The sequence below is a fragment of the Drosophila simulans genome, chromosome 4, assembly GCF_016746395.2.
Source record: "Drosophila simulans strain w501 chromosome 4, Prin_Dsim_3.1, whole genome shotgun sequence".
NCBI lineage: Eukaryota > Metazoa > Arthropoda > Insecta > Diptera > Drosophilidae > Drosophila > Drosophila simulans.
Genome location: NC_052524.2, coordinates 508341 through 632735, shown reverse-complemented (window position 1 = coordinate 632735; position 124395 = coordinate 508341). Strand labels below are relative to the sequence as shown.

The following is a 124395-nucleotide window of genomic DNA, read 5'->3' as shown; positions in this document are numbered from 1 at the left end:
ATTCAATAAGGACCGTCGCAAGTTAGTCCATAATCTGTCACAAGATTCAGTTTCTTGAGAAGAGTTTTAATTTGAACAAGGAAGGAAATTATGGTTGGCGTACCGGTCAAAACCCCCTTTCTATGTAAAGTCATGTCTTCCTTTTTGCTTTTAGCAAAAAAAGTTGAAGAATCTACGTAATATGTTATTTAATGTGTGTGTATTCAAAATGTAAATGAAGAATTTTTATTTGGTTTTCGGCTTGAAAAAAAATGCATTCATTTGACTCGGGATGAGAGCAGGGACATTCGGCTCGTGCTCGTAATCCTAAATATGTATAAACTACAGGGTCGAACAGGTAATTTGTTCAGTTACTAAATTATTTACAGCTACAGCTTTTATTGAAGCATTCAAATAAATAAGAAATGAGCTTAAAGAACAATCTGATCTTCAATGTGACATTGACCATGAAATAAATATATATTTTTCACGAAATTTGCTTAATCCGTAATAAAACGCTACAATTATCACTTGAAATTACAAGCTAGCACCAACGTATAAGGAGTCCCCCGCTGGGAATCCAAATAACGAGCCATTAAACAATTAAAGCAGCCCCAGACTCGGCTCACTGAAAACCAACCATACCCGGACGGCGATGACCAGCCAAGCATTTGGCCAACCAACCAAATACAAACAAGGAAAAGGCTTTTGGAAAGGGCCCAAGGGGAATCCCTAGAAGGCAAGCTTTTGGTGTGGGTGCTTCACGCTCACGGGGGGTTCACATACGCCCTTTCTGAAAGAGGCAGCCACTGTGAATATGCTTCAATTAATATGATCATTCTGTGTCCGCTGCTTTCGCGCCCGACCACCGACCACGCACGCCCATTGCCTGAAGTTTCCGACTATCACTTAACCAAAAGTACTTCGAGTGACAATGCCCTACAGGTGGTACTGTGTACAAAGCTCATTCGTAATTAAGGGAAACCATGCTGAGCTTTCAGATTATTTGCCTTCAAGATAGAGGCACAGTGTTGGAGTTGGAGTAACTAATACTAAATTCAATGCGATTTTCATTAAAAAAAAGGTTTACAAATTTCTGTAACGTGTGGGCGTGACAGTTTTGCTATGTTTTTGGTATACCAATAGAAGTCAAGTAATAAAACGAATAAAATCAAAAACTTGAGTGCTTTGTGGGCGAAGCAACATCAAGAATCAATTTTATTGTTCCTGAGATCTCGACATTCGTACGGAAGGACAGACGGACATGACCAGAATATAGTAGTACGCTATAACGCTATATAGTGCAAGTGCCCTTCCTTCTCCATGCAGTTCAACCAATCAAATGCGTGTAACCAGAATATCTATACAAATTTCGTGAAATCCTTAAGACTTCAATGCAATGTTGATTGTATCCCCTTGTTTTATACCTGTTACTCGCAGAGTTTGATTTTTGATATTTCTTACAGTATTTCTTTAAGTATTTCATAAAATGCCAAACATTTAAATTTGTAACGATATCGCCCTTTCTGGGACGAAAATTCATGTACACTCTTTGTATACGTTATGATTAAATCGCATTAAACTCAACCGAGCGAAAGAGAAAGTCTTAAAATATTATCAGCGGATTAAAATCAAATTTAACAAAGTAAAAGTGGTTGGAAGTTATTGCTAGTGCCCATTGGCCTTGCTCAGCCATATCAAGTGCTTTTCACCCATCCGGAGCGTAAATATAGCACAATTTTAAAACTTGAGATAACAGCGCCCTTAACAGCGATGAATGTACCGTAAAAGTGCTAACGTCTCTTTTAATATATTAAATTTGTATATTACCTTTGTTTAAACCCCTTACCCGTAATGTGCCCAGCTAGACTATATTCTTTGAGTTCGCAACAGGTAAAAAGAAGCGACTTTTACTTTTTATTCACATATTTCAGGATCACAAACGGAGTCCACTAGGCCTCTTCCGCCTATCCGTTCTTACATATGTCAGTCCCTCCGTATGAGCTTCAAGATTTCAGTAACTAATTATCAAGAAAGTTGAGACTAATCATGCATAATGTCCAGCTGCTTTCTATCGATTTGACAAAAAGAAATTATAAATTTCTGCCTTGAACTCCCACTAGCTAAGAAACTGGTATGTAACTGTCGAGGAGCTCAACTGAAGTACAAGTTGAGGCAATTGTGTCTGATAGGGTTTCATCAAAGACATTCCGAAATATACATTTTAATTACATCAAAATAATCGTGGTTTCTTCCAACACTCACATGCCTTCGCATGTTTTATATTTTTTATACAAAACAATTCGGGTTGCCACGCTGTTGGGCTTTCACGAACAATAGCTTCTCATGATCATGAAAATTTCAAACTTAAGGTTCTATTTTGAAAACAAACAAAAACTTGTAAATGCAAACTACGAATAATACAAATAAAACCATAATTGCATGTGTTCACACGAGAATCGATAGCAGGCCGGCTAACCCGCTTCCCGACTTGGCTCCTAGGGGTTGCACTGCAAAGATCGTGATCGAACAGTTCTAAAGTTCCCTAAACCCATGCAAAGCAACTTTCTTACCCGCTGTGAGGCACAACAAGGAAGATCAAAGTGTTCGATCTGCCCAAACAGGAAATAACAAAGAGGAGACGATGTAAGCGTCTTACGGTAATGCCTTTAGTACCAAGCTTGTGGGGTTCACTGGGATAAGTTCCTGCATCCTGGGGTTGAGACCTTTAAATATATTGAATTCTTGACTAGTCACAAGGCCTGCGATTTCTTAATTAACAATGTTATTTTATTGACTGCAGTTTAGACTTGCCAACTGAATCCCAATAATTAAATTGGGTTGCCAAAATAAAAATCTATTTTTATGGAGTTGACTTGCAGATTACAGAGACATAGATGTAGAGCAAGTTTGTAGACCCGTGTCCACATAACCCCATAACCCATAACCCCACGTCCGAACCCTTGAAATTTGTTTTGATTTTTTTTATTTTAATGTTTTTTCCGGCCAATTTTTTTCGCTATGCCAAAAAGAATGTTGATTATTGTTAGCTGAGTAGTTGTTTTCTGATAGTCGATGTCTTATTGCTGTTACTATTTTCAAGTTAGAACTCAAGACATCTATATTTCGATGATATTAGCTCCTACTCACCTATTAATGAGTTCAAAACAAGTTAAGATCGAACCTTTAATACGCAACGTTGTGATAAACACACTATGTAAACGGTACTCATTCCGCAATTCCTTTTTTACTTTTCCACCTTTCTTTCCACTTTGATTTGAAGCGTGCCGAATGAGTAACGCCCACAAATTACAATAGCAAATAATCTAACCGCCAGCAGGTTGCGCTTTTGAGCCATATCGAAGAGTGTTTTTTCTTTTTATTTGGTTTATTTTATCTCATCTTCAAAAAAAGTATGAGTTAACACTTCTACCAGCTATGTAACGGGTATCTGTTAGTTACGATCTGCATAGCTATATTATAATATAAATCATCATAGCCTTATCAGAAGTGTTATAACTCGATATATATAACTATTTCCTTTTAAGAGCGGTGTGCTTGTAAGACTTCATTCTTCAACTTTCTCTCCCAAAAACGGTGGCGATCGGACTATATCACCGAGTGAGTGGCAAGCCAAACTTCCCAAGCATTACATACAATTTTAAAAAGAAACGGTATATTCCGAACGGGAGCAATGTAATTTTGTGTATTACACAAAATAAAAAAAATATGATTTCTCTTCTAATATTTTCAATTAAATTTCCGACCATTCATAGTCGTCGATTTGACAGTCGTCCGATTTCGGTTAAAACAAGTCCAAAATTAATTACGGTCAAAGCCTTATTAAAATACTTTCGAATCATAATCATTATTTCGACTTATATACTCCCTAAGAGGACTTTGTTCTATGTAGATGGGTTTAGTTAGTAGTTAATAATATTTATAAAATATATATACATATCTATATTTCACATGGTCGCACATGTATCCTTCACTGCGTTGCATCTTACTGAAATCAACACACCCTAGGGACAAAATGTAATATACCGCATTTTTTGATCTGATGGATAAATTGTCCTTAGTAATATATTTTGTAGTTTGTTTCTCATAAGAGATATTATTATTAGAAAGATATTCTTAGATAAGTTTATAGCTATGATTGTCACACATTGTTTTGTACGAGTCGAACAATATTTTAATGTTTATTTTCTGTGTATTTTGGTATTTTGTATTATCGATTGGTCACCAGCAAACATCTGCTCGTATCAGGACGGCAACTCTCAGCGTGAATAAAAATACAAATGGCAACTCTTAACATATATAGAAATTGGTATGGCAGCCCAATACCAGTGATTGCGTAGAGAGTGCGTTATTTTCAAAAATGCGATGTTGTAAATAAATAATTTCAGAGATATAAGTAATTGACAATTGAGCAGACTTAAAGAATCAGTCCATTAATAAGTTATTAATTATTAAAAATAATCTACTCATTGAAAATGTGAACATTTTTTGAAAGCCAACTTAATTGTTTCCTATTGCTAAACCATTGCAGTGCATATAGCGTTTTCCGTCAGAAGTTTACAACGTAGTGGAAATAATAGAAACAAATAATGAATTTTTGTTATTGATCATGAATTCTTTTAATTTTGTATTTATCAGTTGATCAAATGCAAGATCATTTTTATACATAGATAAATATGGCTCCAGGTGGGCTTGATCGCTATTTTCGTAATATTAACTCTATCGCACGATTACCGTCTATATGTGCGTAGCTATAAGCAAATTGACGCACTTGTTGAAATTATTTTATTTCATTTTTATTATAACCGAAAGAAATCGTAAGTTGTTAAGCACAATGGAAAAAATAAGTAGCTTACAATCCCAACCAATAAATAGTTTCTAATCAGTTACTTTGTTGTTAACATATAAAAATAGTCTTCTCCTTTCCAATTACCATTATTAAGTAAAACAACAGTATTGGTGATGAAAAGCACTAAAAAAAAAGTTTGTACAGTGTGAACACCTATAGGAAACTGATAAATGCATGTGTGGAAAGGCTTTAACATCCGTACGGACGTCGATATATCGACAGCTAATCTAGAAAAAATATCGTGGTAATTATCCCTCCCCTATTTATGGAGTTCCCAGATTGCCTTCTTACAAAACTTTTTTAATAGGCATAAATTATAAAAGAATTCTCCAGAACATAGGGGAGCCGCACGAATATGTATATATGCATATTTAAATTTATTCAATAATATACTTGATTAAGTATTTCTTATACACATAAATTTATTTTTGCATATTTATGTAAGTGCTTTGGGTACTTTTTATTGATTATTTTCTATTGAAGAGTAACGAAATTTTTGCCTTTAATTTGAAACACAAAATGCTGCAGAATTTCGGATAAATTTTAAAAATTCCTTTGTATCAACATGTAGTCATTCGAGTAGTAATTAATACGTATGTAATTCTTGTTGAATAGAAGCGCTCAATTTTGTGAAATAAAAACAAACAACTATTAAACCAAAATTATAAAGACAAATCAAATCCTGCTAATAAAACTATACCTTATATAGTTGCTTTCTGTCACACCACTCAGTTCTAAATCTTTGAAGCTAAAATACCGGGCGGCACGTTTCAATTATTTGCCAGGAATTACAATTTTGTAGAGGGTGATAGATAAAGACTGTATGTATATATCTCCAAACTCATAATTTATAAAAGTTAACACGGTCTAAGGATTAAATTTACAACAGGTAGTGATTAACGACATTGGCAATGTTAAAAAAAATGTTTCTTAAATTGTAATATGGTAATTTAAATAATTTACTCTTAGAATGCGTTTCAGCAGATACATTTTTAAAAGAGGCCTGTTATGCCAACTAAAACGAAATTGCCGGTGCGCCGTATGTATCCGATCGCATCTGATCAGCTGCTTTCAGTTCCACTTCGTCGTTCAATCGCACAGTCAGCAGTACAGAATCTCTGCGGGTTTCCAAATATTGGTTCTCTATGAGAAATATATGATTATTATTTAGTGCGCAATTGAATACACAAGTATTTCAAACTATGTGTTTTTGGACAATGAATACTAAATTTAACAAAAGCGGGTTGCAAGTGAATAATGTTCGAAACCGTAGGCCCACTGTTACTTCAATATAAAACATTTAATAAGTACATACTATACATATGTTAAAACACACAATTGCCTAAATTCAAAATAGATTTTGGTTGTACAAGTGTATAAAAATAAAACAAATACCGATAGATAAGTATATATCTACTTATGTACAATTGGTAGGTGTTTAAAAAGTTTGTTATCGCTAAAATAAATGTACATTTACGTATGTATAACTTTGTATATACACGGATTTACAAATGTACATATGTGCTTATATGCATACTATTTATATTGGTAAATTAAGATGTATAATTTACGTATGTACATACATATGATATATCTCATTTACGTTGCTCTGTTTGTAAAAGGGGAATAATGCACTTCCAGCGATGAACTGAAGTTCAAGAGCACAATAATTTATTATGTTTATAAATGGTTTTAATTGAATACAATAGTGGTCATCAAGAGGACTCATGTGAAACTTTTATGAACGGGCTTTGCATATGTGCATGTACATATGTAGCTTAAACTAACTTTTACGACTGTGTGCACATTAGGGTGGTCGTTTTCTGCTGGCGCATCGCGCTTCCAAGGCGGATCAAACAATGCAGATACGATGGGTTGTAGCTTCAGTTTTTAACAAATCAATATATCCGGTGCTGCAGGATTTTCGACTTTTACTATATTCAAAGTAAGTTTTTTCGTTGCCTGAAACAAGTTTTTGATGGGGTGCAGAAATTATTCCGAGTTTTAAAATTTTCATGAGCTTACAAATCAATTAAAAATGAAGTGACGATCGCACCCTCACCGTGCCGATTTGTGACGATAAATGGTTTTGCAATTGACAGTGTTTTTCCTGAACCATATAGTTTTCCCTATAGCAGGTATATATGTATGGTCGACTGATTTTGATCAATTAAAAACCTAAATTATATATTTTCAAAAAAATGTGCATACCGAAGAAGAACTCTTTTTATTTGAAAACAACGAGTCTATAATTTTTTCATAAGTTAGCTATATGATATGTCCAAAGTCTAACAATTTAAAACCGAAATATTATATTGTCCGAATTTTGCTAACAATTTGAAAATTTTTGAAGTTAGAGGCGGTCAGTCATTTTGGTGTCGTAAGCTATTCAAATTTTGTTTTTTTTTTTTGTATTTCCTTACGAACGTTCATCATTGACTTCCGTGCTAATGCTTTGTTTAAAGGGGTCCGCTTTTCTTTTTTCTCCGCACACCTTTGCCTTTCTCTATTTAAGGCATTGCCGTGGGAACCCTAATGAATCGAATAAGGCAGATTATTTAACAAAATTAATAGGAGTAAAAATTAGCCGTCATTTGAACGTAACGTGCAAAAAGTAATCATCACAGCTTGGACTTCGCGATTTGATTTAAAAGAACTGTAAAATAAGGCCAACAAGAGCCAAAATATTGATTTTTGATTGGATGACAAGATCACCAGCTGCCGTCTCCATAAATAAATAAAAATTATTTATTTTTATTTTATCTTATTTTAAAATATATCAAGTATATTTATAAATACAATACCTTTTCAGCATTCATCAACGGTTTGATCAAAAATCATGCTGGCCAACTCATTCTGCGGTTGGAAAAAATATAAAACCCATGATCAACATCATAGAACCCTAAAGAGAAAAAATCGACAGAACACATCAGAGACAACAGTTCACATAGAAGTAAACTCCAACGAAATCCAGTTTCCAGGTTCTTACAGATTTAATTTTGACTCAAAAAACATAAATATCGGGCGAATGAATATTCTTGGACATAAGAGAGGTAATTTCCGTGTAACTCGATATGTCACGGTCACCGTACTCTTAATTTTATCGACTGCAGTCAATGCTTATGCTCAGCCAGAAATTAAAAACTTCAGTAATTCTTCCAACGGCGTTAGTCCGGAAATGGTTATGTTGAGTAACGAAACAAGCAATAGTGCAAACGTACTATCAGAAAAAAATGATTCTTCTTCAATATCGGCGGATGATAAAATAAATGAAAATATGGGAATATTTCAAATGAAAGTACAAAGTAAACAGGGGAAAAAAAGTACCCCTTTAGCAAAGGTATCAGAGCATGGAGATCTATCAAGAGTTCAAAGTGTATCTTTGTATCGCAATACCTTAATAAATATAGAAAGTATGCTACAACGTCAGTTGCGTGAGAAAGCTAAAGTGGATAGTATAGAATCGATTAAAATGCACATACTTATGCGCTTGAATTTAAAAAAACTTCCCAATATAACAAAACCAATTTCAGTACCACAAAATATAATAGATAACTTTTATAGAGATTATAATGCATCTTCAAAAAATACTGTTTGGAATCGCATGGAAAACATTGACGAATCTCATTTATCTATAAATGACACTTATGGCGGCCACATAATGACTGATTTTTCTGATGAAAGTTCATCCTCCCAAATGCAGGGAGATGATGCTAACACTGTTAATGAATTTTTGGTAGATTTGAATAAAAATCAAGCTAAAAAATCGGACATTCCCATTAATACCAACGATGAGGAGTACGAAAGTATTTTGTCTCACATCAGCAGTATTTACATCTTTCCCGAAGGTAAGTAAACAGCATTTTTAAAATAGATATAGATATAAGAAGATATTGGGTAGGAGAAGATATTATATATAAGAGTATTGAAAAAGGGAGGTATAGACAAGGAGAGCTAACGAGAAGTAAAAAAGCAAATATACTTCACTAGAATCTGTATAAATATATTTCTAGACTTTTTGGAAATAAGAAACATACGTCATTAGAATCTGCATAATTTATCTTATATTTCTAGCTTTTTTGGTCCCGATTTGGTTATGGGGTTAGATTTCGGACTTTTTTCCTTTAATAAGATTTGGGTATGGGGTTAGACTTCGCGCTTTTTTCTTTAATAAGCAAGGTAGAAAATACATATGACTTATCCTCTGTGTTTAGCAATTGTTTTCCTAAAATTCATTACCGGAGTGTATTTTCAAATAAGAATTGTCACAATTCTTAAAGTCTTGACGAAGTAAAAAACAAGTAGCATACACCTTTAACATACAGAAGATTTTCTGTTTACAAGAAACATTAATCAATACCCAATTTTGCTTTTAAGAAATCAAATTTCAAATTTTCAATAGAAAAATTAATATTTTTCATTTATATTTTCGTTCTTCTAGAAATTCAACCTCATGTTCGACATAATCGCAAGGTCGATGTTTTTCGATTTCAAATTGACAGTAGCTACTCTGATTTGTCTTACGCTACCCTTCATCTATATTTACGTGGTTGGGATTGGATAAGTGCTCATCAACCTGGACTTCTTGAAGAAATTAAAAAACAGCCACGTAAAGATATTGTTGTGACTATTCACCGTGCTATTAGGGTTGCAAATACAACAAGCTTTACTCCGAAAGTCAAAATGTTTGAGTTTCGACATAGTATTCCGTCAGGACTTGGACAATGGGTTGCTGTGGACTTAAAGTCTCTGCTTGGTAATCTAGGGTCTAATATGACGCAGGAAATTCTAATAAAGGGCGCAGAAACCTGGATGAAGACATTAGTGGTGACCACAGACAACACATCGAAAAATCCATTGGTTAGACGCCATGCCATTTATAATGAAGTTGAATACTTACTCTACTACATATATTTTAAATATTTCAGACTGTTCACATAGAAATTGGGTCGCAAAAAAAGCATCGGAGAAAGCGCAGCGTATATATGGACTGCACAGAAAATGATCATGACATGCGCTGTTGTCGATATCCCCTTAAAGTTAATTTCACCAGCTTTGGATGGCATTTCGTTGTAGCACCAACGTCCTTTGACGCATACTTCTGCAGTGGTGATTGCAAAGTTGGTTACCTAGAGCAATATCCCCATACACATTTAGCAGCCTTAACGACATCGGCCACACCGTGTTGCTCGCCGACAAAAATGAGTTCCTTAAGTTTGTTATATTTTGATGATAACCATAATCTGGTTTTAAGTGTTATACCAAATATGTCTGTCGAGGGTTGCAGCTGTTCTTAGCGAACAAAATTCGAAAGTGTCCTTTAAAAATAGATCTAATACATATGATATGTAAATAAATTAACGCAAAGGAATATTGATCTGTTTAAGAACGCTAGTTTAAAGTACAATTCTCAGATTTTATATAAAATTTACACCTTTTAAATGTAAAATAGGCCAGATTGCATTCTGATGATTCCCAAATGAATAAATAGATCGCAATTAAAAACAGTAAAAATTGAAAAAAATATATATATTTAAAAATGAATTCCTACATTACCTTATAAGATAAATATAGAGCCAAGCAATATCTTTTAAACTGTGCATTACAAATTACAAATGAAAAGCAAACAAAAAATAATCGTTTTATATAAAATGATTGTATGACGCATAAAGAAATACAAGGTTAAAATAAACTAAGTACCTTAAGTTTTGATAAAAATCGAATTTGCCTTGCACCGTAAGGCAAATATAGTCTGAACGGCTACATGTGGATTATTTACGGCTGTGTGATTACCTAATTTGGATACACAGCTAAATGTATAAAGATGGTCATATCCTATCATATTCATAGCATAGAGAATATTTTACAGTGAACGGATTTGTGCGTGTGCAAACGAGACTTCTAAATGCTGTTCTTTTCAAGACAAGTAAGGAATTGTCTGAATTATATTGATTAGAACAGAGGCTAGCCTTAAGTTTCGCCAAGCACACAGAACCTATTTGAAAATCATTAGAAGTTAAATAACGTGTCAGAGAAATAGAGATATACAAGTAGCAATGCAGCGCAGTGGCGCTACAGCGCTCACTATATCTCCATCTTTATATTGTGCTTTAAAAAAATATGCTAGAATAGGTTAGTTTTGAAACATATTCCGATTAGTTCCTACGATATAAGCTCGAATGCATGCTTAAGTGCCAAAGAATTTCTTTTTCTAATGCGTTCTTTTCGAATCTTCTATAAACACCTATACTTGTCGCGGAATTGGCTTCTAAAAGTTTTCAAGAGTACTTAGGAGTCATAAACTAGTTTGAACTATTCCTTCTTAGCTAAAACACACAAGAGATTCTCCAATTCCGGCCTACCCAACTAATTTGGTGGTCGTGTGACATTCCGAATATAGAGTGGGTGAAGATGTAAACCATTGAAAAAAGTTACTGCGTTTTGACAAAAACACAGGCGCGCTAAGGAGTACCATAGTATATATCGCCAAGGAATCATACGATCTTTTCCGGATTACACGTCTAAGGAGTTCTCTTGATTTTTTATTTTAATTGAATATCGGTTCAATTAAGCTTTCGGTATAAACTCAAAATGTCAACCCCCTCCTACTAATAAGCCAACAAATTTATTTCCGAAAAATTTATTATATAACCATTTAGTGATACATTACTATATAAATTGATATACTTATATTTCCATAAATATTTCTCATATAAACTTAGGGGTCTCGGTTCTGAAGTTGGCCTTTTAATATGAATACTAATCAGTAAAATGGGAATGCCGATCTGAGTCGATATATGAAATGTACTTTAAGATATATTACTTTCTGTCGAACACAATACGGATATTTTCATATTTTTAATATTGTTTATGTTATTGGGCGCTTACTTTTATTTTAGTTACTTTTGTATTATACTTATAATCATAAATTTTAAATTAGGTGAATGTATTTATACTTTACATATATATTTATACTTATTGTTGTTGTTTTGCATTGATTATTTGTTTTTGTTTCGCAATTAAAGTAATACCTCGTTTGAATTAGTAAAACATTCGTTGTAAATGTATTAGCCGCCAATTATAAGTTAAATGCAAGTCCTTACAAACTGTGTACAAAAATATTTACTTCTCTTTTTGTTTGTACGTATGTACCAATTCCTACAAATTATATTTTTTGAAGACTATTTAATCTTTTATTTGAGCACAATAGTATTTAATGCAGAACCAAACGGTTAGCCGAAATAAATACGACACCAAAATGTTAAACTTGCTGAAAATAAATATAATGTACATTCTTTACGTCTTTATTGGAATTATCATTTTATTGTTGCACAATTTTTTGCGCTATTCTAAAATAATAAAATAACATAAACATTAATTTGTAACAAAATATGTACGGAACACTTTCAGGTAAAAACATTTTAAAATATTTACTATAAATTGCAATTTGGATGATATTGATTTTCGATTTTTTCAGAAATAAAAATTGCCTAAGTCCGTAATTTAATCTGAAATCGACTGTTGGGTATCCATATTTCCCATCTTTAATTTTCCGTGAATTTATTTTCATTGTTATATGCGTGTTTTTTTTATTAAACAATAATTATGGTTCAAGTTTGTTATAAGCACCATAGATATCGTTTTACCTTTGTAAAAACCATTAAGTAAAGGATTTTTACAGATTAATATGCTCTATGTATATTATTTGGAAATACTTATTCTTTTTCATATGAATGGGAACAACATTATGCTATCTTATGAAGAATATTATTTAGGGCTAAGTATTACGTATATATAATTATATAGTATGTATATATAAATGCACAATATATTTTTAAAAAATTTGTTTATGAAATAAAATTGTTCTAGTTATATCTCATAAATAATGTAAGAGGTTTATTTTGTGCGATTAATAAATTATTTAGTCTCACTCGTTTGAAATTTTGACCTTAAAGATTTTATGTTAAAAGTTTATACATTTAAATTTATATAAGCCAGCCGCTATTACAAATTTTCGATTGATTCATTTAACCTTGAAGCACAGTACAAAATTTTAAAACAAAGGTATAACAAAAATTCTAATATTAAACATCCAATTTTAAACCGAACCGAAATACGTTTGGTTTTATAACATTCTACGCAACTCGCATTGTATTATAAATATTAAATATGATTGACTATAATATATAAGTCTTTTTATTCACATTAATCGTAAGTTTTTAAAGGTAGTTGTCACATGTGGGTCATATATCGTAGATTTAAGTATATATAACTTTTGGATTTTTTTACTTGATCTATTGTATTATATATATATATATATAATAATCCGATCTTAATATTATTGCTAATTTATCAGTCGATTTAAATATTTCAGAGAGTTAGTATCATAAAGTATACTTTATAGATACAATATATTTTTCATCATGTTTGTTGTTTATAAATAGTTGTTTTGATGGCTTATGTTATAGGCTGATTAAAAATTGCACATGGGGAACAGTAAAATCGAGACTTAATTATTTGTGCAACCTAAAATTACAACAAAATGTTCATTAAAAGTATTTAAAAAATGTTATTTTAATGTTTAATTGACAGAAGTCTAAAGAAAAAGTTTGCTCAAAAACGTAAATAAAAAGTAGGCAACTTCATATAAACAAAAAGGTTTAGTCCCTAAGAGACTTCCAAAACATTCTAAATAGAACCATGGTCAATAATTTACCTAAGCGTCACAAATTTCAGAATTAGTGGTCGCATAATTTTCCATCCACAGTATTAATAAATATGGGTTTCCGATATTGGAAATGGACTATTGCTAAAATATGTACAAGATTAATTCTAATTGTTAAAATAAAAAAATATATCGGAATCTTAATTTCCACTCGCCGGTAGATGCCAACACGTTGTTGGCATGCCATTGACCTTGTTCATATGTTTTATATCAAAATTTTGGAATAATTATTCGATTTTTAAAGTTTTATGCGTGCCAATAATAAACCCAACAATATTTTCTTTAAAATATTTGTAAGCTGAATCCCAAATCTTCAGCTATAATAGACCACGAATTTCACAACGTCAACAATCAGACGGATATAAAAGGGCAATTTGTATGAAAAACTCAAATTAAATAAAATAATTACATACTTATCTCCGTTAACCACAATATTTACTTAAGGTACAAACTAACTAATTAAACTGGGTGTGAAAAATAATTTATAGTTTATATGTTATTCGGCAGTTTGTTAGTTTGCCTAAGTTCTATCGATTTCTCCGTATCTTTTAAAAGTATAAATTCTATGTAGCTCGAAATCACTTCGTCAATTATTTTTTAACCATTTAAAAGCTCAGTGACCCACATTTACTTAAAAATACAGAAAGTCAATAATAGAGAAATTATGTTAAAACATTTCAACATTGCCTGATATCCCTGTATAACATGAAAGAATTTACATTGATCCGGTCCCAAAATTTGATTACGTACGATGTACGGACCGCCAAAACCGGTCAAGAAAATTATCCCTGAAGCTGGTTTCAATAAAAAAGCTCCTAAAAGTTGGAAATAACTATGGTATAAGAAGCATTTGGAAAAATGTTCTTATTTTTTCAACGATGATATACGAAAAAGAATAGTGTTTATAACTTGCTAGCATATATGTATATACGTATTTACATATACACATGTTATTTCGCACGCAATGTTATAAATATAAATGTGAGTTTTTAACATTTTATTATTTTGCAATAACCTTTTTAAAATTTAAATAATTAAAAATTTAATTTGTTAACGCATAAGGTTTAATTTTAAGACATACCCTGGGCTTTCAGCAAATTACTTGCCGTTTGCCTTTTAATGTCGTTAGGATAAGAAAACATTTTTCAAATTACAGATTTAGTTTTACGGAACGCTATCTTCAATGAATTATTTTTTTGACCGAATTCGCAATTTGTGCGCCGTAATCAAAATTTTTGGGTTCCCATCAGCGTAAGTTTTTAAAGGTCTCACTTTGTTACAAAATGTATTTGATGTAACCAATATGAAGCCCTGTTAAGCATTTAAACCAGAACTGAGACTTTGCCAATTCTTTAAATTATTTTTGGAATATAGATTATAGAAATTGACTAAAAAATAATGTCAGATTTATACACATTTAACATTTTTATGGGAGAACGTCCACTAGTAAAAATAAAATCGATATATTTCCTATTAAAAACGATTTTGCTTTCATTTTTTATAATCAAAAACGAATATAGATTCACGTTTCTTAAAATAAAAAAAATACGAATATTTACCCTTTACAAAATAATATTAAAATATAATTACCCAGTATACCTATGTTCATTGTTTATACTATTAAAATTCATCACTAAGGTCTTCAATAGAAATTGCGTTTGGTATTATTTTCGTTAAATTAAAATATTTACTGTTTGTTAGAGCCTCTTAATATAACGTTCAAACTATGAAATGTTTTAGCTACACGCTTTTTTTAACTTTCTACTTATATAAATATTAATTTATAGTATATTTATTTATTTTATAGATGTCTCCCTAAAACACAGAACAATTTTTATATCCGTTATTTGTAAAAGTATGGGATGTATACTAGATTCGTTGAAAAATATGTGGCATATAGAAGGAAACATTTTCGACCCTATATATATAGTAACTATGTATATATTTTTTAATAGTTGATCTCACCATATTCGCCCGTATTTCTGTATTTATCGAATATAGAATGTTCAGGAAAACAATTTGAATTTTTTCATTTTAATTTTATTTGACAACTTATATCGATATGCCTCCAAAAGTTTTCTAAGTCGCAGCCGGGAAGTTAGCTCTTCCGATTTGAGCGATGCGAACAGACCACTAATAAGATTACAAAATATAAAACAAATGAAAGATGTGCAAGTTCTAGAGTCGCGAGTTGTGTAGACGTCGGAGTTGGCTTGACAAAAATTAATATACACATAAAAAAACTCTTCTATCTGCCTGTTAAATACTTTTCAACGATTCACGTATACTAATCCTTCTACTAGTAACGGGGTATAACAACAAAACTTTTTTATTCGCTCATTTCCAAAAGTTTCTTTTTGAGCTGTTCCATGGGATGAAGATTTCTGTAAGACAGCGCAAACTTCAAAATAAAATGTCACACTCTCTGTAGAAAGAAAGAATATAGTTATACTTTTCGTTGAAAACTGTATTAGATGAAAGCTGTTGAATATAACTTCGTAAACTTTTTAAAATGGTTTAAAGGGGTATTCCTATTATGGCTGAACCGAACCGAAGTGCTAGAGATTTTTTGGAAAATCAAAACGGACCACTAGCCAAAACTCACTTTTTGTTTGAATATGGATTGATTTAAGAAAAAATAACTATAATATTCAATATTTGGAGTACTGATAAGCAATACGATTTTTTAGAAATTGATATTATGTTTATAAAATCAGTATGAGAATATTCACTTAATAAAACCGCAACAACTGGCAGTATTATTAAAAATTATTTCTGCACAATATTCATTATTTGAACTTAAAGTTTTAAAAATTGTCAAAGACTTGTAAAATGCTATTTAAAATATTTGCAACAGAGAATCGCCAAACGTTATATAAAGTTGACATCACGTTTAAAAAAATTATAATATTAAATTTGTGTCTTGTCCCCAGAAAATTTAAAAATATTCCTGGAATTGGTTTATTATAGACAGCAGTTAATTTTAAATTAAGGAATCCCTTTAATCCCTGAATGTTCAACTAATGTTAATAGACTTCACGGAAGCCACGACTAGATGTGTAACCGACCAACTAAAAACTGACAAATATTAAATACAGAAAATTCAAATTATCCTAAAATCCGCATTGCATGGTAAACAATAGAATTACAAACCGGACAAACTGCATCCATAGAAAGACAGATGTGATTAGCGCACTCCATACAAAACATATTGTGACCACAAGGAACCAAAGCTGTGGTAACAGTATTTTCATTACATACATAGCATTCCCGATGAACTAAAAAATTTTCTGCGTTAGATTGCACTTGAATGGCTTTTATCTTCTGGGGGATATTAGACATAGTGGGCTCTTTAGCATGTTTCAGATTTTGTTGGTTTGCAGAATGTTCACCCATACCTAAAAGTGAGTCGGTAGGACTAATTGATATTGTGGGCGAGCAGTGAGCTGTGGGTATGATATTTGCCGGTTGGTTCCAAATACTAGGAGAGTCCCCTATACCCTCGTCAACGTCAATTGAATCACTAATACTTTTCCATATATTTAATATTTCTGGAGGTGTATTGGCGCTATTGTTGGTACTCTTTGTAGAAGTGGTAGAAGAAGCAGATGAACAAGATCTTGTTAAAATATTTGCATTACAGTTGGAATGAAACGATGCCGATGTAGATGTGGGAGGACAGAAAGACAATGTTTTACTAGACGTAGTGCGAAAAACAATATTAGCAGCATTAGCTTTGGCCAAAGGCACCGAAACTTCATTTCCAGGAAGACGTTTGTCTAATATATCTGTTGCTGTTATATTTGCTGCCATTTCCATCTCAGCAAACTCTGATTTTTGAAAACAGTTCCCAGTATGATGTCCTTGCACAAGTTTCACTGAATTGCTTACGTTTACAACCGTCTTCATTGAATTATTTGTATACTCCTGCGTAGACGCAAGGGAATTTTTGTATATGGACGATAGAATTTCCGAATTTAAATCATCATTTAAAATTTGAGTTAATGAAGGCAGTGACGCGTATTCTTTAGTCTCAACCGAATCACTAATTTGCATAGTAATAGCATCACCACTTCCAGATCCGCTCCCAGTTCTAAGGGCAATATGAGCTTCTATTTGCTTTCGTGCAGTATCAACGTTGTCTGGCAAGCCTGTCACTTCAAAAATTGGTTCCTTTTCTCGCGATGGTGTCACAATGTAAGTTTGCGTCTCTTGTTGAATATGTTTGATCGTAGCACCTTTTGGCCCAACAACGAGTCCAACTACCCGATAGGGTACACGTACCTGTATGGTAACCTGTCCAGGCATACAAGGGGGACCTGACATGCGGGGAACTGCACCACCACCGGAGCTATTCGCACTTCCTACCATTCCATTGTTCTGACTATCACTTACAGGCTTACGTGATGCGCGAATTAAGCTAAAGTGGTCGGCAGCGGAGAGTATTTCACGTTTAGCCTTGTTTACATCTTCCTTACGACCAGTCACAACGAACACAGGCTCCTCTCCTCGAACTGGTGTCTTGATGTAAGTGTTGGTTTTGGCTCTCAAAGCTTTAATTTTGCACCCTAAAATGGAAAGAGGGTATTCATAAATTATATATATTTAAACTTATTTTTACGGACTTTGATCACTGTGGACGGCAGTCGCATTTATTTAACACCATTATCTGTCTTAAACAGATAGGTATAAAATAACTATAGTTATAAACAAGGCATTCAATCGATACTATAACCGTAATTTTTAAAAAAGCACTACCAAATCTAGACCATAGCCTAACCCAAAAAAATTATAAAGGAACTAAACATACAATTGCACTTACACGAGCAAAAAATTTGCTGACACTTATTTCCATTTAATGTTATTTCATTGCACAATTTGCTTAGGAAAGGTCAATCTGCACGAGTGTTAAAAACTGAGCAGAAAAAAGGCAGCATATTTTTGATCTGAATCACTAGCCAGTCTGACCATGAACAGTGATTAAAGATTAAGCATGCAGATTCGAGGACTTGACAGCTTTTCGCAGTTTCTGGTCGTTAAAGCAGTCTTCGACAAATTGATTTGGAACGTGGAAGAATCAAATAAAAACTATCAGATACCCGTTACTCTGCTAGTGGAAGGCGAACGAGAAATTGTATTATATCTCTGGGATGGCATTATCGATAGAAATTGGAGAAAAAAAATTTGTTTTTAAAAGTGTGTGACTGTTTTGGGCGGATTGTAGGTGTTATTAGGGGCGTGGTCGAAGTGACCGATAAAAATTAGCAAGACAACCAATAAAACGAATAAAAATCAAAACATTTGTCAAAAGTAAGGGCGTGGCAGTTCTGGGCGATACTAACTTGCGCTCAGTCTATGTGCACGCTTAATCCAACTTTCCATATTTTACAATTCCTATATATATATATATATATATATACATTATATACATACGAACGTCGAGATCTCAGGAATTATAATATGTATATGTATATTATATAATATGTATATTATATATATGTATATTATATATAATGTATACATATTATATGTATATAATGTATATAATGTATATATATTATATGTATATAATGTATATATATTATATGTATATATATGAAGACGGACTCGGCCAGGTGGACTAGGTGGTATCGATCCCGATTAAAAATTTATAAGGTCGTATACGGGTGTACCAATTTCCTTTCCATTTTTTGACCACTTAATGGCAATTACATACATATATATATATTAAAACAAGAAACTTATGGTAGCAAATCTCATGTGCAACGAGTGAACATGACTAAACAATAAGTATAATCTAATTTATAAAATGCTTACCCTGCCTGCCCACTATTTCCGCTACATGTTCAGAACTGGGGACTGGAACACATTCGGTCATATTTTGCGACTTCTTAGATCGATCTTCTGAACTGACGGCGCCGGCATTCGGTAACAGAAGACAGTTCGTTGACGATGGAATTGGTAGCGTGCTGTTGATGGTCCCTATTTCAAAGTCACTTCTTGCACTTAGGGGCATTGGTAGCGGTTGAGCAGGCTGCGCATAGCAATTTTGATTGTCGTTAAATCCGACCAATGATAGTTCCAATGCCAATTGCAGTGTCCTCGGATCTTCGGATAGTGGTAGCGTTGATTCATTGACTTTAGATTGTTCAGACATATCGTGATGTGCTGGATTTTTTTTCTGGTTAGACCCTTTCGAGTTAATGCTAGTAGCGATCTTTGGTGTGACCTGAGCCGCCATGGTAGTTGCAATCTTGTCCCTTTTTGAAGCGAAATGAAACCCGGTGCAACAGCAATCTCGCGCAATGAGGAGGAGCTCGGTGCCACGAAAGCCGATGAGAAGTAGACGGATGATATGGAACTAGATAGAGAACTTGAACTCACTCTATGAATCCACTTAATTCCTTGGTTATGTGTGCGGTCATGTCAAGGTTTTATCCAGCTTTAAGCTAAAAGACTTCCTCGTTTAGCCACATTTGGTCAGACCCAAGTCGAATGTTGGTAACAATATATTCGTAGTTCAGCCCTTGCTGGATTTTCTGCAATACACAGAAAAGATCAAAATTGCATTTGGTATACATACGTATGCTTATGGGAATGATAGCTGTGCAATTTGCCTAATGGTACGAATGCTCTTTGTACTTAAGAATAAGCACCTTGTATATAATTACGTACTTGGGGTACTTTGTTTATTCTATACAGCTATTATAATGTATTAGTTTCCGACAAATAAAATAAAGTGTGGTCTCTCTTACTGATGCGATGACTTAGCACCCAGCATACAGAATACCGCGCTCGTGACCAACCCCTAACTTACAACTTTTGTGTCACTCACCCCTTGTAACTTCTTTTCTTCTCATACCCTCTCTAAAACACACATCACCTAATACCAAATGAACGATGAATACATAGTTATGTAGGCACCGATCCTTAAATTAAATAGGGCAGCTTATTGTCTAAATGCAGTCCATTAACAACGCATTGAAATTTCAATTAGCAAATTCACGATATATTTCTTACAAATAACACTGTTATCAACGCCCAGTGGCCCAAAATTACGTGTGTACACTAGAAAACTCGATTCCCCAGGTACACATTCCGGCAGTGTTTCGACACGCCTTTTGTATGGTAAGATGGTGGAGTGTAGAGTTACAAAGGATAATTAGTATACGGAAAGCGATTCTTTAGATGAACTGTACTGACAAAATTGTCATAAAAAGGACACAGTATCAGTTTTTTTTATTAAGCACACCAAATTCAATTAAATGACATTACCGGCATTCAACGCACGATAAAGAATACAATCAAAAATATAACAACTATCGATGTCTCAGAGATGAGAGCCGGTATACTGGAATATTTAATTATAGACCATTGACACTGAACCACTTAGAGCTCTGATAAATGCAATAGCTTACTTTTTGTACTTAAAATTTATTGTTCTTATATGTGCAGACTTTCATATCTAAATTTTTAGTTTTAGAGTTTGCAGAATTGATATTGCAGTTGCAGTGCAACATTAGGCTTGGTTCTCTAGGTATCAAACAATATGTATTAAGGAACCTCCTATATTTAAAACAGAAGTTTTTCAGGTAATATAAAAAGAAATAACACCCTTTTTTAAAAACAATGATTTAGATAATGGGAAATAGTAAACACATATTTTTTCACTTTAAAACAAATCATACGCCAAAAATCAACAAATAATGCCTCTGAAGTCAACAAAATAGGTCAATAGAATGCGCGTTGAATGAAAACCTGTTTTGCGAATCATGGACTCTTTAGAAGTTAGTCAGAATCCTATAGTCAAGTTCCCAGACTATCAAATACCCGTAACTCACGTAGGGGAAGTGAGAACAAGAAATTTTAACATTTTGCTGGCATATCGATACAAATTGGGAAACACAATAAAACCAAATAAATAGGTTTCAAAAGCTCGGGCGTGGCAGTTTTGGGCAATTTCTTGGTATACGAATAAAAATTGTCAAGGCCAATAATAACACAAACAAAAAATCAAAACTTTTTACAATGTTTTGGGCGGTTTGAGGACAATAGTCTGCGAAAGTTTCTAGCTGATCGATAAAAAACTTAGCGGTTTGTGGGCGTTAGAGTGGGCGTGTAAAAAACTTGCCCTACGTATTTGTTCCGAGACATTTTAGATTCGATAGTTCAAAAGAATATACATATATACTCTATGGGGTCGGAAACGCTTCCTTCTACCAGTTACATCTAGTATACTCTTTTACTCTACGGGTATTAAATTGAGTTTCAATTCCAAATACTCAAGACTATTGTGGATAAGGCACTAAAATGTTAAAAATAGGTAATTGACCTGGGAAATAAATTTAGTTCAGAAGCGGCAATTTTGATACTTTTAGGGACTACAATTTTTGGCATTTGAAATCAAAACAAGAGATCGCTATAGTGGAGTTCCACGATAGATAAGATAATTCGAAAGCAACTTTTTTGTCACGATTTCTTTATTTTAGATAAACAATATCTTAAGAATTACTTGCATTATGTTATAGCTAACTGAAGGTATTTCATTAATTACATGTGTAATATGCCGTAAATAATTGTGGCGGCATCAACGAGGACTATAAGCATTGTAGGGTTTATTTAAACAAATAACTAGTATAGGAACAATTTACAACAAAAACCCGATACAAATTAGTTTTTGAATTTTATAACGACCCCCAAAACGTTTTATTTCAATTTGGTCACATCACAAAATACCAAGCCTACATAGTTAGATTTTAAAATTTTAAAATGGAATTGTGACAAATCTTGCTTATGCACTTCGATAATCTCTTTAAATTTTGGTGACGTCCAAACAATTAAATCAAATACAATTTTTCGACAGTGAATCTAATTTGTGTTTTTAAGACTGTTGTTAAAGCTATGTAATTTTTAAATGTTCCGACAGGAAAATGTTACTGGGGCTATTGTTGCTGAGGTTGCGTCTGATGATGTCTCTTCTCTCGAGCTCGTTCGATATGCCGCTTACGTTCTTCTTTTGTCCAATAACGACCTATTTTTACTTCAGATATTGTATCCTCCTCCGTCGTGGTAACTTCGTTGCAGCGCATATTTTTCCGAAATGCAACTTGGGGTCGATTACGAACTGGCCGTTTTACTATGTACCGCGTTCCATCTGGTCGTCTTTTAACCTTCCATACCATGGGTATGTCCTCAGCACTTTCACCGTTAAGCAAAGTTTCATTTTTTTGTATACTTGTTGAAATATGACATCTGTTTGCAACCTTCACAAAAAGAATTATTACATTTCTTTATAGAATATTGACAAAAATATATATTCAATGGAATGCCTATTTTATAAGATACACTTAATAGATTTGCTAGCCTACTTAAATTGACCTTTGAATTTGATTGAAAATGTACAATGTTTTTAGAAGTGTACATTATTTTGATGCAACATTTTTCAACCTTAAAATATCTTTTCATGTTATCTTTTAATGGAATGATCTCAGAAAAAAAGTAGTATAAAACAGTAAATAAAGAGGTAAAAATAAAAAAAATAAAAATAATAATAAAAAAAATAAAAATATAAAGAAAATAATTCAGTAAATAAACTTGTAAGAAAATTGTATATTTTCAATGGATGATACTTAATTTATTAAGATAGATTGTGTAATATTCAAATGAAATATAATATTTAACCCTGAACTTTTAAAATCATTGTCATCCATGCGTTTCAATCCCCTACTAATACAATCTTACCATATGCACATACATTAAACGTGTACTTACCTCTTGACTACTAACAAAGTGGTAACTACTCAAATTTGGGGCGTTAAACTGTGGACAATGGCTATAGGAATCATCAGTTTGTTTAACTCTTAGTATTTCAATGTCGCTTTTAAGTGGATAGATTTCATTTTCGGACCCAACGTTGGTATACCGCTCTGAAGTGGAAAATATTAATGGAAATTAAATCAATTTCACGATAGATCGTTTTCAGTTTGTAAATCTTGTAATTAGACGTAATGTTCAGTAAAATATTGCACAAGTTTGAAAATCTTAATTGTTTTAGAAATTTTTTATAAGGGCAAAAAAGATAAATCGTTTTATACCCGTTACTCGTGAAGTAAAAGCACAGATTCGTAGTAACAAGTAACAAGTAGAAGGAAGCGTTTCAACCATATAAAGTATATACATATATTCTTCATCAGTGTCAACAGGCAAGTCGTTCTGGACATGTCCGTCGAGTCTAGAGACATATACGCAACGCAAGTTTGTTGCCAAAAACTGCATCGTCCACAATTTTGCAAAATGCTTTGATATTTTTCAAAGTTTTATAAGTCGTGTAAATTTCTATCGATTTGCCAAAAATATTTTTGCCACTCTAACGCCATAAAGCCGCCAAACCGGTCACGCCGACACTTTTGAACAATCTTTAATTTGTTTCTCATTGTGTTCACCAATATAATTCGGATTCACTCTAGCTGAGTAACGGGTATCTAATAGTCGGGGAACTCCACTATAGCATTCTCTCTTTTTTTGTATTCTGTGGTCAGACAGACTCTTCTAGTCCTCAAGAATAAATACTTTACGTCTTGTCGTTTGAACGTTGGTAATGGTTCACTTTCCGGATCTTCTGGAATGGTCTCATAGGTGTGCGAGCATCGTACTCATATTGCAGATGAACTTCTTTTTGGCTTAAAGATTGATTGAAGCTTTTTCTATAATCCAAGTTTGCATTCGGTCGAAGCTTTATTTTTCTACACGACTTGGTAGATTGCTCAATGATATTTTTCGCCAATAAAGATATTTTAGCATTTTAATCAGATGAGTTCTTTTTGGTGGTATATGGTGGCATTTGTCAGATTGCATAGCGGATTCATGGGATATTTCTTCGAAAGACTGGACGTGAGTTCACAAAACCTTGTCCAATTGGTCCCCTACATTTGTATAGTCATCTGGCAGAAATGTATTAGCATACTCAAAATGTATTCGTCATCATCGTCGTCCTATAAAAATTTGTTCCCAAGTATGGCAACTAGTTAAAATATTTACACCTTTGAACTTTATATTTTGATTAATAAAACTGTTTTCTATCGATTCTCAATGTAGGCACTTATTTTCGATACAACATTCACTGCGTGTCTTTTTCTCGAATCCAATCGCAAACATATTTACCATTAACATATTGACTTTTCCAATTCAAATATTAGCCTTTAGTTTCAACTTTTTAGCTTTTATAGCTCCCGATATCTCAACGTTCGTAAGGACAGAGGGACATGACCAGATAGACTCGTCTAGTAATCAAGAATATATACTTTACAGGGTTTGAAATTTTCTTCAACCGTTTACTAGCTTTTTAACGAGCCTAGTACCATTTAAGTCAAAAGTTTAAAAGTAAAAGGCGAAGAGTTTTCAAAGTGGAGCACGCCTGATATGTCAGACGCTACCTACTATTTGCAACTAAAATATAATTGTTATTTTTTCCTTAACTTGAAGTGCATACCGCTGACATATGCTGTTGGCAGATTGGAAGAGCAGAGACCAATACGGCCAGACTTGCCAAATGGTAATAGCAACATACTGCTTACACCTGGGGAATCCAAATGATCATTGGGGCTATCAATAACTGTACTATCTAGCTTGCGACCAGTGGCGATGCCTTCATCAGGATTTGTAGTATTTTGATGGGGGGAGGCGCTATTATTAGAGCCACCAGTGTTGTAGGCACTTGAGGAGTTATCGACCTCTTCGCCAGGAGCCGCGGCGTTCCCTGTAACAACATTATTTTGTCCATAAGAGCTGTATGCCACTCCACTACTGCTGGATGCGCTTGTGTTGGTTAAGGTGCTTCGCAAGGTAAAAACACGACTACACGCAGGTTGCTGTACTAATTTCAACGGCGGGGGTCGACCAACTAGAGTTTGTCTAGGTTTCTGGTATGTGGCTTTTGGCTTCAAGCCCAACCACTGGGCGACTCTTTGAGTTTGTTGTTGCATTGTTGTTTCTAATGATTCGGCAGGTTTCGATGCTATTGGAGATGCACAACAACCTATTGACGTCTTGTTTAAACGTTGGTACGGTGAACAATACACTGGTTCACTTTCAGAATCTTCTGGAATGGTCTCGTAAATGTGCTCGCTTTCATCGTACTCATATTGCAGATGAACTTCTTCTTGGCTTAAAGGTTGATTGATTTTTGTTCTATAGTTCAAGCTTGCATTCGGTCGAAGCTTTATTTTACTACACGACTTGGTAGATTGCTCAATGATATTTTTCGCCAATGATGATATTTTAACATTTGAATCAGATGAGTTCTTTTCTGGTATATGATAGCATTTGTCAGATTGCATAGCGGATTCATGGGATAGTTCTTCCAAAGACTGGACGTGAGTTAACAAAACCTTGTCCAGTTTATCCACTACATTTGTATAGTCATCTGGCAGAAATGTATTAGCATACTCAAAATGTATATCTTCGTCATCATCGTCTTCCTATAAAAATTTGTTCCAAAATATTGCAACTTTGATTAATAAAAGTGGTTTCTATCGGTTCTCAATGGGTCACACAACTGTAGACTGTTATTTTGGATAGATAAATAATATTTTTCTGTAATTCCTCACTCGTCCATTTGTCTTTTTCATGAATACAATCGAAAATATATTTACAATTAAAAATATTGGCGTTTCCAGTTCAAATATTATATATATCGTTATTAACTTTATAGTCCAACTCCCATTTCTTCTAGATGGAATGTGGGTATATAATATTAACCTGGTTAAGCACCTATTTTATTAAACTATTCTGAGGATTCATTAAAGGAAATCGTTAGTAAACGTATGCGAATAAGGTAAGGGCGTCGCCAGGCCATCAGCCAGGGGGGGCAGATAGTAGAATTCATCTTCCAACACTGGAAACTCTTAGTAAAAGCACGTATCACCTATGAATATCGATAGAATTAGAGGCCGATTGACTAAGAGAATAAGAACAGTACATAGTGTAAATAAACAACGGGAAGTTACGTGACAGGCAGCAAATTATAAAATTTCTTGAACATTCGTTTCAGGTCCAGGGGCAGCTGACACCCCCCCACCCCCCACCTCCCTGCCCTACCCTGGCGACACCCTTGTACGGGATTGAAGGCGGTTACTCTGAGGCAATAAGTCAAGATCGTATCTAAACTTAACATCAGAATGAACAATGTTTTGGTTTTCATTTAAGGATGTGCATTTTCTAGCGTAATAAACTCTACAGTGGTATAACCCCTTACTATAGTTATGAACTAAGTGTTTAAGAATTATTTTTTTTTTTTTTTTTTTTTTTTGTATTCTTAGAAATTTTGACTTACAGGGTATATAATTCGACTAACTAGTAGCGTTACTGATGTACTACTCCCTGCTATTTGAGTTTCTAACTCCTCCTGGTTTTTAACATCCAAGCCGTTAATACGAAGAATCTGATCCCCCTGTCGAAGGCGCCCATCACGATAGGCTATACTTTCCGGTTGTACACCACTGATGAACACATCCTCACTTTGTTCTAAGACGTTACGTAGTTTATCGGTGTCGGTACTTGATTGCTGAAGTCCAGAGGAGGTAACAATGAGCCCGATTTGATTGCTGCTTGAATGTTCAACACCTTTAACAAGCGTTACTTCCTGTTGAATATAAAACAATACTATTAATTTGAATCCCAACACACTTATCTAAGTATCTGACAGCTTTAGGATCTGTTATAAATAAACCGGTTACAATAATATTTATGTAGACGGCGAATACTCTCGAAATAAACTACTGGAGTACAAAAGGTGACTACCTTACATCTCACAAAAATATATATTTATTTTATTTGATATTTTTGATCATTGATCATTTAAAGTCTTCAGATGGCTTTTGTTGGTATATAGTCTTCCCTCAATAAGTATAACAAAACTGCAACATACATATGTATGTACATATTTAACATATTTAAAATTTTTGCACTTCGCAAACGCTACACAAATGCTCATAAAATCGCAAGACTTTAATTGTCTGCTGCTGATAAGCAATGAGCAGGGCATAAAGAAAACACAAAGTGGTAATTTGTTCTGCACACAGTCTCTGTCAAGAGAGGTGGTAAGCGGTTCTTTTCTTACTCATTACACTTAGTTCTTCTTTTCGTTCGTTCTTTTTTGGACAATAAAGCAATGCAATAACTCCCTTGTCGTTGATTCGTAGGTCATGCCGTTGCTAAAATAATAAAATGCTTGGGTAAAAACTACTGGTACTAGTACTGTTTTTTACTGTTCCATTCTATCCGGTTTAGAATAGGCCTTCGCACATACCCTCAGTGCACTTCGACACTACTTGTACTGCCATCTAGATTTCGTAGGACAGACTAGAACAACAATTTTGTGGTACTGCTGTAGTAATGTATGGTAAATACCTCAATGTCGATTTCCGGTTCCAGGCATTGTTCGAACAAGTGGTGTTCATGCTCTATGAAGTTGTCGGTAATTGTTTTAACCAAATCGTTATCCTTTAGAACGTCCATGCGAACGACAGATTGGGTTTGAGTTTCCTTCGATGCGGCTTGTAGACTGCCCAAACGATCCTCATGACTTCTAGCCCGCAGAGTTAAAACCACAGGAGTTTTCGTATCGATTTCTTTCAACGATGTTAAAGAAGGGCAACTTATTTCTTGAGAGGCACTGGCAGCTGTGATCGTCGCTTCTGCTGACTTGTCAGTTAGGACAGAAAGTTCTTCGGGTTTGTCCACTTTTGATATTTTGGCATTGGAGCCTTGTTTTAATTCTAAATCTAATGCATTGTGTTTCTGTCTTCGTATTTCTACAACAAGGGTTTCTTTAGCTTGAAGGAACTTTTGAACCGCTTCATACCTCGACAAATGACTAATATCGTAACCGTTTATCTGAAACAGAATAAGTGCACTTTGTAACGCTGAAAACCGATTTCACACGAATGGAACTATTTATGGTAAAAACAAGAACTCGGTTCATAGTCCTACTTTATATCAAACTTACTTTTAACACAACATATTCATACTCCACGTCGGCAATACTCATAGTGATGCCTTAAAATTCAAAACTCATATTTATTTTCATTTAATTGTATACATATTTTTTCTAAAGTGTGGCCAAATCTTTAGTTTTCAATTAGGGCATTTACGTTTTCTTTTTGATAAGAATGGCAATCGATTATCTTAAGTAATCGTTCAAAAACCCGCAACAGAATGGAAACCGTTATCGGATTGAGAAATCATTACAATTGAAATGATCCGCTTATAAACGCATATTTACAGACTGTGAAAATTTCCAATGCATATTGTTGCATATTAAGTTCGAGTTGACTGTAATAAAATTGATTATATGGAAGGCAATATTTTAATGGCTTAAAAAGGGTTGCTATAACGTAGTATGTGTATCCACTATTGTGGTTATACGCACCTCTCATTAAAGTTTTTGTAGTTTCGTATATATTTTGTGCTGAGTATATGAAATGGAAATGGCCTTAGTTACTCTTTGGGTTGCTATAACGTAGTATGTGTAACCACTATTGTGGTTATACGCACCTCTCATTAAAGTTTTTGTAGTTTCGTATATATTTTGTGCTGAGTATATGAAATGGAAATGGCCTTAGTTACTCAACTGTGTGAACACAATATAATAATTTGTTTCCGATACTTTTATCTTGATCTATCGATGTATGCGTATTTCTTCAAGATATATACATATACAATTATAAAGAGCTAAAATAGCCGGATCAATTCTTATTTAAGGTTGTATGATGGTTAAATCGGGAAATCGCATGTAATTATTATCATTTAAATAGTAAATTTAAACTTCAGTAAAAGATCGTAAATAATGTGCAGACAGTGTCAAGAGCCAGCCGTCCGTCCGTTTCTCAGTACATCTTTCTAAAAGCCCTTCTGTTGCCGATATTATACATACACATGTATAAGTCAGAAAGATAGTGACAAAGAAGAACATATCTTCGTTTTTTTTATAAAGAGTTTTTTCTCGGTTTTGAACCGTTTTCGACAATACGCCTTGGCTTAAATTTAATAAACAGTATGAAAACTATTTTCTAGTTAACGGAAAAGTCAAATTGTTGCTGTTTATGATTGCATATCAAAATCGTCTTTTTTTTTGTTTATTTCCTATTTTATTGCTTGTAAAGTAAAAGCTTATATTAGATTCGGTGCAATGTATGTAATTGGTAGAAGAAAGCGTTTCGGATCATAGAAAGTATATCTATGTACATATATATTTTTGATCCGGATTAATAGGAACGCATTGATCCTATTGCAGCGCCAGTTTGTTTCCAAATGTTGGGACGTTTGTTCTAACTCCCACAACCCGGCCAAAAACTGTCAAAAACAATTTTGGCCAAATACCTAGTCGCTTAAAACTGTCACGCCCACACCAATTTAAAAAAAAGGAGCACACTGCTGTTATAGTTCCCGAGAACACAGGGATATACAGACAGGCAAACAGATTGCCGGATCAGTCTCAGGCTCGTAGATTAAAATCGTTTTTTAAATTCGTTGAAAAAAATGTAACAGGATCAGAATCACCAGCCGAGTCGATACGTCCGTCTGCCCCAGTGAATGTTTTGATGTCGGGAAGCACTCCTCTGGCTGCCAAAAATTAGTAAGGTAAATAGTCGAGAGCTGGGCTAGTTTGATTCTAAGGTTCTATATTTAGGTTTTATATTTATTATATTTGCATTCGGTATATTGTGCTGTAGCAAGTGTAAAAAGAATGCTTGAAATAACATTACTTTCTGTTTTATCTGATATAAATCGCATAGTATTTTACTCATGTAGTTTCCAAATCCGCAGAGATCATTAACTAGTCTCGGAAACCTTTTTGTCCACCTGTTACTTTCTTATTGAATTTTTAATAAGCCCTTTTACTTTACGAGTGAAGTGTATAAAAGAAATATGAATATTTATTCAAGAATTCAGCTAAATAGATTTATTCCATTTCATGATAGTATTTAAGGTTTCGCCAAAGACACTAGAATAACAAGATGCGTAACGCCATACGATTTTTTGGCACACGATTTTTTTGCCGTGGCTCTAGAGGTGGCTCCAGGCTCTCTCGAATTTTTGTTCGAGAGCGAGAGAGCGGAGAGCGCTACAGCAAACAGTTTTTTCAACGCATACAGTGATAGCAGACAACTGTATGTTTCATACGTATGCTCATGCATTGTAAATTTGGCAAAATATGTTCTTCACCTTAGAAGTTCTTAGACTATATTATTTATATCTATATTATTTTTGATCAATTGGCACCATGCGAAAAATTCTTGTTTTACATTGCCTTAACGTTATTATTATTTAAATAAAGCTTAGAAATAGTAATAACCAAATCTATGTACATAATATACCAAAATAAAGTTCACAAATGACTTTATATTAGAATATTTGTCATTAGAGTATTCAGCTTGCGATGTGAATTAATAAGGCCATGATTGTTGAGTGCTTGTGTCCGCACTTCGAGGCTCAAGATATGACTTTTGCAACAAACTGTTTTCATGTTTTTTTTTTTTTTTTTAATTTTTATTACTTAAATTTTTCATACTTTGGAAAACTAAAGGCACATTCTGATCTTTTGTTTTTATATTTGTAAAATACTCATTAAAGTTTTTGAAATATTTTTAAAAATAAAAAACAAATGTGTTTAAAAAAATTTATTGTTAAGCATTAGGTGCACAAATAAAAGTAGTGTATATATATATACACAATAATTAATTATATTTTTAAATTTTGTACGCTCTCGGCGTAAGCGAGCGGAAAGAGAGCAATTTTGGCGGTCACCAAAAAAGTGGCTGCATAGTGTCAAACCAATGTAAACCAGCAAACCACATTTACTTTCAGAACAAAGATGACAACACACGATGGGGCTCAGTCGTACTTCTCACGTCTTAATTCAATGTCCCAAAAAATTACCTGCGATCTCAATAAAGTTAAATCAACACACAGTCAAGACGCGTGGCTTAAATTGACTTTGAACGAACAGGAAAAAATATTGAATAACCACTTAATTGATCCTGTTATATTTTCTAAGTACTGTCATAGAACTAAAGAAAACTATGCAGCACAAGATCCACACGAAAATAATGATGTTACTAAAAATGATTACCGTAAATTTTGTTTCAGAGACATTGTATATTTATATAACGGCCAAGATTTACACACATATAATTATCAAAACGTTGGTTTAAAAATATTACGCGATGATAACAGCGGAGATTTTCAAGATGAACATTCGTTTCCATTTTCTTATCGAACCAAATCACAAATAAACATAGTATTAAAAGAATTTGATGATATCTGCCTTGTCGAAACTCCCACTGGCGTAAAAAAATCCATTCCTTTAAAATTGAGGACAAAAGATTCAAGCAATAAAAAAATGCCAATTCTCCACCTTAATTCTAATGATAAGACCGACGTTAACACAACGGAAAAAAAGATTTCCATTCTTGAAAACTTCTCAAAAACCCAAAATGTTTATATTGACGAATGTATTGAATCTAATGAGAAAATGCAACTACTCTTTAAATGTGGATCGAAAAACAGCGTATCAAACAACTTGTCTGATTATGAAAACGAATTTAAAGATGTACGTCATGACGAAAATACAAAACTGTTATCTCCTGAACTAAAAATGCCTAAGGGTTTCGATTTTCTCAGTAATTGGTAAAACCTATATAAATCTCATAGATAGTCGAAGGAGAGCAGTTTCTTTAAAACATAATTTCATTTGACTTCAAGGCAAAAACACCAAAACGTACATATTAATGTTGATCGGCCGTAAGTCTTTATATAAGCATAATTTTATTAAGGTGTAATTTTTTAACATAGATTTAATAAAATAAGTAACATATTATTAAATGAATAGTTTTCATTCTTTAACTTCAGTCTTTTACAAAAACGGAAAATTGTTGGTCGGTCGTACCTAGTAGCTTGCACGAATGTTTTGCAAACTATGCGCGTTTCAGTTATTTAAAGTTAATTTTAAATCTGCCAAAATAATCACACCTCCTCGGACCTGTCTAATTTTCATTTCCGAAGTGATCACATTTATTCGGATTTTCCAAACCTGTTTCATTTCTCGCTTCAATAAGGCTTTAACGTTTATAGATGCTTGTTATCTCACTGTATTGTATCAATGTCCGAAATTTCCTTTGAATGTTAGAAATGGCCGAGAGTTGTATAAGTTAGAGCTTTTTTAAAACAGCTCTGATTTGAATTATATCAAGGAAGCTAATTTATTTGTATGAATTATTCCTTCTGTTGTGCTTGACCTTTTTCTTCGGTGTGAACGGGTCACAGCACTCATTTTAGGAAATTGTGTAAGCTGGGTATTACCTAAGATTGATTAATATCGATTGGTTTAAGGAAATATCGGTCAACTACCTAGAAGAGTGTCGTGATCCAGGCGAAGTGCGAGTGAGAGCATCGTATTGTTACTTTTTATTTAAATCGTGTGTGTTAAAATGAATTAGCACGAGTAGTGAATGTTTTTGTGTGCGTACTCATCCGAAAACAAGCGCTTTGTCATTAAAACAAAAAGATTTCCAACAGCCCACCACGGATAGAATGTACGAAGTATAATCTTATGCGTTGGTATTATAATGTTCTCAATTGAAGTAAAATAATGTACAATGTTGTAAAATAATAATGTTGAATGCGGACTCAATACGATCAAAAGCGAAACTTTCTGACATAACCTAAGTGTGCATAACCTAAATGGTCGCAAAAACCCAAGCGATTAGTTTCGGACATACGCATGTGTGTATCAGTGCAGAATAAATTCTGTTCGCTTGTGTATCGTGCATTGGAAAACGTTTATATGTACATATGTTCCAGTCAAGAGTTGCCACGCTTTAAATCTTTTACATAATGACAAAGCATTTGGGAACATAAATGTGTTGCATTTGCCTTGAGGTTTTCCACAGCAACTGTTAAAATTAAGTCATAGTTAAATTAAAAATAAAGTAAACATTATATATGCATTAGTCTTTATACTCCACAAACCTTTCCACTCCGTCGTAAAATTTTGACTAGGTGGCAATATTGCAAGCAAGAATATCTGTATGGGTTTATTTAATACACTAGTAACTGCCGTCCCCATCGTCGAACGTGCGCAGAATTTTATATTCAATTACATCGAAATATATTTATTGTGAGACTAGTCAGTTTTCGCATCCAAGATTGTTATTAATCCCAGTTTATTTTGTGAAATATGAAAAACTATAATTGATTGTCGAATGTGTGTATGTTTTACACACATACACACTTTGTGGAATCGTCAAAGTGGCTTGGCATGCATACATACACAAAAATACACATATATCTATATATATATTTACATATATAGAGAAAATCAACTTCTCGTTCGGTAAAGGCAAAAATTGTTGCAAATATTCGGTGAACTATTGGCGTATACACAAGTGTTTAATTTTACAATAAACGCAGTTGCTGGAAATAGATATTAATTTCTAATTTCTGTTTGGTAGGTTAGTTAGATCTCCAGTTTGTGATGTTCTCAGCTTTTCGCTTGTATTTTCTACACATAGGGTACAAAAAAGACACGCGAATATACTAAGTATTGTACAATGACTTCTCCACATATGCACTAGCGTACTGAAAATGTATTCATATGTATATATATTTATATATCTATCGAATTAGTCTTTTAAGTATTGGCATAAATACTGGTTGTGTAAATACACTTCAAATTCTATGTTTGTTTGAGCCTAATTGCAAGTGCGAAATTAGGAAAGGTAGACATAAAATAGGGTGCTTCCGTCAATGATGGCTGCCTGCCTAGAGTTGACAAATTCGTTTTACTTGTATACATATGCATATGTATATTTATACACCATTACAGTGCTGTGAATTTAATTTTTATTTTTTTGGCATGCATTCGTTTTTCACACGTGAATTTGTCGTCAATGTGCGTGTGGGGATACTGCCGGTTGGGCAGCAGGCCTGTTAGGGCAGCGATCGCGATGCATATTTCAGTTTTATAATTTTATATGTACATACTAAGTATATATGTGTAACTCCTGTCAAATTACTGCCACTCTTATATACTCATATGTATGTCTTCAGACTTTTTAAAACGATTATAATGGTTAATTTTTTATGATTTCTCCTTCAGAATACCATAACATCAGTTAAAAGTCTGTAAAAAAGATATTGATTTTTTATTTTATTAATTTCATTTGGCCAATGAAAAGATTATCAAAAATTTAAAATTTTATTAGTAAAAACCATCAATAGAAAAAAAAACGTGCACAACGTAGGCGTCACTAGAACCTGCATGCCTATTTTCAACTGTCCAGCTTCTATATATCCCGGCATGTCGGAAACGCTGCCTTTACCTGTAACATACTTTTGAACGGATCTGGTATACCATTTTACTCTACGAATAATGTGTATAAATCATTAACGTATCACTGTGATTAAGTTTATTTATCCTGTGTACATATTTACTTTAAATAAAACTGACAGCAATTTAATTTAGAATTCATATTTTTTAATATAATAATAATAAATGTTTTCTATATTTATACAGAACACGGAAAGAACAAGGATACAGATTAGGTCAATTATTTTCGATTAAATTAAATAATTCTTAAAAATTGCCATAAATGCTTATGATAATGAAGTTAAAGATCAAGTGGATGTTGGAATAGTAAGGAATGCTACTTTTGAAGCTGACAATCAGTTAGAACACTTGAGCACTATGCGTGAAGCCCTTTTTTCCCAAGATGGCTGGGGCTGTCAGCATGTTAACCAGGATACTAATTGGGAAGTTCCCAGTTCGCCAGAACCAGCCAATAAAGATGCACCCGGTCCTCCAATGTGGAAGCCAAGCATTAACAATGGTACTGATCTTTGGGAGTCCAATTTGAGAAACGGAGGTCAGCCGACCGCACAGCAAGTTCCAAAGCCGTCGTGGGGTCATACACCATCCTCCAACCTAGGCGGAACATGGGGTGAGGACGACGATGGCGCCGATAGTAGTAGTGTGTGGACTGGAGGATCTGTTAGCAACACGGGATCCGGAGCTGCAGTGGGAGTAAACCAAGCCGGAGTTAATGTCGGTCCAGGCGGTGTCGTTTCGTCTGGCGGACCTCAGTGGGGACAAGGGGTCGTTGGCGTCGGACTTGGATCAACTGGTAGGCCTAATATCTAAGAGAATTAATTAAGTAAAGCGCAAACGATCAGTTGAAGGCTCTAGCTTTTCCCCCAAAATTTTACTAACAATACATGAATAATTGAAGTTGGAGCCTTTTCTGGGGAATTACCTATTCTAAATATTTCTATTGTTATTTTAGGAGGTAACGGGTCAAGCAATATAACTGGAACGTCTGGAGTCGCAACAGGTAGTAGCGGAAACTCCAGCAACGCTGGTAACGGTTGGGGAGACCCTCGTGAAATACGCCCTTTGGGAGTCGGTGGCTCAATGGATATTCGAAATGTTGAACATCGCGGCGGTAACGGTTCTGGAGCAACTTCGAGCGATCCACGAGACATTCGCATGATCGATCCGCGTGACCCTATTCGAGGAGATCCCCGTGGAATATCTGGTCGTCTTAATGGGACCTCTGAAATGTGGGGCCATCATCCACAAATGTCCCATAACCAGTTGCAAGGTATCAACAAAATGGTTGGTCAAAATGTAGCAACTGCCAGTACCAATGTCGGAACATCTGGAACGGGCATCGGTCCTGGAGGCCCCGGTCCTGGTACAGTATCGGCCAATATGCCAACACAGTGGGGGCCTGCTCAACCGGTAAGCGTTGGTGTAAGTGGTCCCAAAGACATGTCGAAACAGATAAGTGGATGGGAAGAACCATCGCCACCGCCTCAGCGTCGCAGTATTCCTAATTACGATGATGGTACATCGTTGTGGGGTCAGCAAACTCGTGTTCCCGCTGCAAGCGGTCACTGGAAAGACATGACTGATTCGATTGGTCGTAGTAGTCATCTCATGCGTGGCCAAAGCCAAACGGGAGGTATAGGAATAGCCGGCGTTGGAAATAGCAATGTTCCAGTGGGAGCCAATCCAAGTAATCCTATAAGCAGTGTAGTTGGGCCTCAAGCTCGGATTCCATCTGTGGGCGGCGTACAACACAAACCAGACGGCGGCGCTATGTGGGTGCATTCGGGCAACGTAGGCGGCAGAAATAATGTTGCTGCTGTCACTACTTGGGGAGATGACACTCATAGCGTTAATGTCGGCGCCCCCAGCGGTGGCAGTGTAACCAGCAACAATTGGGTTGATGACAAGTCCAACTCAACCTTGGCACAAAACTCTTGGAGCGACCCGGCCCCTGTTGGAGTTAGTTGGGGCAATAAGCAGAGCAAACCGCCAGCTAATAGTGCTTCATCAGGTTGGAGCACTGCTGCAGGCGTGGTGGATGGGGTTGATCTAGGATCTGAGTGGAACGCGCACGGGGGGATTATTGGAAAATCTCAACAACAACAAAAACTAGCGGGACTTAACGTGGGAATGGTGAACGTTATTAACGCGGAGATCATTAAGCAAAGCAAGCAATACAGGATCCTTGTCGAGAACGGCTTTAAAAAGGAAGATGTAGAGCGGGCATTAGTGATTGCCAATATGAACATCGAAGAGGCAGCCGATATGCTCCGTGCCAACTCATCCTTATCAATGGATGGTTGGCGTCGACATGATGAGTCTCTTGGATCTTATGCCGACCACACTAGTTCAACAAGCAGCGGTGGATTTGCTGGCCGTTACCCGGTCAACAGTGGACAACCTTCCATGTCCTTTCCTCATGTAAGTATCGTGGAACTAAGCATAATGAAGTTTATTCGCCTAATGATAACAATATCTGATAATGTATATTTGTTATCAATAAATTATGTATTAAAAACGCGCCCTCGTTCTCGTGGGCACACAAATTCTTAATTAACGGCGGTCCCTTCCAACAGGTGGCACATTTGGCAGTAATTTTAATATAAAGTTGTATCTACTTGACTATAATATGGAAAGTTTGTTTAAAATATTTTGTGAATCAAATCTACTGAAAGGTTTCTTGTTTGTTCTTTTTTTTTTTTTTGTTGCGACAGCTGTGAGAATTGTTATGTTGGTTTTATCGTTGGTTCAGAAACCCACATTAAAGAAATTAATTCGTCCTTTGGCCTTTATTTACCGTAGTTCCGGTATTCGCCTCGTTTGACTCTTGGACATTTTAAAACAATATGTATTCCACTTTTATAACCGTGAAGATTTAGAAAGTGCGTGTGCTAGTAACGCTTACGAGCGTGAGTATGAATCAAGCTGTAAGCATAGTATTTGTAATTCATTTACATTTATTAATTTATATTTATATTTATACCTCTTACTCGCATAGTCAAAGGGTATAGTAGATTATTAGAAAAGTAAGTTGCGGGGCAGTGAGAGGATCCGCGACTCTGTGGAGTGTGTATTCATTATCACTGTCCGAGTCCTTCTATCCGTGTCCGTCCGTCCCACAAAAGCGTTCTCTCCCTTTTGAAATTTTTTTACCTTTCCTTTTAATTGTATGGAAAAAATATTTAAAATCTCTTTTTGGAAAATAAACGATATACAAAAATCCCTATTAAAAAAAATTACTTAGTTTCATTTTGTTTACTATAAATTTTTGGCTTACGATGTTATTAGGGATATTTAATAAAACTATTGCTTAATTAAGTAAGATTAATACATTTAAAAAAAAAAATAAATGAAAAACGTAGCGGTCAAAATGAAATTTAATTTAACAATAAATTTCTTATTTTTTATCGTCCACCACCGTCCGTACAATCTAAAAACTGAGACTACTTGGAATATGGACTTTGAGATTCGTATCCTCTCGAAAAAACGTACAATAAAACTTTTGAAAACAATCGATTTCAATTTTTTTACGTTCTTAATCTAGGTGTGGTATTTCATAGTCGAACTATTCGCCTGTTCCGCACCTTCGAGTAAAAACTTTTAAATCTAAAGACCGATGATATTTTAACCTTTCTTTGTTTTGCAGAATAACCTTATGAATAACATGGGAGGTACCGCTGGTTCTGGAGGTGGTAACAACAATGCAAACATGACAGCTTTACAGGTGCAAAAGTATTTAAATCAAGGCCAACATGGTGTTGCTGTTGGACCGCAAGCAGTTGGTAATTCCTCAGCCGTATCTGTCGGATTTGGGCAGAACACATCTAACGCAGCAGTGGCAGGAGCAGCTTCTGTAAATATAGCAGCAAATACAAACAACCAACCGTCTGGTCAGCAAATTCGAATGCTTGGTCAGCAAATTCAGTTGGCCATTCATAGTGGTTTTATATCTAGTCAGATATTGACTCAACCGCTAACTCAAACAACCCTTAATCTTTTAAACCAACTTCTTAGCAATATTAAGGTAATTATCAAAATCAAAAGGCAGTTCATGTTACGGAATTAAAACTAGTATATTCGACCGGAATAAAACTGTAACATGAAAAACTGTCCTAATGGGACCCAAAAAGTATTTGTTGGTTGCGATGCACAGATTTCGGAATACAGTGCCTGAAGCATTGTAATCAACAAAAATTGTTTGATCCCTCCAATGTAATTTATTAAAATAATTATAACACAGGGACATTCTTGTGATGTTTTTGGGTAGTAAATATAGTTAAACATAATAATATTAAAAATGACATCGTCAAAGATTCATCTGATTAGACATTATTATTTTTCAATTTGATGATAATCTAAAAAAAAGTTTTGTAAAAGACATTGCGAAGTGCAATCAAATAAATCCCCAAACACATGGTTACCTTAAAAACAATTACACTAGTTTAAAAGAAAAATATCAGCCGTTATTGAATTTAAAATGTGTTCTTTCAGCATCTCCAGGCTGCGCAGCAATCCCTCGCCCGCGGGGGAAATGCAAATCCAATGGCAGTGAATGTGGCTATATCTAAATACAAGCTGCAAATCCAGAATTTACAGAACCAGATAAATGCACAACAGGCTGTGTACGTAAAACAGCAGAATATGCAACCAACTTCACAACAACAACAGCCCCAACAGCAGCAACTTTCTTCTGTTCATCTAAGTAACTCAGGCAACGACTATTTAAGAGGTCACGATGCAATAAATAATTTGCAAGGCAATTTTTCTGAGCTCAATATTAATAAGGTAAAAAAAATCTCAAGTCGTAAATCTGGAATCTTGTTTCCTATATCGACCTACTTTTTGTAGTGGTTTCCGTCTACGCATTATTTTCAGCAAGTAAAAAAATTGGCAATAAAACTAATTAATAACAATTAAATTTAGTAAAAACAAAAGAAATTTATTCTTGTCCGGATCGGAAATTTAGAAGACTAGATCATTTTTGTACCAGCTTTTATTGCCACATTTTTTAACGCTTTTAATAACTTATCTCTTAAGTCGCTTCTGCTAGCGAAGCAATTTGCTTTCAAGTGTCACACATAAATTCTTCGCTTAATTTTTATTATTTAGGTTTGTAACCTTTTTAATCATCTATAAATGTTCAAATAAGGAAAACGGTAGCTTCCAATTATTTGTTTTTATTTGTATATTGATGTTTGCTATGCTTTGAGCACCTCTGGTTTGGTTTAAATAAAAAAAAATATAAAGAGATTTTCCGCTTGTAAGTAATCAGCACATGGTTCCATCTAGACTTAATGACGTCTCTGGAGCTACTGTGTCTTTCGAATTTGAATATAAACACCAAACCGCACAAATTCAGTTTATCAAATTTATATGGTTATAGGGATGTCTTAACAAATCACTAAAACACTTTCAGCCAAGTGGATATCAAGGAGCGTCCAATCAACAATCCCGATTAAATCAGTGGAAGCTTCCAGTATTAGATAAGGAGATCAACTCCGACAGTACGGAATTTTCTCGTGCCCCAGGTGCAACTAAACAAAATTTGACGGCCAACACAAGCAACATAAGCTCATTGGGTCTTCAAAACGATAGGTAAGAATAATTAGATAACTTCACCTTTACTCTCTTAGTTAATACGCCTACCAAACAGATCTGAAAAGATATATTCTAACTTTGGGAATGATGCCAACCATAGACTCAAAGGCATACAAAGCTTTTCTTTGTGACAGGTTGCTATTGTAATTATGCGGTTTAAAAAATTTAACAAAACAATGATATAGTTCGTGGGACTTTATATTCCTATATTTACTTGTAAAAACTACTAACTTACTAAATTGTTTCTCACCATATTAACTAAATATAATTGCCACGTCCACTCTAACGCGCTAAAACCGCCCAAAACTGCCACGCCAACACTTTTGAACAATTTTGAAATACTTTCTCATCTTATTCCCCAATATCTATCGATATCCCAGAAGAGTTATGAAATTTCGCGTTCGCATTCACCCTAGCTGAGTAACGGGTATCTGAAAGTTGGATCGGTCAACCAGAGATCAAGCAGACAGACCGAGCCAAAAGATAACTGACAGTTCCGTATATAATTGTATACCCCGCGGCAAAACGGTGGTGCTGGGCAAGAAATGTGAAAAATAATTTTTTAAGGATTTTGTTCAGTGAAAAGAGGAAAAAACGCATAAAGTGAAAGGCTAGCTTGTCGAACGAGTGTGCCGACCACATATTTTGTTTCACAGTGGCAAATCTAGTTTCAGTAACTAGTTTGCCCGTTGAATATTTAATACTTATCGTGCCAAAATGTAAAACAGCTTGTAAGCTTATTATTTTAAGCCAATATCAAGCTAAATAACATAACATAAATCTAATGTGATCATCGGATTCTATAGTACATGGTCAACTGGACGCAGTATTGGTGACGGTTGGCCTGATCCATCATCTGATAACGAGAATAAAGACTGGTCAGTTGCTCAGCCAACTTCAGCAGCAACTGCTTACACTGATCTGGTCCAAGAGTTTGAGCCAGGCAAGCCATGGAAGGTAAAACTGTTAATTTACATAAAATGTAAACATATCCAAGCAGAAGTTTGATTTTAAGGGTTCACAGATCAAAAGCATAGAAGATGATCCCAGCATTACACCAGGAAGCGTTGCTAGATCTCCATTGTCTATTAATTCGACGCCAAAAGATGCTGACATATTTGCCAATACCGGTAAAAACTCACCGACTGATTTACCGCCACTAAGTTTATCGTCGTCTACATGGAGTTTTAATCCAAACCAAAATTATCCGAGGTAATGTTCGAATGTCTAAATATAAAATCTCAAATATCTGAATCGATAATATTTTAATACAGTCACAGTTGGTCTGACAATAGTCAACAATGCACCGCCACTTCGGAGCTTTGGACAAGTCCGCTAAATAAATCATCGTCTCGAGGTCCCCCGCCAGGATTGACTGCCAATTCAAATAAATCTGCAAATAGTAATACATCAACGCCAACAACTATTACCGGAGGTGCGAATGGATGGTTACAGCCTCGAAGTGGCAGTGTTCAACCCACAAACACTAATTGGACAGGTGGTAACACTACTTGGGGCTCCAGTTGGTTGCTTTTGAAAAATCTAACAGCACAGGTATGTTCAAATTGTAAACTTTGCTGAAAAGTTACTAATGTTGTATATTTGTAAGGTGTTCCCTTAGCTAGTCCAACAACTATTTTAATTAGTCACACGTTAAAATTTTCTTATATTATTGTTTCTATCGATACAGCAGAAAAATATTAGAAAAATGTTTAGTAACGGGTATCATATAGTAGGGGCACTCGACTATTGGGTGCTACAAATTCAACTCTTTATATTTTACACAGTTTTTTTAGTATTAATATGAATATATAAGGAACAAAGTAATAACTTTAAACTTAAAATTTTAATTAATACATTAAATCCATATAATTTATAATTTTTAAATAATTTATCCCATACATTATTCCTTCCCATACCGGTCAGTTTAAAATCTACTGCAGCTGCAGCAGTAGGCTCAGCCATCCTGGCGCACAAGCCAATTTCTTATTCGCAACACCTATTGAACTCTGACATAGTAGTGATATCAAACAACCGCTAAACGATATTTCCCGAACAAACTTGCTTTTAATAGCTGACAGCTATTGTGGGGCTCCCCCAGGACGAACTTAAGAGGCAACAATATAGCCAAATTTATAGATCGTTCGGACGCATTATCTTTAACGACAAATTCAAACCCTCTACTCAACCCACAACACCTTTCTTTTCTAAATAGAAGTTATCGACGACTTTAATGGATGGTAGCAAACAGTTTCCCATTTATATCCTTCATATTGAAAGTTTTGCTATCAGAACAGCATCATGAGCACCAACATGCAACATAATAAATGGATTCCAAATAAAAACTTTTTGACAAGGGAATATGAACTCCAGTCAAGTAAACTTTATAACAAACTCACACAACCCTTTACACAACCCTTAGAGGAAGCCTTTTTCTAAACATTAAAAAAAACCATTAAATATCTCAAAACAATAGACCAAATAATAAACATATGTAGGGATGTCAATATCTCAATAGTAGGCAACGAAACATTATAAATTAGAGTCCAAAAACACCACTTGTATATTATCCTAACTTCAACTCCAGCGCCAGGCACACCAACCTCTCAAATGCCCACATTATGCCTCCCTAACACATGCCCACTTTACTAAAGGTCCCTTTCCTTTATAGCTACGATAAAAAAATCTAATAAAATTGTTGTCTCTTATCCATCTACTGTAAAATCATTGTCACCTTAGTCGAGAGAAAGCCCTTGGCAGCTTATTTGTTTACTTATAACTTCAACTTTAGTTCGTTTTATAAAAATAATGTGAGTCAAAAAAATTATACATATATAGCCAAACATTTGTTTCAATGGAGTGCCTATATACTTATCAACATGGTAAGAAACTATGCAAAGAAAGCAATGTTATCCCGAAACTTGTGGATGAGTATACAAAATTCGTTGAAAAATGTTTAACAGGTCGAAGTAAATGTTTCTAATCTTAAAGTAAATATAAATGAATTAAAATTTAGAAACAATGTATTTATTAAATCCGTAGTGTTTATTTCAAAATCTATATATTGTATATTATGTAGTGAATTCTTCGATAGTTGCATTATCATTATTATTATATTTTCATGTCATTACTTTTTTTCAGATTGATGGTCCTACTTTGCGTACACTGTGTATGCAGCATGGGCCCCTTGTCAGCTTTCACCCGTATTTGAACCAAGGAATTGCCTTATGTAAATATACTACTCGTGAGGAGGCGAACAAGGCGCAAATGGCGTTAAACAACTGTGTCCTCGCCAACACCACAATATTTGCTGAATCTCCCAGCGAGACCGAGGTGCAAAGCATTATGCAGCACTTACCACAAACTCCTTCCTCTGCAAGCTCTTGTGGAACTAGTGGGGGGAACGTCGGAGGCGTAGGCACTTCAGCCAATAATGCAAACAGTGGCTCTGGAGCTTGTCAGTCCGGAAACAGTAGCGGAAACGGCAGCGCGAGCGGTGCCATCAGCGGCAACAATGGCAACAGTACCGGCAACAACAGTGCCGCCGGGGGGGGCAGCAGCAGCAACAACACGATTACCACTGTAGCAAATTCGAATCTGGTTGGTTCTAGTGGCTCTGTCTCAAATTCCTCTGGCGGTACTGCTAACTCTAGTACAGGTTCTGTAGTTAGTTGTACAGCGAGTGGTAATTCCATAAATGGGGCAGGTACTGCAAATAGTTCTGGTTCAAAGAGTAGTGCAAATAATTTAGCTAGCGGCCAGTCTAGCGCTTCTAACTTAACTAATAGCACCAATTCAACATGGCGACAAACTAGCCAAAACCAAGCTCTTCAAAGTCAAAGCAGGCCATCAGGCAGAGAAGCTGACTTTGATTATATATCTCTTGTTTATTCCATTGTTGATGATTAAAAGATCAATTACCAGTTCCATTGGTCATTGGCCATTGACTATCGCATTCTGTGACTCAAGACACACACACCCAAAAGCTTCAAATTATATGATACTAAGTATGTATGAAAAGCAAGACCATGTTGTGAGGAATACAAAAGTGGATCGACTGATAGACGAATGGACTTAGAATTTTGTATGCCTGTAGATTTATTTTTCTTCATCGTTCATAGATATAACTTCGATATGTAAGTTTAAATTTAACCAATATAAAAAAACATCCAACATATATATGTATGATGTCAAAAAAAGAAATGGCATGCTGCTTGATGGTTTGCAAACCTTCCTATTTAAGTAAAGTGTTTTGACTCTGGCTCCCATAGCTTTCCTTGGGAAACGTGAAAAATTCTCTACAGTGTATATGTGCGCATGCAAACTCATTTGGTAAATTACACATTAATAAATATGTATTACAACAACTATGCATATGTTTATGGAAAATAAAAATTTTCAGTAACGACTGAAGTCGAGTGTCGGTAGCATTAAGGGACAAAGTCGTCTAATGTTATTATCTAATTTGCAGCCTGTATTGTCCAAGATACAAGATATAATAGATGCACTATATATCTTTTGTGTACATAGATATATGTTAGACGTCCTATTTTTCTGCTTGTGCATATCGATCAAATGCCTACTATTCATGAGTGTTTTTGTGTTTCCAGTAAGGAAAAAATACCTGTGTTATATTCATTAGAGGAAGTTGTAATCGTAATACGGTTTTGCTTTCATTAAAGCATTCCCACCGAAAAAGTTCGGTTATACATTATAAAATCACAATAAAAATATCTAAGAAGTTATTTGTTGCCTTTAAATATTGAGCTATTATTATTCTGCGTGGGAATGAATACCATAAATAGATATAATGTCTGTTTAGTAAGAAGAACATGAATCTGAATTTACTAGATGAGAGAGATATACGAAATACCAATATACGAAAATAAATAGGGAACCATTCGTACATAATTTGTATTTAGATATATACCTTCATACCTAGGTCAAATTGGCCAACGGTTCAGTATCAGATCAGGTTCAGTAGAAGATCAAGCAATATCCGGCCGTCTGCCTGCCAGTGCGTCGAGACTTGAACTATATTAAATAGAGATGTAATAAACGAAACAAACTATATTTACAACGGTAAGGTATATTGATTTAATTTAATTAATTAATTTGCAAGCAAATAACACATGTATGTTAATTTGTATTTACAGACAAGTTTATATAGCTATGTCCGTCTACTTCCGTTTATACTCATACTAGACTGTCTGTCCCAAATGTCTCTTTATTACAAGGTGTATACTCAGGAGCTAGTCTGATCGGACCATTGTCACTATGGCTGCCATAGGAATATGGGATACAGAATGGAATGGAATAAAAAAAAATTGTTTAAATTCTTATGATTTATGTATTAGTTTTGTATTAGTATTTGTATTTGTATTATGTCACAAAACTTTTTCCCACTTCCACTCTATCGTCCACAAACCGCCCTTATCTGACACGTTCACGCTATTCATACATTTTCTAATTTGTTTTCATTTTCTCAAATTTCTACTGATATGCCAGAAATATGAGTAACGGATATATTTTTTGAATGTGAACACTTTTTTGGCGCTTCGTCAGTACGTGAAAAGCCGGCCAAAGTGTCAGAAAACCACATCTTACTTAATTAATTTAATGTAATGTTAACATTTACTTAAAAAAATAGTTGGTATGACATATATGAGGATCAAAAGCAACAACTGATAGTTTTTAATAAACTGCGGAATAAACTTAAAAGAATTTACAAGAAATTTTGCTGATCAGAGTGCTATATGCAAAGAGGGGATAATTGCTTAGCTGCACTGAGACACTAACAAAATATACATATGTATGTGTACATATGTATATCTTAAAAAAGGAAATGACCATTAAGTACACAGTGCTTAGAAATTTTTTCATTTGGCAAATCCCTGCAGTTATTTACTCCAAATAATAACTTTATTTTAGTTTTATTTGTTGGTTTTTGAAAAATGTATTAATTGTCTGAATTACTATTTAATTCGTTTATAACATTTTCTAAAATACTCCTTAATAAAATTCGCGATTTTGAAAGGCGCTCGCCTTTTCAAAGAGGAATCTATTATTTTCATTTTGCTTCGTCCGTTATCCCTAATTCATTAACTTGATGATTGATTAACAATGAATGCGCGCGCAACATATCACTGAAGAAATGAATATATAGCTATTATTCAGAGAAAGAGCATGTTGTTCTTATTATCAATCCCAACCCACATAAACTGGTTGTGCTCGGTTTGTAAATAAAAACGTTTAATCAATTTGATATTCATATTCAAGTGTGACAAGAAGTAGAAAATGTTATACCATTTTCGCAGAGCAAAATAAATTTTTCTCAAATGTTGTTTATTAATAGAAGCCAAAAAATAATAACAACGGTATTTTACATTCGGAACATTTTTTTCGTTCCCGTTCTATACTCTTGTGCGGCTTCAGCTGTAGTTTTCGTACTGCAAAATAGACAACATGATTTTAAGCCAGTCGTTTCTTTTATGCCGAAGCGGTTGTACTCGTAATGTTCATAGCAAGCGGCTTATTACTGCTTCAGTTCCTTTCATACGCCTTGGGAGTACCACCCTTGGTCAGAGTTGGTAAACCGTTCAGAAATTAGTAGAATCATTCTCTAATATTTTCTTTAAGGAGCTATATTTTCAAACCAACCTGGAATGTATAACTCGGAGTTAGCGTTTAGATACGCTATTCATAGACTTAATATGGACAAAAGCCTTTTGCCTGAGACTACTGTTGATTACTATGTTGAATACGTAAACCGATTTGACTCTTTCGAGACAGTTCAAAAAGGTAAGATTATGATTGGGAAATAATTACTTAAAACGTAATCTGTCTTCTAGTGTGCAAACTTATACAAGTTGGGGTTCAAGCTGTTTTTAGTCCAACTGACTCTGTTTTGGCGACCCATATAAATTCAATTTGCGATGCACTGGACATCCCAAACATAGGTCGGTCTGCCCATGACTTTTCTATTAACGTCTATCCATCGAAGCAATATGTAAATTATGCCTTTAACGATGTAATACAGTATTTAAATTGGACACGCTTTGGGATCTTGCATGAAAAAGAAAATGGTAAGTCCCAAGTTGTTAAATCCAAGTGTTCCATTCAGTTTTTGGTGCCCGTTACGATAATGCCAAGAAAAATGTACAAAAGTGGGGCCAAGAAAGTTTTGGGTATCTTGTGAGCGTTATCTTCGGTGGCACACGTGTTCAACGTAGTTGTAGCGAGAATCTTCATCATTTCTTCGTTTTTGTTCTTAAAGTACTAGAAACCACAACACCCATTACATTTAAGATAGTCAGATCGAGATCGACGCGTTCTCAGTTTTCAAATGACTACTTATCTCAATTTTGAGAACAAGTGTTTCACCTTCGATCAAAGAAACGATCTTGAACTAAAGATGGAAAAGCTTTCAATTCCCTTGTTATCCCTTCAGATAACAATATTTATACACGTCAATAGTAGAGTAAAAGGGTATACTAGATTCGGTGAAACGTATGTAACAGGCAGAAGGAAGCACTTTCGACCACATAAAATATATATATTCTTGATCGGGATCAATATCTGAGTCGAACTGGCCATGTCCGTCTATGAATGTCGAGATCTCAAGATCAATAAAAGGTAGAAGGTTGAGATTAAGCATACAGGTTCTAAAGACATAGACGCAGCGCAGGTTTGTTCACCCATGTTGCCACGCCCACTTTAACACCCAAAATCCGCCCAACATTTTTTCAATATTTTCCCAATTTCTACGGATATTTCGGAAAAATTTTGAAAATCCTCGGTCTCGCTTTGGGCTAGCTGAGTAACAGTATCTGATAGACGGGGAACTCGACTGTAGCGTTCTTTCTAGTTTTTATTTAACAACTTAACAAAATAAAGTTATTAAAAGCACAAGCCTTGTGGAAAATATCATATACAAGAAAAAATTTAATTTTTCTGTGGTTCTCTGATGTTAACGAGTGATTCAACAATAAAACAAAAACTTAGGGTATTGCATACAAATTTAATAAAATTATAAACAATAAAAAATATAAGGCTTAGTAGAAAGCGGTGAAACTGTACAAGTCAGAATCTAAAAAATTGGTGCTGTTTGGGGGTCCTTTACTCAAAAAAAGCATTTACAAAGCATACGATTGTCGAGTTGTAATGATTCCTTAAAAAAATATTCTACGAACATGAACAAGATTTTCGCGAATTTTTAAAAATGAAAACCCTTAATTTCGGCCGCCAATAACGTTCAGCTATTTAGACACCTGGGGGTACAGAATTATGCTTTCAGTCATTGAAAAGTCGTTTTCATTTGAGTTCTTTCATCTTTCTTTTCATACGTATTTTATTTAAATATAACATATTAAAAGCTATACAGGCTTAGGCTTTTACACTTTTTGGAGCATTGAAAGCACTTGAAATTCCCAAACTATTGATATATAATGTATAACCGAATACACTAAAATTATTCTAATGGCTTTGGTATAGCCGAAAGTTATTCCGCCCAAAAAAGAACATGCCTAATCTAGGGATCCCTGGTTTGTGCAAGTACGTTTCATAAAATTGCCACGCACACTTTAACCCCCACACCCACAATTTTAGAAAATGCCTTAATTTAGTACATGTTATTATATGTATTTTAATTTTATGTTATCGATATTTCAAATATATGGGCCACACCTACTCTATATATATTGTTTTTTCTTTTGGTCTTCATAATTTTTTTACAAATTTTTATAATCATGCCATACGCTTTTGAATTTTATTGATTTTATTATTTTTCTTGTAAATTTCTATCGACTTGCTAAAATACGTTCAAATTTCTCCTTCGCATTTCCACTAGCTGAATAACTGGAACACGACTATAGCTTTCTCTCTCTAAAAAACTTGTTACAGGAATTATAAACTTGCATCAGCTATCCCGGTCATTTCACGGAGAAGTTCATATGCGACAAGTTTCTCGAGATTCATATGTATCCGCATTAAACGAATTTAAAGGAAAAGAAATACATAATATTATTATTGATACAAACTCGAACGGTATTTCCATTTTGTTAAAAACTGTAAGTAACATTTTAATATTGAGGGTATTCAAAATGACTTAAGGGCAACATTTGTAACAATATTTATATAACATTTCTTTTTTCTGATGGTAATGAGCCATTTTTAAGTATTGCTTATCGTTGGTTTCACTTTAACGCCACAAGCCGCACAAAACTTCACGGCCACACTTATTAAGACTTGTTTGATTAGAGTAGAGTAAAAGGGTATTCGTTGAAAAGTATGAAACACTCAGAAGGAGGCGTTGCCGACCATATAAAGTATATATTCCGTCCGTCCGTGTGAACGTCGAGATCCCAGGAACTATAAAAGCTAGAAAGTTGAGATTCAGCATACAGATTCTAGAGACACAACTTTGTTGACCCATGTTGCCCACTCTAACGCCCACACACCGCACAAACCTCCCACGCCCACACTTTTGAAAAATGTTTTCATATTTAATTTGCAAATTTCATAAACTTGTAAATAAAGCGTAACGGATATCTGATAGTCGGGGAACTGGAACTGTCTCTTGTTTTTCATTTTATCTGTTTTCTTGTTTTGGTTGCCAATGCCTATCGATGTGCCATGTGCCACTAGCTTAGTCACGGGTATCTGATAGTCAAAGAAATTGCCTTAGCATTCGCATACCATACCATTTGTATATATTTATTTTATGCCGTCTATATTAATGTTGTAATTGTTGTTATTTTAAGTTTACATATATTAACACATTTCAATTCCATTTTCTGTTCTTTCTTTTCTCTTTTTTTAACTGTAGATATTACAGCAACAAATGAATGAATACAAGTATCATTATTTGTTTACAAGCTTCGATTTGGAAACTTATGATCTGGAAGACTTTAAATATAATTTCGTGAACATTACATCGTTTCGATTGGTCGACACTGCGGATGTTGGAGTAAAGCAAATCTTGAAGGATATCGGATTGTATAGTCACCATATATTTAAAAAACCTTATTTGAATCTACACTTTACAAAATCAACCGTTCTTGAGGTAAGCCTAATAGAAATGACGTGGTAAGTACACTATAATAAAAGCGTTTCAACAAATCTTTAGTCAGAGCCAGCCCTAATGTTCGATTCGGTGTACGTTTTCGCGATTGGATTACAGACACTGGAACAATCACACTCTTTAACCCTTTCAAATATAAGCTGCGAAGATGAAAACTCGTGGGACGGGGGTCTTAGTCTTATTAACTACTTAAATGCGGTGAGTTCGACTACAAAACAAGAAATAACATTTTATTAAAAATAGCGAAATTACATTTTTAAGTTTGGGGTGATTGTTTCAGTATGAGAATATACATATGTATATCAAAAAATTGTGCTCTACGATGAAAAAAGTTTACTTTACTCTAAAAATGTCTTGCATTACATTATGTGACGTTTAGTAATCCCAATAACAAAATCAAAATAACTTCCGAATATATAGAGGACACAACATTGAAAAATTACCGCAGAAAGTTAATGGTTTTAACCAACAATTTTTTTAATAAAAGTAAAATAAAATTTTAAAAAGCGGCGGATATTTCATATGAATTTCATTGCTCAGACTCCAAAATCTGTTTAAGCTAGGGATCAAAATAAAATTTATCAAAAATTATTGTTCCTTTAAATGTTTTTGTAAATACTGTACTAAAATAAATGTTTGGTACCCAGAGGCGTGCCCGGACGCGAGTTTAGGCGTCACCAGAGACTTAATGTCTAATCCTGAACTTACCATCTGACTTACATACGTACTATATACATATGTTTAAAGTGTAAAATGACAGAGATTGTTATAGTGGAGTTCCCCCGACTAATAGATGCCGTGGCTCAGCAAGTAAAAATGCCAAAGCGAAAGTTTATAATTTTTATCAATAGATATCGGAAAATAAAATAAAAAAAAGTATTTGTGGGGGTTAGAGAGGGCGTGGCAAATAAATGTTTGGGATAGCTGTGGAAATTGATTCATGCCAATTTTGAAAAGGTGCGGGCGTGGCAGCTTGTGCGGTTTGTTACCTGTGAATACATTTCAACGAATCTAGTACTATACGAATCTTACTGTATGATTAAGATTTTTTACAAATTTAAAAAAAAGTTCTTATCAACTTACCTGTCGCGTGCCATTTTGAAAAAATAATGGTTTGTCCAAAGGATTCAGCCAATGAAGATCAATTTTTGGTGTAAACAAATATATTTACTAAAGAATAAGTTTGCAAATTTCGAAAATCTATATGGAAACGTTTTTTCCCAATAAAGTACATATATTGTTGATCTAGGTCACTAGCCGAGTCGATCTGCATATATCCATCTGTCTGCCAGTGTAAACGTTGTATTCACTGGAATTATAAGGGCTAAAAAGATATAACGTAGACGCTTATCTTACTAGTCTTTCTGTATATTTGGCCCACGTTATACTCGTTAGAGTAAAATTGAATACTAGATCGTTAAAAATTATGTAACCGGCAGAAGGAAGCGTTTCCGACTATATAAAGTCAATAGCTGAGTCGATTTAGCCATGTCCGGCTGTCCGTCCGTCCGTCTGTCCGTATGAACGTCGAGATCCCAGGAACTATAAAAGCTATAATGTTGAGATTCCGCATACAGACTCGAGACACAAAGACGCAGCGCAAGTTTGTTGTTGACCCATGTTGCCACGCCTACTGTAACGCCCTAAAGTCGACGAACCGGTCACGCCCACTCATTGGAACATGAGTTCCCACTCTATCGATATCCCAGAAAAATGATGAAATTTCGCGTTCGCATTCACACTAGCTGAGTAATGGGTATCTGATTGTCGGGGAACTCGACTATAGCATTCTCTTTTGATTTTATTTATATTTTTGCTTAAATATTTTGTATACATAAAATGTTTTATAATTATGTTTATTCATTTTTATACTCCTTAAGGTTGAATGGAAAGGTCTGACAGGTCCGATTCAGTTTAAAGATGGCCAGCGGGTCCAGTTCAAGTTGGACTTAATTAAATTAAAGCAACATTCCATTGTAAAAGTCGGGGAATGGACCCCTCATGGGCATCTGAATATAACTGAACCATCAATGTTTTTCGATGCAGGGTCCATGAATGTGACACTTGTAGTGATAACAATTCTGGTTTGTGAGGACGACGAATACAAATTCTTAAAAGTAATTGTAAAGTTAATTTCTAGGAAACACCATATGTAATGATGCATTATGGCAAGAATTTTACGGGAAACGAACGATTTTATGGTTTTTGCGTAGATATATTGGAAACCATTTCTCGGGAAGTTGGGTTTGACTACATACTGGATCTGGTACCGGATAGAAAGTATGGGGCCAAGGACCCTGAAACTGGGGAATGGAACGGAATGGTCGCTCAGCTGATGAAATATGTAAGTTTGTTTATATTTTTTTATTTTTTTCGGATTTTTTCAAGTGACAAATACCACTTATAAATATACTTAGAAGGCGGACCTGGCAGTTGGATCCATGACTATAACGTATGCAAGAGAAAGCGTCATTGATTTTACCAAACCATTTATGAACTTGGGGATAAGTATTTTATTTAAGGTATGTACAAATTTCCTTTTAGTTTAGATGATTATGTTAATAGAAAAGACTTTTCTTGTTCTTGTTCAAGGTCCCAACATCAGAGCCAACGAGACTGTTTTCTTTTATGAATCCATTAGCGATTGAGATTTGGATATATGTGCTAATTGCATATTTTCTTGTGTCTCTCTGCATATATATTGTTGGAAAACTTTCGCCTATCGAGTGGAAGTGCATCAACGCCTGCGATCTAGAAAATATTTCTATTGGCAACCAGTTCTCCCTGACTGACAGTTTTTGGTTTACCATAGGGACTTTTATGCAACAGTCTCCTGATATTTATCCACGAGCTATGTCGACTCGAATAATTAGCAGTACTTGGGGTTTTTTTTCACTTATTATTGTCGCATCTTACACCGCAAATCTAGCAGCTTTTTTGACAACGGAGCGCATGATTAATCCTATTGAGAACGCAGAGGATTTGGCTTCTCAAACTGAGATTTCTTATGGCACTCTAGATAGCGGATCTACAATGACATTTTTTCGGGTATGCAACTAGTTAAGTGACAAATCTTCTTTGATGACTAAATACATTCATTGTGTAGGACTCAGTGATAGAAACTTACAAAAAAATTTGGAGAAGCATGGATAACAAAAAACCATCTGCATTTACGACTACTTATGAGGATGGTATTAAGCGAGTAAATCAAGGTAATTATGCGTTTTTGATGGAATCCACAATGCTTGATTACATCGTTCAGAGGGATTGCAATTTGACGCAAATCGGAGGACTTTTAGATACAAAAGGTATGACAATTTGCCTTCATTGTTTCCCCAACGTAAAAGAATGTGATTTGAACAATACGGGTGCTTAGCGATGTGGATAAAGTTACAAATTTTTAAAAATAACTAAAAAAATATTAAAATTATATATATTTTTGTAAACTTATCAAGTCTGTAAATCGTTTCCTCTTGTGTACATTTCTATTTAACACTTCTGTAGGTTATGGTATCGCTACACCAAAAGGTTCGCCTTGGCGAGATAAAATTTCATTGGCTATACTTGAGCTCCAAGAAAGGGGTGACATTCAAATGTTGTATGATAAGTGGTGGAAAAACACTGATGAAACATGTACTCGCAAAAACACAAGCAAGCAATCAAAAGCTAATTCACTTGGTCTGGAGAGCATAGGTAAGTTTTCACAATGCAATTGGCTAATATGTACTGCTGTTGTTTTAAGGCAAATATAATAAGTTATTGCTTATTATTGTCCACTTGATAATGATGTTTTTCCAAGGATTTGCTTTAATACTTATTATCCGTTACTCACCTAATCAATTTTAAGGTAATACATATAAATATAAAGCATAAATACGAATGGTAAAACTCTACAGTGACGCTATTGTTGGCATTCAAAACGTAATCCTTAAATAATAATTCCATTATAATTGGATTGGGAGATAGGTAAAACAACTGTGTTCGAATTTTCCTAAGAATTGACAATGGTCAATGGTTTGCCGATGGCAAACTTTTTAGTTTGTTTATCAACCCTTTTCCAGTTTTGACTGCCGACAAATGGAATTAAATATTCCTCCTCCTAAGGTAATCACCTTGTCAATTTCACTTCACAGAAACTCTCTACCAAGCATAGTTTAGATTAAAACCGCAAACTCGAAAATTTAATCAATTTAAATTTAAAACTTTGACTTTATTATATTTTTATATCAAATTCCTTGATATTTATCATATTTATATTAGAATCATATTTAATTTATGTATACAAATTTTTAAAAATTTTTGCAAGTCCTTGCTAGAAATGTTACTCGTATTTGGGTGAAATATGTGAATACGCAAATAAAGGAATATTCTTTTGGGACCTATTTTTACCACAGTTTTTTGGATTATAACCGTTACTCGTAGTTAATGGGTTTACTTGATTCGTTGAAAAGTATGTAACAGGTATAAGAAAACGTTTCCTACCATATATGCATATGTATGTACATATATCTTGATAAAGATCAATAGCCGAGTCGAACTGGTCATGTCGCATCGATCTCCGGAACTATAAAAGATAGAGTCTTGAGCCCTTTACCACGCCCTCTCTAACGTCCACAAGCCGCCAAATATTTATAGAAACAAAAAGTTCGATTTTTGAACAATTTTATTTCGATATTTAAGTAAACATACCTAGCTTAAACAGATGTTGGAGTCTGAGAAAAGAAATTCATATGAAATATCCGTTGTTACTTTTACCTTTGAAGGAAATGCAGACGAACGACCTTTAGATCTTCGGCCGCTTTTTAAAATTTTATTTTATTTTTACACTTATTGCATTCTTTCTCATTAACCAGTTGATTTAAAAAAAATCTTTGGTTATAAACTATTAACTTTCTGCGGTAATTTTTCAATGTTGTGTCCTCTATATATTCGGAAGTTATTTTGATTTTGTTATTGGGATTACTAAACGTCACATAATGTAATGCAAGACATTTTTAGAGTAAAGTAAACTTTTTTCATCGTAGAGCACAATTTTTTGATATACATATGTATATTCTCATACTGAAACAATCACCCCAAACTTAAAAATGTAATTTCGCTATTTTTAATAAAATGTTATTTCTTGTTTTGTAGTCGAACTCACCGCATTTAAGTAGTTAATAAGACTAAGACCCCCGTCCCACGAGTTTTCATCTTCGCAGCTTATATTTGAAAGGGTTAAAGAGTGTGATTGTTCCAGTGTCTGTAATCCAATCGCGAAAACGTACACCGAATCGAACATTAGGGCTGGCTCTGACTAAAGATTTGTTGAAACGCTTTTATTATAGTGTACTTACCACGTCATTTCTATTAGGCTTACCTCAAGAACGGTTGATTTTGTAAAGTGTAGATTCAAATAAGGTTTTTTAAATATATGGTGACTATACAATCCGATATCCTTCAAGATTTGCTTTACTCCAACATCCGCAGTGTCGACCAATCGAAACGATGTAATGTTCACGAAATTATATTTAAAGTCTTCCAGATCATAAGTTTCCAAATCGAAGCTTGTAAACAAATAATGATACTTGTATTCATTCATTTGTTGCTGTAATATCTACAGTTAAAAAAAGAGAAAAGAAAGAACAGAAAATGGAATTGAAATGTGTTAATATATGTAAACTTAAAATAACAACAATTACAACATTATTATAGACGGCATAAAATAAATATATACAAATGGTATGGTATGCGAATGCTAAGGCAATTTCTTTGACTATCAGATACCCGTGACTAAGCTAGTGGCACATGGCACATCGATAGGCATTGGCAACCAAAACAAGAAAACAGATAAAATGAAAAACAAGAGACAGTTCCAGTTCCCCGACTATCAGATATCCGTTACGCTTTATTTACAAGTTTATGAAATTTGCAAATTAAATATGAAAACATTTTTCAAAAGTGTGGGCGTGGGAGGTTTGTGCGGTGTGTGGGCGTTAGAGTGGGCAACATGGGTCAACAAAGTTGTGTCTCTAGAATCTGTATGCTGAATCTCAACTTTTTAGCTTTTATAGTTCCTTGGATCTCGACGTTCACACGGTCAGACGGACATGGCTATATCGACTCGGGTTTTGATCCTGATCTATAATATATATACTTTATGTACTCGGAAACGCTTTCTTCAGCTTGTACATACTTTTCAACGAAGCTAATATACCCTTTTACTCTACGAGTAAATGGTATAATGCGGTCAAATATGTTCCTTAGCTTCATACTCTATAATTACTGAAGTACATGTATGAATAATAATTTTTTCTTTTTTGAAACCCCCATGTGAACCTTTAAATAAATGTAAATTGAGTATCAACATAATGTTTTTAAACAATAATAAATCAATTACACAGGCGGCGTATTTGTAGTGCTAATAGCTGGAATTATTGTGGCTGCGGTTGTTGCTTTCTTCGAGTTTTGGTATAACTTTCGATACAACCATAAAGCTACAACATCTCAATCGGTCGTTAATACTAAATACAATCAAGATGGGATCCTCGAAAGCGATAGGAACTATACCCCACCTGACCGTTCATTTTGGATCGAAATTTCCGAGGAACTACGCTACGCATCATGGTGCATGAACAAGCAAAAGAGGCCTGCACTTCGTCGCACATGTAGCAAATGTACCATTCCGAAAGGCCAACGAATTAATAAACTATGAACTATTAGAAACAAAAACAATAATAAATACCCAACTAGATTCTAATATATTAAGCTATTTTTTAATAAGATTTAAGGATGTAAGAAATTAATTCTATTAAATTACACTATACATTACATACATACATTTGGAAAATATAAAATTACAAATTTATAAAGAAAGCTAAGATAATGTTGAGCTAAAAATATATAAACTCAATTACAAAACAAGAAAGATCGATTTTCTCGTTTATCAGATGCCCGTTCCTCAGAAGATAAGAAGATGTTTCAAAATTAAAATAGCAATTAAAAATCTGAACATTTTCCAAATTGGCGTGTTTTGGGTGTGAAACAAACTTGCTCTGCGTCGTCTACGGCTCTCAAATCGGCATGCCGAAAGCTCGACTTTCATAGGGATGCATCTCTGTTGAGTTTTATTTATTTATTTTTACTTGATTTTCACTGCATCCCTCTTGAGTTTTGCTTGGGAGTATGAAAAACATCTTTACTTACGTCACTGAGCAACACGCCCATATTCACTCTTGTGAAATGACACTTGTGTATTGTGTGTGTGTGTCTGTTTTCTAATAAATATGCAATTCATAGCGTTTATTGTATGTAATAGCTCGAACACCTAAAATTCAAGCTTCATATGTGAATTATTTTACAGTGCAGAAAGGCTAGAGCGTCTACAATCCCTGTGTTCAGTATAGTTTCATGTCCGTCCCCATTGCCAAAAAATTTAAAACTCAGTAAATTAATAAAATACGTAATTAAAACTGGCGATTCTTGAAAAAACAAAGACTTATAAAATCTAATGAACGTGAGAAAAGAATGTCGTCCAGTCTTTGACTTTCATATATCGGAAAGTCTACCCCGTTAATCATCGATTAAGGCTTGTGTGGATAGATATTCAATTTATTTGACACGTTAAGCAACATATTGACATTTTATAGATAAATTACATAGCAATGCCTGAAGCACTGTCAAGACATTGTCAAAAATAGTTCTGTATATATATGGTGTCAATCTTATTACATAACATTACATTACATAATTTCATTGCGGGTAATACATCTTATTTCTAAACACAACTAGATCTCAAAACCCTTTCTATTCTGTAATAGTTTTGAAAAAAGATGTTTATCTCACTGATAAAGCCAAAGTTTGATTTTGCTGTTGACATGTTAAAGCCATGCAGATCTGGAAGTCATTCTTGATAAGCCATGCAAAAAACATCCTGGGTCTATTGCTGCGGACTAAAACTTACAATGGAAGGGATGCATATATAAATAAAATTTCTCTCTGTCGCTGCTGAATATACGGACATTGTTTATATAATGTTTCTTTTGTAAATCATTTAATGCACGTATTCTTTAATGCGTGATTCACACAATGAAACATGAGGGACAAATGGCTTTTAGAACTCCATGGATTCTTCATATATATGTTTATGCTTCAGAAGCAGAATATTCAGAAATTCGTGATTCTAATTACTCTAGATATTTCTGGCATACCACCTTACGTAAGTACGACAAAAAACACTGCAATAACCATTGAAAAACCTTGACCCCTTGCGATTGATTAAAAAGACTAGTTCTGAGTTATAAAGGGAACATAAATGAAAATTAAAACTGTTACAATGATTCATTGCAAATGTCAAAATAGGGAAGTTGATTTTAAGAAAAGGAAAACTTTCAAAATAAGTTGTCTTTTTCCAAATTGTAGAAAATTAATTTAAATAAATTTAACTGATTGAATGGCCAAACAAAAAGTACCTTACAACAATATGAGATAACTTAAAAACGTCTATAAAGAATTAAATTCTATCTCCTTGACATAAGCTTCTCTCAGCATTTTCTCACGTAACCGGGTTACATCCTCGTCTATCCGTACAAGAGCTCGTATTTTCTGAAAAATATTTGAATAACTTACAAATGTCCTGCAACAGTTGTTTACTATTTAATTAAGATTACCTCACTCAATTCACCAGGAGTTCGTTTCCACAACCAAAACATGTAAAGTGGTATGTAAAGCATTGATGACAACGCCGTAAACCAACCAAAAGCATGCGCCCACCATGGATAGCTGTAGTCCAAGTACTTAATAGGAGTCCACTGAACTATGTTAAAGAAAAACACTCCCTATAAAAAAAAATAATTAGATAAGAAATGATTATTTAATCAAAATACTAACCAAGCATATAGCGGGCGTTGTGACACACCAGCAGAACTTCCACCAAACAGTGGGATAGTATCCGATCATATCCTTTATTCCGTCATAAAATCGATCCACTCCATAGCACCAAGATATTGAAACACACTCAAAGAATATGAGCCACAGTAAGCAAAAACCGCTAACTGCATATGAATCCAATATTTGAAAGATATACATGCCACCCTAAAAAATAAGGACACCCAGTGAATAAAGCACGACCAGCAGTGCCCACCTTATAACATACTTGTGTAATACAGGTTAAGCCCACTAAGTAGCTGAGAGCGCATACAATAGCAATAAATATTTCTTTCCGCTTCCGCAGCAACTGCGGCCATTCATCAATAATGGCAGTGATAAAGCCCTCCATTGTACAAAACTGTGAGTCCAATCCAATGAGCAGAAGCATGAAGAAAAAGAGGCAAGACCACATTGGAGACCCTGGTAACTGCAGAACTGCCGATGGATAAACAAGAAATGCAAGGCCAGGTCCTGATGCGGCTACATCAGCCACTGGTCGCTGTTGCTCGTGAGCCATAAATCCTATTACCGAAAATATTACGAATCCAGCAAACATACTGGTGCTAGAATTGACTGTGCAGACAATAAGCGCGTCCCTAAAAATATTTGTTTACCAACAAAATTTAATATTTATTTGAGTGCGATGACCTACTTGTAGACATTATTGGTAAACTTGTTGTAACTTCCTAACGCCACCAAAGTACCGAGTCCAAGCCCGTACGAGAAAAATATTTGGGTGACAGCGTCGATCCACACCTAAAACATATTTTAAGATTTTTTATCAATGATATAACTAAGACTATGTTTTTATTCCATAGCATTCATTCATTAGTTTACTTCAATTTTGCCGGACTCAAACTTTCCAAAACTGTTTTGGAACACGACAAAGAACTCAGTAAAAAAAAGAGAAAATGCTATAGTCCATTATTTATAAAGTATAGACACAGACATTTTTCTTATATCGATCGTCACTTCGTTGAGTAAAATGGTATATTGGTAAGGAAGAAGGTTTTTATAAATATAAATGGTAGAGAGTTAAGTTGAAGAAACGTATACGTTTCTCAGAAAGTTGCCACGCCCATTCTAAAGCCCACAAACCGTACAAATCTGTCATGCCAACACTTTAATTTAATGGTATGTACATATGACTTAACTAATACTTCGGTATACGAAGAGCATTGGCCACCTTGGTCGGGAAACTACACTATAGTTTTTTGTTTTTATGAAAATAATAAAACTCTTATCTTACCTCAGAATTGGTCAACTTTGAAAAGTTTGGAATTATATAAAATTTAATGCCCTCCAAAGCGCCAGGTAATGTAATTCCGCGAACCAGTAGAATCGTCAGGAGAACGTAGGGAAACAAGGCAGTAAAATATACTACTTTCCCTGTCCATTTTACTCCCTTCCAAATACAAAAGTAGCAGAGGATCCAAACAAGTAATAAAGTTCCAGCCAACTCCCAGCGAATATTTCCAATCTCCTCAATACCATGCGATATTTGAAGAGCTCGCCGCCTTAAACAAAACATTTTATTGAATGATTTAATGAACTCGCACGTGAATTACGTACTCCCAAAATTCTTTGACTGGATCTGTGAGTTCTAAAGATGTTATGTTAAGAGCAGATACGGAGCAAACCTTTTGCGTGGTGCCGTTGATAATCTTATCCCAGCAATGCAAATTTTTCCTTTCATATTGACTGACACAGTTGACTGTGTTCCACCAATTGTTGCACGTTCTCCAAGGGACATCTGAATGATGGTAATATGTTTGTTTGAATAAAAAAATAGGGGATTTAAGTGTATTTAAAATTACACCGATTACAAACCTGCTCTCATCGACATGAAGAAGTAAAATACCGCCCAAGCAAGAATGACAATATAGTAAACATTCATCCAACAAGACATTACAGCAGCAGCATACCCAATTCCTTTAAAAGAGATACAATATAAAAGTGTTTATGTTGTTTATTGCATAGCCGTTACTTGCAAAAAAGCGTAAATTATAATCGTTTAATAGGTATTTAAAAGTCAAAGGTAAGACTAACAAAAGTATTTTCTTACCTTTAAATATGGGTGCAATTTTGAATACACCGAGTCCACCAATTGTCAACATTTGACCAAGAGCTAGTTCCATGAAAAACATTGGAATACCTGCCAAAAACAGCGTTATAATGTATGGTAATATAAATGCACCGCCTCCGTTTTTGTAGCACAAATAGGGAAATCGCCAAACGTTTCCCAAACCTATAGCTAGGCCCACTACTGATAGTATGAAATCCATTTTGGAAGACCATGATCCGCGATCGGGGAGTTGCTCAATTTTTACCAACTGAAAAATATAAAATATATATAAATAAAAATGTACAGATTCGATTTTAAATCGAATCTCAATGTTGCTCAGTTGTTATTAAAACGAGTAAAAAATGTTTTGATATTTTTTCATATTTTTATTAGGCTTGTAAATTTCTATAGATTGACCAAACAATTTTTTGCCACGTCCAAATATACCCACAAACCGTTCCACGCCCACTATTCAAAAGTTTTGCTTAATTTTTCTCAGCTATAATACACATCCTGCAACTACGTTTAAGAATAGGGAGACGATAGACTAGACACTCAGCTAGCGGAAAAGCGAACGAGGAATTTCAAAATGTTTCTTTCATTTCTTTAGAAATTGGTAAAGAAACTATAAGCTGAAAACAGTATTGGGATGTTTGTAGGTACGTACGCACTACGTGGGGCACGGCCTAAATGTTCTTGGGGCAACGATAGGAATTGGTAAGACAAATTAATGAAATTAAATAAAAGAGAATGCTATAGTCGACTTCCCCGACTATCAGATACCTGTTAATCAGCTAATGAAAATGCGAACGCGAAATTTTTTGGGATATCGATTGACGAATAAAATGCGCAAAATATTTAAAAATATGTTCAAAAGTGTCGGCGTGGCAGTTTCGGGCGGCTTGTGGACGTGACAACATGAATCAACAAACTGGCGCTGCGTCTATATCTGTGGAAACTGTATTTAATCTCCACCTTCTAGCCTGTATAGTTTATGAGTTATAGACGTTCATACCGACGGACGCACAGACGAACAATGCAAGTTGGGCTCGGCTATTTGTGCTGATCAAGAATATATATACGTTATATGGTCGGAAACGGCTTCTTTTGCCTGTTACATACTTTTCAACGAATTTAGCATACCCTCTTACTCTACGAGTAACGGGTATAAAAACTTGCGCTGCTACTTTGCCTCTAGAGTCCGCATGCCTAATCTGAACTTTCTAGGGTTTTTATAGTTCCTGAGATAGAGACGTTCAAAATTGCCAGATCAACTCGGCTATTGATCCTGAAACGATTCATTCTACTTGTTACAAGCTTTTTAACGAATCTAGTATAGCGACCTGTTTATCAACAAAAAAAATAAAAAAGAGAATGCTGTAGTAGAGTTCTCCGACTATCAGATACCCGATTCTCAACTAGTGGAAGTGCGAACGCGAAATTTCATAATTTTTCACGCATATCGATAGATATTAAAGAATCTAAGAAAAAATGGGCGGTCCAGGCTCCATGTTTATAAGAACAGGCAAGCGGACACGGCCAGAGCAGCTTAGAAATTAATTCTGATCAGGTATACACGTCAACACTTCTTATAGTAAAAGTATATAATCTACAAGTGTCGGGTTTAAAAATAGTGAGTTTTATGCTGTTAGTTAGTTAGTTAATAAAGTCGAATTTGGCGCGAACGGCGATCTATAGGGTCGGAATCATATCTACTACGATTGTCTACTTATAATAAGATGAGACGTATGATACCCACAGAAAACAGTCGTTAAATAAATAGAATACCAGAGAAACAGAAGCCACAAGAAGACATCTTTTGTTCGAGGTCTTTAGCTTAAGACATCAAATTCGTATATAAAAGGTTTTTGAAATATAACAAATACTTCAAACATAAAGGTGTAAAAAAAATCCAACAACTAGACGACGGGCAAATTGATTGATTAGCTTTGTGAATTTTTTCCTTTGAAGCCTCCCCGCAATCTGATATAGAAAAAGTCCGAAAGTACTCAAAAATTGAGCAGCCGAATTAAAAGAAAAATTTTGATTAATGTATGGGTTCAGCTTTGGACTTAATTTTAAGAGCATTACATTATCACAATTTGATTAGCGTATATTTTTATTATTATTCCAGAAAACCAACTGTGATTAAAGATTTCACATGGTGAGATTCAATAATAATATATAAGGTATTTGGGGATGAGCACCTTTATAATTTATATACTAACCTGCTGTTTATTGGACGTGTCCGTAGTTGTAGGTGGGCTGGACTGCAAGCTGGTTGTGTGGCCCAATTCTTTACTCATTTCAAGAGATTCGTGCTTACGCGCATCTCCTCCTCCGTCACCATCACTTGCGGAGTTTGTGTACATTTTGACAATAAATTTTAATGAGTATAAAGGACGACAAACGGATAGTCTAGGACAATCAAACACTGCGGCTTTTGCTCTCGTTTTTGACTTTGTTCAGAGTCACAAAAACAGCACCCTCGCAGGGCAATTGCTGGTATTAAACTGAGTAGCTAAGCTACCTAATACTATGCTCTGTTCCGCAAACGGAGATTGCCCCATTGTAGCGATGATAATAAAAGCGACGCTTAAAAATAAGGGGGCTGGTTAGTTGACGTTTTTACATACAATTTAATTTAATAATGATTTAAGAAGGGGGTTCAGACATTGCCCAATTTAACAATGGGGACGTAGGCGCAGTGGTAAGTTTGTGTAAATACACGGTGTGTTACAAATTTAGTTCCGGATGTTAAATTAAATAAGATTTACGCTACTAAATTGTGGTTTCCCCCACAAAACAATCATTAACAATTTACTGACCCATTTAAAATATATATTTAAGTCTGCTGAGTACCAGTGTGCAAGGCACCCCACAAATGGAGATCCTAAGATAAACGCACTATATTAAGAATATTTAAATGAATGACTTCAAAAGAATCCGTCATGGTGTACAAAATATTGGATTTCCAAATTAAAGCGATGATATTTATCAAAACTCTGAGGAAGAAAGAATGCAATTTTGTATAGCATCATCGGGCTTCATATAGCGATTACGTCGGGTAACCCGACTCAACATTCTAGCTTTTATAGCTTCTGAGATCTCGACGTTTAGCTATACGTACTAATACCATTTTATATCCAGGTGAAGAATGTGTCACATACACATATGTACATACATATACATACATATTAATGTACATACGTAGACTTTTTATACCCGATACTCGTAGAGTATATGCTAGATTCTAACCAGTAGAAGGAAGCAACTTCGAACACATCAAGTACGTATATTCTTGATCAGGATCGATCAAGCCTAGTCGATAAGGTCGTCGCCATGGTATTGCAGGGGGGGCTACTGCCCCCGTCTGGACCTAAAAGGAATGTTCAAGAAATTTCATAATTTGCATATCATATCACGTTCATATCACGTATATTCCCGTTGTTTATTTACACTATGTACTGTTCTTATTCTCTTAGTCAATATGCCTCCAATTCTATCGATCTGCTTCAAATACATAAGCTGTTTGATATGTGCTTTCACTAAGAGATTCCAGTGTTGGAAGATGAATTCTACAATCTGCACCCAAATAAATAAATATCCGCTAAATATTTTGTATTTCATTATGTTTACCGATATTCCATAAATTATCAAAATCTTTTACACTTACAGCTGAGTACGGGTTTCTGATTAACGGGGAACTCGACTTTAGCATTCTTTCTTGTTAGCATAAATGCTAATGATAATACAGGGTTAAGAATCTATGCTTTGGACCAATACACGAGCAAATTTTTTTCCCATTTACAGTTAAAAACCTTAGAAGCTGGCATACTCAAATAAAAGGGGTTCAGCCAATTTACCCAACCCCTTTTTCATATCTGTATACACGCCAACCTTCCAGATAACGCCCAGCTTGGAAGTCATAAAAAGCATTCACAAAGGGGAAAGTTAAATATTTGTCTACCAGAACGACTTGGAAAATGAATAAGCTCAATGCCATTTATTTTCAAAAGCGTTTAAAAGGTGAATGCTCTCATTTAAGAATGTAAAGTTAAAATCCTAAAATCTGTTTAAAATCTGCATTCTTCTTTGAATAGTAAGTTATTTTGTACAAAGTATGAAATTTACATTAAACAAAAACATTGCTCGGTATAGTCGAGTTAACCAAATATCAGATACCCGTTAATCAACTGGAAGTGTAAACGATTCCAATATTTTCTGAAATATCAGTAGAAATGGGAAAAAAAATATTAAACTGAAACGTGACAGATTTGTTAAATTTGCTATTTGTGGGCGTTAGAGAGAGCGTAGCAAAAAGTGTTTTGGCAAATTGACAGAAACTTACAAGAGTAATAAAAATATGACATAAGAAACAGGCTATTGATCCTTCACATGAATATATATGTATACCTTAAATTTATGGTCGGAAACGCTTCCTTCATAATTTTTAACGATTATAGTATACCCCTTTGCTCTACGAGAAATTGATATAGAAATGTGGAAAATTCGAAGTACGAAGTACGCACTTACGTTAATCACATCTAGACAAGTTTTTTAATATGTATGTACAGCTGCGGTTAAAATAATAGCACTACTGCAGGTGGAAAGTTGATTTCCTAAAAAAAGGTATTGAATGTTTATTTTTTTTAAAGTCTGATTGCATGAATAATAAGTACCATATGTTGTCTCTCTAAGCAATAAATTTTGACTCTCTCAATGTAACGGTTCTTTTTGTTTTTGGGCACTTTCTGCAAAAGGTCGCTAAATGAGGCGGTAACAAAAATAGCAAATGACCACGTTTTTGCTGAATAAAATTAATAGGAGTGATTGCTTTTGGTTTTTTTTCGACAAATTTTGAAAAAAGGAGTTGCATTAAAGGTTTTAATTGAATTTTTTCGAAAGAACACCAAAAATTTTCTAGTTATGGGTCGGGGAAAGCATTTTACCGTCGAAATAAGGAATTTCATTTAAAACATGATCTCTGAAGGTAAAACCTACGCTAAAATGGGACGGTTTGTTGGTTTTTCAAGCAATATGATCCGCAATGCATTGCTGTTTGTCGAAAAGAACGAAACACGTGGAAGAAACCCCTTAATATTCAACGTGGAGATCAAGCGCTTGGATCGGCAAAGCAAGAAGAAGCCTTTTAAGCCGGCGACGGAACTGAAGAAGGAGCTCCAGATAGCTGCAAGCGTGGAAACAGTTCGCAAACACTTAAGACAAAACAACCTTAATGTGTGCAGTCCCAGAAAAGTCCCGCTTTTGACTGTGAAGCATGTGGCAAAGCGAATCGGATATGCCAAGATACGCAATGACTGGCCTGTGGAGAAGTGGCGCCACATTTTGTGGTCAGATTAGAGCAAAATTTTGTTTTTTGGTTGGAATGGCTCTCGGTCTTATGTCCCGCGTCCACCACGAACTGAAAATAATCCTCGCTTCACCTTTAAGTCGGTAAAACACGGGGGATCCAACATCATGGTATGGGCGTGCTTTTCATACTATGGAGTAGATCCGATTCATATGATTCAAGGCATCATGGATCAGCACATTTACACAGGTATCCCGGAAAATGTGATGGCGCCATATGCCGAGGATGAAATGCCGTTTTTTGGGACATTTCAACAGGATAACGACCCAAAACACACGAGCAAGAGAGCTCGAAAGTGGTTTGAGCAGAAATCGATCCGAGGAATGAAATGGCCTGCTCAGCCACCCGACTTGAATCCAATCGAAAAACTTTGTGCGGACGTGAAAAAAAGGTTCCTGAAGCCAAGCCCAACCATAACGAGGAACTTTGGATTCATGGGGGATAGAGGATCAAGGATTCACGGAGCAAAATTCCTCAAAAACGGTACCAGGACTTGATGGACTCCATGCCAAGAGGATGCGCAGCAGTCAATGGTCACGCAACCAAATATTAAGATTCTTTAAACATAGTTCTTAAGATATAATCCATTTGTTGAACTCTTATTTTATTTTTTTAGTTAGTTTTAGCAAAAAACGAGAAACAGTGCTATTTTTGTTACCGCCTAAATTTGGAGGTTTTTTTTTCTTTTACCAATTATTTTTAAAATATCCATTAGATCTGTTACCAATTTTATTATTTCGATTGAAAATCATTGTAGTATTTAAGATTAGTGGAAAAAATTATGAAAAAATGTCAGAAAATAGAGAAACGCTGGGGCAAACACGAAATGTGCTTTTGGTGCTATTATTGTTACCGTAACAAAGAAAAACTAAAATATAATCCAAAAAAGATGATAGTATTCGGAAAAACTGTTAGGCAAAACATAGTTTCCGCTTGTACCTGAAAATACGCGATTGTAAAAATATGAGCCATGGAGCAACCTTAGGGTTTTTAAGCCCGTTACTCGTAGAGTAAATGGAAATATTAGATTCGTTGAAAACTGTGTAACAGACAGGAGGAAGCGTTTCCGAGCATATAAAGCATATGCTTATATTCCTGATCAGGATCCATAGCCGAGTCGAACTGGCCGTGTTCGTATAAACGCCTACATCTCAGGAACTATAAAAGAAAGAATGTTGCGATTAAGCATGCAACTTCTAGAGACATAGACGCAGCGCAAGTTTGTCACGCCTTTCTAACGCCCTAAAACCGCCCAAAACTGGCACGCCCACACTTATGTAAATTTCTATTGATTTGCCAAAATAATGTTTGCCACACACACAAACCGACCAAAAATGACACCTCGCATTTTTGAAATGTTTTTTCTTCGTTTTATTGTTTATCTTGCCAATTTGTATCGGTATACCAAAAACACTTTGGCCACGCCCCTCCTTACAGCTACAAAGCGACGAAACGGTCACGCGCACGCTTTTGAACAATTGCAAACAATTTTGTCTCATTTTATTCTCCAATATCTTTTGATATACCAGAAATATGAAAATGAAAAATGGAAATCCAATGGAAATCAGGGAAATCGAATACAGCATTCTCTATTGTTTATATTCCTTAATATTTCCAAAGGAATTTTAATGCTTCTAGCAGACTTCCTCGAACTTCCGACTGGGTACTGATCGTGATCCGATCTGATTATAGGAAAGGGAGCCCATCCTGTGAATGCACGGCGTGCGGAGTATAATCAAGCAAGACGTCAGGGATGTTGGATGTGAATACGCACGTACACATGTACACAAAACTCTACGCGCAGAAATTCTTGTGTTTGTAAGACGTGCATGCGTCCACTGCAGATGTGTGGGTGCGTGTGATGTCCATATTGCTGCTGTTAAGTAAGCATTTGCTGTGGGTATTTTAGTCGAATTTGAAGCAATGCCCGAACAGGTTCAGTATCGATGTGTACAAGAATGTTAATGAGAGTGGGAACGAGACGAAAATATACACACATTTTCGAGAAACTGTGATCATGTATTTACTTTTACCGAAAGTATTTTTTGCTTATTAAAATTAATTGCCGTAAACGAATTCCCGAAAAAAAGGTCAATGCAATCAACAAACTCGTGCAAATTGAACCTACCTAACAAGTAATGAATGTGGATGTGAACATTTTTACAGAGATTCTAAGCGTACATATGTTATATGCCAACGTTCATAAGTATGTACATATATACGTATGTATGCATGCGTATATGTAATTTTGAAGAAGAGTACATACTGGAAGATCGAGAAAGTGGAACGATAATCATTTTTATAATTAATATTAGTAAAGGAACCCTGATGGCCATGCGAAGAAAACATGATAATAGACATTAATCCAAACTTAACGCCAAATAAGGAAACAGCTGTGTGGTTCGACTCTTTTCAACATAAATGTAAAGTTAGTAACCGTACAATAAAAAAAATTCCGTCGCATTGGAACAGATCCAACTGGATCGTTAGTATTTTGTGGCATATTTATGTTTACCGTACCATAACTATAAGAAACTCTAAAGAACGAGAACCTCCTTGCAAACATTCGCCTATTACTGATAATACTGAGGCTAAGCTCACCCAAGTTTGTAATAAATCACTAAAGCTTTACAAAATATGGTTTATATTGATTGTATTGTTGCCAACTCAGCATCAAGTCAGTGGCCATGGTATATTCCGCCAAACGTCAAATTCAAAAGCAGTATTTGCATACTATCAGCATAAAGAAAATATTACGTTTACCAATTCGCAGCTTAAAAATTTAGAAAATGAAGCTAAGATACTAAAAACAAATCAACATCCAAGAATCCGAGCCAAATCAACTCCGAAAATGGGTCTTCAAAATATATCTGAAAGCTTTAGCAAAGAAAGCAGAGACTCAATCTACAATGCCAGTTCAAATAAATATAGTCTGATTAATGTAAGCCAGTCAAAAAACTTGCCTCAATTATTCAATAAAAAATGGTCAGTTCAGTGGATAAACGCCGTACCAATTCGAAGTAGGCAAACGAGAGAAACTAGGGATATCGGCCTAGAAACTAAGAGACATAGTAAGCCACCAAAAAGAGTAGATGAAGCCAGACTAAAGCACCTCGTTTTAAAGGGCCTTGGAATTAAAAAACTACCAGATATGAGAAAGGTAAGATTTAAATTACAGCCATTGTCACGTTCTGTAAAAGAAAGTTGTGCAGTGTTATACGAAACCGTATACAGAAGGGGCCACCTAAACGATATTATTTATTTACAGGTCAATATAAGCCAAGCTGAATATTCAAGCAAATATATAGAATACTTAAGTCGCCTAAGAAGTAACCAGGAGAAGGGCAATAGCTATTTTAACAACTTCATGGGAGCTTCCGTTATAAGAGACCTTCATTTTCTAAGCATTACCACAATCGAATTCAATGACATAAGCAGCAAACGATCGCGCCATAGAAGGTCGCTTAAAAAAATTAACAGGTTAAAGCAAACCAAAAAGCATCAAAGTTATGGAGATTTACTACGTGGCAAACAGGAAACAACAAATATCCTCTTACACTTTCCACTGACAAATGCACAAGACGCAAATTTTCACCATGATAAAATCGACGAGGCCAATGTTAGGCTTATGCTTCTCTATAGCTCATCGTTGGCAACAAATTTCCGACGAGGACCAGGATCTAGAAAAAATAAGCTCGGTCACATTTCTGGGAAAGATAACATCGAAAGGCACTGTAATTTCGGTGATGTCAATTTGAACCAATCTAAAAAAAATAATAGCCAGCAATTAACTTTAAAAGTATATCAACTTCTTTCAGCGAATAGACGAAGAAAGATAGCGTCTCGTAAAATTGAATTTGGAAATGTTGGCTTCGAAGAAACTCGAACACAGTGGATAGAATTGGACGTGACCAAAGCTGTTCGTAGTTGGTTGAACAAAAGCCATGAAAACCTGGGGATAGAAATTCAATGTGATAAATGTAAAAGTATAGGGGCTCGTATATTGAGTGATTTCAGCCCGTCAACACCACCACGCTCGCCCGTCTCAAGCGACGAACACTTAAACCTCATGCCAGTTCTTAATATAATTGGACACGGAACACTAGATTCCCAAGAGCATGGCGTCTCGGATGTTCACCACATCATGGTGACCAATAATAGAAGCGATCAATACGTGCATCACCGTTCAAACCATGATAGCGCCTGGAGAAAAGATAAGTGGAGCAACAACTGTTACAAATTGCACCAACGATGTTGTAGAAATCAATTGGATGTTGCCTTTAAGAACATTAAGGGATTCGAATTCATTTTGCAGCCGAAGGTATTCGATGCAGGGTACTGCCACGGAAGATGTCCTCCACGTCACAATCCCGCCCACCACCACGCCCTACTGCAAAGTCTAATATGGCAAGAAGATCACAAATTAGCCCCCCGTCCATGCTGTGCGCCTTCAAAGCTTGAAATGCTAGAAATATTGCATGTTGACGAAGACCACAGCGACAAGCTAAAAATCTCGACGTGGAGTGATATGCAGGTTGTAGAATGTGCCTGTTCGTAAAAAAAACTTTCTCTAACGAATTATTCTGACATACATATTTTATTATTCTTTTTAAGTATTTGATTAAAATTTTGTTAATCCTAAAACATGTAATAATGCTGAATAAATACAAATATTTTTTGTTCGTGCACTTATAGCGGCATTTATTTATTGTGTTTTTTAATGCACTTTTTTGCATTAATGCACTTTTGGTGAGTTCCTTGAGGGAAAATAAATACGTTTAGGTGTAGAAGGCAGTCCTATGCAAAAAACCCGTGATGCGCAGGAATCCCTAGAACCACTAATTTCGCTTAATAAAATTAAAAAAAAAAAGAATCACTAGATTCTTCATGATTACTGCCCTGGTAATATCAGAAAGAGGGCTCGAAAAGCGTGGTTACAACGACTCGTCTGTCTGATAATCGTAAAAACACTAATATGATTTTTTAATTTAACAAATCGAAAAGAAACCTCAGTACATCAGGCGCACATTGATGTTCTTGTTGAAGTTTGGGAAGCGCATAGGGCTTTAAAAAAAAAATAATAAACTTGATTTTTTTGAAAATATAACCAAATATTAAAAAACCCAAATATTGCCAATACCGTATTCCATCCATTGATGTACAAATGCTAGCACTTGTTTAACATAGCACTTGTCTAACATAGATATGTAAGCTATTTATTTGAATTGCTTGAATTAACAAATTTATGTAAAATTAAAACACAAAAGCGAAAAAAAAAAACAAAACTACATCCAAATTTAGTTTTGAAATTAAACTTACTTTATTTTTGAACATATAGGTATTATATGTTTTTGTGTTTTTATATAGACGGAGGTATAAGTTAAGACGCATTGCCTAGAAAGCCAAAATTGCCAAAAACCTGCTGTCTTATTGGGTCTCTTCACTTGCATTTTATACCTCTTATAGTAAAAGAGTATACTATGCTCGTTGAAAAGTATGTAACAGGCAGATGGAAACGTTTTCGACCATATAAATTATATATATTCTTGATCAAGATCAATCGCCGAGGCGATCTACCCATGTCAGTCTTTCCGTCCGTATGAACGTCGAAATCTTAGGAACTATAAAAGCTAGAAGGTTGAGATTCAGCATACAGTGCCCAGAGAGAGACCCAGCGCAAGCTTGTAGATTCATGTTGCACCACCACACTTTTGCAAAATGTTTTGATATTGTAAACTTGATCTATTAGGTTTCCCTGCTGATCTTCTAAATTGGATTTTAAGCTGAATTGCAAGACGCAAAAAGTCCTTTTTAAAAATTATCTATCTTGAATTCCCCGAGTCACTTTCGGTGTCCTACAAGGGGCCGCTTCTTTTTACCTTATTTATTAACGACCTCCCCTTAGTAATAAAACATTCGCGTGTACTTATGTAAGCAGACGATGTTAAAATATGCCTCCAGCACATACAATCCGATCTAGACAGCTTTCAACTATGGTGCCGTGATAACGTATTGAACTTAAATAGCGCCAAGTGTAAAGTTATGACCTTTTGTCGTGTCAAGCCAATACGCACGACTTACACATTAAGTGGGTGCTCTTTGGACAGAATAACACGAGTTGATGATCATGGTGTTTTTCTGGACTCAAAACTAAAATTTTCTGACCATATTTCGTCTATTGTCAATAAGGCCAGGGGTGTGCTTGGTTTTATAAAAAGGTGGTCTAAGGAATTTAATGATCCTTACATGACTAAAACCTTATTTATTCTTGAGTATGGATCATCTGTTTGGAGTCCACAATACGTAGTCCACTCGGACCGCATTGGACTTTTTGCCTTGCGGCGCCTAAATTGGGGTGTAACCCGTATATTACCTTCTTATTCCAGTAGAGTACTTTTAATTAATTTACCTTCACTAGCTAACCGTAGAACTATGCTTGGAACAGAGTTCAATTACATTATCACCTAAGAATATATGGGGCCAAAAAATATAATATATTTTTTTTTTTAAGTTTGTATATAAATTTAACATGCCCATAAGAAATGACAAAATACAAATAAAATCCATTTTTTTATAGAAATGAAAAATTTATTTCTTAGCCAGCAATCTTATCGGAGCTTTCTATTCACGTTCGGGCATTACTTTTAAATCCACCAAGCAACGTCCAGGAGAGTAAATCAGGTGGGAAACCATGACATTGTTATGGACTAATGCATTTTTTTATTTCTAAATTCAGGCTCGAAGACTTTATAGCGCTCAATATATCGTTTTCCATTGGAATACTTACTAGACATAATATATAATATTTTGAAATCCTACCAATTTAATAATACTGATCAGTGATAACACGGTAGTAACATTATGATTTAGGTCGGAATACCGCACCTTACGTACGAGTGTAATTTTATTGAGTTTTTCACTATTTTATGCAAAGTAAACCATGAATTATAATCTAATAAAGATGAATAGTTTTGTTTCCACTTCTATCACAACAAAAAAAGGTAAAATATAGCTAGGCAATCATAGCGCCACTAAACTTATATAATAATAAGCTTGAAAATTGTTCGTATGATAAATAATTGGTACACATTGGTATATAAAGTATAATTTTTAAACAACGTAAAAACAATACTTTTTCTATCATATATTCTATTGTTCTAGTTAAGAGAACCTATAAAATCCTTATAAAATGTATGTGTTTTTGTATCTCACACGTGTCAATTACACTCGAACTTTCCTAACTCGAAATCTGGTATAAATCGCACTTTTTTATTGGCAAAAGAAGATTAAAATGCACGTGAATAATATTGTATAACTTGATTTTTTTTGCTGCAGATGTTGATTCGAAATAAGAAAGTTCCACCATATATTATATTATTTATATAATACATTATGTATTTTTTTATGTACACCTTACACTACTTTGTAAAAATTAATTGTTTATATTATAGTGTCGAGTTGCCGGGCTTGATGTAAAATCTTTTTTTGGTGTCCAACTAAAGTAATTCCCATGTCCGACAGTTGTTGAGCTGTTAACCTAGATATCTGCACACGAAAATTACCATTAATATTTGATAACACAAAATTGATAATTAAAAGAGTTTACCTGTTGAGCATTTATTAAATTAGCCTCTTTAAAATGTTGACAGTATCTAGACATTTTAATGTGCTCTAACCAAAGGTCGGTGCTTATGAAAATATTTTGACCACGCTGTCCATCCAAAATATGATTACCGTCTGATTCTGGTGAGGGTCGTGTTGTCAATAATGACTGTGGTTGTCGTGCCAAATTGTCAAGAGTTGAAACGATACTTGCAAATGTGGGGCGATGAGTACGTTGCTTTTGCCAGCAATCCAACATTAGCTGATAAAGTGCTTCTGGACAGTCCATCGGAGCTGGTAAACGGTAGCCCTTTTCAATACTCTTTATTACGTCCTAGAGATTGGATATGTGTATTGTAGGGATTGTAGGTGTACAAGTATTAATAAAAATATACTAGATTATTATCGAGGTCATACCTGATTTGACCAGTTCCAATATGGACGTTCGCCATAAGACATGACCTCCCATAGAACTACTCCATACGACCAAACATCCGATGCTGAAGTAAATTTTCTAAAAGCAATGGCTTCAGGCGCAGTCCAACGTACAGGAATTTTACCGCCCTTTAAATAAAAAACATATAAACCTAATGTAAAAATGAAGGAAACACTTGAGGAAAAAAATCCCCAAAATCACACAATATTACTATGCTCACGCCGCCTTTTTAACCTATTTTATTCTGGGATGTTGAGGTCTGTAATATACTTCAAACGGGGATTACCTTAATCTAAACAAGATAAATAATTTTATTACATTTTTGTAAATGTTACTAATATTCGTCCCAAATGAAATATTTCTGTAGTTGAATGTGCATTTTAATTCTTCAACATTCTAGCTTTTATAGTTTCTGAGATATCTATGTTCATACGCATCAAGATATTCGCTGGCGTAAGAATGGTCGTGGCAAACCCTTTAAAACACTAAAACTTCTTAATTTAAAAATTTGTAATACAAAAACCGCTCTCCAAAATCTCCAAAATGGCATTAAAACATGGTTTAAATCTATTCTATTCATAATAAACACATCGTAATGGTACTGTTATCATATTAAACACAATTTCTCTTGTTAGTTATATATCGTACAATGTTACGGAGTATATTAAATGCCTAACAGCTAAATTCATAAGATATTCGATCAGTTTTACTTACCCGAGTCGTGTATGCATCACTTGCATTTTCAATTTCACGTGACAATCCGAAGTCCGCGATTTTGCATATTAATTGGGCATTTACAAGAACATTACGTGCCGCCAAGTCTCTGTGTACATAATTCATATCACTTAAATATGACATCCCGCTGGCAATACCCCGAAGCATAACTATAAGTTGTAATGTTTGAAACTTTCCATCATTCACCCGAAGAAATGTGTCTAAGCTGCCATTTTCCATGTACTCAGTAATAATCATAACTGGATTAGACCGAGTAACTACTCCCTGTAGATAAATAACGTTTGGATGATCAAACTGTCCCATAATAGAAGCCTCTGTCAAGAAATCACAGCGCGCTTTTTCCGAAGATCCTGTGAGAACGAATGTTTAAGATACTAAGACAAATACTTGTTAAACCGCATGCAAACTTGCCTGGTTTTAAAGTCTTTATTGCCACATCAATGTCCTGTACAAAGTTTGGGGGTATTTTTAAGCGACCACGACATACATCGCCAAATTCTCCACCTCCTAAACAATGTTGTTCGTAAGATACTAAAAATAGTATAAATGTAGCAAAAAAAACTTACCGATAATAGCTTCTATTGTAATGTAGTTTGCATCGATTTCTCGAGCAAATTCCCTTATAGCCTGATTAGGATCTTCATATGTATGGGGATCTACGTAGCTTCTACTATTTCCAAATAAAGGCGTCGTCACTAAAATGGACACCGGAAAATAAGAGTCTTGACAAAATTAACAGTAATCCTAATAAATATTTACGTATATATACATTATTAATATTAAAGATACAATTGAATGTATTGAAAATAACAAGCCAAGATTGTTGCATACCATAGCAGTCTGTTTTTCAATTTTGTTAAAAATGTTCTAACAAGAAGAAAGACATTTTCATCAATAAAGTTGAAGAGAGCTCTAAAAGACGGAGCATTGAAAATGCTTTATTAGTTTCCATTTATTTTTTCTTATAATAAGGCCAGACAAAAGTTACCCATAAACATAAAGAATTTCGGACGCGGAAATTAATTATATTTTATTAGTTTGTACAAACACAACCGTTTTCCGAGCCTAGATTCGGTTCTAATTCAGAGACTTGAGTTCCAATTTCACGTATTGTTACGGAAAAGTTAGTGTTGTTTATTTGTAAAACAGTTAAATGCTGAACTCACTCACTGCCGGTTCGACAAGCACAAAGACAAAAACTGCAGACTGTCAGCTCACCAGGAAAACTATTAATTTAAAAGTGAACACGCCCTTAGAAATGGATTTCGAAAACTGATATTTTACATATCTACTTCTAATGAAGACACCATCCATAAATATACTAAATGCATGCGACCAAAACCACTTAAGCTTAGAATATAGCAAAGATATACAAAGTCACGAAAATTTATACCGTTTAAATGAAGTGTTTTAACAATTGGAGTAGTATCCATAGAATTAACTAAAAATAAAAATAAAAATATGTTGTATTGTATTGATATAGCATTTATATAATTACCAAATGGAAATTTCACGAACAAAAAGGTTATGCTCGGCGACCCGACGCCATCTACCCTATACGTATTCATCGACAAGCCGGTATTTCTTTTCTTTCGGAGGTTTCAACTAGTCCGACCAAAAACGTAATAGAGAAGCACCCACTGACAACAGACCGTATCCAGATCTTTTAAATCGCTCGAAAATTTTAAAGTAATTCAGCCGACAAAATGGATACGGAAAATATGCCTTATCTGCACACATACACATTTATGTAGTCAATTAATACTCATTTATATTATAGTCAAATATTATTCCCCTTGCAGAGGGGACATAACTTTAAGTCAGTAGTTTGGAACATACGTACGTACGGCTGTCTGACCGTTCTCTCAATTTGAAAGTTTTTTTCGTTATATGTTTCGGTGGTTTCGGCACGCACCTGATTGCATAATCATAAATAAATATTTGAATCATCGAAATTGATTTAAATCAATATATACACATCTTAATAATGGATACTACCTGAGTCGACTTGCTCATGTCCGTCCGTCCCTCTGTCCGTATGAACGTCAAGATCCGGAAACCATTTCCAATTCTCGACATCGCAAAGGTGTCCCTACTTAAATCAAAAATGTGAGAGAATGCTATAGTCGAGTTCCCCGACTATCAGATACCCGTTATGGGAACGCGAAATTTAATTTTTCTGGGATATCGATAGATATTGGGGAATAATATTTTTTTTTTTATATTTTATTATATTTTTGTTTTTATTTGCAATCTGTCTTGGTAGAGAATAAACCAATTTTGTAGCGTTAAATAATTATATCACCGGATAAATTGAGCTCCAGTGAGAAAAAATGTTAAAATTTTTCCGAAATGTGGGCGTGGCATTTTGTGGCGGTTTTAAGGCGTTTGAGTGTGCGTGGAAATACATTTTTTGCCAGATCAATAGAAATTTACAAGACTAATAAAATTATGAAAAATTTCGAAAAATTGGTTTAAAAATGTGGGCATGGCAGTCTTGGGCGGTTTGTTTCTAGAATCTGTAGGCTGAATCTCAACCTTCTAGCTGAGATCTCGACAGACGAACATGTATAGATCGTCTCGGCTATTGATTCTTATCAAGAGAAAACATCTACAGAGAAAATATTATCATATTATGAAAACATAACACTTAGGGAACTCGCCAAAAATCAAGTTTTTTATCAAGAACTTGTGTTCAGCGAATTCTCGATTTGGAAGTGGAGATCAGTGATAAGCATTGCAATCCAGAAAAAGTTACAGCTTGGCGCTGTTGATCCCCCACTGCTGATTGGACCGTTCTTCAAAGAAGATGCGAAACGTAAGGTAACTGTTAATGCTGACGGAGCTACATGACAGTAGAAATCGGTTCATTGAGAGGCGAATTCGGTGAACATTTTATTTCCCGTTCGGGATCAATCAATCGGGCGCCTAGTTCCTACGATTTAATGGCTTTAGACTATGTTTTACAGGGCTATGTTAATTCGCATATCTATACAGAGAAGCATGATTCGATTGACTTATTGGTAGACAACATTGAAACATTTATTCGTGGCATTTGTACTATCAGTTCAAATAAAGATTTTATTCGATTTTCTTATTTTTTTTTTTTTAATATTTTCTCCTATCTTCCAACAACAGTTACATTCCAAAATAAAAATAAAACGCAAAATACGAAACAAGTCCTATAAAAACCCTCAAAAAGCAATAGCTATAAGCAATAGATACAACAAACTAAACACAATCGCCTCTAAGCCCTTGGTTAAAACACTTTAAACCTAATCTTAATAATAAATTCAATTTTACTTCCATAAATACAAATATACAAAATAAATAAATGGGACTTTATAAATCGCATAAAATCTATGCAAAACTCGTCTACAACAACTAAAAACCGTTTCCCAAATAAATACATTGGAACAAGGGTAATAGATCTTCTCACTTCCACCTTAGAAGTGATGTTAAAACATCAGGAAATAATTTAAAATATTGCAATACAATAGACAAAGAACAGACATGTATGAACTCGATAAAAAAAAATTATCTGCATCGCCGTCCAAATTCGGCACAATAGACAAGGAAAACGTTGTTTCTTTTTTAAACTACAAATTAAGCGGATTTTATTTCTTTGCATTAAAAAATACAACAAATGGCTGTTCGACATTAACTACAAAAGAATTCCGTACAACTTTTCAACGAATCTAATATACCCTTTTACTCTACGAGTAAAGGGAATAATAATACTCTTCCTGCTGAATTTGTTATTATTAATTCATTTGACTCGTCATGAATTGAATAATCGATTTGCCAAAAACCTTTCAGCACACCCACATTAATGCCTTCGGTCAGCAAAAAGCTCTCACGCTATAATTTCTATCACCGTTTGCTTATAAATTCGCAATAATTACCATACAACCATGTTAAGCGGACTAATTATTTTACGTTTATGGGAAGTAAATGCCTGCATACGGTAAATCTGGACAGTCTTCAAGAGCTTTAATTAAATGGTGCGCTACAAGAACTTACAGTTTATATTTCCCAACGGGTAAAATAAAATGTACTGGTGAAGAATACGTCTGCCTCTAAATTACGATTCAAAATCTTTTGGCGCATAAATGCTTCAGTGGTTGTATAGTCACGGTATCTGTGCAGTGCACTCAACTAAATAATTTCAGTCACATCCCTTTTTTTTAAAAGGTCTAATTTTTTATTATAATTCCTTTTATGAATAAAGTGTATGTCGCATAGCTAGTTGGTTTATCAAGTTATGATATGTTTCTCATAGTTTTAATTAAAAAAAATAAATACTCTTACCTTCGTTGCTGGCGTAGTCAAGTGGTAATGGCAAATGATTAGTAGATTTTTTATCAAGTTCATCCTGATGCTTGGATCTCATGAAATATACTGTAGCTATAATAAAAATGACTAGAAATAATACTCCCGTCACGATGGCTCCAGCAATAAATCGTATTTGCACAGAATCGTCATATACTGTTATGATGGAATACATGATTAAATTTTACTGGTGCATAAATATAAGGATGACAATTACCTGAACCAACGGATTGAAGAGTTTGGGCGTAAATCATGTTACTATAAGAACCAAACCCATTAATCGTTTTACAACGAACTTGAAATCCATACTCCGTATTTTCTAAAAGTCCTACTATATGTGCCTTGGTTTCCTTTGTGTTCAAAGCTGATTTATTTATAGCATCTAATTCGACCTTTGGAAACCAGCGAACTTCATAAAATTCAAGTGGAAAATCACTTTGAACAGGTTTATCCCATTCTAGATCGGCATCCTTATTAGTTATAGCCAATATACGCAAATTAAAAACTGTCGAGAGCAAAACCGACTCAGTTGTAAAAACGATTTCAGCTTGACCGGTCTTTACTTCGTTCAAATCCAAAGGTATATTTAATAAAGATGTATTTGAAAATATTATGTCATTGACTGCCACCAGGGAAGACTCGTTGGAGTGCCTATTAAATTCGTTAATATGAGACACGCTATTTATTGCGTGTATCTGCACAGTGTATGTCGTTACCGGTTCCAGATTTGTAAGTGTTATTTTCGTTTCGTTAAATGTATCAGTTGAGGGATTGTATACCACATTTGGGCTGCACATATTACACTTGATCTTGTACACAATATCACTGTGGTATATTTTAGACTGAGTTTCGGATGAGAGCGATTCATTTTTGGCCGGTGCGCTCCAAGATATTATTGCACTTGTTTGATCAACAAACAACAACGTGAGATTAGTAGGCGCGGGTGGTGGACTATAACATGGCATATGTCGACCATCATTTGGATGTCTATAGTATCCAGACACACACTTACAGAAAGGTGAACCAGTTTTCGAAGCATTTGAATTGGGAGGACACGGAGTACATTTTGTAACCTCTGGTGATTTAAATGTCCCAAGTGGACATTCTGGAAAAATATATTAAAATAACATTAAAAGCTAGAGCTCAGTATTATATCACACTTGAGAAAGTGTTCAAAGTGCACGTGTGCTGTGCAGGACAGCAAACGCGCAACATAACCTAAGCGACAAATAAATAGTCATGATGGGGATCGAGGCACTCTACCACTACCGAACTATTAACATCTCATGTTCCAAATATATATTTGTATACTAAATATTCGGATATTCGATACTGTTATCGAGAAGCAAATGGATTTGCCTGAGTAGGTGAAGTCTAAGAATGCAAGAAGCTTAGGTTCACTTCTAATCAAAATATAGAACAACTTACAAAATAATAAATTTATGCAGCTCCCACATGAACGCTATTATCAACAACTTCCCTTCTTATAAAGACATTAAACTAAGAGAACTGAAGAGCAATTCATCTGAAGTAAAAAATAAAATAATAATAAATAGTAATCTGAAAGAGACCGGCCTTATAATATTTACATTTAATATCAGTGCTCTTCCTAAGTTCATTATGATTGGCAAAAAGAACTCAATTCGCAAGTGGGAAAATAATAAGGTATTAAACATTGGAAAATTATAAGTAATACCAACCTGTACAAGTTTTATTTATGTAATTCGGCTCATAGCCAGCCTTGCAACGACAGCCACCAGTAAGAATTGTCCATTTTCCATCACCTTTACATAAGTACGTTGGCGTCTCATACGGTTCTGCGTTTTCGACACATGTTCCATTTTGTTTCTCAATTATAGTAATTTCTCTTCCCGTAGGTGTTTCGTTAAAGTGCGCAAAGTTTTCGGTAACAGCAGGACACGTAATATAATATACTTTTACTGCCAGAACGCTAATACAAGCGCCCTGATCTCTGAAAGCAAAATATACGCCTTTTTTGTTCACGGCTATACTTTTCACCTCTGTGTTAATATCTACATCAGAGTTCTGATTGAAGCGCCCCTCGCCAGCCGCGATGCGAGCAATCAGCCTGTAACTGTCTGTTTGCCATGGAGGAGGTTCTCGAGTAGCCGCATCAAACTCGTAAAAAAGTAAGCTAAATGTTTCTTTGCATGACAAGGCGTTTCCTAAAAATATTTAAAACATTTTTCTAATTAAGATAATTATACTAAATAATACAATAATACCCTACAAACCGCATACATAACCGGTACTTCATAATTTGTTCACCGATATTGGTAGGATTTTATTGTGTTTAGGAACAATTTTATACACTTACCTGGGAATAAAGAACAATCGCGTATTGTGAACTGAATCTCAATGTAAAGTCGGTTTGCTGATCCACGATCGATAAACGGCGACCACAACCAGTTATTGACGTTGTGATATGCCACATCGCAAACCACATAGCTTCTCCAGTTTATGCCCTTAACGAAGTCGGTAAATGATTCCTCCACCCACTAAAATAAGTTAATATGAAGGAGATATCTTACCGGTTAATAAAATGTAACTTCTCTAAGCCAAATCTAACTTTATAGGATCTTAATACACTATAAGCTTTAAATTATGTACATGTAAACATGCAATATTTAAATATTATATATACATTTGCAGTTATTATCTATACATATAAAAAGTGGGTTATACCGAAAGAGGCATTTTATAATTAGAAACGACGAAGCAATGAGTTCTATTCCCATTTTTTTAAATAAATTTCCCGATCGTTTCTATGGCAGTTGAAAAATGTAGCCGGATCAAAAAAAAAAACATTATTTTAAATTTTGTCAAAAACCAGGTGTATACCAAATAAAAACACATGATCAAATCATATATGATTTTCATATGATTTTTCTCCTGCTTCTGAGAAAATCAAAAGTCGAAGGCAAAGCATAGGCAAAAATCGAAAACCGACGAAAACCAAAAATCAGCTTCAGTTGCCTTCCACGGTTTTCTTGCTTTCTGCTTTGCTGTTGCTTTTGAGCGGCAAGTCATAAATTCTGGAAGTCGTTGGCAGATGCAGCAGCATAAGCATATTAAAATCGATCAAAATTAAATGATTTTCAATCAGAAAATAAGAGCACATCAATAATTGAATTGAGTATATATTAAATATAAGGCAACAATTTATTGTCGACGTAATTTTGGCACAGTTTAACTAAAAACATTTTTGTTGTTTAAATAAAAATCGGAAATGAAAAAAACAATAGCATATAATTATACGTACCCCTGGTGTTTGGGCTTGAGGTCCATATGGATACCTGGTCCACTCTAATGTAGCTTCTCGAGTTGTATCCAATAGAACAACTGTTGATATTCGTAAGCATTAGAAAGATATAATTTGCTGTTAAGGCTTAATATTGTTGAGCAGTACGTACCCTGATCTGCACGTGCCAATTTGAAGTGAATGGAAATTATAATAAGCAGTATTGTGCTTAATAATGACATTCTTGAACAAATTTGAGATCTGTTTTGCTCGCTAATCGGAGCTTGCTCTTTGTAAAACGCGGACTTGAGGGTTCTTATAGCATCACTTTGTACGGAAGTTAGAATGGTTACGGAAGAAGTTTTGCTTTTAATACCATCATATTTCACCTCGTCTTTGTCATTTGGGTGGCACCCAACCATTTTCATTTTGTTGGGATCGTTTTCGAGCAGTTTTATTTTATAATTGGCTTGTACGCCTTTTGACGCGGATTTACCAATGTCGATAGCATTATTTGTGTTTCGGGTCCAGTTTAAAATCCAAGACTAAAATATTAATTAATTATCTTTAATAAACTTTGAAGAAATATTAATGTTATTAATGTGTAAATAATTTAAAGGGACCAATTCTCAAACATTTTGGAGTCGGTATTCACTGGCATATGTGCATATGCATATACATATATATATACGGAAGCGTATACACATATGGACCTGCATTGATACCTGCATTTTCCGACGCTGTTATATACATACATACATATGACCATACATGTTATACATATTTACACAAAATGATAGTGTGTATGTATTCTTGCAAAGGGACGCTAGCTTTGATTTAAGCATTACATGTCACGGATGATTACTGTTATCATTTCAAGATCCATGGATCCATGTTATGGCCTTGGAACACAAGATGTTCGAACGGATTCAATTATTTTATATGTACACTTTGCACTTTAGGATCACTTTTATTGATACCTTCACAGCGGACTACTATTATGGAAGTCTCGTTTTTATTTTAAAGTGGTTCTTTTACAACCACAAAATCACTTGAAGATTTTCTATTGATAGTTGGTAAAGACCAGAGTGTCATTTTCAGTCTTTTTTGTTTTTTTTTTATTTTTAAAATTCACTTATACTCAGCAATTCTGTTAAAACACTTGGTGTCGATAACTTTCATAACCACATTCAAATCCATGAAAACAAATTTTCTGAAAAAAATAAGTTAACATAGCATCGACGATATACCACAAATTTGGAATAATGGAAATGGTACAAAGTGTCCTAACAGCAATAACTGACGTTCTTACAAATACGAATTATTGACACTTGGCTTTTAATGACTTTTAATTAATATTGTGTCGAAAGAATATGCATTACAAATGATTGGCTCTCTACTGAAATGATATATAAAAATATCTTGCTTGATAACTGTATTAATCTGACATACAAATATGTATATGCATAAGCATATGTACTCATTGCATATCTGCTGATCACTATACGATTCGATTGTTTGCAAATGTACGTACGTTTTTGTGAAAGTTGTAATAGTAAATCTAATGATTGATGATAACTTAATTTTCCATCTATTAAAAGTAACTCGGGAAAGAATACATAGGAGACCAAAACGGATGTTCAATTCCGATTAATCACCTAATACTTAGACCAAAAGACAACACTTGGCAAGTTTAACAACATCAACGTCTGCATCGTTGTCCATAAAGCCCGATGTCACCGCCTACGAATGGAGTTTTAAAGTAATATGGTTTGTATGCCAAAATGAATGACTAATGAATAAATAACATTTTTGAAATTTTAAAACTGGAATCGTTATCCCATTAGTTTTCTTATGTGTTTTAATTTTTTTACCTCACGTCCTATTTTGAAAAAATACATACATATGTACAAATTTAGTTTTAATAAGTGGGCAAACGAAATTATTTATTTTTAAGAGCGGACAAACAATAAAAACCAATTTTAATGGCTGTGCCAACGATAAAAAACTATTTTTAAAGGGTGGGCAAACAATTAAACATATTTTTAAAAGTGGGAAAACGTGTTCAGTTAATACTATTTAGTTTAAGATCTGGGAAAAAGTTTTATTCTCTAATAAAAACATTTATTTTTCATGGGATATATTCTCTAAATTATACCTTTTTTTAAGTGTAGGCAAGCGATGTCATTGGAATACAAAATAAATTTAAAGAGAGTCAAAGTCAAAAGATTTTCGAAAATATTTAAATGTCATAAATTGTCAGGAGAATGGACACACTACGTATTTCTGCACTTTAGCCCAGTCTGCTTAGTTTTGTGCAGACCCCCAAAACTCCGAACCGTATTCAGCTAAAATAAAAAAAGTGTGAAAACTGTCAAGGATACAGCAGATTACAGAGTACCCAGAATTTAATATAATACCCAGATTACATATATTCTAAACAAGCGCCCCAAGACACGGAAAGAATCATGCAGAGCCGATAACTAAAAGTGTGCCACCTTATGGCAAACCATATTCTATGTTAATAATACAATCTTGTATAAGATTATCTTTGTGAAATGCTAACTAAGTTCACGGCATTAACCTAAAATACCGAAACCGACGTCATGTTGTTTGAAAACGCACCTTCAACATTGAAGTACGAGCAAAGACACTAGAATAATAATAATAGAATAAAATAATATTCTAGTGTCTTTGGTACGAGGGTATACGTTACGTTACCAAGACTACTTTTGTTAATGGCTTGCTACGAGCAAACTACAATAAGATAACGGCAACCATGCCATTGTCTGTCTGCTGTCCACTTTAAAATCATGGTGCTTTACCATGAATTTATTTAAATTCCTTTAAGAGTGTTTCAGACACAAGTTAAAGTATATATATTCATTGTGATTCTGCATTCGCCGAGCCGATCTGGCCATGTCCGTCCATATGAACGTCGAGAACTCAGGAACAATACTAGCTAAAAAGTTGATGTGCATGGAGCTTCCAGATACATATGTACGTCGACGCAGAGCATGTTTGTTTCTACATGATGTCAAGCCGAAAATTTCGTATACTACGAGTAAGGGGTATAAAAAGTTTTTTGATCGCAATGACAAGGTTTTCAAAAAATTTCGGTGAGTATAACTAATTGCAACTTGTTTCATTTTAAATGTGTAGTTTCAATAATTTTTAGGATTATCGTTAAACTCCAGTTTGAACCCTTCTAAACCATATTGGAAAAGTATGCTCGCAAAATGGATAATGATTGTAGGTATGCACAAAAAATGTTAAGCCTTGTCAAAACAATGCGAAATATAATAATGCAAATATTCTATAAACTGCCAGTATTTAAGTCCGGTGTCCGGAACTTATAAACTTATAAACTTCGGTGTCCGAAACTTATTTATCTTTTTAGTGGTGAGCAACTCCGAAGAATTCTGGAATGCTAAATGAGTCAAGGGCAGCCATGCTAGTGGCGGAGAGAACGTAAAATAAAGGTGAGTCCATGGACTTTGGTCTACATCGTTGGACCTGAAATGCCGCAACCCGTGACCACTCAATCATTATACATGTCCGAGAATCACAGTACCGGACCAGGACGCGTGCGTGACGCCAGACAGTTGGAAAGACGAAGACATGTCATACAAACCAATATAACGAATCGATCAAAGGGGACAAAAGCCTTCCCATAAGAAACATACTAGAAATTGAATAATGAATATTACATTAAAATATAACATTCTGCTGCTTAAATTATGTACATTACAATACCAATAATGATCAGGATCACGGTTCGATGCGCTCTAGCTATAATAGCTATGTTATATTACTTAGAGCGCTGGGATTTACCATGTTGGTTTTTGTGACGCCTACGTTGGCCCAGCCCACTTATACGATAACTCAATTCTAACATTTTTAGATGCTTTTTCAATGCTATATGTTGGTCAAAGCCATTTAAACCAAATCCATTTGTCACTTACAATTTTATAAGCTTTAATAACTTAACCAAACAAATGGATCAGGTTATTTTGAATCAAATAACCATTAAGCCCCCAGCTGCAAAACTGAAAAATATACGCTACTTTAAACCCACCCAAAAAAGTAAAGCAAAGCAGTAAACAATTCAGTAGATCCCAGTTCACTTTCTCGCACTGCGCATGTTCAGGCTTTCGGGGTGGGGTTTATGGTTTGTGGTGCACTGTCTGCATGTGGCAACCCTTAGCTCGATGGTGGTGCGTTGTGGCCGTTAATTTTATTTCAGTTCCGTTGTGTTTGGTTTGGTTTCGTTCAGTTCGAATTGAGTATAATTCGCGTGAGGATAAGTCTTCATGGAACGCGGCGGTCACATAACAAACTTTCGGAAAAACCACCCACATGTGTGTACATGAGTGTATAACCGTGCATGCGTAGAGAATTTTCTGGCCGAAGGTTTCAGTTGTGAAAACAGACGAGGCGCTGTGCCGGAGCCTCTAGGTTTTCCTCAGTTTGATCCAGTTAAAAGCTGCCTTATTTTTAAAAAATCAAAGCCTTCTTAGACGGATTCTAAATACATGAATCGCCTTCGTCTGATTTGAATTAGATCTCGGCTATTGGAACGTTCCAGTCAAGAAACCGAATGAAATTTTCTTCAAAAATCTTAATTGTGATTTGTGTAATACCTAATGCATAAATTTGGTTCGGAATGTGCAAAGGAAGACGTATCCGCCTTTCTATAAATCTACCTTAAAAGTGGACTAGCTTTTAGGTAAGGTAAACTCTGCCAACAACCGGTTTTATCAGCTTAATTATAGAAATCAACATTTAATCCAATTTGTCCCTACGTAAAAAAGGGAAATATATTAGAAAGTGCAAGCCACCCCCTACACATTGCCTTATCCGTATGTGTAAGTAAGTACGACCAAATACTTACGTGTACCTATGTTTGTGTGTTTACAAAGCAACCCTTAAGGTCGTTCGACGATGGCAACGACAAAAAATATTTTGTACAACTAATAAATAACAAATATACCACGAAGGCAAGAACTTTAATGGAAATGTTAAGAAATATGTGTTTTAATTGTTTCTCTATGAAACTATTAACTATCTATTAACTATAGGATATTAAGATCTAGTGAAAGTTATATAAAAAAAACACAACTTTTCAAACGCTTAATATGAATCTATTGACTATCATTTTTTTTTCCAATTTAAAAGCACTTGAATGGTACCGTAACTCAAGCGTCATCTTGTATGGAATGGATTCCTTAAATGAGATAATTGACCACCAAACATTTAGCCAGGAGTTAGTTGAAGATGCATCGGAGTTCATCACTGTGGGTCATCATTCGGAGCGCCCTTCGCAGTCCAGTCAGCAGCCTAATTCTGGACAGGATCTGACAATGTCTATGCAAGACATGATTCCCTGTCCCAGAACAAACTCTTTGAGTGGAGGGGGGAAACACCGGCCCTGCTCTGCATCTGGGTCGGGATCGGCATCGGGATCCGATTCCATTGTCATGGTTATAGACGCACTGGGACAAGGTAATAGGCAGTCATCATATCAAATTGTGCCTCAGCAGTTACAGCACAGAACATTGTCATTGCCTTTCGGGTTACTTGAACAAGATAGGCAGCATATGCAGCATGAGCGTGATGTCAATACCAGTCCAGTGGACTTTGTATCACCAGACATAAATTTGGATGGTCTGACTGTAGACGCAGACGTCTCCCAGACGGATCACTCCCAAGAAACGGCGATAAAGCAGGAGCAAAAGCTACTTATTGTGCAATCAAAGAGCCAGGATCAAAGCCACAGGCGCATTCGAATGCTTGTGGACGTTTCGAGCGTAAATTCAGGCCTTGACGTGCACGTGGATAATATGGATGAAATTTCCTCTGATGGCGCTGGCTGCGACGACGAAGGAGTTACGCTGAGCCACCAGCATCTTTTGGAGCCGGAGGAACAATTCGGCCTAACAACCCACCATCCGCATCACCAACCTCATACACAGATCCTCCATGGCTTGCACCAGAGGTCAACACATTCGGAAATGGGACTGGACAGTGGGCATGGGGAGGTTCTATCGGTTATCGTCCATTCACAGGACAGCGACAAGGAGGACTGCGAGGAAAATGATGATGGGGATGCAGAAGGAGATTTAGAAAATGAAGACGATGATGAACGCGACTCGCGGAGTCGTGAACAGCTGCTTAGTCACAGCTCGTATCAGGCTCTGACCTCGGTGAATGATCGCCTATCTTCGCCTGGGTTTAGTCAAACATCGTATGCTACACTCACCCCCATACAACCACTTCCGCCTATATCAACGATGTCCGAGAAGTTCGCGTACTCTGGACACATTTCAGGAGGAGACAGTGGCGACACGGATGTCAATGGAGATGGTGCAGGTGGAGGAGTCGTTGGTGAAGTCATCAACCAATCCGGCGAGGCAACAGGGACTGTTTCAATAACTAGTGGCAATGCTACATCCTCTGTGTGCTCAAACAACGATTGCAGTTCTTTTTCTGGCCTTTCCATGCCCATAGGAAGTGGCCATTTGGGTCTAGGTGTTTTAAGCGGCGTCCAGTCACCATTTTCTTCATACGAAAAGCTATCTTCGATGATTTCCCCTCCGCCTAATAACTATTTGGTCTCGTGCGATCTAAATGGCTCCGTTTCGGGACGCGTTATAAATTCATCGCACTTGCAGCTAAGTCACAATGGCAATAAAAAGGAGTCTGGAACACACGAACACACACACAGGCCTGCTGATGTCAATGAGGGGAAGTTTTCCTATACTGGCCACATCTCCGGAGGTGATAGTGTAGATAATGATGTAAACGGTGAGAAGTTCTCCTTCTCTGACCATATCTCCGGAGGGGATAGCGGAGATGATGATGTCAACAGAGAAAAATTCATATACTCAGATCACATCTCCGAAGGAGATAACGGACCAGACGTCAATGGCGGAACGTAAGTATTTTTTTAGCTACTCTGGTCGTATTTTATGTTGTCGAGGCGTTCATACGGACAAATTGATGTGTACATGTATTTCATGTGGTCGGAAACGCTTCCTTCTGCCTGTTACATACTGTCGAGATCTCTGGAACTATAAAAATGTGTGCCTCGCCCACACTTTTTCAATTATGGATATGATAGTATTGATATCTTTTCATATTTTTATTAACTTCGTAAATTTCTATCGATTTAAAAAAAAACCTTTTTCACGCCCACTCGTACACCTACAAGCTGCTCAATATTTATCGATATCCCAGAAGCCACTAGCTGAGTAACGGGTATCTGATAGTCGGGGATATCAACTATAGCATTCACTCTTGTTTATTAACTCGGCAGAAGGTGTTTTTGTTTGATACTTTATAGGGTCGGAAACCTTACGAGTAGCGGGTAATTCTTCGAAATAATTGAGTTTTTTAACTCAAACCAATAAAAGGGTGGTGTACCTTCAAAGTTTGTTTAAATATTTTTCGTTGTGTATTTATTAAATATTACTTAATATTGTCAGTATCTGTAATGCTCGACTTTATGCAATGCATTTGGAAATTTCTACTGGGCATTTTGAACCATACTATTAAAAATAATATTTAATTTATTCGAAGGAATTGGCTCCAGATGCACTCTGAGAGGGAAGTGCGGCTCCATATGTCCGTGCCGGCTGAGCTGGAAGCGAGGTTTCACATTTCCTCAGAGCGAAGGACTCGACTCAATGTGCCACCTGCTCGTGGTGCTCTGGGTCGACATCTTGCTCCAAACGCTCCGATCTGCCCCGCGGATTGGAAGGCGGATGATTGGAAACACAGCAATTCTGGCATTGTCAGTTTGACCGCCGATATGCCCGTGGTTGTGTCTCTTACTCCTACACCGCCTCCGATAAGAGACGACTCTGTGAGCGGTATTAAGCAAAACGAGCGATCATCACCAGGACACAGAGAACAGTACTTCCTGGATAAAAGCGAAGAACCCAGTTCCGTGATAGCAGATCAGTGCAGTCCGGGCATCCATGGCACCCCGCACTCGGTGTGTGTCATTCACCAGCAGTCTCAATCAGCTCTCGGAAACGGGTTTCAATCAAGCAGCCAGCAGGCCAAGGTTTCATCGTGCGAATCACCAAAGGTGACTGCGTCCTCTGGAGGTGGAGGTTCCAGCCGCAATGCAAATTCCACCGACATGGAGGAGATCAATACTAAGGATCTGGCACAGCGCATCTCAGCCGAACTCAAGCGATATAGCATTCCGCAGGCTATATTCGCACAACGGGTACTCTGCCGATCGCAAGGCACCTTGTCCGATTTGCTGCGAAACCCAAAGCCGTGGTCAAAGCTAAAATCCGGCCGAGAGACGTTTCGCAGGATGTACAAATGGCTCCAGGAGCCCGAGTTTCAGCGCATGTCTGCTCTGCGAATGGCCGCTGCCCAAATTCCTCAGCGAGCTCCTTTAAGCTCTGGAATGTCCCTTGGGTCAGCAACATGTCCAAGTGGCTCCACCGGCACAATGCCGACGGATTTGGACACACATGGCGGCCCTACGATGACCCCAAATGGTAAGTAAATATTGAGTTTCAGGCTAATTTATTTTTCACCAATACTTTCATCGAATATTGTTTAGGTATTTAATAAGTACACGTAGTGAAGAGCAAGTCTCATCAAAACAAAAAGCATTAAAGCATTAGACGAAAATATACAAAAAAATACCCATTGTTATTTATTTTATATATTTAGTCAAATGTCAAATGGCTTTCAAGATTTTCACTATTTTATGTCTCGTTAAAAAGTTGTACCTTATCTACTCTTACCTTAAATGTAGGAAATTAGTAAACCATTTTTGATATTTTAAGGTAAATTACATATAGTACACAAATATATACATATAAAGGTGATGCGTTCCCTTGAAATTATTTTCAATATTTGTGTCTAAAGACACAACTATCACAACACGACTATTAGATACCCGTTATTCATCTCTCTTGAAAAACTGTTTGAAATTCGTTCATAAATATTCATTTTGCCAATTTTTCTTTTGAAAATTTGTTGTCATTTTATTATATTTCGTGCCAATTTCCATCGATATGCGAAAAAGAATCTGCCATAGGAAACTTCGAAACATTTATTGCAAATATTAGAACAGAAACAATAGTTTTATTGTTTTTTTTATCATAAATTGTTCCCATTCGGTGTACAAAAGGCTTTTTTAATTTTAATCTAATATAATTATTGCAAGGGTATATTAGCTCTGGATTTCCCATGTTAGCATCCTTTCTTGTTATAATATATTGTAATAAAAACTACTTTTTGTATTGAATTCATTTTTGTTCAACTGCGTTTTGGGCTTTCATCAGTTCTGACCAACGAGTCGGACTCTTCGCCTTCATCCACACCTGCTACAAGCGTTTTGGTTGGCGTGGTTAGCTGTCGTCGAAAGGAAGAGCCCCAGATCGAACAAATGCCCCAGCCTAAAAAGCCGCGATTGGTCTTCACTGACCTCCAGCGACGAACATTACAAGCTATTTTCAAAGTAAGTATAAACATTAGCTATTTTAGAAAATGTAATTATTTCTTATATCTCTGTCATCGTGTTGTCGAGGGGGGGGTTATGTTTAGATGGTTTTGGAAGTGGATAATTAATTATTACTTTACAGGAAACTAAAAGACCTTCGAAGGAGATGCAAGTGACCATCGCGAGACAGCTAGGACTCGAGCCTACTACAGTGGGAAATTTTTTTATGAACGCCCGAAGAAGGTCGATGGATAAGTGGCGAGATGATGACTCCAAAAGCACTATGCATATGACACATAACCGACAGCAACAACAAGACGAGCAGGAGAAAGATAATGCCCATACTCATAGTCAGTCTCAAATTCAAGTTCAAAATCACACTCAAAATCAAGCTATTAATAATAGCATGTCGCAAGATCCCTATTCAAATCTTCACACAACTGCTATGTCGCCTCTTGGAGCTTTTGATGAAGAGGCTGATATGGACTTGGAACTAGAAAGTCATGACTTTGATTTAGTGGACCCCGATGAACATGGGGATACCAATGATCCAAACGGCGACATGTTGTGACAGCATAGCCAAAGCAGACGTCGAACGATCAACAAGCCCAAAGTATTGGCTCCGAAGACATCGACTCTCTACTTTAACAGCACCTGCATTCAGTCTCGTACGCACATGGTTTCTCTGAGAAGAGAAATGGATGTTAACATAGATTGCATTGTCAGAAAGAATAACGAAGGTATTAGCACCGGGAACTATGACAAAAACCGGGGTGATGTTTCGTCGGACCATTTGCATCAAGGCGAACGTCTTTCAGATGAAAAGATTATAATAAAGCAAAGCTTTCGCCAAGAAGCACTCGATAAGGAGGCCCATATATTCATTGATGATATAGCTATTCGAAATGGCTTGGATGACCTGAAGGTAATGATTGTCTGCTAAGGACAGACATAATATCTAGCGATCTCATTGCTTACTGATACTTTAATTGTCCGAAAGTTTAGCAAGCTCTTCTATTATAGGCTTAAAGTTGATTTTAACCAAAATATTTTCAAAGCAACAACAGTAAATACATATATCAAATACTTTCAAACAAATATCTTTCCTCCCAATTCTAAATTATGAACAGAGATTTTAATTGTAAAATGTTTGACCCTGTTTTAATGCTTATCTGTTAATGAATTTTCAAGATGTAATCTTAACAAGGAAAGCTTAAAGAACATAAAATTTGATGAAATCTTTTTTTATAATCGATAGAATGGTCCATACAATTTAATGATGGAGATTATTTCGTGGAAATGTGAAGGCGCTTCAAATGGTCAATTCGCTTAGTCCAATTTTGGCACACTCTTTCCAGCATTTCGGCCGGTATCTCACAAATAAATGCTTCAATGCTGTTTCCAATGTATCAATTCAAGCGGGCTTGTCTCGATAGACATGGTCTTTAACACATCCCCACAAAAAATAGTCTAAAGGCGTTAAATTGCACAATCTAGGGGGCAAACTAACCGGTTCCGAACGTGAATAAATAAATAAAATGGTCACCGAACTGGCCAACAATGTAAATTTGGTGCGAAATTTAGACACAAAAGACCGAATTGCCGCTTAAGTGATCGATTGAACTGACCGTCAATAATTTCCAACCGCTCCTTTGTAAGACGATTTATTGTTAAATTGCAGACCAAACTGAAGATGTTTCACAGTGAAAACAATATAGTATAACGCAATATAGTATAACCATATATTCTTAATCAGGAGTCATGCCGAACTATTAGTAGTCTAGCTATTTCATCTGCATGTAAATCAAAGCCTCGCGAACCATAAGACCTAGTTGAGATTAGGCAAGCAGACTCTAGTGATACCTACGCTGTGCCCATAAACACAATTAAAATCTCACCGTCACCCTTTATAATTACGTTATAATTTTCAATCGTATATTGCCTACCGATATGCTAATAATATTGTGGGCACACGGTAAAGCGCACGAACTAATTCGCTTTGCTGCTTGCTTATCTCCACTCCCCCGCAGGAAGTGTCAATATCCGTAATCGAGGTATTTGACTATGGTTTTTTAATTTATTTGTGAAACGAAACTAAATTTGACATGTTAAAGCTGCAAAAGTACAAAACATATATTTGTTGAATTAAGCTTCCTTGTTATTATAGAATTATTTTTTTTATTTATTTAAAAATTCGTTATCCTACTTAAAACATTTATATCTTTCTTAACGTTTGACTGAGTACGCGGTTAAGCCGCGTACGCACGCAGGTATATTTTCTCTTCAGCAAAATTTAGAAGGTCCTTTATACGACATTATTGCCCACTAGCCTTGTGTAATATAAGAAATGTCTCAAGAATTTACAATTCACAGATATAATATTCTCCACTTGCAATATCGGCACACCTTGTACAATATATCGAGACAGTCAGTTAAGCTTTGAGAAAGTAACTATGTCGTGCTTGGGCGTACCTATTTATATGTTAAAAAATAATATATTTACCTTATCGGAACGGAATGCAATTGGCCTTAGGCAAAAAGATAAGACGTCCTTGGTAAAGCGGAAAGGTGTACGTATGTAGATATTAGTTTGAATCAAATTGATGATATGTATATTGAATAACTAATATGTAAAGAAAACTGTATCTAGTCAAATTCTTAAGATAAAAAATTAATTTACTCATTTCATACAAATATAATGTAGAAACGTTTATTTAACTATAATATTATAATTCACTCATCCGCATTAAAAAAGCCTATATTGTACCTTAGTATTTACCTTTTTTGAAGAAATATCCGGGTTAAAAAAATTAATTTTAAATGTTAATACTTAAAAACAATATGGCTATAAAATAATACCTAATAATTTTTAATATAAATGTAAGAAAGTGTATATAAAAAAATTTTCTAAAATCCTTCCAGTTAAGTTTGAATGTAGATTTTCCATAAACAATAAAAAAACACAATAAATCACCATTTATTTTAGAATGATACCAAATATTTTAAAAATACTCAAATGTCATTAAAGTCATTATGTTAATATCTCTAGGACGTATTATGAATAAGAATATGCATCTTGGTGTATGCTAGTCAATTTAGTTAAAATAAAATGTAGAAAACAGCGCATTAGTGAGGTGGGTATGTCTAGGCACATTTTTAATTTAAGTATATATGTAAAAATCAGGCAATGCAATAATAAATTAAAGGAAAACTTTATTGAGTGTTATTACGTGTGAGCTTGTACCAAGAGAGGAGCGCGCGGAGAAGACGGTAGGAGCAGCGAATTTGCAAGAAGCTATCAGCTGCCCAATTAAGATCCCGGAACGACGAATTTAAAAGATGTAGCCACCTGTTAAAAGATTCCAACTTCAGGGAGTTTAGATGAATTTACAGACCGAAACAGCGACTGGCCCAGTCAAAACACGAACGAAACCACGTTTAAATCGATTTCTTGGACTATCCCGTTAGTCGATTACTCGTTACCCAGCTAGTGGCGGATTAAAAACCAAAAACAGAATGCGCAAAATGATGTGCAGCTCGGCCGCCTTATTCAGCGGGGCTACCGTGGGACCGCACAGCCCCGGTGCATTCCCCTTCCCTTTAGGGGATACGTTTTTAATCCTTCAGACTGCTGATTTTGAGAATAGCATCCGGTGTTGCACCACCATTGGCACCATACTAACTCATATGTATGCATGTTGCAATAGAAAACATTTTCACCCATTTTAGCTGCCGTACCAAACCACCAACTAGAGCAAATAAAAAACTGACTTTTTCACCCACTGTTTAAGTTAATTACACCCACGGGGGCGTGGTAAAAATTATTTTGGCAAATCTATATAAATTTACAAGGCTAATAAAATTATGAAAAAATATCCAATAATTTTTCAAAAATGTGGGCGTGTCAGTTTTGGACCAACAAACTTGCGCTGCTAATATGTCTCAGACGGACAGGGCCAGATCGATTACTACTGATTACTGATCTTGCTACTAATCTTGATCAAGAATATATGTGGCCGCAGGGTTCCGTTTTATGACCAAAACTCCTGCGACGACGTTGTATTATTATAATTATATTATTAATTTTTTAGCAAAAAAAGTGGAAGTGATTTTAATATTTAAGGAGTTTACAAAAATGTGTGGTTCAATGTGTTACGCTTGAGATCTCGGCACGGGCTGCTCGTCAATCCGATTGATCTCTCTATTAGGACTGACGACCACTCCGCGTCTCTCGGTCAATTTGCCTTTCTGGCTTGTTTCCGACTACTACATTTGGCCCGATCTCCTTCTTGAACTTAGATACAGTGGATGTTTCTAAAGGACCTTCACCATCTCCCACTTTCTCAACATCATACCTGTCATGCTTATGAACCTTTACTATCTTTTCAAGAGGCAAAACAACTTTCCTTTTAACTTCAGACAAACGCCATACGTCTGAGTATGTCTGATTGCAACAAGATCGTTGACCCTGAACTTTTCGTCCTTTCTCTTCTGATTGAAAGCTCTCCTGTTCTCTGTCTGCTACGCTTCTATATTATTCGTAGCCTCTTGACGCATATGTTAACGATCTTTGTCCAACTCCTGTATCAAAGACTGCTGCATCTGTTTTTTAGGCTAGTTTAGGCTAGTAGTTTGAAAAGGACACTTGTGCTTCTGGGCTCGATATCCATTGTTGAACTTTACCCATATGCTTCTAGCAATTTCCATGGCTCTCTAGCCTCATGGCTCGACAACATCTGCACCACGATTTTGTGCATTCTTTCTACCTGACCGTTACCCCGATGTACACCTGTAGCGATCAATACATGCCGAATCTGCTGTTTTTCGTAATATTCCTTGGACATATGTGATGTGAAAGCTGAACCACGGTCTTAAACAAACTTAAATGGCTTACCAAAATTTACCTAGGCAATTATAATTTCTCTCTAGGCAATTAAGTACCTTCTCTACCCCAGTACTTCGCGTCGGATACAACCAAGCGTATTTCGGTAATGCATCTACGATGACTAGTATGTGATTACACTTCTTTTTGGTGATCTCCATCGGTTCTACGTGATCTATACGATAAGTGACGAGTGGTTTGTCTCCTGTATCAATTGGATTGAGATATCCCTCCTGCTTTTGAGTTTACTAAAATGCACTCAACATAACTTCCTATAACTTTCAACACCTCTTTCAGCTTTGGAATGAAATAAGATTTCTCCACCAGATCCTGTGCCTTCTTCGACGAAAAATGGCCTTGCCTATGAGCAATCTGAATGATTTCAGTCTCCATTTGGTATGCAATGACGATTATTTCTCTGTCTGGATCCTTGCAAAATATCTGATTTATTATGTAATCCCTATGTTTCACCTAAACTTCTGATTGCCTTGATCCAATCACCTGCCAACTGAGCTTTTTTTAGCGTATGCATTCCGCTTTCTGGCTAAACAAAACATTCCACTCGACTGAGAGTGTCTACATGCCTCATCTTTGTTCCTGATCGATATTCGATTTCGCAGTCATTCGTAGTTGTAAAAACATTGCCCACCTAGCTACTCGCAACGGAACTTTCTTCTTCTTCACCGCCATTTCAAACACTTTACAGTCTGTGACGATTTTACGCATTATTCCCAGGACATATACACGCCATTTTGTCAGTGCTGCAATGACTGCAACAACTTACAGTTCATGACTCATGTTTTCGATGACGTACCCTAGAAAGTCTACCCTCTGTAAGATCTTACACTTGGCCCAGTTAATTCGCAACCCGCTCTGCTCAGCCACCACCAGCACCCTTTTTTTTAGCTTTTTCAAACCTTCTACTACGTCTCTACTTGGAATTATAATATCTTCCATATAGACTATAGTGTCATCGGATTAAACAAGTTCTCTTAGAACTACCATTATGAAACTCCTATTGTCATTTCTGTGTAACAAATGAACTGGGCTTAATAATCTTTTAGTCAAGCCACTCCTCAACGTGCTTGCCTACTACCTTCTGCTCAGTGTAAGCAAAGCGTCGAGCATGTTGAAACACTGGTGTTTCGTCTGTAGGGACGTTTTTCATCTCGATCGCACAATAAACGTTTCTTTTCGGCTTGTACTTTTCTATCAAACGTTCTACAACACTTCGCTTCGAATGTGGCAAATGCAACAACTCTACGTCAAGCTTGCCTGCTGTTCGCTCTACAGATATCATGCACAAGCTCTAAAATTCGTTCAGCAACTCCATGGATGAACCTCAGCTCTGCTCTTTATCGTAGACCTGCTTCTTTAACCCTGTCACTACCTGCCTGTCTGATTTTAGTCTGAATTTAGTAGCACCCTTCGTGATTGTCTACCATTAGTAAAAGAGTTCTGCTTAAAATCGCATCGAAATTCATGTCTTCGTCGGCTATGAAGTGGAATTCTAGGTTGAGATCTATATCATCAATTTGAACTGGGATTGGCAGGCTTCCAAAAGTTACGATTTGACATTCTCCGATTCCAGTCAAACATTATTCGGTCCCCATTAAATTTCTTTTCCCTATCTGCAAATAAATGCTACGACGTAGTAAACAAAACAAATTATTGTTTTAAAAGAGTACGATGAACCTCTACCGATGACACCCCTACCACCAAAACCGTCAAGCAATGCGGTTTTAAAAGTTTTCCAATCACGCTGACTACGATTAAAAAGCTTTGCCGTTCCACTAAATAATTTTTTTACATGTGACTCCTGCAGTTGACTCCATTCCACCGCAAGTGTCTGGTGAATAAGTTCCCGAAAACGCATTCCACTTCCTTCAACATCCTTCAATGTAAACCGTGACCTTTCCGAATTAAGAATTTTAGCCTGGCGATCGTGCCCACCTTCATCCTGCTACCACTTCGACCTGTCTGCACATTATTAGATGTTGCGGATACAAATTACTCATCTACATCCTGATCATCATTCACTTCGATTTCTTCATTATCAGAAATCAAGTCATAGTGAGCAAACGGTCTGTTTTGTAATCCCCATCTCCATCTCTGCCTAGTTAATTTCTGTTAATTTTTCACGTAACTCTGAAACTAGCAGTGGAAAAAGCTCTTGCCTGTTCATTTTCAAACTTAACTATAGTTAGAATAGTGTATGAAATCAAGGTAATGCTTGTCAAATATAACAGCTTAATTTAAATATACCATTCGGCAAAAAAAAAAAATAGTTTGAAATGAAATGTTAATTTCAAATACTTCTACGGTTAACATTACGTAAAATTAAACTCCTGTTAATGCAACAGCACAATCACGTAGTATTCATCCGTTAACAAATATCATCCAGTTACGTCTTCTTTTTGCGGCGCATTTCGCTTGCCTACCGCCAAATCGTAAAGTTTTCTGCCACTCACCAATGCTGCAACTGGCTGAGTGTCTCGCCAACTCACAAATACGAATTCGGCTCGCTCTTTCGACAATACTGCTCCCAATATGACGTATTCGTTCTACTCGGCGTCACCAATTCTTCTCCAGATATACATATATTTAACTCATTCTTCTGCAGTAATTATTTCGAAAATACTTACCATATTCTTTTTTCTTCTTTTATAGTTATTCATTTACTCATTAAATTGTTTGTCTCAAATATCAAATCGCACGTGATTCAGCGAAAAAAAAGGCTCACGCTCTTTAGAAAAGGAATCCCATAACCCATTCCTTTCTTATATTGCCCTGCCTTGGTCATTTTGCCTAATTTTACAAATTTAAATTTTCTTTTGGATCCTCTGCGCTCCCCGACTGCGTACCAAGAAGCTGTCGGCTTTTAAAGAAAAATGTATGAATTTGGTTGAAATATAATCACAAACATTAAACAAATTTTGCGGCTTTGTGGACGGTTCTCTAGCATTGATAGTTCTTGAGATCGATGCGTACAGACAAACATGGCTAGATAGACTCATCTATCCTACTAAGTAAATAATTTTGAACAACTCATTTACTCAACGAGCAACAAGTATAAGTCAGTTAGGAAGACTTACTAAATTTATTTGTATTAATTGGTGTTAGTAACACATAGTAACGATTTATTTTAAACAACTTTTGTGTGTGCACATTCATACTCTAAATGTAAGATCAATCTAGCATGTAACTGCGAACTAATTTTAGCCTACGACAATACACAATACGTGACAAGTACTTGTTTGGATAAGGTACTGTAGTAGAGAAACAAGTTAGGATCTAAGCATAAGCAGTAGTTCAAATGCTTGTGTCTCAAATGTTCGCAACAGGCTTAGAACTAAATCAAAAACTTCTGTGAGCATTTAAAATGCAATAATCTATAATTCAAAAGATAAACTATCTATCTATAATAACAAGCGATAAAATCCGTATCGTTCCAGATATTGCACGATATCACGATATTCCAACTTTTAGGTGCTCAAAGTGGAGTTGTTTCTTTCACACAGATGACGTCACATTTTGGCCGCTATCGATTGTCAGGCTAGACGCACGCATACTTAGCGATGCCAATGATAAGTTGCTGTGGTAAATGACTTTGGGAGACAGGAGAGCGCTGTTTTCGGTATCTAGAGCTGGATTCTGAACGTAGCAAAACGCAGCCGAAGGTAAAAGGATGTCGGAGTTTATCCCTAGGAGGCCGTCGACCGACAAAGAATTCGTATTGAAGGTAGAAGCGGCTGTGCCGCCTCTGTTGGTGCTTTCACTTTCAACCGGAACGCTGCCGCAGAGATGTGTGCGTGAGCTGATCAGTTTGTTGCAGGCGGGGCATGATCGCGGGGCATTTTTCTCCCGCCGTCGCAAAATTTCATAGGCACATCTGGAAGGGACCACATACATATGAAAAATTGAAATAAAAAAAATTAATACGGTTTTAAAATTATCTTTTCTTTATTATTTATAATCTAAAGCACGGACGAACACGACCAGTTGAAGAGGAGCGGTCTGTTAAGGCTGCAAAATTTGGGTTTTGTGAATTCGAATTTCAGACGGCCATAGGGATTCGGCTGGAGATCGCGGTCAGAATTAGGTTAACTAAGTACGGTCGAGCGCTTCCCAGTAGCTGTCACCTACTTTTTAACGAATATTGTTACGTAGTTGGGTATCGGCGAGCTAATCAAAATGATTTCAGACCTTCACGAATGCCTCTGGACGCGAGACAGACTTTAGCAATATGCCATGGCAAGATTTTAAAACAAACAAGAGCTGCGAAGGTGTCATCTCCTAGGTTGCTTTCAAGAATACTTATTCTTTGTAGGGACGGAAACGCTCCCTTTTAAGGAACTGATACCGAAAAAAGTGTTCATACAAATTTTTTAAAAAAGCTTACCTTGCATGAAGAATGTGTGCACAGGGTAGAGCTTCCAAGTTTTCTGGACGAAGTCCAAGCAACTCCCCACACGCTCCGCAATTTAAGCCTAGCGCAGCATCCGTTTGATTAGCTAGTCTAAAATGGGTGTTGTATTGATCTTCGTCTCCTAGTGCCCGGTAGATCAATGCCAGTCGGCAACGAATTTTGCGAACCAGAATCAGCTGCCCAATTAAGATCCCGGAACGACGAATTTAAAAGATGTAGCCACCTGTTAAAAGATTCCAACTTCAGGGAGTTTAGATGAATTTACAGACCGAAACAGCGACTGGCCCAGTCAAAACACGAACGAAACCACGTTTAAATCGATTTCTTGGACTATCCCGTTAGTCGATTACTCGTTACCCAGCTAGTGGCGGATTAAAAACCAAAAACAGAATGCGCAAAATGATGTGCAGCTCGGCCGCCTTATTCAGCGGGGCTACCGTGGGACCGCACAGCCCCGGTGCATTCCCCTTCCCTTTAGGGGATACGTTTTTAATCCTTCAGACTGCTGATTTTGAGAATAGCATCCGGTGTTGCACCACCATTGGCACCATACTAACTCATATGTATGCATGTTGCAATAGAAAACATTTTCACCCATTTTAGCTGCCGTACCAAACCACCAACTAGAGCAAATAAAAAACTGACTTTTTCACCCACTGTTTAAGTTAATTACACCCACGGGGGCGTGGTAAAAATTATTTTGGCAAATCTATATAAATTTACAAGGCTAATAAAATTATGAAAAAATATCCAATAATTTTTCAAAAATGTGGGCGTGTCAGTTTTGGACCAACAAACTTGCGCTGCTAATATGTCTCAGACGGACAGGGCCAGATCGATTACTACTGATTACTGATCTTGCTACTAATCTTGATCAAGAATATATGTGGCCGCAGGGTTCCGTTTTATGACCAAAACTCCTGCGACGACGTTGTATTATTATAATTATATTATTAATTTTTTAGCAAAAAAAGTGGAAGTGATTTTAATCTTTAAGGAGTTTACAAAAATGTGTGGTTCAATGTGTTACGCTTGAGATCTCGGCACGGGCTGCTCGTCAATCCGATTGATCTCTCTATTAGGACTGACGACCACTCCGCGTCTCTCGGTCAATTTGCCTTTCTGGCTTGTTTCCGACTACTACATTTGGCCCGATCTCCTTCTTGAACTTAGATACAGTGGATGTTTCTAAAGGACCTTCACCATCTCCCACTTTCTCAACATCATACCTGTCATGCTTATGAACCTTTACTATCTTTTCAAGAGGCAAAACAACTTTCCTTTTAACTTCAGACAAACGCCATACGTCTGAGTATGTCTGATTGCAACAAGATCGTTGACCCTGAACTTTTCGTCCTTTCTCTTCTGATTGAAAGCTCTCCTGTTCTCTGTCTGCTACGCTTCTATATTATTCGTAGCCTCTTGACGCATATGTTAACGATCTTTGTCCAACTCCTGTATCAAAGACTGCTGCATCTGTTTTTTAGGCTAGTTTAGGCTAGTAGTTTGAAAAGGACACTTGTGCTTCTGGGCTCGATATCCATTGTTGAACTTTACCCATATGCTTCTAGCAATTTCCATGGCTCTCTAGCCTCATGGCTCGACAACATCTGCACCACGATTTTGTGCATTCTTTCTACCTGACCGTTACCCCGATGTACACCTGTAGCGATCAATACATGCCGAATCTGCTGTTTTTCGTAATATTCCTTGGACATATGTGATGTGAAAGCTGAACCACGGTCTTAAACAAACTTAAATGGCTTACCAAAATTTACCTAGGCAATTATAATTTCTCTCTAGGCAATTAAGTACCTTCTCTACCCCAGTACTTCGCGTCGGATACAACCAAGCGTATTTCGGTAATGCATCTACGATGACTAGTATGTGATTACACTTCTTTTTGGTGATCTCCATCGGTTCTACGTGATCTATACGATAAGTGACGAGTGGTTTGTCTCCTGTATCAATTGGATTGAGATATCCCTCCTGCTTTTGAGTTTACTAAAATGCACTCAACATAACTTCCTATAACTTTCAACACCTCTTTCAGCTTTGGAATGAAATAAGATTTCTCCACCAGATCCTGTGCCTTCTTCGACGAAAAATGGCCTTGCCTATGAGCAATCTGAATGATTTCAGTCTCCATTTGGTATGCAATGACGATTATTTCTCTGTCTGGATCCTTGCAAAATATCTGATTTATTATGTAATCCCTATGTTTCACCTAAACTTCTGATTGCCTTGATCCAATCACCTGCCAACTGAGCTTTTTTTAGCGTATGCATTCCGCTTTCTGGCTAAACAAAACATTCCACTCGACTGAGAGTGTCTACATGCCTCATCTTTGTTCCTGATCGATATTCGATTTCGCAGTCATTCGTAGTTGTAAAAACATTGCCCACCTAGCTACTCGCAACGGAACTTTCTTCTTCTTCACCGCCATTTCAAACACTTTACAGTCTGTGACGATTTTACGCATTATTCCCAGGACATATACACGCCATTTTGTCAGTGCTGCAATGACTGCAACAACTTACAGTTCATGACTCATGTTTTCGATGACGTACCCTAGAAAGTCTACCCTCTGTAAGATCTTACACTTGGCCCAGTTAATTCGCAACCCGCTCTGCTCAGCCACCACCAGCACCCTTTTTTTTAGCTTTTTCAAACCTTCTACTACGTCTCTACTTGGAATTATAATATCTTCCATATAGACTATAGTGTCATCGGATTAAACAAGTTCTCTTAGAACTACCATTATGAAACTCCTATTGTCATTTCTGTGTAACAAATGAACTGGGCTTAATAATCTTTTAGTCAAGCCACTCCTCAACGTGCTTGCCTACTACCTTCTGCTCAGTGTAAGCAAAGCGTCGAGCATGTTGAAACACTGGTGTTTCGTCTGTAGGGACGTTTTTCATCTCGATCGCACAATAAACGTTTCTTTTCGGCTTGTACTTTTCTATCAAACGTTCTACAACACTTCGCTTCGAATGTGGCAAATGCAACAACTCTACGTCAAGCTTGCCTGCTGTTCGCTCTACAGATATCATGCACAAGCTCTAAAATTCGTTCAGCAACTCCATGGATGAACCTCAGCTCTGCTCTTTATCGTAGACCTGCTTCTTTAACCCTGTCACTACCTGCCTGTCTGATTTTAGTCTGAATTTAGTAGCACCCTTCGTGATTGTCTACCATTAGTAAAAGAGTTCTGCTTAAAATCGCATCGAAATTCATGTCTTCGTCGGCTATGAAGTGGAATTCTAGGTTGAGATCTATATCATCAATTTGAACTGGGATTGGCAGGCTTCCAAAAGTTACGATTTGACATTCTCCGATTCCAGTCAAACATTATTCGGGCCCCATTAAATTTCTTTTCCCTATCTGCAAATAAATGCTACGACGTAGTAAACAAAACAAATTATTGTTTTAAAAGAGTACGATGAACCTCTACCGATGACACCCCTACCACCAAAACCGTCAAGCAATGCGGTTTTAAAAGTTTTCCAATCACGCTGACTACGATTAAAAAGCTTTGCCGTTCCACTAAATAATTTTTTTACATGTGACTCCTGCAGTTGACTCCATTCCACCGCAAGTGTCTGGTGAATAAGTTCCCGAAAACGCATTCCACTTCCTTCAACATCCTTCAATGTAAACCGTGACCTTTCCGAATTAAGAATTTTAGCCTGGCGATCGTGCCCACCTTCATCCTGCTACCACTTCGACCTGTCTGCACATTATTAGATGTTGCGGATACAAATTACTCATCTACATCCTGATCATCATTCACTTCGATTTCTTCATTATCAGAAATCAAGTCATAGTGAGCAAACGGTCTGTTTTGTAATCCCCATCTCCATCTCTGCCTAGTTAATTTCTGTTAATTTTTCACGTAACTCTGAAACTAGCAGTGGAAAAAGCTCTTGCCTGTTCATTTTCAAACTTAACTATAGTTAGAATAGTGTATGAAATCAAGGTAATGCTTGTCAAATATAACAGCTTAATTTAAATATACCATTCGGCAAAAAAAAAAAATAGTTTGAAATGAAATGTTAATTTCAAATACTTCTACGGTTAACATTACGTAAAATTAAACTCCTGTTAATGCAACAGCACAATCACGTAGTATTCATCCGTTAACAAATATCATCCAGTTACGTCTTCTTTTTGCGGCGCATTTCGCTTGCCTACCGCCAAATCGTAAAGTTTTCTGCCACTCACCAATGCTGCAACTGGCTGAGTGTCTCGCCAACTCACAAATACGAATTCGGCTCGCTCTTTCGACAATACTGCTCCCAATATGACGTATTCGTTCTACTCGGCGTCACCAATTCTTCTCCAGATATACATATATTTAACTCATTCTTCTGCAGTAATTATTTCGAAAATACTTACCATATTCTTTTTTCTTCTTTTATAGTTATTCATTTACTCATTAAATTGTTTGTCTCAAATATCAAATCGCACGTGATTCAGCGAAAAAAAAGGCTCACGCTCTTTAGAAAAGGAATCCCATAACCCATTCCTTTCTTATATTGCCCTGCCTTGGTCATTTTGCCTAATTTTACAAATTTAAATTTTCTTTTGGATCCTCTGCGCTCCCCGACTGCGTACCAAGAAGCTGTCGGCTTTTAAAGAAAAATGTATGAATTTGGTTGAAATATAATCACAAACATTAAACAAATTTTGCGGCTTTGTGGACGGTTCTCTAGCATTGATAGTTCTTGAGATCGATGCGTACAGACAAACATGGCTAGATAGACTCATCTATCCTACTAAGTAAATAATTTTGAACAACTCATTTACTCAACGAGCAACAAGTATAAGTCAGTTAGGAAGACTTACTAAATTTATTTGTATTAATTGGTGTTAGTAACACATAGTAACGATTTATTTTAAACAACTTTTGTGTGTGCACATTCATACTCTAAATGTAAGATCAATCTAGCATGTAACTGCGAACTAATTTTAGCCTACGACAATACACAATACGTGACAAGTACTTGTTTGGATAAGGTACTGTAGTAGAGAAACAAGTTAGGATCTAAGCATAAGCAGTAGTTCAAATGCTTGTGTCTCAAATGTTCGCAACAGGCTTAGAACTAAATCAAAAACTTCTGTGAGCATTTAAAATGCAATAATCTATAATTCAAAAGAAAAACTATCTATCTATAATAACAAGCGATAAAATCCGTATCGTTCCAGATATTGCACGATATCACGATATTCCAACTTTTAGGTGCTCAAAGTGGAGTTGTTTCTTTCACACAGATGACGTCACATTTTGGCCGCTATCGATTGTCAGGCTAGACGCACGCATACTTAGCGATGCCAATGATAAGTTGCTGTGGTAAATGACTTTGGGAGACAGGAGAGCGCTGTTTTCGGTATCTAGAGCTGGATTCTGAACGTAGCAAAACGCAGCCGAAGGTAAAAGGATGTCGGAGTTTATCCCTAGGAGGCCGTCGACCGACAAAGAATTCGTATTGAAGGTAGAAGCGGCTGTGCCGCCTCTGTTGGTGCTTTCACTTTCAACCGGAACGCTGCCGCAGAGATGTGTGCGTGAGCTGATCAGTTTGTTGCAGGCGGGGCATGATCGCGGGGCATTTTTCTCCCGCCGTCGCAAAATTTCATAGGCACATCTGGAAGGGACCACATACATATGAAAAATTGAAATAAAAAAAATTAATACGGTTTTAAAATTATCTTTTCTTTATTATTTATAATCTAAAGCACGGACGAACACGACCAGTTGAAGAGGAGCGGTCTGTTAAGGCTGCAAAATTTGGGTTTTGTGAATTCGAATTTCAGACGGCCATAGGGATTCGGCTGGAGATCGCGGTCAGAATTAGGTTAACTAAGTACGGTCGAGCGCTTCCCAGTAGCTGTCACCTACTTTTTAACGAATATTGTTACGTAGTTGGGTATCGGCGAGCTAATCAAAATGATTTCAGACCTTCACGAATGCCTCTGGACGCGAGACAGACTTTAGCAATATGCCATGGCAAGATTTTAAAACAAACAAGAGCTGCGAAGGTGTCATCTCCTAGGTTGCTTTCAAGAATACTTATTCTTTGTAGGGACGGAAACGCTCCCTTTTAAGGAACTGATACCGAAAAAAGTGTTCATACAAATTTTTTAAAAAAGCTTACCTTGCATGAAGAATGTGTGCACAGGGTAGAGCTTCCAAGTTTTCTGGACGAAGTCCAAGCAACTCCCCACACGCTCCGCAATTTAAGCCTAGCGCAGCATCCGTTTGATTAGCTAGTCTAAAATGGGTGTTGTATTGATCTTCGTCTCCTAGTGCCCGGTAGATCAATGCCAGTCGGCAACGAATTTTGCGAACCAGAAACTAAACAACCAGCACAATTTCAACATTCGGTTATCAATAAATATCAGAGCAGGCAATTATGAAACATAAATTTCAAATTAAAATATGTCAAAATGTATACCTCTCGGAAATTGTAAGTGCCGAGATTTCAATGTTCTACCGGACGGACACCCTAAATATACTTTCCTAGTGAGCCATTTCAAGACTATATAAGAAACATGTCCTAGCGCCATGGTAAGCATAAGGTTAGAATCGTTCAAAGAATCTAGAAAACCTATTTGTTTATAAGTTATGGGTATAAATATAGATAATAATTATCTACTGACCTATCTTTAAACACAACTGTAAACAATCAAAAAATTAAATTTACAGTAAGGGGATAAGCTAAATTCGTTAATAAGAAGGTAGCAGCTAGACAGAATTGGTTCCAGTCTATAGAGTATTTATATTCTTGATCATGCTCCCTATGATCCCGTTATGATATAATAATCGCGTTAAAAATATCCCCTTCCAAAGGATCTTTGATTTTGTCAAGGGGGATCTGTATTTATTCAATTTAAAATTCCAAATCGCGAAAACTAAAAAAAAGAAATTTTCCAGGAAAATATAGGGTAAATAGACCGTGTTTGTATGTGTATTTTCGGTGTCACTCCTATATGAGGCTAATATAACTTTTTACTCTAGAAGTTATACAAATATTTTTTTGACTGGGCATATCGAATATATGGGTTATATGCATTACCTTGGCTCCAATTGAGCTGGCAACTTCCAGAAGTCTTGTGTTAAATTCTAGTGGTCTGCAATTGCAGATCTTGTTCTGTAGACGGAGTGTTTCCAAACAACGAGCTGCTCCATCCATAGCCTCCATTTGGGCCATACGATCTCCTAAGCTTGCCGACGTACCCATAGCTTGTTCATATTGCCGGAATGCACGCTAAAAAATGGTTTTATTATCATTTTATCATTAAAAATATACATAATATGTAAGTAATAATTTAAAAATGGAATATAATAATATAAAATAATTCGGATCTGCGAATTAAGTAGATATTCAAGCTAATCTTTACCTAGCGTGGGCTAAAAAAAATGTATTAAATGGTCCGATTTCTGTGGCTGTTTTAGTCGTTTTCTGAGCTTGGCTACATATCAGCTTTCGCCTTGAACTTATTATTATTATTAAGTGGGTTTCTATGTGTACTGCGACCTATTCTGATATATTGTACTACCCCTCAAAGATCTCCCTGAAGTCCAATGCACTGTATAAATGCCAGAATTTTATTGGGGTTCAGGGCTGCAATTGTTTCCCGTGGGACTACATGCCCAGGAGTCTGTTCCTCCTGATGGAAAGCGCCATGCAGTCACATATAATATGTGCAGAGCTCTCCTCCTCCATGCAGCAGAAGCGACAGAGTTCACTGTCTGCAATGCCAATCTTATGCAAATGACTGCGAAGTCGGCAGTGCCCCGTAAGAAGGCCAGTTAAAATGTGCACGGTGTCTTAAATCTTTTATGGTTATATTCGCGAAGGAGAATCTTAGACTGCCTAAGTCCTGGTAGGTGTTCCCAGAAGGACAGACGTTTTTCTTCCTCTATTGACTTAAGTAAGCCCAGTACTCTTCGGTGACCAACACCACAGAATGGTCCGGGCCCAATTAGAGGGTTCTCTGCCCCTTTTCTGGCTAGGTTGTCCGCTAGCTCATTTCCCGGTATGTTGTTGTGTCCCGGGACAGTTTGTTGACAGCTCCCAGTTTGTCTAGGGCTGTCCTGACTTCAAATACTAGCTTAGATGCTATCTTAGCTTTGCTGAGCGCCTTTATGGCTGCTTGACTATCAGACAGTATTGCAATGTCCTGGCCACGATGGTTCCTTTGCAGATTAAACTCCGCACAGCGTCCAATAGCACAGACTTCAGCTTGAAAAATGCTGGTGTATCTGCCCATTGATTCGTGGTATTTTAACCTGGGGCCTACAACCCCCTGCCCACTTCCCTTGTCGGTGAGGGATCCGTCTGTATACCACTTTATTGTTTGTGGTTTCATAGGGTGTACTTTCCCCAGGATTGTCCAACTGTTTTTATTACTGAGGTGAGTGCTGAAGTTCTGAGCGAACCTGTGCTCAGCTGGCATCTCATCCCTTGGTTGCATCAGCAAAGGGATATCCCTTTTTAGGCTTTCAGCATCCTTTCTTGTGAGGTTGCAGTCATTTCCTGCTCCCTCAATTCTTATTAGGGGGGCTTTCCGTTTCATTTTAATGACGATATGAAGCGGCGTTACCTCCATTAGTACTTCTAGGGCTGCAGTGGAACAGGTACGCATTGCTCCTGTCATGCATATGCAGGCCATTCTTTGCAGCTTATGAAGTTTCACCTTAGTGGTGCTAAGGCGTGCTCTATTACCCAGGTTATTACCCCATAGGTTAGTATGGGTCTGACTACCATGAGGTACAGCCATCTTATTATGCGTGGTGAGGTTCCCCATGACTTTCCATCAATTTTCCTACACGTGAAAAGTGCTCTGGTGCACTTATCAATTGTGTTATCGACATGAGTTTTGAAGCTTAGTTTGGAGTCGAGGGTTATCCCAAGATACTTAACTTATTTGCTGGCCTCTATGCAACATTCTGACAGGGTTATTGCCTTCATTGTCTGTAGCTTGTACCTATTTGTGAAAGGAACAATAACAGTTTTGGTGGGATTTAGGCTCAGGCCGTCTTCCTTGCACCATTCGCTGGTGATATTGACCCAGTTGAATGATATCGCAGAGTGTTTCCTCATATTTACCTCTGGCTATAATGACAATATCGTCAGCATAGCCTTGGCAAAGTATACGCTCCACAAGAGAGGCGAGAGGACACCCCCTTGGGGGCAACCCCTTGTGGTAGATACTGTAGACGACTGTCCTCCTATAGTGGGAGGCTCGCCTAGATGCCAGTAGTGATTTGATCCATCTGCTGGTTGTTGCATCTAGTCCTCTTCTTGCCAGGGATGCGTTGGCAGCCTCGTGGGAGGTATTGTCGAATGCACCCTTTATGTCTAAGAAGGCACATAACGCCACTTCCTTATGAGTAAGGCTTTTAAGGTGATATAGGGTAGTATCAGTTGATTTGCCCGCCCTGTAGGCATGCTGCGTCCGTTGGAGCGAATGCTCTACAAGCAGAGTGCTTCTTGAACTCAGTTGAACTTAGTTCCGACTAACTCGTGAGCAACCACTGTTCACACGAAACCCTTATCCACTTCAGTCCTCCAAGGTCTTATTATATGATGAAGGAAGAATTGTTTTCAGTCAGAAGTAAGATCGTAGTCAAGGAGATATAAACGATCATATTTGGTTCTAATTTGGTATGCAACAGTTCTTTTGACAATATATAAATTTATCCGTTGCTCGTTACGCAAAGCGAGCCCGACAATGTATTCATGCCTGTCCCTCCGACTGTCCCATCCTATTCAAGCAGCAAATTCCCTGTCCAGCTGAACTAGAACTCTTCCTTGCGTTGAATAACATTACATAACTCCTCAAACAGTTCGATGCCAACAAAATTCAAAATTTACTTAAAGCATTCGTGAGCACCATTTTTGTTTTCAACGCTGCCTTTACTGTGCAATACTTACATCCATGTCCATTTTCTTTCTGTAAATGTCGCCCATGACGCGAATACTTCTCGTGTAAGTCGCCTGGTCTCCAGAAATAAGGGAAAGCTTAGTGGCCTCCTGAAACGAAATAATTATACGGCGTGAACACATCTTGAGTTCAGTTGATGCACAGTCTCGACGATACCTTACAATAATCTTGCGCGTCTCCAAGCTCACCCTGCTTGCGGAGAGAAACCGCCATTCGCAATAGAGCTGCTCTATGGTGGCATGAGTTTAGGTCACCCAGTTGCAGTGATCGTGATAAGTCGTAGGCTTTAGAAGCGTATGTTGCACTTTTATCGTTATCCTGAAGGCGTCCGAAAAGCTCAGAAAGCGCGACATACACTTGTAACTCCAGTGATGGATCTCCAATAGCTGTGGCAATTTTGTAGGCACCCTGCAAGCCCTCCAAAGCCCTAGAGAACCCACCCATTTCTAGGTATACACGTGCAACCGTCAAATGGACAAGTCCACTTCTGCATTTAGTGCCGCACTCATTGTAAAGTGAGTGCCTGGCATAACTCAGCGATCGCTCTAAGCCTCCCAAGCTGGCGTGTGCCCTGCTGAGATTTAAATACGTCTCGGCTCTCATATTTGGCGAATCCAGCTCCTCTGAAATTCTAAGAAAATCGAAGTACTCAGCTAGGGGGAGTGGCTGGCGAAATTTCAAAAATTAAAAAAGCATAAAGACTGAAGAAAAAACTTAAAATATATTTCATAAGTGTGGGCGTGACAGTTTAGAGCGGTTCGTGTGCTTAAGAGTGGACGTGGTCAAAAAGTTTGTAATCCTTTTAAATATTAATTATACTTTGTAGAGTTGAACACGTTACCTATCTTGTTACGAACTTCAACGAACCCAGAATGACCTTAAAGGTACATATTCTTGTACTTCTTGTCTAGATCTTCAGGTAAAGCATGCAGATTTTAGAGAAGGTAGAGCGCAAGTTTTTTTAAGAACGACCACCCCCACTTTGACTCCCATTATTAGTTATGACAATTTGGATATACCGAAATTATTTTTGTTTTGGGTTTTTTCATTGTTTTTTTTTTTCAATTTTTATCGATATGCTAACAAAACTCCACCAAACTCCCACCAGCTAAGTAATGGGTATCTTAAAGTATATAAATATTTAGTCATGATCTCTTTCCTAAGAAATATTACTAATAAAAATTATAAATAATAAATCCCAAAACTTACCCGAGCTGCTGATGACTAAATTCTATTGCCTCACGAAATTTTCCCCAGTCCATATGTGCCTGATACAAATATCCTAGTAGCTGGAAGCAGTCCTCTCTTTGGCACGTCCCTTTCAGTGCACTACGCCAAGTGCGTACGGCCTCCGTTTGATTGTTTTGTTCATATAGCCGTCGTCCTCGCTCGATCTGGAGAAGAATATATCTGTATTGGTGATATACACATGTGTTTTTCTAAGTTTCACACCTTCCGTTTAGCTATGTACTGCCTTAAGCTTTGCTGGCAGGACAAAAAGCAACTGATAACAGAACCTGATCGTAATAGCGCCTGGCTAGCCCATGCCGAACGTGATCCTACGTCTGGACTGGATCCATATCCCGCCAACCGCGAAAAACTCTCATCTAAGTGACACAAGTCTGTAAAATATGTAACAAATGTTAAAACATTGAAAACATTCCTTTGAAGCTTCAACAGAAGTCCAAATCACTGTTTTCTATCAGTTTTCACAAAAGTTTTCTTTTGATTATGAACAAAATTCATATTATTTACACAAAGCCTAGGGATGGAAAAAGTGTAACTTCTTTTCTCAATACAAGATGTTCAATATGTAAATTAATAAATATAATATAAATAACCAATTCAAAACTTATATTCAATGCCTCAATTTGACATGCTCGTAAGTGGTTCTGTCCAAAGACTCTAGACTAGCATAGTTATTCTAGTGTCTTTGTTCTGTCCATTAGTTATAGGGCAGTAAATTAATCAATTTATAGTCGAGTTCCTTGACTATCCGATACCCGTTACTCATCTTAATGGAGTGCGATTGAGAAATTCCAAATTTGTTTTGGTATATCGAAATGGTAAAATCATGTATGTAAAAAAATGAAAAAAAAGCAAAAATATACTTCAAAAGTACGGGTGTGGCAGTTTTGGACGGCTTGTGGTGCAAGACCATGCCAATGGGCATGGTTGTATAACGATACAAATTTGCCAAACATATAATAAAACAAAAAGGAATAAGAACATTTTTTAAAAGTGTTGAAGTGCAAGACATTAGCGGTTTGTGAGTGGTGTGAAAAACAAATCTAAAATTAAAAAAAAAATTAAAATATATAAACTTTATTTTATATTTTTTTTTTAACATAAAAAATAATATAAGTGTGGGCGTGGCAACTTTGAGCATTAGAGTTGATGCTTAGAGTGGAAATAATAATAAAAACAATTTGGTGTTTGGGTCCTTCATACAATATATATAGCAATGAGTTTGAGATTGAAAAAAGATCAACATAACAACATTATTAAATACTTTTACAGAAGTAACATTCAAACCGCTTGAATTTTCCAATAGGTAACGAGATCCATCAGGTGATGTAAGTAAACGTGTTGCAGACAGATTCTGGCTTGGTGGGATGCTAAAGACAACATGAAAATAGCGCGTAAACAAATATATAAATATATAAACGTAAAATAATAGTTTTCAAAAGGAAAAATGCATTAAAATACCTAAGGAGATCCTTGGAATTAATGCTCTCCCATGACATGGCAGGCTGCTTTTCTTTTCAATCTTTTTGGAGCGTACTGAAAGTAAAATATGACAATATTACACTTTTATAATAATAATAATAAATAATATAGGCGTACAAATTAAATGGTCCAATCAGATCGAGCTGGCTTTAGTTGCATAAGACTTCTCACCACCGACGCCCATGAAAGTTAAAATTGCAATTTTCTTGTTTAATCTTGTGTTTCTGTATATTATAGAAAACTTACTCATTTATAAATATTTTTGGAGAGTCAGAAAGAAAAATGCTGTTAACATTTAATATAAACTAAGTAGTCGTAGAAAACATGTAAGAAAATACTGAAACTATACTTAAAGGTAATTAAAGTCCAGCTTCGACATCAACCACTGTACCTTGAACCAGCAATAAATCCTTATTCCTCACAGGAGTTATATGTATGAGTGACCTTGCTCCAATATTCGCTTCTTTCACTGTCACAAATATTTGTGGAATAGTCTGTAATGTCTTCCAAAAAACGAAGAACATGCACATTTGCACTGTTTTTACCCTCAAATGGTCGTTAATGCTATTTACTTAAAATCGGAACGCAGTATTACAGTTCTACATCTCTGCTGAATCCGCAAGAACATACACTTCTATAAACTGTGCGTTCGACAATGTAGTAGTCCAGTTGGAGGTTCTTGTTCTTTTTGCCCGCATGGTGGTGGTGCTCTACGATTTGTCGGAGGATGCGCGGTGAAAAACATATTGCTGTAGATGGTTCAGTGGAACCAGTTTTAACCAGTTCACTCTGTCACACCACCTCTTGAGAAAGACCACGGCGGCAACTGAAATATGTAAATAAAAGGAAAAAATAAAAAACACTGAGCTCTCCTGAATACACACAACGAACTTAGTATTTCTTTGATCAACACTCAATTAATAAGGAGAACATTTGCGATTATATAAAGTATATTCATATATATAGCCAAGTCGATCTGGTCATGTCCGCCTGTCCGTGTGATAGTAGAGATCTGGGCAACTAAAAAACTAGAAAGTGACTTAGCTCGCATATTTTGTGACACCAGTGCTGTTTCAGAACGCACACTCTAAAGACGACAAACCGCAAAAATATGTTTAAAATGTTCAATTATTTTTGTTGGCAATTTTTCCATTTTTTACGTTAAGGGGGCAAGATTTTATTATCCAATCGAACGATTAGTTCAAACTTAGTTAAGTTCTCCTAACTTAGATATGCCTCAGCCATGTAAGTCGTTTGTCAAGGCGTACGAGAAAATACGTTACATCGCTAGCCAGTTGCGTTTTATTCAGGGTTAGCGGAGTACTCGTTTTATCATTAAGAGTAACGGTATATGTTTAGACTTTTTCTCGTTTAGACGGCAGTATGATTACCACCTGTCCAATACCACGACGTGGAAAGTAAGTGCGCTGTTGCCATAATTTAAAAACTGGGCAAATTAAACTTGTTTGCCCTCGTACTGAAAAAAAGTTTCTATAAAGTATAAGAATCAATCAGTAGAATAATCTTTTTTATTTATTAGGACAGATCAAAGCCGCTGGGTTCGGCAAAAATGGAATTTTTTAAACTGTAAAGCTGGAATCGTTTGCCAGATCATTTTGCCCACGTCCAGTTTTCAAAACAAAACGAAATATCGAAAAGAACATTTTTGAAAATCAAAAAGTTCACTATTTTAAAATTAATTTTTTTTTAACCGCACCCCTCGTTTGCCCACCCTTTAGAATTTTGAAAGAAGAGATCCTTTAGAAAATATAAGACATGAAAGACGATCTCGGTCAACTCCGGAAAAAAATCGTTTGCTTAAAGGAATAATATCATCGTTAAAAAACGTTTGCCCAACCGTTTTTATCGTTAGCCCCTTAAGAAATGGTTATCGTTTCCCACTCTTAAAAATAATTTATCTCGTTCCCACCCTTAAAAATAATTATTTTCCTTTGCCGAAATAATTTATTTTTAAGAATGGCCAAACGATCAATTTTATTTTTAAAGCGTTTGCATCCCTTTGTTTTTAAAGATGTGGATTACTGTTTATGGTTTACTGTTTAAATCGCGATAGTTTCTCAATATGCTGTCAATTTGTCGGTTTTTTATCTGCCCTAATTTAGGGGTCACCAATGCGAGAATTGTAGTCCCCCGCTGATATGAATAGAAGAATAAATAATAAGTAGAATAAATAAACAAATTGCAGTTGAAAGATAATTGGAGGTGCGGAAGATTTAGAGGTGCAAGGGTATAAAAGTATTCACTTTTGGTTTTTGCTTGGTACCTACAAACTTTCATTTTAAGAACATTACCAAATTTGCGGTATTTTAAACTTATATGTATGTACGTTGATTCAAATTTTTTTATTTTTATTAATATAATTAATCATCTGCTTGCCACATCTTCATTAATATCTTGGCTATTTTTTATGCTCACACAGTTTTTTTTTCATATGCACTTATGTTACTCCTTAATATATGTATATACATATATATATATATATATATATGGTTGCAGTGTAAGAATTTTTTATTCGATATTCTTTTTTTATTATCAAATCATTCGTTAATCAATCGGCATGTATGTTTTTGAAAAATTATGTTTACAATTAATTTGTGCATCGTCATTGCGTTCTAAAAACGGAAACAAGAATTTAGATGTATGCTCTTTTTGCTCTTTCAGAAGAGTCATATAAATCAAAACAAAACGACCAGCTGCTTAATATATTCAGTTCAAACACTAATTCAGAATACAAATACTTAATTGGGTTTTTGTTCTGCATGCACCGCTTACAAAAAACTAATTACGAGAAAGTTTTGGTCATGAAAAAACTTTCAGTAGCCCTAATGGTGATGATGGTGTGGTCGGTGTGTTAAAATGAAATCCTTCCTTAAGAAACGAACGAAGGTATGTAGGCGTTAAGAAAATAGTATTAAAAATCTTCAATTCTGTCCTCTGGTCAAAAATATGCTGATAAAGAATGTATGAAATATTGGATTTTATTTTTTGTTTATCCACGTCCTTTACATTTTTAGAATGCTGCTCGCTTATAATTCTTTATTTATGCAATCTGTGCTGAATGATTATGTGTTATCCTAACGATTCTTTATATTATTCTGACTCTTGAATTATTATGATGATAGTTACGGTTCTATTGAATGAATCTAAGTATGTTGTATGGGATGTTCCTTGTAAGTATGATATTAAGTAATTGATTAAGTAACAAGTACGGTCCGCATTAATATAATCCTGCCAAAGTAATAACAGCCTGTAATTCTAAAAAACAAATTTCGTCGCTTTAAAGGCTTTTAATACATTGACAGAAAATGTTGGATACAGGTCTAAGTAGAGCAATGCATATTTTTAAGGTATTCACTCATAGAATTGGACTGAATCTAGATTTCGGTTTCCACCGTTGGATCGTAATAAATTCGGTTTAGTGTTCAGGTTAGCTGTGGCAGTATAAGAATATAGTTGCCCGAAAATTAATCAAAATTTCATGGAGTTTAAGAAACTTGTGTTTTTAATGCTATATTGCAGTAAAGAAACCAAAAGGCTACACAAAATAAGCGAAACAGGACAAACACGACGAAGTTTACACGTACTTGCACAATATGGATGTTACTTTTCAAATTAGTCGCGACAAAAACACAGTTTTACAACACACCCCACCGATAAAATATGTTAATTCTGCCTATCTTCAATTATAATTTGTAAATAGTGAACTCGCTGTGGCAAATTATTTTAACCACATGTTTATACGAGAAAATTATACCCACGCCCTAAATAATTAAATTGTTTACTATATATAGACTATGTATATAAATTTTAACCTTTTTTCACATAAAGGTAGCACAAGATGCCTCAATATATATTTCATAATTTACGATTTTTTAATAATTCTTATTTTTTGATATATTTAAATTTTTAGTTATTTAAATTTACAAAGTTTATAACGTTTCACCTAATCATTTCTTGTATATAAGTATGTGAATGCTATATGTATATACATATATATTTTATTAAAGGTAAAGAATCACTTCTCTATACTGCTTGGTTCATTTACAAAATAAAATTGTATTATTGTAAGGAAAACAAAAATAAAACAAAACAAAAAAGAACATAAAACTTATAGTTGAGTTCTTTAAATTTCACCTTTACCATATTCAAAATACCTACCATGATTTTAAATACATGAATGCATACTAAACACATACATAAGTTTCATTTCATCTTATACAATTACAATACTAATGCGTGGCAATCCGCATGCAATATAATGTCTTTAAATTACTAATGTTTTATTTACTACGTGTTTTTTAGTCAGCGATGCTAATTAATTTCAGTCGAAATATCCTTCGTACAGGATAACTAGTTTTCAAACAGTAATGGGGCTTGTAATGGGAAATTGTAATTAATTTAATCCATTAATCCATTCCAAAGCCATATGATTCTCTTGTAGTATATTTTAACTATACTCTTTGACATTTCCTTTAGTATGTCGGTAAGAAAAAAGAATTTCGGAATGATCATTTTAGCTACCAGAAGTGAAGTCAGGTAAAAATATAGCTGTAATGATTTTGTATTTGCTATATCAATTTACCATTTTTCGTTATAAATGGGAATATTTTATATTTCTGTCTCACGCATACAGCTATATAAGTATTTTCGGAAAACCAGAAGGACACAATAAAAGAGAGGACAGAAGACACAGTGGCTAGGCGGTGTCTAGTGGCCTTTCGCATTAATCTGTTTTATAATAGCATTCCTCTATCCTCTGTCTTTTCTTAAACAATATTAGTTAGATCTAGACCACTAAATCTAAGTTTTAATGTACTTGATATATTTAATTTTTTTACTTATTAATTCTATTTCACCTTTCTCCTTTCTTTCTGATCTATTATTTTAAATTGTGAGTCACAGTAACTCGTTCAATTGCAATTACACATCCAAATCATTTGATTCCAACCTCTCACACCCAATACTTTTATCACTGTTTATATAGCAATAGCCGGAGAAGAGTGACAAATAATTTTGTGTGATATTGTTATTCTTTGAAATAACGTTGAACATTGGAACACAAAATCGAATGTTCATTAAAAATTCACCGGTCATATTCAATAGTGCCGGCATTCTGGTCAAACATCCCGTTCATAGAAGTCGCGGTGATTTCAACCATTCCAGGACTATATCGCTGCACTGTGGTTTGCAACGTGCTTTGAATAAGATAATGAATGCCAAGAATCGCGATAGTGCTGACTAAAAGTGGTCCGTTTATCCAATATGAAGACAAATGGCAAGATTCAATAGATAGCAGTGGGAAAATTGATAAAATCCAGATCCATAAAGCGAAGATGTTACCATCCGATGTCGCTGCACCACTATTATATGTCAGCTCTTCATTTTTTACAACCTCGTTGGGATGTTTGTTGTAATGATGGTGGTCATCTGAAAATATTTAATATAAATATTAGAAATATAAACAATATGAAGAATATCTATTTTTAATCGAAAATGCAGTAAAGCAATTTAGTCGAATTTGATCTTGACTTAGATTCAGATTTAAGTCGCTATGAAAAATTTATACTGTGTATACACTTGATAAAATTTAAATAAAAATACTTTGAACCGAGGTATTTTATGTAAAGTGTTCAGTGTATCAGCTTTTTATGTGCTCTATGTGTTTCTCTATCTGTATCTTTTTTCTGATATTATAAATAGGTTATAGATTAACAAAAGAAATGATTAGGATTACTAGGCGATGCATTTCGTCTGCCTGTTCGTACTTATGAAAACGAAATCTCAGAAACTATAAACGCTAGAAAGTTGGAATTTTGCATGCAGATTCGATTAAAGACAGACAAAGAAAACAAAAAACCTTAAAATCTCGTTTGTATCTTTCTTAAGAATTAAAACAAAAGTATTTAAGTTAAAGTTTTTGTTTAAAAAAGCTTTGGAATCGAGAAAATGTTGGTTCTAAGTAGAAAATGTAACTTAGCATATAGGTAACTTATTTCCTTAAACTAAAACCAGCTTGAAGAAAGCGTACGCAAGGAGTAAAATTTTGCCTGTAAGCTTCAAAAGTTCGCTCCTTTTGTGGATTTCCCAGAGGCCATTACGTACCGTTTCCGTTAATATTACTGTTAGGATTACCCTTATGGGACGGATAGTTGTGTTGCGTAGGCACATTGTTTATCCGTATCCCAGTTTGGATGTGGTGATGTCCGGGATATGCTCCGTTTATTCCACCTCGCCCTGGTTGCAGCATATTAATGTTGCCATGAGCATGGCCAGGAGTTAATATTATTCCTCCACCACCGACAATTCCGGTTCCTACGGCATTAGTCCCTACATGATTGCCGATTATGTTTGGCTGGATTGGAATCCGATTAAACTGATCAATGTTTGAATTAATAGTAGTGGGTATGCCATTAAGATTGTTATTCCCGCTTAGTGGATTAATTGGCATTCCTGCTGACTGAGGTCCCCCTATAATTAGGCCTCCATTTATACCAATGTTGGTTCCAATAGCTATGTTATTGCCCTGGCTATTAACACGACTTTCATCATTATTCCCTATATTGACATTAATGGCTCCTCCGGTGTCTGTAACAGATTTAGAATTGCTTATCGCCGTGGTTTTGTTTTTGTCCTCTGGGCCACAACACACTTTAAAGACTACTTTCATGTTATTTGTAGAGCATCGACCTCCAATTCTTCGATATAAATCATCCTTAGATGAAGTTGCTAAATAAATAGTAAAAATTGTATTTTTTTTAAATAGGAGGAATGCAAAGGAACTCACAAATAAAGTAATAATCATTTCCAGGTAGGAACTCCAAGCCACCTGGCTGCGGTGTAAATGGCCGGAAAGTTATTGTAAAAAACATTAATTTCTGAGGTTTATCACATATAGCTATTACTCGCGGATCTGCATTTGTTATGCGACAAGTTTCATACTCCACTTTAGACACATTGTAAATTATGTATTTTTCAGTTTCGTTCTCAAAAGTCCCTGGCTCATATACGGGGCATATTATATGAACCTGATCGAACTCAAATGCAAGATTTCCTTTATTAACATCGATAATATGATCTGTGTTATCAATCCGAAATCTGTGGATATAAGAGTGTAATCAAATTATATTTTGTTTTGAGAAAGGGAGACAACGATTTTCAATAAATAAGTGCAAAACGAAATACAAAATTAGTGTCAATTAACGTGCAATACATTACACATAGTGACAATGAGCACTGAACGCACGCGTAGGGTTCAAGGAACTACATGTCATCTAGAGTTTTAGATTTGGAAAATGCTGCAGTAGTTCGCATATACTGAATTAAACAACAGTTTAGGAAAATGCTGAAGTTAACACTTTGAAAATGGGAAATTGGGTTGTATTTATCTGATCTAGACTTTACTGTTTAACGCCTTGGCTACGAAAACGTGGATTTTATTAATTTAGCGCAATCTTTTGTTTTTGGAGTTTGTGGTTCGATTTTGGAAACAACATTATCCTGACAAACTTAATGTCTCATTGCAATATGGGTGATATATATGATATGTTTATATCAAAAAAGAGAAAACCAGACAAAAAAAGTAGGCCATATACATGTGATTAACAAAAAAGTAAGTAAAAAGTAATCATGATTCTTAGGGATCAATGGAATCGCCCAATCATCGTCTGCACATTTTGCACAACAAATTATGACAATAATTATTCTATCGGAAATGTATCATTACTAATTGCTGGGAAAGTTTATAAAAGACCTGCATGTTTATACGCGACATTAAGGATTAATTTATAAATATATATGGCCAGCAGTCTAGTTATCAAAAAGAGAAATAACAAATCCCCTAAACGAATAGATAGTACTCCTCATACTACTAACTTAAAAACTAAAATATAAATTCGACAAGACATAGATGAACATAATACATTTGTAGAGAAAAAAACATCTACAATTTTTAACTTCAATAAAATTATAATACCTTCTGCGTGAGTATACCACTATATTTGTGTACTTACATACTGTTCGATGTGTTCCAATGCATGTAAAAAGTCTTGGCGCAACTAGACATGGTGGAGAGCAGAACCGTTTCCATACAAATTAAAGTGAGCAAAGTAACAAAGGATGTGGCACCAAACTTTGGAAATGGAATCATCATTTTGCATCTCATTGGCGATGGCTGAGGCGAAGATAACAGGCAGTCCCTGTTCTTAATCCTCTTTTTACCAACAAAATGCCGTGTTGCCTTTGATTCTATCCGTGCTTCCACCAGTGCTGATGAATGCTTCGCGGATGGTTGTCTTTTACTCGGAGAATAAAGCGGCTTGAGATTGTTAAAAGCTTGAAACTTGCTTTTGCTCTTAGACTTTCGATGCATAGCAGGTTGTTGTTTATTCGTTGTCGTAAGCGCCTTATGCCGAATTTTTGGGATACTCTCAATACTTCGTGGCACGTACAGCTTAATGCTTAAGGGTTTTCCAGAGTATAGCTGAACTTTATGTTTCTCCTTTTGTTTCTGATGCCAGTGAGTGTTGGAATTGGGGAAAGCTACTGGTGGATGTGAGTCTTCAAGCACTTTAGTGGTAGTTAAGCGCCTCTTACATGCCAACATGCTCCGACGTTGACAACTGTCATGAATCTTAGACTTTGACTGGGTCCAGGAAACAGTAAGACGCAGTTGCTTTGGTCGTTCTTGCATACCGCCAGCAATGCTTTCGATTTTAGATCGTTAGTAGCTTTCTTGCTAAATGCATACAATAAACCTCCGAAATAAGAATATGTTGACTGGCTACAGCTACATCCGTGTCATTCCACGCCAATGTGTCTTGCTCCATCTGCAACCAATAAAATAACTATTTTTACAACAAAACGCTGTAGCTATGTGTGAATTCTGGGCAATGCTCCCTTATATATCAATTAAAACACTCAAACTACAGTGTAACTTGTAACATGATTTTCTCACTTTGGACGGCATAGTTACGAAGCGCACCAACAGACTAAAGAGACTATGCGGTGTGGTTGGTTTCTTTACCCTTCAAAAGTATTCTTGTGAATGAGTAAGTTATATGTAGTGCGTTATAAATCAGGTGCAATATGATTTTTAATCACAATAGTTAAAAAATACAACTTTTGTATATAAAAATAGGAACATTCCGAAAAAATCAATTTGAAAAGGCCGTTAGATTATTGTTTCCATTTCATCTGTTATATATGTATAGTATACTTTTTGACGAAGTATAAGATAAATTGGAAGGGATACAACTAATTGACGACTTAGTTTTTACCTCTTCAAGGTTAAATTTTGATATTGAAAATGTTATTGATATAAGAAATACCTAGGGTTCACAGAAAATGTAACTCGACCTTTTTGAAGCGGAATTATTATTTTTAATTTATCTCGTCAAAAAGTTTACTAGACCTGTATCACAAATTAAGAAACAATAGAAAAAGAAAAAGTCTAAGACTGAAAGATCAGTTTGCGTCGCGTTCGGCAGCAGTCAGCGAAATAAGCAGGTGTTAATGCTGATCAAGAATATTTATATTTACTATAGTATATATA

At 35.7% G+C, this 124395-nt stretch overlaps 13 protein-coding genes and 2 long non-coding RNA genes across 46 annotated transcripts in view; 6 read left to right on the top strand and 9 right to left on the bottom strand.

Annotated features, from left to right (window-relative positions):
• Positions 1-5251: 5251 nt before the first annotated feature.
• LOC120285209 lies at positions 5252-7536 on the bottom strand. The gene is made up of 3 exons (XR_005544442.2): positions 6875-7536; positions 6433-6811; positions 5252-5992 (listed from the first exon to the last, which is right to left on the bottom strand). It is a non-coding gene; the product is annotated as an uncharacterized LOC120285209 (long non-coding RNA).
• Positions 5992-12148, top strand: LOC27207450 (growth/differentiation factor 8). Of its 3 annotated transcripts, none has more exons than XM_016183127.2 (4): positions 5992-6156; positions 7662-8697; positions 9291-9709; positions 9778-12148. In XM_016183127.2, the coding sequence occupies exons 2-4, from the start codon at positions 7689-7691 to the stop codon at positions 10144-10146; spliced, it is 1797 nt and encodes a 598-aa protein (XP_016037326.1). In that variant the 5' UTR covers positions 5992-6156; positions 7662-7688; the 3' UTR covers positions 10147-12148. The 3 variants fall into 3 exon arrangements, with proteins under 3 accessions (XP_016037326.1, XP_016037327.1, XP_016037328.1); XM_016183128.2 differs by having other exon boundaries at positions 5992-6279; XM_016183129.2 differs by lacking the exon at positions 5992-6156 and adding an exon at positions 6661-6794.
• LOC6740381 (slo-interacting protein 1) lies at positions 11474-28742 on the bottom strand. 4 transcript variants are annotated; one of them, XM_016178549.3, is made up of 8 exons: positions 28579-28739; positions 27981-28466; positions 26905-27213; positions 25063-26050; positions 23346-23500; positions 20850-22837; positions 19959-20113; positions 11474-13375 (listed from the first exon to the last, which is right to left on the bottom strand). In XM_016178549.3, exons 1-6 carry the CDS (start codon positions 28618-28620, stop codon positions 22517-22519), a joined length of 2301 nt encoding a protein of 766 aa, XP_016037323.1. In that variant the 5' UTR covers positions 28621-28739; the 3' UTR covers positions 11474-13375; positions 19959-20113; positions 20850-22516. The 4 variants fall into 4 exon arrangements, with proteins under 4 accessions (XP_016037323.1, XP_016037322.1, XP_044779444.1 ...); XM_016178548.3 differs by lacking the exons at positions 11474-13375; positions 19959-20113; positions 27981-28466 and having other exon boundaries at positions 22170-22837; positions 28579-28741; XM_044923509.1 differs by lacking the exons at positions 11474-13375; positions 19959-20113; positions 25063-26050 and having other exon boundaries at positions 22706-22837; positions 28579-28738.
• LOC6724719 (RNA-binding protein MEX3B) lies at positions 15857-19965 on the bottom strand. Its single transcript, XM_002105727.4, has 2 exons — positions 19392-19965; positions 15857-18142 (listed from the first exon to the last, which is right to left on the bottom strand). Exons 1-2 carry the CDS (start codon positions 19813-19815, stop codon positions 16683-16685), a joined length of 1884 nt encoding a protein of 627 aa, XP_002105763.1. The 5' UTR covers positions 19816-19965; the 3' UTR covers positions 15857-16682.
• A 487-nt stretch (positions 28743-29229) lies between the features above and the next one.
• LOC120285207 (uncharacterized protein C1orf198 homolog) lies at positions 29230-32456 on the top strand. Of its 5 annotated transcripts, none has more exons than XM_039296113.2 (3): positions 29266-29364; positions 30120-30212; positions 31440-32456. In XM_039296113.2, exons 1-3 carry the CDS (start codon positions 29339-29341, stop codon positions 32263-32265), a joined length of 945 nt encoding a protein of 314 aa, XP_039152047.1. In that variant the 5' UTR covers positions 29266-29338; the 3' UTR covers positions 32266-32456. The 5 variants fall into 5 exon arrangements, with proteins under 5 accessions (XP_039152050.1, XP_039152048.1, XP_039152047.1 ...); XM_039296117.2 differs by having other exon boundaries at positions 29269-29333; XM_039296115.2 differs by having other exon boundaries at positions 29341-29364; positions 29866-30212.
• Positions 32162-33685, bottom strand: LOC123327324. Its single transcript, XR_006541996.1, has 2 exons — positions 33603-33685; positions 32162-33526 (listed from the first exon to the last, which is right to left on the bottom strand). It is a non-coding gene; the product is annotated as an uncharacterized LOC123327324 (long non-coding RNA).
• On the top strand, positions 32963-44930 carry LOC6724718 (protein Gawky). Of its 5 annotated transcripts, none has more exons than XM_039296099.2 (10): positions 32964-33166; positions 35149-35755; positions 35915-37383; positions 38609-38986; positions 39454-39747; positions 40379-40557; positions 41367-41517; positions 41576-41772; positions 41835-42114; positions 43702-44930. In XM_039296099.2, exons 2-10 carry the CDS (start codon positions 35320-35322, stop codon positions 44467-44469), a joined length of 4152 nt encoding a protein of 1383 aa, XP_039152033.1. In that variant the 5' UTR covers positions 32964-33166; positions 35149-35319; the 3' UTR covers positions 44470-44930. The 5 variants fall into 5 exon arrangements, with proteins under 5 accessions (XP_044779442.1, XP_039152033.1, XP_039152034.1 ...); XM_039296100.2 differs by lacking the exon at positions 32964-33166 and adding an exon at positions 33680-34084 and having other exon boundaries at positions 41585-41772; XM_039296098.2 differs by lacking the exon at positions 32964-33166 and adding an exon at positions 33680-34084.
• A 520-nt stretch (positions 44931-45450) lies between these two features.
• LOC6724717 (glutamate receptor ionotropic, kainate 2) lies at positions 45451-57524 on the top strand. 7 transcript variants are annotated; one of them, XM_039296103.2, is made up of 13 exons: positions 45451-47146; positions 47200-47361; positions 47412-47645; positions 49462-49628; positions 50387-50623; positions 50741-50839; positions 52522-52725; positions 52782-52985; positions 53059-53163; positions 53234-53689; positions 53748-53949; positions 54146-54334; positions 57025-57524. In XM_039296103.2, the coding sequence occupies exons 1-13, from the start codon at positions 47026-47028 to the stop codon at positions 57333-57335; spliced, it is 2691 nt and encodes an 896-aa protein (XP_039152037.1). In that variant the 5' UTR covers positions 45451-47025; the 3' UTR covers positions 57336-57524. The 7 variants fall into 7 exon arrangements, with proteins under 7 accessions (XP_039152037.1, XP_039152038.1, XP_039152035.1 ...); XM_039296104.2 differs by having other exon boundaries at positions 50687-50839; positions 53748-53853; XM_039296101.2 differs by having other exon boundaries at positions 50687-50839.
• Positions 57525-58210: 686 nt separating this feature from the next.
• LOC27207385 (sodium- and chloride-dependent GABA transporter 1) lies at positions 58211-64147 on the bottom strand. Of its 2 annotated transcripts, XM_016183079.2 has the most exons (10): positions 63842-64142; positions 61614-61881; positions 61379-61480; positions 61121-61301; positions 60798-61065; positions 60201-60304; positions 59775-60144; positions 59510-59713; positions 59290-59457; positions 58211-59224 (listed from the first exon to the last, which is right to left on the bottom strand). In XM_016183079.2, exons 1-10 carry the CDS (start codon positions 63983-63985, stop codon positions 59123-59125), a joined length of 1911 nt encoding a protein of 636 aa, XP_016037317.1. In that variant the 5' UTR covers positions 63986-64142; the 3' UTR covers positions 58211-59122. The 2 variants fall into 2 exon arrangements, with proteins under 2 accessions (XP_016037317.1, XP_016037316.1); XM_016183078.3 differs by lacking the exons at positions 58211-59224; positions 59290-59457 and having other exon boundaries at positions 59584-59673; positions 63842-64147.
• Positions 64148-68388: 4241 nt separating this feature from the next.
• LOC6739830 lies at positions 68389-71675 on the top strand. The gene is made up of 2 exons (XM_002076686.4): positions 68389-70147; positions 70256-71675. Exons 1-2 carry the CDS (start codon positions 69335-69337, stop codon positions 71543-71545), a joined length of 2103 nt encoding a protein of 700 aa, XP_002076722.2. The 5' UTR covers positions 68389-69334; the 3' UTR covers positions 71546-71675.
• Positions 71676-73846: 2171 nt separating this feature from the next.
• On the bottom strand, positions 73847-84579 carry LOC6724716 (ephrin type-B receptor 1-B). 6 transcript variants are annotated; one of them, XM_016180668.3, is made up of 14 exons: positions 84203-84579; positions 83527-83899; positions 83376-83455; positions 82431-82611; positions 81793-82278; positions 80310-81197; positions 80072-80248; positions 77154-77201; positions 76327-76455; positions 76172-76267; positions 75740-76110; positions 75007-75153; positions 74594-74923; positions 73847-74532 (listed from the first exon to the last, which is right to left on the bottom strand). In XM_016180668.3, the coding sequence occupies exons 2-14, from the start codon at positions 83780-83782 to the stop codon at positions 74428-74430; spliced, it is 3294 nt and encodes a 1097-aa protein (XP_016037312.1). In that variant the 5' UTR covers positions 83783-83899; positions 84203-84579; the 3' UTR covers positions 73847-74427. The 6 variants fall into 6 exon arrangements, with proteins under 6 accessions (XP_016037312.1, XP_016037311.1, XP_016037314.1 ...); XM_016180667.3 differs by having other exon boundaries at positions 84220-84579; XM_016180670.3 differs by having other exon boundaries at positions 84335-84579.
• Positions 84580-87583: 3004 nt separating this feature from the next.
• Positions 87584-96045, top strand: LOC6724715 (homeobox protein onecut). 2 transcript variants are annotated; one of them, XM_016180573.3, is made up of 5 exons: positions 87584-87715; positions 88533-90291; positions 90936-91876; positions 92672-92847; positions 92972-96045. In XM_016180573.3, exons 2-5 carry the CDS (start codon positions 88574-88576, stop codon positions 93398-93400), a joined length of 3264 nt encoding a protein of 1087 aa, XP_016037307.1. In that variant the 5' UTR covers positions 87584-87715; positions 88533-88573; the 3' UTR covers positions 93401-96045. The 2 variants fall into 2 exon arrangements, with proteins under 2 accessions (XP_016037307.1, XP_016037308.1); XM_016180574.3 differs by having other exon boundaries at positions 87713-88083.
• A 4717-nt stretch (positions 96046-100762) lies between these two features.
• On the bottom strand, positions 100763-104057 carry LOC120285206. The gene is made up of 3 exons (XM_044923505.1): positions 103956-104057; positions 102114-102316; positions 100763-101603 (listed from the first exon to the last, which is right to left on the bottom strand). The coding sequence occupies exons 1-3, from the start codon at positions 104055-104057 to the stop codon at positions 101225-101227; spliced, it is 684 nt and encodes a 227-aa protein (XP_044779440.1). The 3' UTR covers positions 100763-101224.
• A 2890-nt stretch (positions 104058-106947) lies between these two features.
• LOC6724714 (43 kDa receptor-associated protein of the synapse) lies at positions 106948-115650 on the bottom strand. 3 transcript variants are annotated; one of them, XM_039296112.2, is made up of 10 exons: positions 115216-115633; positions 114804-114878; positions 114630-114712; positions 113547-113716; positions 113304-113488; positions 112251-112725; positions 112085-112183; positions 109220-109411; positions 108299-108498; positions 106948-107788 (listed from the first exon to the last, which is right to left on the bottom strand). In XM_039296112.2, the coding sequence occupies exons 2-10, from the start codon at positions 114839-114841 to the stop codon at positions 107410-107412; spliced, it is 1821 nt and encodes a 606-aa protein (XP_039152046.1). In that variant the 5' UTR covers positions 114842-114878; positions 115216-115633; the 3' UTR covers positions 106948-107409. The 3 variants fall into 3 exon arrangements, with proteins under 3 accessions (XP_039152046.1, XP_039152045.1, XP_016037305.1); XM_039296111.2 differs by having other exon boundaries at positions 114942-115632; XM_016180663.3 differs by lacking the exon at positions 108299-108498 and having other exon boundaries at positions 107759-107788; positions 114942-115650.
• A 1518-nt stretch (positions 115651-117168) lies between these two features.
• Positions 117169-124395, bottom strand: part of LOC27208282 — an 8110-nt gene continuing 883 nt past the window's right edge. For all 4 annotated transcript variants that reach the window (XM_039296108.2, XM_016183872.3, XM_016183874.3 and 1 more), the window contains exons 2-5: positions 122855-123670; positions 121630-121940; positions 120948-121571; positions 117169-120272 (exon numbers count right to left, since the gene is read on the bottom strand). In XM_039296108.2, coding sequence (XP_039152042.1) covers positions 119929-120272; positions 120948-121571; positions 121630-121940; positions 122855-123534 — 1959 coding nt within the window. In that variant the 5' untranslated portion in view covers positions 123535-123670 and the 3' untranslated portion in view covers positions 117169-119928. The remainder of the gene's footprint in view (positions 120273-120947; positions 121572-121629; positions 121941-122854; positions 123671-124395) is intronic.

Coding starts and splice junctions, on each gene's coding strand:
- LOC27207450 (XM_016183127.2), top strand. CDS start 7,689: ATGCTGGCCAACTCATTCTGCGGTTGGAAAAAATATAAAACCCATGAT. Junction 8,698..9,290: donor TATTTACATCTTTCCCGAAG/GTAAGTAAACAG, acceptor TCGTTCTTCTAG/AAATTCAACCTCATGTTCGA. Junction 9,710..9,777: donor ACACATCGAAAAATCCATTG/GTTAGACGCCAT, acceptor TAAATATTTCAG/ACTGTTCACATAGAAATTGG.
- LOC6724719 (XM_002105727.4), bottom strand. CDS start 19,815: ATGGCGGCTCAGGTCACACCAAAGATCGCTACTAGCATTAACTCGAAA. Junction 18,143..19,391: donor GGAAATAGTGGGCAGGCAGG/GTAAGCATTTTA, acceptor TTTCCATTTTAG/GGTGCAAAATTAAAGCTTTG.
- LOC6740381 (XM_016178549.3), bottom strand. CDS start 28,620: ATGAGTATTGCCGACGTGGAGTATGAATATGTTGTGTTAAAA. Junction 27,214..27,980: donor AACCGGAAATCGACATTGAG/GTATTTACCATA, acceptor TATATTCAACAG/GAAGTAACGCTTGTTAAAGG. Junction 22,838..23,345: donor ACTTTGTTAGTAGTCAAGAG/GTAAGTACACGT, acceptor CTTTTTGTGAAG/GTTGCAAACAGATGTCATAT.
- LOC120285207 (XM_039296113.2), top strand. CDS start 29,339: ATGATGGTTAAATCGGGAAATCGCAT. Junction 29,365..30,119: donor GTTAAATCGGGAAATCGCAT/GTAATTATTATC, acceptor AAAATGTAACAG/GATCAGAATCACCAGCCGAG. Junction 30,213..31,439: donor GGCTGCCAAAAATTAGTAAG/GTAAATAGTCGA, acceptor ATTTACTTTCAG/AACAAAGATGACAACACACG.
- LOC6724718 (XM_039296099.2), top strand. CDS start 35,320: ATGCGTGAAGCCCTTTTTTCCCAAGATGGCTGGGGCTGTCAGCATGTT. Junction 40,558..41,366: donor TTGGGTCTTCAAAACGATAG/GTAAGAATAATT, acceptor CGGATTCTATAG/TACATGGTCAACTGGACGCA. Junction 42,115..43,701: donor TGAAAAATCTAACAGCACAG/GTATGTTCAAAT, acceptor ACTTTTTTTCAG/ATTGATGGTCCTACTTTGCG.
- LOC6724717 (XM_039296101.2), top strand. CDS start 47,026: ATGATTTTAAGCCAGTCGTTTCTTTTATGCCGAAGCGGTTGTACTCGT. Junction 50,624..50,686: donor CAAAATCAACCGTTCTTGAG/GTAAGCCTAATA, acceptor ACAAATCTTTAG/TCAGAGCCAGCCCTAATGTT. Junction 53,690..53,747: donor CTACAATGACATTTTTTCGG/GTATGCAACTAG, acceptor TTCATTGTGTAG/GACTCAGTGATAGAAACTTA.
- LOC27207385 (XM_016183079.2), bottom strand. CDS start 63,985: ATGTACACAAACTCCGCAAGTGATGGTGACGGAGGAGGAGATGCGCGT. Junction 59,714..59,774: donor GCTTAACCTGTATTACACAA/GTATGTTATAAG, acceptor CTTATTTTTTAG/GGTGGCATGTATATCTTTCA. Junction 59,458..59,509: donor CAACGCCCGCTATATGCTTG/GTTAGTATTTTG, acceptor TTTTTTTTATAG/GGAGTGTTTTTCTTTAACAT.
- LOC6739830 (XM_002076686.4), top strand. CDS start 69,335: ATGATAATAGACATTAATCCAAACTTAACGCCAAATAAGGAAACAGCT. Junction 70,148..70,255: donor AACTACCAGATATGAGAAAG/GTAAGATTTAAA, acceptor ATTTATTTACAG/GTCAATATAAGCCAAGCTGA.
- LOC6724716 (XM_016180667.3), bottom strand. CDS start 84,240: ATGGATCTTGAAATGATAACA. Junction 83,456..83,526: donor ATTGGCACGTGCAGATCAGG/GTACGTACTGCT, acceptor GAATATCAACAG/TTGTTCTATTGGATACAACT. Junction 75,154..75,739: donor GTGATGCATACACGACTCGG/GTAAGTAAAACT, acceptor TTTTATTTAAAG/GGCGGTAAAATTCCTGTACG.
- LOC6724715 (XM_016180573.3), top strand. CDS start 88,574: ATGGATTCCTTAAATGAGATAATTGACCACCAAACATTTAGCCAGGAG. Junction 90,292..90,935: donor CCAGACGTCAATGGCGGAAC/GTAAGTATTTTT, acceptor ATTTATTCGAAG/GAATTGGCTCCAGATGCACT. Junction 92,848..92,971: donor CATTACAAGCTATTTTCAAA/GTAAGTATAAAC, acceptor ATTACTTTACAG/GAAACTAAAAGACCTTCGAA.
- LOC120285206 (XM_044923505.1), bottom strand. CDS start 104,057: ATGGAGATCACCAAAAAGAAGTGTAATCACATACTAGTCATCGTAGAT. Junction 102,317..103,955: donor GAAGTACTGGGGTAGAGAAG/GTACTTAATTGC, acceptor TTAATTGGGCAG/CTGATTCTGGTTCGCAAAAT. Junction 101,604..102,113: donor GCACACATTCTTCATGCAAG/GTAAGCTTTTTT, acceptor GGTCCCTTCCAG/ATGTGCCTATGAAATTTTGC.
- LOC6724714 (XM_039296112.2), bottom strand. CDS start 114,841: ATGTCATGGGAGAGCATTAATTCCAAGGATCTCCTTAG. Junction 113,489..113,546: donor AGTACATAGCTAAACGGAAG/GTGTGAAACTTA, acceptor ATTCTTCTCCAG/ATCGAGCGAGGACGACGGCT. Junction 109,412..112,084: donor GAAAGAAAATGGACATGGAT/GTAAGTATTGCA, acceptor ACCATTTTTTAG/CGTGCATTCCGGCAATATGA.